Source organism: Rousettus aegyptiacus, unplaced genomic scaffold (genome assembly GCF_014176215.1).
Source record: "Rousettus aegyptiacus isolate mRouAeg1 unplaced genomic scaffold, mRouAeg1.p scaffold_m13_p_4, whole genome shotgun sequence".
NCBI lineage: Eukaryota > Metazoa > Chordata > Mammalia > Chiroptera > Pteropodidae > Rousettus > Rousettus aegyptiacus.
This window is the reverse complement of record NW_023416307.1, coordinates 89,228,297-89,372,475: the sequence shown is the minus strand read 5'-3', so window position 1 is coordinate 89,372,475 and position 144,179 is coordinate 89,228,297. Positions and strand designations below refer to the sequence as shown.

The 144,179-nt window shown below is 35.2% G+C and overlaps 1 protein-coding gene and 1 pseudogene across 5 annotated transcripts; both read left to right on the top strand.

Moving 5' to 3' along the window:
• The first annotated feature begins 43,185 nt into the window (after positions 1-43,185).
• LOC118602041 lies at positions 43,186-43,301 on the top strand (annotated as a pseudogene).
• Positions 43,302-46,995: 3,694 nt separating this feature from the next.
• On the top strand, positions 46,996-95,633 carry TSC22D2 (TSC22 domain family member 2). 5 transcript variants are annotated; one of them, XR_004950319.1, is made up of 4 exons: positions 46,996-49,972; positions 60,460-60,531; positions 70,653-70,811; positions 88,886-88,937. XR_004950319.1 is itself a non-coding variant. In XM_016156473.2 (4 exons), the coding sequence occupies exons 1-4, from the start codon at positions 47,997-47,999 to the stop codon at positions 90,193-90,195; spliced, it is 2,361 nt and encodes a 786-aa protein (XP_016011959.2). In that variant the 5' UTR covers positions 46,999-47,996; the 3' UTR covers positions 90,196-95,633. The 5 variants fall into 5 exon arrangements, 3 of the variants coding, with proteins under 3 accessions (XP_016011962.2, XP_016011959.2, XP_016011960.2); XM_016156473.2 differs by lacking the exon at positions 70,653-70,811 and adding an exon at positions 89,935-95,633 and having other exon boundaries at positions 46,999-49,972; XM_016156476.2 differs by lacking the exons at positions 70,653-70,811; positions 88,886-88,937 and adding an exon at positions 62,062-63,230.
• Positions 95,634-144,179: the final 48,546 nt, after the last annotated feature.

Here is a 144,179-nt window from a genome sequence, read left to right as displayed (position 1 = left end):
CTGTACCTGGTGGAGTGTGGAATATGGTAAAACTTCATTAAGTAACATTTAAATCTGAATCTTAACACATCAATAAGTAAGCACTTTTACGCACCCATAAGGAAAAGGTAAATTATTAAACAAAATAAACTATGCATTCAAAAAACTTAAAAGTCATAGAATATGCATATTCAGGCCTGCTCTGAACATTCAGGCCTACCTTTAGTACAAATGGAGGACGCATATCTACCATATGCAAAATATATAAAAGAAATCTAACAAACTATTAAATTAAATATATTCTACCTTTTACCTTGAATAATACAGCTTCAAAATTATCTGGAAAGCAGGATTGAATTTAGAATTCCAAATTGTAGTGTTGGTATAGTTATCCCCAGACCTTGGCTTTTTGTCGTTGGCCCATGGCCTGTAGTCTACAACTCTTTCTATCCCTAGCTCAGTTCCACAATGTGAAGTGCCTTCCCCGACCCCTTCACCCCACCCACACACACATATAAACATCTAGCCACTTGAGACAGCTGCCCCTTAGCTAATTATCAATGCCACAGTAACCTAGCCCACTCCCTTAAGGAGGCTAGGCCCTGGGGGGAACTGAGGTTTTTGGGACAAGGAATTCTTGGTCCCATGTAATTAGAAGCCCCCTGGGCAACAGCCATTAAATATTATGTTAGAAATGGAAAAGTATTTATGGTATATTAAAATTTAAAAGCAGGGTTTGAAGGTTTTAAGACATCTGTCTTGTGAAAAATTATATACATGTATAAAGATACATAGAAAAAATCTGAAGAAGAATACATCAAATTCATTATGGTTGTTATTATCTCCTGATGGTGGGATGAAGTGTGATATTTTTCTTTTTACTTACCTGTATTTTATATGTTTCCACTATAAAAGTGTATCACTTACATTATTTTTAAAATAATAAAAGTTAAAATAAAAAACATAAAAATAATGTACTTATACAGGGACAATTCTTACACCGTTTAAGTGAAACATGATATTTATTAGACCCTCAGAAATTTAGTACTTCCTTTCCAGAAGTAGCAGAAGATTTCTAAAATATACCAGAGAACTCACTAGCTGATGAGGAAAATGCATGAAGCTATTGAGACACTCATATTTACAGACATGTGCTCAAGAGGCTATGTATATATACATTTATCCTGAGTCATATAAAAATACTCAAAGTATACAGTGCATAGGTGTTCATCCTAGTGCCTAGAATGCTGTGGACAGAGAAGTACTCTGTCCTCCATAGAGCCTGTCACTAGTTCACTGTCTGAATGTGGGCAAACTGCTGTGGGCCTCAAACAGTAGAGTCGGGGTTTAAAACTAGTTATGAGCAAGATGCTTGCAGAGTCTCACAGAACTATCTATCTGGCTAATATTACTGCACTACTATGGAAGGGAAGGATATTATTTGTTAGTATTCCAGATAGTTTTAAGGTGTGTTTATGTTTTTGCACGTGCCTACCATACCCTATATACATATGCAAATTGCAAAAGTAGACAGGATGCTTATATACATGGCATTTCAATAACCTTAGATATTGTTGAGGGATTTTTTTCCACTGAGAGTAACCTTCTGCTTAGAGATAGAATCAGAATAATCATCATATATATTTCAACAATCTCAGTGAATACCAAATTGACCCAAATATTCCCTTATAGTGGTCGAGCCATAAATTAATTCTAAACTAAGCTTCTCTGAACTCATTTTTAAGAGTTAGTTTTAAATTAGCATTTCTTGCCATATTTGTAATAAATAAGTGTTACATATAAACAAGGATGTGACATTTCTATTTTCAAAAAATTCTATATAGATCACAAATATTCACTCTAGGATAAAAGTCTAGTGGTGGGGAGGAGAGTCTGTTTCCAAAAGAACTGCTTATTTTCTCCACATTTTGAAAAATCGATCTGTTCAAAAACAAGTAAATATTATACATCAGAAGGTTTATACATGCTATTATCAATTTTGTTTCTCACAATACTAAAATAGAAATACAATTCCTTTATGAGAAATCAAAGGAACATTACATGGTGAAAGAGAATTAATAAAAACACTGAACACATTGCCATAACATACAACATTCACAATCAAAATCTTATATTTATTGATTATATTACTTGTCTAGGCAGTTGTCTATTGATTGTAAGGATGCATCCCAAAAGCTAGGGCATTTGGACATTGGAACACATAAATACTTGGGATCAGTACTAAATTTGGTAGTTGGTTTTACAAGACAGCCTCAAAAGCCTATAGCTAACCTACAACAAAATGAGCTAGTCTTGGAAACTCACCATTTTTTATAACATTGCCACCATGGGAAATACATTCCAAAACATAGCTCAGGAAGTCATTTAACCAGCCTCCTTCCATACTTTTCCTGCGCTTTTAAAGACAAGAATATGGGAGCATAGAAGCTGAGGAGATGCTTCTGGCACTCCAGGGTTATAGGTGTTTGCTGGTGGTTTTTGTTTTTCATTTTTAGTAAATGTGCTTTGTTTTTCTAATTATAAAATAAATGTATGCCTGTTACAATAAAAACTAGTGCAGAAGGTAGAACTTAAGAAGTGAACAAGTACATGAAAAAATATTCAACATCATGAGCCATTAGGGAAATGCAAATTAAAATCACTTCGTACCCACTAGAATGGCTATCATCAAAAAGGCAACAAGTACTAGTGAGGATGTGCAGAAGTTAGAACACTTAAATATTGCTGGTGAGAATATAAAGGGGTGCATCCACTGTGGAAAATAGTATGGCAATTCCTCGAATAGCTGAAATTGAGTTGCCATATGACCCAGAAATTCCAGCTCTAAAATATCCAATAGAAATTAAAACATATGTTCACACAAAACCTGTACACAAATGTTCATAGCAGCATTATTCATAATAGCCAAAAGATGGAAACAACCCAACTGTCTATCAACTGATAAACAGAGAACTAAAATGTGATATGTACAGATAATGGAGTATTATTTGGCAATAAAAAAGAAATGAAGTCTGACATATGCTACAACATGAATAGTCCTTTAAAAAATTACATTAAGATACCAGGCACAAAAGACTACATATTGTATGATTCCATTTATGTGAAAAGTCTAGAATAGGCAAATCCACACAGAAAGGAAGTAGAGATTAATGAATACCAAGGCTGGAAGGAAGAGAAATGAAGATTGAAAGACTAACATGGAAAAGTTTTTGGAAGGGGTGGTAAAAATGATCTAAAATTAGATAGTAGTAATTCACAACTCTGAATTGTGCACTTTAAAATCATAAATTTTATGCTATATAAATTATATATCGATAAAATATTATTAATATATATATACTAGCTGTGCGAGCTTAGGTTATTTAATCTCTCTGAGTATTTCTTATCTCTATAAGGTTCTATGAGGGTTTATTAATATATCTGTTTAGTAAAATTGATATATAATCATTGTTATATACATAGTCACTGATATATGTATATACATATGTAATATGACTATTTTAAGTGATACATCTATATTTTTATATATCACTTAATACTATGCTTGGCACAGAGCAGGCCCTCTGATAAGGGTAGCTATTACATTAAATTTTTTATACTAGAGTTAACCTCCTTTTTAATGTTTTTTAATGTCTTTTCTCAATTCTCACCCATATAATTCTTCATTTTATATTTGAAAATCATAATTACTTATCTACTCCTTAGTTCACCTCTCTTCTTGATTAAAAAACTGAGATTTATAACACCTACCTGACTGGTGATTTTATATTTATCTGCTTGATTTCATTAACGTGTGTCCTGTACTAAACCATTCCAAGAAGGCAGGACCCATGCCTGTTTTTATTCAACCCTGAATCATCAGTGCTAGCTGAAGGCCAGACATATATTTAGAGCTCAAGAAAGCGTTAACTGAATAAATACATAGATAGATATTATATCTGCAGATGAGTGGCCTTCCTGTAAAAGGGTGGTTCTCAGAGAGGATGGGGTGTGGAGAGAAGGCAGGTTGTCATACAGGATACAGGCTGTCATGTCTGAATCACCAGGGATGATATTTTAAAAGTTACCTGATATCTTCTTTCCAGAACATACCATACCAGAGCTTACATTGTGCTACTTAAGGTAAGAAGGCCCACTTCACCCTAAATACACTTCATTCAACCAATCCCAGTAACAGAAATTTCTTTACTAGGGCACAAAATCTTCCAAACACAAGCAGAGATAAATGTTAAGGAACAAATACCTCAGTCAATGTGATATGATAGAAACAACCAATGACTAGACCAGGAGTCAGCAAAGCTGGCCTTTAGACTGGCCTTAACTTTGGATATGGGTATGTGACAGGAAGGGAATCTTGTTATAAGTACACAGGCTGCTGAATGTCCAAAAAAGGTGTAGAGAAGTGGAGCACAAGTGGGGACAAACACAAATGGGATAAGGTGTTTAAGGCTTCATCTTCTTTGTAATTTTGCTAGCATTGAGCCTACTTTCTCTTGGGCTCATCTACCTTCTGCACTCAAGGTGAAAAGCCAATAAATCATACTACTAAGGTTTAGGACCTGCCTTGCTAATCGGGATCTGATCGCTGGACCACCCATGGATATTTTCACACGTAAGCTGGGAGGATAGTTTCTTGTCTACTATGTGCTAACTTCATTCTTATTTCTCAACATGTGTTAATTGTTTTTTACCTGAACCTTCATTGTTAGCTCATGTTCACTTTGGTCCCATCTGATTCCCAAGATCTTCTGCTATATTTTAACTTTTAAACTGTAAAATATAACACACATATAGTGCCTAAAATATAACTGTACAATTTAATGAATTATTATCTGTGTAATATATAGGTTATATTATATATCACATGAACATATATTATACATATGTAAAATGTTGCATTAATTTTATTGTATGTAAGTTAAACCTCAAAGAATCATTTTTAAAAGCAAAAACAAAAAGAAATAATATATTGTGAACATCTCTGAAAGTCTTCACCCATGACTCCTTTCCAATAACAACTCCTTAAATAAACCATTATTTTTTACTTATGGCATTCACTTTTCTTAATGGATTTATCATCTTACTATATATTCCCTAAAAAAAAGAAGTTTAATTTTGTTTGCTTTTTAACTTTTTAACTTTCCACAAGTAGAATTATGCTATATATATATATATATATATATATATATATATATATATATACATACACACACACACACACACACACACACACACACATATATATACATATCTTGATGCTGGATTTCTTCCATTCAACTTTGTTTTTAAGATTCATCTACATTATTTTCCGTAGCTGTATTTTGTCAATTTTTATTTATATATAGTATATTAGTGAATGAATGATTCATAATTTGTATACATATTCTACTGTTGATGGATACTTGGGTTGTTTCCAGTTTCAGGCTATTATGAGTAATACTGCTGTGAAAATTCATGCAGTTGTTTTGATGTATATGTGCACCTCTTCCTGTTGCCTGCATGTCTAGGACCAGGATACTGATAACTTATCTGGTGGTGTGTGTATCTTTAACTTTATTAAATAATATCAAACTACTTTCTGAAATGACTACCAATTTACATTCTGACCAGCAGTGTTTGAGAATCTCAGTACCTGGTATTGGAGAATTTGTAATGGTAGGTGATTTGGTAACAAGAAGGATCTTGTCATCATTTTGATATGCATTTCTACTCTATTTTTTGGTCTACTTCTATTCTAATATTTGTTCTTCCATAACATTTTTCAGATAATTTCTTTCCTACCTAACAGCATAAATTCATTATCTATTGCTGTGCAACAAATTGTATCAAAAATTAATGGCTTAAGGAGCTCAGGTCAAGTTGGAGAAGTAGGTAAACGCTGTCTGTGCCTCCTCTCACGACCACATCAAAATTATAACTAAACTACAGAACAACTGTCATTGAAAATCACCTGAAATCTAGCTGAACAGAAGCCTCATGACTAAGGATACTCAGAAGAAGCCACATCAAGACTGGTAGGAGGGGAAGAGACATAGAATTGGGTTGCCCCACACCCCCATGTGATAGTTAAAAATCAGGATGGATACCTCAGCTGTGGAGGTCTCCTTTAGAAGCCAGGGGTCCCAGCCACACACCAGGCTCACCAGCCCAGAATTCCAGTGCTGAGAAAAGAAATCCCCATAACTTCTAGCTGTGAAAACCAGTGGAGATTGTGGCTGAGTGAGACAGAGGGCTGCTGGAGCCCCAGGTATACCTCTTAATGGGACTGCACATGAACTACTTGACAACAGACTCACTCACTCACTGACGGACTCACTCGCTCTGAGCTCCAGCACTGGGACAGCAGCATAAAAGATGCCAGGGACAAACGAAAGGAAACTGAATTATCTGGCTTCAGGGGACAGCTTTCCCTCAGACAGAAGTGCTGGCAGAAGCCATTCTTCTTTTGTTGAGCCCTTTTCACAGCCAGTGTGCAGACAAAGGCAACTGCCATATCTGAGTCTCCATCAAGCTAACACCATTGGCCCTGCCCTGGTGATTCCCTGAGACTCCACCCCACCCATCTGGTAGTCCCACCCAAACCATTTTCAGTGGCTTTTCATACAAGTGGCCTGTCTTGGATCATGCTACAGATTTCCTTAAAATCTTTCAAAGTTTCATAAACCCCAAACAAGTAGCATATGGCCTCTTCATGCTCTGCACCTCTTCCAAAGCACCCCTAAGTCCGGCAGTAGAGGCAGACAACCTCAGTTTGCAGCTTGACCTCTCCAAGGCTCCTCCAAATGAAGACCATCTTGAGATCATTTTGTAGATCATACCAAGTGGCTTTGGGCAGGACACAGGAAGCAGCTGAACTTGGCCTGCAATAGAGCCCCTTCCAAGACACCCCAGAACTAATACACCTGGTGGTCAGCTTCAGACCACCAATGGATAAGAAAACAACCAGAGAACCACTCAACCACCTCCACAAAAGACCTACCTGAAGGGCAATCCCCCAATTGGGGCACCAGAGCCCTGCAAAAGAAAATTTTGCTCCATAAGGTCGGTCCCTGCATAGGAGTTCCTCCACTGACAAAACAAAGCTCTAGAAAAGAAATAAACAAAATGAAGATAAGCAATCTACCAGACACAGAGTTCAAAACACTATTATAAAGATGCTTAATGATCTCAGTGAGAAATTCAACAAAGAAATAGGAAATGGAGACAGAAAATTTAAAAAGAACCAATCAGAAATGAAAAGCACAATAACTGAAATAAAGAATACATTAGAGTGAATCAACAGTGGATTAGATAAAGCAGAGGATTGAATCAGCAATTTAAAACACCCAATCAAGACAGGAAAAAGAAAAAGAATCTAAAAATATGATAGTTTAAGGGGCCTCTGGGACAACATCAAGCATACCAACATTTGCATTATTGGAGTACCAGAAGGAGATGAGAGAGAGTGAAGAACTGGAAACCTATTTGAAGAAATAATGACTGAAAACTTCTCTAACCTATTGAAAGAAATAGACATACAACCCCAAGAAGTACAGAGAGTTTCCAAAAAGATGAACCCAAAGAGGCCCACATCAAAATACATCACAATTAAAATACCAAAGTTTAAAGACAGGGAGAGAATCTTAAAAGCAGCAAGAGAAAAGGAGTTAAGTACCTACATAGGAGCTCCCATAAGACTGTCAGTTGATTTCTCAACAGAAACTTTTCAGGCCAGACTGTCACGAAATATTCAGTGATGAAAGCAAAAACCTACAACCAAGATTACTCTACCCAGTAAAGCTAACATTTAGCATTGAAGGACAGATAAAGAGCTTCCCAAACAAGAGAAAGCTAAAGAAGTTCATCACTTCCAAACCAGTATTACAAAATATGCTAAAGGGACTTTTTTAAGAAGAAGAAAAAAGATCAAAACCATGAATACTAAAATGGCAAGAACTACATATCTGTCAACAATTACTTTAAATGTAAAAAGATTAAGTGTTTCAATCAAAAGACAGGATGGCTAAATGGATAAGAAAACAAGACCCTTACATATGCTGCCTACAAGAGACTTACTTCAGATGAAACACACAGAGACTGAAAGTAAAGGAATGAAAAAGATATTTTACAAAAATGGAAACAAGAAAAAAAAACCTGTTGGAGTAGCAATACTAATGCCAGACAAAATGGTCTTTAAAACAAAGGCTATAACAAGAGACAAAGAAGGACCTAGTAATCCCTCTTCTGGGTATTTAACCGAAGAAACTCAAACACTACTCTGAAGGAACATGAGAATTCATATGTCCGTTATAGCATTATTTACAATAGCCAAGTTATAAAAGCAGCCTGGATATCCATCAATGGATGAGTGGATAAAGAAGAAGTGTTACATATATACAATGGAATATTACTCAGCCATAAAAAAGAATTACATCTTGCCATCTGCAACAATATGGATGGACCTAAAGGGTATTATGCTGAGTGGAGTAAGTTAGAGAAAGACAAATATCATATGATTTCACTTGTATGTGAAACCTAGATAACAGGATAAACAAACAAACAAAACAGAAACAAGATACACGGAGCATTTTGATGGTTGCCAAATTAGAATGAGAGTGCAAAGCAGATGGGTGAAGGAGAGAAACTAAGAGGTATGAATTGGTAATTACAAAATAATCATGGGGATGTACAGTATAGCATAGGGAATATAGTCAATAATATTGTAATAATTATGTATGGTGTCAGATGAGTACTACATTTATTGGAGTGATCACTTCATAAGTTATGTAAATGTCCAATCGCTGTGTTATACACCTGAAACTAATATAATATTGTATGTAGACTGTAATTGAAAAATAAATTAGTGACTTAAAACAATAAACATTTATTATTTATCACACTCATATCGTATGTCAGGAATCCAGGAGTGTCTTAGCTGGTAGCTCTTGCTCAAGGTCTCTCATGAGGTTGCAGTCTAGATGTCTACCAGGGCTGCAGTCATCTGAAGGCTTTCTGGAGCTAGAGTATTCAGTGTAAGGTGGCTCTCTCATTAATTTTGCAAGTTAGTGCAGGCCATTGGCAGGAGGCCTCAGTTTCTCTGCACAGAGAGCCTCCCTAGAATTGCTTGAGTGTCTTCATGACATGGCAGCTAACTTCCCTCAAATTCCCTCAAATTCCTTCAGCTGACTTCTCTCTTGAGTGATCCAAGAGAGAGAGTAAAGAGAAATCACAATACTTTTTATGACCTGGTCTTGGGAGTCACTTCTGCTATATTCTATTCATTAGGACAGCGGCACTAAGTATAGCTACACACAAGAAGAAGGGAATTAAGCTCTATTTCTTGAAGGATAGGGTACCAAAGAACTTGTGGACATGTTTTAAAACCGCCAAGCAACACAATTTAAAATCTCTTGATTTTCACCATTTGGCAAACACCAAAGCAATCGATAGTTAAAATGACTGAGCAAAAGTTTGATTTAAAAAAAATAAAATAAAATAAACAGAAAATGTGCATATTATCAAAGTATCTTCTCATAAAATAATTACTAATTACAAAACTAATTACACAGGGAATCATAATAGATTTCCAGTGAAAACTTAGCAAAGTCGACCTTGACCAAGTTATCGAAATTAATATCACCAATAAGACATATCACGTGACTTCCAATACGATGCACTGAGGACACATGAAGATTAGGAGGCAGGGATCATTGGAGCAACCTTAGAAACTGACAACAACAGCTTCACTCAGGAGGTCAGATGACCCAGGAGTAGACTTCCTGTCCACTGAGAATTACCAGAGTGAGTTTTAGATGAGCACACCTTCTGTGTGCTGCTGAGTTGTTTAGAATGTCAAGTTTTCTTCTATTGTTTTAATTAAAGGGAGATTCATGGGTCTAGGGGGTGACTAGCTCATAGAACATTAATATGTTAAGATTTTCCTTTTCTAATTTTGGGATGAGACACACTTTCCAACTACACCCTAATCTCGAATATAAAATCAGAACAAATAACTGGCCATCCCTGCAGATTTTTATAGAAGGTTCTCCCATTACTTAATAGATGTGGACATGGCCTTATACACTCATCTTGTCTTTTTGTCTCACACTAGTTCCTTGTATGGATTGTTCTTTCCTTAATTCTAACATCAACCTATTGTAATTCTGGCCAGTTCTAGTTCCAGCCAAGTATCTGCTCCTTTGATAAGTTTCCCTGATTATTCCATCAAGGAATCAGCTTTCTTACTGAACCAATCCTATCTTCTAATTTGTTTTATTCTTACAGCATTTGAGGGGCTTTTTAAGTATTTAGGTACATGTAGGACATGTACCTATTCTCTACTTCTCCAAAACAAATATTTCTTAAATGAACAAATAGATACATTTGATTTTCTTTAATAGAATAACATCTTAAAAGGGTTCTTTACCCTTGAAAACTCTAAAGTAAATACTTTTGTAGTATTCAAACTATTTTCTCATTTTTTTTTGTTTTATAGTTTGTTTTTGCTTTTTGTTGTGATTTCAAATTTTTTAAAATTACACTTTTGAAGGCAGAACATCGATACTGTAAAATTAACCAGTTACAAATGTACAGTGTTAATATGCTTCTTCTTTAACAAAATTAGATTCAGTGATCACATTCATTTCTAAAGCCCTTTGAAAATGTGTGCCGTGCTTATGGGTGGCCACATTCCAGAGAACTGAGTATGTGCCATGAAATAAAAAGAGGGTTGGGGGTGAAAAAAACCCTTACAAGGCAAGGGAGCTGAACATATGCAAAGCTCTGCACTAAATGAGGGGAATGAAAAAAGAAAGGGTCCTAATAAGGAAGAGAGAGTTGTTTGTCCACATTCAGGAGATCACTTAGAATCCACAAATGAAGAGGGTCAGCTCAAAGAAGAACAGAAGAACATCTCCTAATCAGAATGCTGCTGACTTCCAGGACCCTTCTGGCATCTCATTTCCAGGCCCCATCCTTGGAGGATACCCAGACCTGGATATCACTCCTCACATTCAGTGACTCCTGAATTCCCAGGCATTTACCTGACGTATATTCTGGCACCTGCATCAGAATTGTAGCTTTGGATTTTTGAAGGGCACTGTGGTATGGTGGGGTCCAATGGACTTGGAAGAATTCTGGCTGTGCTACTTAGAAGTTGGCAAGTTATCTCAATTCTTGTAGCCTCAGTTTTCTCATCTATAAATTGGGGGTGATAATACCTATAATGCAGGTATTATTGTGGGTCACAGGTACCGAAGGTATCACAGGATTGTTGCGAGGGTTACACATTAGTAAGTACTCAATAAATAGTAACTATGAAAAGCAGTGTAACATGGTGGTTAAAAGCATGGAATCTGGGTCTAGATCATCTGGATTTAAATCCTTGTTTCATTACCTACTCTCCATGTGACTTATCTTCTCTGTGCCTTACTTTCTTAATCTATCAAATGGGAATAATAACAGTATAGTTTCTATCTCACAGAGTCAATGAAAGGTTATGAGTTTTAAATACGTGGCTGTCACATAAAAAGCATTCAGTAGATGGAAGTAGTAGTAGTAGTAGTAGTAGTAGTAGTAGTAGTAGCAGTAGTAGTAGTAGTAGTAGTAGTGTAGTAGTGGTAGCAGCAGCAGTTGTTGTTACTATTATTACTATGAAAGATGCAGTGGTGGGCAACAGTTAAGTGGTGGGCAACAAAGTACTACAGTGCTGAACTACCTGGGTTCAGGTTCTGGTTCTACTCTTTATCAGCTATATGATCCCAGAATCTTCATTTTCTCATCTGTAAATTGGGGATAATAATACCTACTTCATAAGATTAAATAAATTCATATATATAAAGTACTTAGATAATGCTTGCGCATAGTAAACAACAAATGTCAGCCATTATAAATTTCCATCAGCAATAGCCCCAATTTTTTTATACAATTCTGTGGGTAACTTTAAAGCTTTATATTTTATACGATTAAATAAGCTTATGTATTCTGTACTTTATGTATGCCATGACAATTAATCTAAACTACCAGTGCTCTTGGAAATGAGCCAGGTTTTTAACCATAAAAGGTTTTCAACTGGGTCCCAGCTGACCATCTCTTCAGTGTCTATGTGTATAGCAGATGGTGAGCTGCATTTTTTTTAAACGAGTCCCTTCAAAGAGAAGACTGTAAAGTTCTCAGAAAAATTAAATGCCCTCATTACAAAAGAGTGCCATTGTCTCAGCTCTCTCGTCCCACACATTAATGACAAGCACTGTGGAGTCCCACATAAAAAAAGACCTCATAATTAGGCGTGTTGGAGAATCTCTCCATGTGCTCCATACTGCAGTTTTCAATGACACACCAAAAGCCACTCATTTCAACTTAAATTTTCACTTTGCTCTCTCGCTGTACTGCAGTAACTCTATGAGTTGTTTATTCAGATATGGGAAAGGCTGACAGTTCAAGAAACTTTTTTTCGTTTCTTCAGCCAATAACCTTGTAGCACAGTGATGTCATCCAACAGTAATGTAATATGACTTAATTGTTGGATAGGTGACAGGAATTCCACTGACACCAAGATCACAATGAAACTGCTTAGCTGCTAAATTAGTCATATTGTACATTACTGATAAGTCACTTTTAAACCGTGATTAACTGCCAGTTCAAACAACACTATTGTCTAGTTAGGGAAGTCAGAGCTCATAGTTTGAATGATCACATCCAGTTATTTCAGTGTCTGAATCATGCAAGTGAGGTTATTGAACTTCACAACAACACGGGCCACTTGAAAAGGAACACTGTGTTAAAAAAAAAAAAAAACTTTCTATCTCTATTTTTTTTTAGTGGAAAATTTATACAACATTTCCTTGACTATATCCTAAACTTAGTCATTTCCATCTCTTGATGATTTTCTCAATCCAAATATAATTATAACAGGATCCTGTTCCTCAGTGAAGACAGAGATTATTTAATGTTGTTTTCTTTTTCTTACGCAAGCTGGCCTCTGTCCTGCTATTCAACTACATTGTGAAAGGGACTTTTTACTGACCACAAACCATGAGGTAGATATCACATATTTCACAAAATCAATTATTAAAATAATGCTTAAATTTTCCCATTTGAAAAGTACATGTGTGTTAAAAAAAATTAGGAAATACTGAAAAGTACGAAGAAGAAGAAGAAGAAGAAGAAGAAGAAGGAGGAGGAGGAGGAGGAGGAGGAGGAGGAGGAGGAGGAGGAGGAGGAGGAGGAGGAGGAGGAGGAGGAGGAGAAAAGAGAGAAGAGAAAAAGAAGAAAAGAAAGAAAGCCCCCCTAGCCTCGCCCTCCCCAAAACAACCATAACTAAAACTTTTTTTATTTCTTCCAGTCTCAATAAAGAATGACTGCAATAGCCTAACAAACTCCTTGCCTGACAAATGTGGTCGCTGCTAAGCACAGAAAGATAAATAGGATTCCATCCCTCTGGCTTAAGAAGTCCGCAGCTTAATGTAATGGGGTATCTGAACACAAAAGATGCATTTAGAGCTGACTGGAGAGAATGGAATGTAGAGTGGAAGAGATGGAAGAGATCATCTAGAGAAATCCTAGAGCCAGGCTACTCAAACTGTGGTACACAAGGTGAAACCAGATTTTACATGTAAACTACAGAAATTGAGGAAAAGCATTTAAACCTTTTGGAACAATTTGAAAGAGCAATTGTATATCTTTTGAATCTAATTTTTTTTTACTTGGACTTGTATTTTGTATGTTTTTTATTTCATTTTTGTTCTGTTTATTTTTATTCCTTCTTTAAAAAAATCAATTCACAATGGATTAGAAATTAAAAGTGAAAAACTCCTGTCACTCTAGTTAGAAACCCACTGTCCTCAGGTACACAATAGCTGAGCTAAGAGTAGGGTAACCAACCATCCTGGTTTTTTATAAACCTGGCAAAGACCCAGGCAAACCAGTAAGAGTTGGCCACTCTACAAGTGTTTAATTTCAAGTAAAAGTAAGCTTCATAAGAGGAGAGACCAGATGAAGAGAAAGCGATCATCAAAGAAATAAGAAAATAAAATTTCCCTGAGCCAAAGACAGGTTTTAGTCTTTACGTCAAGAGGTAATGGCCAGGTAAGATTATTGAAGAGAGCCACAGCTAGCTATGTCCAGATGTACTTTCTAAATTCACGAGAGAAAAAATCTATAAGATTATACACACACACACAACAGAGTGAAATGAACAAAATAAATTAGTAAGGTGGTAAAATAATATTTATAACATTATATTCTTTTAACAAAAAAGATACTTGCTTTAGCTTTCTAAGTTAAGGAGAAAAAAGAAGAAAGAATTGTCCTTTAAATGCAAATATAAACAATGATGGTAATAAAATGGAAATAGAAAACAATACCACAAAACAGGCAAATGCAAACATGTTAACATTATTAACATAATGTATTTGATTTGACATCAATTTTGGCTTGATGTTTCCTAGTTGTTGATGGGAACATTAGGAATCACAATCATTCAAATTGCTGTTATAATGAAGGAAGAAGTATATGAGTTTTTCAGCAAGACATTTTTTCCTGGCACTAAAATCTGAAACAAATTCTCTCAAAAAGTTTAATATTCGGAGCATCAAGTGGTGTGGTAGACACTGTCCTTAGTACATTTCTTCAGCAAGTGTAGGAGTAAATTTCACATACATGCTTCCTATAGGGCTTCTCATTAAGATCAGAGAATGGTTTCAAGATGAATAAATACTTAACAGCCTAAAGACCTTATTTGATCCAAGGATAAAACTCCAAGTACCCTGGAAGATGAATAGCATGTCACTTAGTATTCTATGAAAATTATTTCTCTCAGCCAGACTAATGTAGTAATATTTTGAGGTCTCAGAATATTTGAAAAGAAGTTACTCTTGTGGTCATTATTGCTGACTAAGGGCATATAAAACTTCCAGTTTCAAAGAAAATACAGTTAGACTTCATGTACCCAGACCTTTCAGCCTTGATATTAGCATTGGACATTAAATTTGTGTGAGATTAGACTAGTATGCTTTGGGTAATAAATATTTTTTTAGTATATATAAATAGTGCTAACACTCATTAGTTTTGCTTCTCCTCTGGCATGCTCAGTAAATTTAATAAATATTGTAACACTTTCATTAATGCAAATGGAACAGTTTATCAAAATATTGTTATAATACCAGTCCTAATTATATGAAGGTACGAAAATTTCTTTCACATGCCATCTGTTTGAGTGAACAAAAATCAGTTTGCAAATCAAAGATGTATGTACATTATAATTTTTTATAAAAAATATTTGTATAAACCTAATATTTATAAATACATAAACACAGAAAAGAGATATAATGAAAATGTTAACCCTGCTTACTTCTGGGTGGCAGGACTTGGGCGACTTTTTTTTTTTTTTACTTGTCTATAGATTTGAATAACTTATATTATCTTTTCAAAAAGAAAAATAATATTATTACTGTTTTATATAAAGGCATGTAGGATTGGGAGCAAGTGATGTCTGTACATCATCCCTAAAGCACATCAGCCAAGTGATCTTCCTGCATCACTTTCTTCTTGCATCATAGTTGCCCTTTAATGACTTACATGATGATATTAAACGCTGGATCATTTAAGAAAGAGTGCAATTTAGGTGGGAGACAATCCGCAACTTTGCTTCGTTAATAGCTATGTTACTTTGGATCAATTATTACACATTTGATTCTCTGGTTCTTCGTTTCAAAATGGAGGCTGGATTGTTGTGAGCATAAAATGAAATTGCTAACACATTGTAAAGTCTCTGGACAAAACAGTGCTCAATAAATATTATATCCTAATTTGTTTACCCTGTTCCTAAAAGAATTGGTCCTGGTTCTATAGACACTAGTTCTCTTCCTTGCAGTAGTTTAATGTAAACCTGGTTTCAGTCCAATAAAAGGGTTAAAAGAATACGGAAGTGCACAGTCTCTCTTTTCCCATGTTCACTAGTTAGGAGTGGAAAGGGAGAAAAGAGACTTACTGAGGATCTACTGTGTATCAGGTAGTATGTGGTATATGTTATTTTGTTTAAGGAAAGCTCCATAATCTCTAAAATACTTTAACATCTGTGAAGTCTCAAGTTTCTGCCTTATTATTAATGCATTTACCTCTTGTATAATGTAAGAACTACCTTACATTATACAATCATTCGCCCTAAAACAGCTTTTTTATTTCTATTTTTATCTTCACGGACTCCTAGTTGTGACAAAGAAGTTTGGTTGGTAATGTCATTATCACAGGTCACATTTTCAGAACTTGATTTCATAGCATTTGGGACCCTAGAAATGTAAATTATATTTTTGTATCACTTTCTCTGTGTGTCAAAATATCTCTAAATTTATTTTTTACATTAATTGGTTTGTGATCAATCTTTCTGATAGATGTTAAGCATGTAGTTCTTAAATAAACTATATTCAATTATGAAATTAGACAGAAATATAATAAAATGGATATCTCTAATTATCTGTCTCCAGTTTTGAAAATTTGACAAGGTTTACCCTTCTATAAAAAACTAAACCTCGTCAAATTTATATTGCAGAAGAGCATTCCAGTAGGAGAATGTTTCTGGGTCTATGACTTCTCTCTATAACTTTACCTCAATATTTCAGACAGAAATAGTTAAGCAGTCTCAAAGAGGCCCGCGAGACTTAAGAATGAGACCCTCCCTCTGAATGATCTATTGCCATTGTATTGCACATGGATTGCACAACAAAAGTTTCTATTTTCCTACTTTTTTCTCTTTATCATTTGTCAATTAAGTCTTTTTTTTTCAAAGAGCCTTAAAACCTTATCCTTTCTCATCTTGTATGCTTCTGTTTCCCTGACATGGAAACTCAAAGAAGGCAAATTGCTAATTGTAACCCTCAAAGCCTCAAATAAATATGATATAATAAACATGACCTGCGTCTTTTCTGCTAAAAGCTTTCCTAGCAATTTATCTGCTAAAGCTTGGGTTTTCTACAAATACATTTCCCAGGAAATGTCCCCAGATGGCATATGATCTTTCCATTTTAGACAAGCTGCCTTGATCAAGTGTCACCCAACAGACCTGGTTTTCTCCACCTTTATTCTTAGCACAATGTTGTCTCAACAAACTATCCACTAAGTCCTGGTTTTTCTGTACTGAATTCCATTCTCAGCCCTATCCCTAAACCACACCTGCTACATGCACTGGTTGCTAACATACCTTTTGTTAGTCCCTCACGACTCTCACAGAGCCTCTGGGAGACCTTGAAGCTCCATAATCATTTCCCCAGTGTTCTCCTCCAATACTTTGGCTTTATGGAGCTTGACTCCGGCCTTGTCATCACCTCAAATCCTTTTTTTAGTTTTCAGCTGGCTAAGACCCAGCCTTCTGCACTCTACCCCATTCTCACCTTTCCAGTTACCTATCTAGGTCATCTTTATTCATATTTCTTTCACTATTCAAAGGAGTATATCCAATCTAAAACAGTAAAGACAAATAACAGGGGGAGAAATTAGTGGGGCTCTGGGATGCTCTTACATCATAGATCAGAGAGCAGAAAGGATTCTTGATGCCATCCAGTCCAAATCTGCCATTTCACAGACGATAGAGTTAGGGCCTTAGAGTCTGAAGTCATAGACCATTCAAATGAATTAGTGTCACTTGCCAAGAAGAGCATTCCTAAGTGGTTAAAATCATTGACTTTGTAATCATATAGATCTAGGTTCAAATTCTTAGTTGTGTGGCCTTGAACAATTAATTTAAATCCTCTAATCCAGAGGTCCCAAACCCCCAGGCCATGGACTGATACCAGTCCATAGCCTGTAAGGAACCAGGTCATACAGCAGGAGATGAGCAGCTGGCAGGCCAGTAAGCAAAGCTTCATCTGTATTTGCAGCCGCTCCCCAGCACTAACATCACCACGTCAACTCCGCCACAGATCATTAGATTCTCATAGGAACGCAAACACTATTTTGAACTGTGCATGCGAACAATCTAGGTTGCACACTCCTTATGAGAATCTAATGCCTGATGATCTAAGGTAGAGCTGAGGCGGTGATGTTAACACTGGGGAGGAGCTGCAAATACAGGTTAACATTAGCAGAGAGGTTTAACTGCACAGAGACCATAATAAATCAATTGCTTACAGACTCATATCGAAACCCTGCCAGTGAGTGGCAAGTTACAATTAAACTGCATCTGGTGGCAGGCTTTATAATGGCAAGAGAGTTAATGTACTTCAATTGTACAGCTGCATCTGGTGGCAGGCTTTAAGTCATAATCCAACACATTTTAGTCTGCGCATGGCCTGCCCATTATTTTATTTGCCATTTCTGTCTGTACCTCTTTCCTGCACACTTGTCTCGGTCACGGTTTTGGTAAGTTCACAAGCTAACCCTAGTGAGGAGAAAAAAAAAGTCACTGGAGAGATTCTTCAAGAGACCCCGTGATGAGACAGCAGAAGACTCTAAGACTGCCATCAAAAAGAAAACTGGATTTAAAAGAGTTGAAGAGTTGACCCTGCCTGTTGCTAAGGACATTTGTCAAGAACTTTTAGGAGAGGCTGCAGTTCGAAAGGTGGTATGTGTTCCTCTTTTGGCTAGCACCATAACTAGACAAATTAATGAAATAGCAGGGGGTATTGAGGCATAATTGTTAGGGAAGATTAAGGATTCACTGTGGTATGCAATCCAAGTTGACCAGTCTGCTGATATTGACAACAAGGCAACAATACTTGTTTTTGTGCCATATATTTTTCAGAAGAATGTGCATGAGGACATGTTATGTGTACTTTTGTTGCCAACCAGCACCACGACTGCAGAACTATTCAAGTCTTTGAATGGTTACGTATCAGGAAAACTGAACTGGTCATTTTGTGTCAGTTTATAGTGGCTGCTATGACTGAACAGCTTTCTGGTTTCACGACTCAGGTCAAAGAGGTCACTTCTGAATGTGAGTCAACACACTGTGTCATTCATACAGAAATACTGGCTAGCTGAAAAAATGTCACCTGAACTTAACATTTTGCTGGATGTGATTAAAATTATCAACCACATTAAAGTACATGCCCTTAACTCACATCTGTTTGTGCAGCTCTGTGCGGAGATAGATGTAGAACACACACGTCTTCTCTTATACAGAGAAATAAGAAGGCTTTCTAAAGGTAGATAACTGTCCAGAGCTTTTGAGTTATGAGAGCCGCTCGAGATTTCTTTTAGAAAAATAGTCACCACTGTGGCACATTTCAGTGAACAGAATGGGTTGCAAAACTTGCTTACTTGTTTGACATACTCAACCTGCTTAACCAACTCAATTTGTCACTTTAGAGGAGAATGACAACTGTATTCAACTCAGCAGATAAAGTGGCTGCATTCAAAGCCAAACTGGAATTATAAAGGTGATGAGTGAACATTGTGATTTTTGACATGTTTCAAAACATTAGCAGAGATTTTGAAAGAGACTGAGCCAGGGCCTTCTTTCTCCCAACTGCTGCATGATCACCTATCTCAGCTTTCAAAAGAGTTTGAGCATTACTTCCCAACCACAAAAGATCCCTGAACTGGGAAAGAAGGGATCCTTGCCCCATTTATGAATAAGCCAGGTGAATCGATTTTGTCCATGTTAAAAGATGATCAACTGCTTGAGATCGCAAATGACGGTGGCCTTAAAGTTTGTTTGAGACAACTTCAAATCTTCATATGTTCTGGATTAAAGTCAAGATGGAATATTCTGAGAGTGCCACAAAAGCACTGAAAAGCCTGCTTCCATTTCCAACAACCTATCTTGGTCGAGCAGGGTTTTCTGCAGTGACAACAACCAAAAGAAGATTATGGAGTGTAGTAGACTAGACATAAGCAACACACTTTGGATGTCATTGTCTCCCATCCACCCCTAGATGGGAGAATCTAGTTGCAGGAAAACAAGCTCAGGGGCCCCATCGATTTTGCATTATGGTGAGTTGCATAATTATTTCATTATATATTACAATGTAATAATAATAGAAATAAAGTACACAATAAATGTAATGCATTGAATCATCCCAAAATCATCCCCTACCCTGGGCCGTGGAAAAATTGTCTTCCATGAAATTGTTCCCTAGTGCTTAAACAGTTGGGGACTGCTGCTCTGATTCACAATATCCTTACTATTAAAATAGGGATGATAACACCTATTGTACTGGATTATTGAGTTGGATATATGGTCACTATTAATTATTAACTAGAATCCAGCTGTTTCAACTTATAGTCTAATGCTCTTTACAAGATATTGCTGTTCTTATGATTCTGGTGCCAATCTTCCAAGATTCCACTTTTAATCTTTACTAATGGTGGTGTTTCTTTGAACAACTTAATTTATAAAACTGTGCTTCAGTTGATCAATTCATAATATAAAGCTAATAATAATACCTAGCATATAGGTAGTTATAAGGATTAAATTGCTAATCCTTATAAATATAGCATTTCATACAATGTCTGGCATGTGGAAAACAACAAAACAGTGAATAGTTCTATATAGTCTCAAATGCCCAGTCTGAATGTATAAAAGATCAAGATAGTCTCCTGCCATGTACCCTCAAAAACAAATTCAGGGTTACATCTTCATTCACTTCAGCTCAAAGTGCCCATATTCATTCATTCAAGCCGGCCCTTAAACAATAGGTGGCATTAGAATATGTGGAGATGGAAGATGTTTTCTACCAAAGCAATAACTATGAGCCAAGGAGAGAAAAAACAAAGTGCATGGTACATCTCTTAAAGACTAATTGCTTGGTTTCAAGGCTTCAAATTGGCCTCACCTATAGTCTCTTATTGTTGCTGCTGCCAGAAATAAAATACTAATTTGAACAATACAATAGTTCCAATTTTACTGTTCCCCATAAAATTCAGAATAAAGTCCCACTCCTTAACACAACCTTCCAGTCCTGTCACCATTTCCTCCTGCCACCCTTGCTTCCTCTACTCTGCCAGCTGACCTCCCTGGATCACTTGCATTTATCTGAACCATCTAACTCAACTTCAGCTCTTTGTGCTGGCCATTTCCTTGACCAAAAACATTGTACATCCTACTTGGCCTTTAAGACTCGGTTCAGAAGTTGCCTGCACAAAGTCTCCCGTGACACCTTTGCCCAGGCCACCACTGCTGCTCAAGAGCAGAGTTCTTCCCTGGAGGTCCCATGGCACACTGTGTTTTCCTCAGGATAGCTGCTAACACATAGGATTTTATGTTTGTATCTCTCTTCCTTTAGAATATACATTCCCTGACCACAGAGGCCGGGCTTTTCCCAGGGCCCACTGTGTGTCATGCACAGTTGTAGGAACTAAGTATACAAATAATAAGACAGACAAAGTCCATGATGTCTTGGAGTTTATGGTCCAGTGAGGTAAATCAGACAATTAACGAATAGGTAAATGCATAAATAAATATTTTCAGATAGTGACAAGTGCTATGAAGATAATAAAATGACGCAGTGCTAAATGTAGTAAGGGAGGGGAAGAACAACATAAAATAAAGTGGTCTAATCACAGTTCTTAAGCAAAAAGTGAATGAGGAGCCAGTCATGCCCAGAAATATCAAAGGCAAGATTGTTCCAGGCTGAGGGAAGAGTAAGAGCTCATAAGTGATTGTTGAAGAGGAGACTCAAACTCCTCCTGTACAGAAACCAGAATGATCCAGACTTTTCAGTCCAGGAATGCAAAGCAGAGAAAAGCACCCAAATTATTAAATCCATTTTAGACTTGGGACCTTGCAGTGTTAGGGTGAGCGGTCAGGGGCTAGGTTGAACTGTTGGCCTTAGGGTGAAGCAAGTTTCTATACACCAATACTTCTGGAAGAATGTTCCAGAAATACGGTACTAGACCTTGGACTGCTTCTCTTACATTACTGCCTACCCACTACCACACATATGCAGATTGGCATATTAAAGGCTCTAAATAATTCAGCATTTGGAAAACCTGGTTAACTTTTATTTTCTAAATTAATTCAACCACTATATATGTTTTGTTTTATTTTGCTCTGTTTGAACATAACACTGCTTAAATTCTGTGAAACAGTATTTTGTGAAACACACTTTGGGAAGCTATGGTCTCTACAGCCCACAGTTCTTGCTGTGGTAATCTCTAGCTCCCAGTTCCATTATGTTCAGTGGCAGCATGAAATAAATAAGGAAATATGATTTTTGAAGACACACAATAGTTTGGTTTTCATATTTGAAAGTAAAGGATGTAAGAGTTTCACTAAATCTAATTTCACTACATTATTCACCTTAAAATAATCTCAACAGAATTAAAAATGGTTAATATATTTAAGGATAAATCTGTGTAAATATATACTAATATAAGTTCCATGAAAAATTTTAAAAATCTAATTACTAAAGGTTAAAATCCAATTTGAATGCATTTTATGCACTGCAGATTAGTTAGATTTTTTTAATTAAACTTAATAATTTCTGCTCAACCAAGTGCAAAAAAAACTAAACTTACTCATCAGAAACCCATCTCGCTTATTTTGATTACAACTATTATAAATGACAGAACTATTAAACACTTTAAGATTAACTTTTAAAAATCAAGTACATTAGACTTCATAATAATATAAATACTTAATAGAGGGGGGAAATCTATATCAAAGGTTAGTTAATACCACTGACACTCTCCCAGTAGCTAAAAATAAGACTAAAAACAAGTTCCTCAAATACCCAGCTATAATATATGTAAAGTCCACTTAGGAAACTAACTTTATGTTTCCTGATTGAGTTTATTCTAATAAATCTAACCATGCAAAATAGTTGTTCTAACCATATGAAAATGTTAAATTTCAATCATAAAGTTCATATATATATGTGTGTGTGTGTGTGTGTATATATATATATATATATATATATATCATCAGAATATACAGAACTCAATTCCTAGCTAAGTTTTGATCATAGCCATCATTGTCAAATAACTCCGTAAGTTTTAATTTTTCTAATACCTTTAAAATTATGAGTCATCTCAAATAAAGTGACCTCAAAATAAGTCACTGAGGAAATGAATGCTAGTAATGTAGTAACAATAAATGTTAATAGTATAATTTATTCTCAAACCAAGTTTCCTCTACTAAATATAAAATCATTTGTTATATTCCCCAAATTTGTCTTCAAAATATAAAATAATAACTTAATTATTCAGCTGATTAATGTACATCTAATAAAATAAAAACAGTATCATCGTTAACTAGAATTAATCCAAAGCCCTTCAAAATATTGATGTATACAAGCCTCCAGTCAATATTCACTTTTTAATTCAGCTTGTAACTGTCAATTCAGAATCATAACTAAGAATTTTTACCATATTTTAACAAATACTTGGTTGTTTCTATTATCTCAATATTTATTCTTTATAAAATAAACTACTTTAGCACTCATTACAGTAATTTTTTTTCTTTTTGGAAGTTACTCGGGCCAAATTTCAAGGAAGAATATACAAGAAAATGATCAATGAAAATGCTTTCTCAACTGATTAAATGGCACATCAATATGGACCCATGTAAAACTCATGCTGTGTGGAGAGAGAATGGTCTTTTCAATAAATGATACTGCATCAATTAGATACATATGTGAAAAAATTTTTTGATTCTCTACCTCAAACTATGCATAATAATTAATTTTCTATTGCAGATCTAAATGTGAGAGGTAAAATATGACTTTTAGAGAAAAAAAAACATAAGAGAATATCTTCATGATCTTGAAGTAGGCCAAGATTTTTCAAACAGGACACAGAAAGCACTAACAATAAAGACAATATATTGATCAATCACACTACATTAAAACTAAAAACTTCTATTCCATGAAAAGTCACCATTAAGGATAAAGGGCAAGCCATATTGTAGGAGCATATATTTGTACTACATATCTGACAAAGGACTCATCCAATGATATAAAAAATCCCTGCAAGTCAATATGAAAAAGCAGACAACCAAAGAGAAAATTAGGCAAAAGACTTAAACAGGCATTTCACAAAACAAAATATCCAAATGGCCAATGACCATATGAAATTAAAATCAAAACCACAAGATACCACTACCACCCCATCCAAATGACCAAAATTTTTCTGGAATTCTTTAAGTGAACATATCACCATGGTAATAAAAAAGATAAATATAATCTATATTTCCTGTAGAATTTATACAAAAACATATGGTCCTTATCTGTCTAAGTAAAAGAAGGATTTCAAGCAATGGCCCGGGCTTTTTAAATTCAAAATACCAAGTGTTGGCAAGATTGTGAAACAAGTGAAACTCCTATAGACTACTGGCGAGAGTATAAAATTGGTATAGCCACTTAGGGAAATTGGCATTATCTAGTAAAGCTGAATCTATGCCTACCAAATAAGCCAGCAATCCATTTCCTAGGAGAGAAAGTAGTGCATATGCCTACTAGCAGATATGTACAAAGATGTTCATAGCAGCACTATTCATAATAGCAAAATGATGGGGCAAACAACACAAATGTACATAAAAAATAGAATGGTTAGATAAGTCGTGGTGTATGCATACAATGGTATACACCTCAATGAGAGTGATCAAACTACGGCCATACACAAAAAATAAATGACTTGCACAATCATGATGAGGGAAGCTAAACCTCTCAAAAAACCCTTACACCTGTAGTCTTTGTAATATACAATTTATTTTATAAATATGCCTTTATATAAAGTTAAAAAGAGGAGCGGGGTTGTAGGAATGGAAGTTGTGCTTTAGAAGTCAGATAGCAGTAACACTTGAGATAGAGCATAGTGCCTAGAAGGGGGAGTGAGGGACACTTTTGGGGTGCCGATATGTTCTGCTCCGGGGTACCCTTTGTGTTCTGTCATTAACATGAGTATGTTTATTTTGTGAACAATCATCAAGCTGCACACTTACAATTTGTGCATTTTCTGAATGTAATACTGCAATCAAATTTACACTTTCAAAATTCTGTTGTATACATAGGATTACGTCTATGGTGTAGTGTTAAACAAAAAGAAGGATACAGAGTGGAATGAACATCATGGTCCCTACTGGGGGGAAGAGAGAAAGGGGAAAATGGATATGTGTATAGAAGGCTATCTGAAATGAATATACACCAAATATTACTAGTAATTACCTCTGAGGATTGAGCCTTTTAATTTTCTTTTCTTTTTTTTTTTTTTGTACTTTTTCTGGATTTCCTGGATTTTGTTAAGTGAACATATCACCATTGTAATAAGAAAGACAAATGTTATTTATATGGTCCTGCCAAGAATTATGCAAAAAATAGTAAATCAAATTTATCAATACATAAACCTTCTCTGTATAGCCAAAAGAAAGAGTTTTAAGCAATTACCTTCAATGGCCTGGAAAATTGAGTCAAAACATCAACCTGATATAAAATATATATTATATTAAGTATATTATTGAAGAGCTGTGAAGTAAACTTGGATAAATATGTTCATCAAATGAGTGTCTCTTCAATATCAGGAACTTCTTGCTTAGGAAGTATCTGAAAAATTGCCCCATTTTGCCCATAAAACCCTAGCATATCAATAGCTCCCTCGCCATTGCGACATTTTAAATATCTCCTCAGAAGTCTATGAAATGCATTTTAATGAAGTAAGGCACAGGATAATCCAGTTTTCTTCTAACATAGGAAATAGATGAAAGCGTAAATACTTTCCTCCTCCTTTCCCCATTTGCTGGTCTCTTCTCTCCCCTCTCTCTCTCTCTCTTTCTCTCTCTTTCCCCTCTCTTTCCTAGGACTGCCTTGCATTGCCCTGATGCCTCCTCTTTTTCTTCCCTTCCTCTATTTGGTCTCAGTCCTGGGGCTGCAGGTAGGGCTAGAAGTACCTAAGCCGAATTTTCCTAGTGTCCTTAAAACACAAGTTGAAGTGGAGGCCTTACTTACAGCAGCAGATTCTCTTCTAGTCACTCTAAAATTGGAAGTGCGAAGAGAGAAGAGAAAGTGAAAAAATTATCAGTTTCTTCTTCCCTCTTCCTGCTCCAGCTCCTCCCTGCCAGTTCCCCAACCCAGGCCCAGCTGTAGGTCAACACGAATGTAGCTGCCCACACTGTGATGCTAGCTTATTCACACTGACCAATGCTTTTCACGTGGTAGGTCACAGAGCAGTAGGAGAAAGGAAAGTGGTGATGCAATATCTAGTAGCCATGCTAGGGGTGGAGGACCAAAAAGTTGTTAGGAAAAAACAAGATCCAGACAGGAATGAATGGAGGGGTTGAGAGGGGCCCTTCTCAACAATAGACCTAGAAAGTGCAAAGCAGGTGCTGTGCACATGACAAGAAGAACAACAAATGATGGTACAAAAGAGATTACATATGTGCAAGTTATTTGAAAAACCTGACATTCTCCAAATATCAGGGATTAATTGCAATAATGATGGCAAATGCTTTAGGGACTTTCAGAGCAACTCATATTTAAAAAGGGTATAAAAACTTAAGAAAATTAATAGGCATCCTAGAAATTCCCCCTACAGAAACTCTGAAACCTACATCTACACTTTCCGTTTCATGGAAACAAGGAAGCGGTGGTTTCCACTGGACATAGCAGAAGGGAGCAGGAAAGTCACCTCCCCCTAATATGTGAGTATCTGAAATCCCCTCACACGTGATTGTGACATGAGGCTGGAAGATGCAGAGCACATAGGGTGAGACTTCAGGCCAAAGACGGCAGATCAAGAACCAGCTCATGAACGAAGCGAGAGAAGCTGCTTTTCTTGCCCTGCTGGCATATCAGCCCCCAGAACAAAATGATTTGATAGGAAAACTGTATAGGCAGATGGAAGAGACAAGAGAAGAGGGGGTGCTAACTGCAGGAGAGTGATGGGCAGCAGGTTGAGAGACAGATGACAGATGTGGGTGGAGGGGAGGAAAGTGGGTAAGGATAGAGAGGAAAAAGGAAAACAGTACCAGAAGGAGCCGAATCACTGCAGGACGCAATCTGAGGCCCATATCTGAAATTGCTCAGTCCTAAGCGCTGTGGTTTGAGATGCCCTTATTATACTGGGCTGAGGGTTTTCTTTTGAAATAAATGAAACAAAAATGATCCAAAAGATTTTTTAAAACTTTTCATTATAGGAAATTGAATATACAAAAAGGCAACCAGAATATAATGTCTTTCATGTACCCATTACTCTGAATCAATAATTGTCAATTATTGCCAATTGCCAGCCAGTCATGCATCATCTAACCTCCATCCATTTCCCCCTTCTCGTGTTAGGTTTTTTTTAATTATTGTGATTAAATATACTCTTATATTAGTTTAAGATACATTTTATCTATAGATATTACAGTATGAATCTCTAAAAGATAAGGATTCCTTTTATTCTTTTTAAATAACCATAGTATCATTGTTATACCTTAAAAACAATTCCTTAATATGAAGAAATATTTTAAAGACATTTCTACACTCCTGCTGCTGCTGTCTCCAAAAGTGCTTGTGCGTTTTAGAATAACTTAGAAGAGTGAGAGAAAATTTTACTACGAAAAGGGGCCAGGAGGTAGAGTTGTATCAGGAACTCTGAAAAGGACAGATATCCAGCAAGAGAGACTGTATTCTATCTTTTTTCATATAATACTGCTCCTTCTGGGGCTGTGGAGTAGAGGACAAATATCTTGTAAGACCCCATACATAACTCTAGGATACTCTACAGCAACCAATAGGAACAAAAGCCAATATTTGAGCTGTTCTTGGTAACAGCAAAGAATTGAGACCTAAGTAATGAGAAAAAGAATGTTATGTGTTTTGCCTTTCTCAAAGGTTATGAACATTTTGATAGTGCATTCCCAGCCGGGAAAAAAAATAAATAAATAAAAGTCTTTTGTACTAACTAGCATGTGCACCAAAAATATTCTAAAAGCATATATTTTTAAAGAATGAGAATAAAAAATAGAAGTTCTCATATTTTTCTCATACCCTAATAAATCATCTGGAGCCCCTCCCTTTGAGACCCCTGCTCTTGATTGTCACAGTTATCTCAAAGCAGCCCTTAGGTGGGTGATAGAGAAGTCATGTTTGGCAGGTAAAATGAGCCTGCGAAAACCTGTACAAAGGACAGGAGAGTTCAGCGATCTCAATTCTGCTGTTCATTAGGGTCAGCCTGAGAGGTTTTAAGAAATATAAACACCTAGGCCTCATCCTATACCAATCAAAACAGTAATTCTTAGAGTGGAGTCTGCACGTGTGCATTGCTTTTTTTTTTTTTTTTCCAGGTGATTCTAATGCACAGGTAGGGTTGAAAAATCACTGGTAGAGGTGTTGGAAAAAAGAGTTGCTTACCATGAGAATATGAGTTCTGACTTGAAAGCATTCTATTATTCTACTACTTTTCCATGTAAGAGTGGGAAAAATGTTTCACTCTCCAATAAAGGGTGAAGTGGAAAAAAAATAAATACAAAGAAACTAAAATAAACTAGTAAGGTAATAGTAAGTTTCTCTCAGAAAAAAAGATGATTTTCATTTCCATCTTCCAGGCTCTAATTTACCACATCTTTAACTGCTCCAATTTTGACAGATCTTATTTTCATTTAATCAAAACCACATATCCTATTAGATTATTAAAATTATCTAATCACTATTTCATATTACAATTATGGTTATTTTGTATGTCAAAATAATAACTCTGGATACTTAAATCTTTTTTGTTTAATCAGGTTTATCTATCAATTGGAAAAAACAAATAAACAAACAAAGCTGACCTAAAAAAATAAAGAGACATTTTCTATTTCTGAGGAACTGACTTCATCAAATTATCCTAGAGGGAAAAGCAAGTACAAAAATGTGAACTGCAAGCAGCTGGAAAGCAAAATTCTGCACAATGAATGACACACCAAATCCTGAAGGGAAATATGTACTACAATACATTATTTCCTGTGGCTTCCTGCCTGAGGAACACAGAAGAACAGTAAAAATTCTTCCAGAAATTATTTCCTCAGCTGTGTCATTGATGTATTTAGCATAGATATTTAGTTAAATCATTGTCAAATCCAAACATGTCTATTTACAAACATTTACATATCTAACCATAAGTGCCACTTAGTTTCTTAAAATGAAGGTTAAAAAAAACTTGGACTTAATTCCATTTTATCACAAGCCTGGAATGCTGAAATGCTTTGGTAAAGCCATCGATTCATTTGTCTAAGTGAAAAATTTATGAAATCACAGGTGTCTTTAACAACATACTTAAATTTTACATTTTACCAATTCTACAGAAGCTATAATGCCATTATCTCTTGTACTAGAAGCAAAGTTAATCAGCTTCTGCAGGACACTTAAAAAAAAACCAAGCGGGCAATCTAAGTTTGTTTTATGATGTTTAAAGAGACTAAAATGAGCTTGTTCCACAAACAGCCTTCATAATAAATTCTGGGAAGTCAGGAGGAGACTATTTGATGGTAGCCCATACCTACTGTAGATGTCACTGTGCATTAGATAGGCCACAGAAAATATTTATTAAACTGGAAATGGGTTGTCCCAGCAGACTGCAAGTTAGGACAGATAATAACACCAATAATAGATGTCTGTTATGATTTTACATAGTACTTTACATTTTTAAATGATTTCTAATTACATATCATCCCCTTCTTGACATGTTTATCATACTTCAGAACTTTCTAGTCTCTCACCTGGACTACTCCTACCTTACTAGTCTCTCAAACTCACCCCAGCCCATCCTCACTGTCAGCAATGTTCTTGGAGCCTGTCACTCCTGTTATTCATCTATGGGATATTCTACCTTTTGTTTCTCGCCTCGCACCACCTTCTCATGTGTACTTCTTATCCGAGCCACACAGAGTCTCATGACGTTACCTAAATATATTGTTTGGTTCCAAACCCTATTCCTCTATCATATGCTATTCCTTTGCTATCCTTCACAAATGTCTTCAATGTTCCCTTTGCCTGACTGGCAAATTCTTACAAGGCCTTTGAGACCAAGCCAAGACTTCATCTAATCTATGGAAGCCTTTCTGGAAACTTCTAGGGTTGGCCTTACTAGTTTTCATGCTTTTTTAACCTTTGTACATATTTTCATTGTCATTTTTACCATCATTGCCTATTGCCAAATCTATGTTCCTCTCCCTTCACCATCATCCCTAAATAGAAAATAAGCCTCTCCAGGCCAGCTACTCTGTCACAGTCATCTGGTATTCCTGGAATCCAATAGGTGCTCAGTTCAGGGAACTGATGAATTCAATTATTCAATGATTGAAAAAAATTTTTTGAATTTTTATAAGCGCTTATTTGAGCCAAACTGATGACTTATGCCAGGGAGCAAGATCTCAAATGGTCCTGAGAATAACGGTTTTGCAGCTTCTTTTATGCAACTGAAATTAAGGAAGTAAGTGCATGGAGGAGGGACAAAGCAAGGCAAGGATTGGATTACAGGATAGTTAACAAGATTATGTGCTTTCTTTAGGGTGGTAACAGCCTATTTCAAAGATGTATTAACCTAGATGCACAGAAACAGTTGGCAGGACTTGCTTAAAACAGAGATAAAACTTTTATTAAAAAATTATATTAGTGGGGAATGACTACCCACCATGACCTGTCTGTCCAATGAGGAATTATGATCAGATCACCTTGTGATGTGACCTTCCATAGAACCCATTTTTTAATTCACAGTTTCTTATTTTGGTCATAAATCAGTCTGAAGGATGCATTGATAATCTTTTAATAGAATAGTGTGATCTCACAGCGGTAAGAAGGCTTGTTCCTAGGAAGTCTCAGTATCAACATTGTCTTGTTGACCATTGGGGATGGGGAAATACCATAACTGGAATATGAGTTGAGGCTGATTTTTCTCAAAAAAGGGAAGGGCAGGTAAATGGAAGGCAAACACGTCACTGGAAAAAAAAAAAAAACACTCTGGATTATTTCTATCCTATGAACTATCATGATCTGAGTAGTTTCGCCGTCTCATTTTGCTGTATTTGGCATCCAGGACAATATTTACTACATAAACCATGAAAAGAGTATTAACAGTTATCTTATATATGTTCAATAATCATAAACACTTGGACTACTTAGAAAAACTCAAAGAACATTATTCTGATTAATATTAGCAGATAGGTAAAGGCAAACAAAATGGATTCTAAATTCATTATCAATCCATGTGTTTAGCCTTGGGATAGCTGATTGAATGGATTTTTGTTCCTGTTTTAGGTAAGGAAAATGGAATAATACAAAGTAAAAACTCAATCCTTTTTACCTTGATCAAAAATGAGAAATATATTTTACTGTGAGCTGATTCAGAAAAATAAAAATGGTTACTGGCTGCATTATTAAAAACATATAAGATGAAAATATTTTATTGAATAAAAGAATTTTGATGTGAAAATAGGCACTCACTCCTGTTATAGGCACTAAACTGTTAATATCTGAGCAGATTTGAGAGGCAGCAACATAGAATGGTTTATTTATTTATTTATTTTGGGCAGAATCACAAAACTGGTATGTTGCTCTTCAACCAGGATCATTCGTTCTTGGCATCCAGACTATGGAGGACCATGGAACCACGTAGTCCTTGTTCTCTAGGAAAATTTTTCTTGAAAGGCTCACTTCTCTTTGTTATCCTCTCTGCAAGGGGACTCTTCAGCCTCTTTTCCTAAGTAGAGTCTTCTCCACCCTCCCTTTGTAACCCAGGTGCTAGAGTTAATTCTTAGCAAGGCAAAAAAAAAAAAAAAAAAAAAATTGCTCTTTAGCAGCCTCACACAAATAATACCCTAAGGGAAATACCAGTATCTATGAATAGTTGTTTATAAACCATGATTCACAAGGTCTCAGGGGTTATGTAGCAATTTGGAAAACTGGCTGGATGGGGCATGTGTTGACTATTCTATCACCTACAGGCCTTGGGTATTTCTGAAGTCTTTTCACGGTATTAGCATGTAACACATAAACACCGAGGTTGTATTTACAAGACATCAAAATAATCAATTCTTTTCAAAGCACAATCATCTAGGATGGGAGAACTAGTTGCTTTGCATCATGTAAAAGGTAAAACATATATTTAATATATACATCTTAATTCTTTACCTGATTGTGTTAAAGTTGAACAGACACCATTATAATATGATTCAAATGATTACTGCTCTGAACCTGAGAGGGGATTCTATCTCAATGGGGAGGAAATTGATATTTTTTTGAGTATCTGCCAAGTACTTTATAAACATAATTTCATTTAATCACTTAGTACTGCTTGCTATGAGATGCGTATCACATTTTACAGATGAGGAAATTATGGTTCAGAGAGGTTAGGTAAATTTTCTGAGGTCACATAAATAGCGTATAATTGAGCTGGAGTCTGACCTTAAGTCTGTGTGTCTACAAAGCCAGTGCTCTCTCCTTCACACCTTTGCCAGAGGCACACAGAGTTATGAGGAACCCAGAAGATGAGCCAGGGCAATGTACTCAGGCCTTATTCCATAAGCCATGCCAGACTGTTGAATGTGGGTTGTTAGTCCCACACAGCTTCAGTAAAGGAAATGCCTCATCTGTTTAGAAATACCTAAAGAACAACCCTTACCAGAACACAGCATTAAGCAAAATCTTGACTTCACAAATACAACAAGCAGTTAGTGATCACCCTGAGAAAATATTCACATTTGGGTATTATTAACTCACCTCTAACCTATATTTTTATTTAGTTATATAATTTATTTTTTTGTTTGTTTTAATCAAAGCTATACATGCACATAGTTTAAAGAATCTGATTTATACAGTTGGCTGTGAAACATCAGTACCTCCTGCCTCCCCCAGTACCTTTCTTCCCACTCCAAACATACTTAATGTTTTTAGCTATTTTGTTTTGTTGTTTGATTAATCTGTTAACTAACGTTTTGGTGTTTACTTCCACAACTTTAAGTATGCTATATTTTCTCCTATTGTTAATCTGATTTTTCAGGCATAGGCACTTTCTATGACTTCTCATTTGGGAATACAAGGACATAGCTTTCTTTCACCACCCTTTCCCTCCCCATCACATACAGCTCCCCTTCTCATCTCTTCCTCTACTCAAAATCACTAGATAATAATTTAGGTTAGATTAATACTTACTTCTTATAGTGGGTATATAAATGTTATTTATAGCTAAGCTCTGTCAGAATTATATATTATAATTCTTCTTATTGGCTCAAACTTATTTCTTTGGAGTTGGTTTTTGTTTGTTTTACCAAAAATTCTATGTACTATCACTAATTTCACTCCAAACTCTCCATCAACTGTTCAACCTTTTTCTTAAAATGTTCAAATACATCAGGATTTTTTCATTTTCATCTTCTCAGAGAAGATTTTCCTCACACCTTGCAATGTGCATCCTCCAGATGGATAGTCCTGGACACTGGGTTCATACTTGCCACCTGGGCTTTCCCTTCCTTTTCTCCTGAGAACACCCTTTGCCTGTACCCTGTGTTCATTCATAATCCCCTCTTTTTGGTGGAGCACATCCTGGAGTAGCTTCTGAGGAATGGTATTTGAGAGGTAAAAATTTTTGAGACCTTACATGATCAAAATTCAACTTATTTTCTATGTTTCCCATTCCCAAATTTCCAATCTTCAATTATTTTCTATATTCTCTGACTCTCATACAATTTGTTACAAATCCCTTAAACTGGTAGGCCCTCGACTGACCAGAGTATTTCAGTTAACAGTCTAAAGAATGTAATACAAGAATTACTTTGTGATTACTGAATTTGGTACTCTAAATTCCTTCCTGCCACAGTTGCATGCTACAGTTATTATACATTTGTTTTTCTGGCCTTCATGTGTCCCTCTTTAGGATCAACAACTCTCAATTTGGCCAAGATCATTTCGAATTCCATCCTTAGTGCTAATAAGCCTGTATCTTAGCATGAGCCATAAACTGAGCTTCATAAATATTATCTAAATTACTAATAAAGCACACAAAGTACTTCTAGACCCTCATACTTGCTGCCGTCTCTTCTAACGGCCAATGCAAAATTATTCCAAACCATTAAACAATGGGAAAGATTGATACATGTGACATAATTGTTTCTTCATAAAGAGAAGAATATTTTGACAGATCTGAGTTGTGAGAGATTTATCCTGGTCTTTTTGTAAGGGTGTTCAGTTTTTGCTTTTCAAAAGCAATCTCTTTTCTTCTTTAAAAATTAGGTAACAGATCATTCTTTTTCCAGACCTCAAGCATTCATCCTGTTAATACTAAACAGACATAATTAAAGAGGTGGCAAGACATAGTAAGAGAGCACTTGCTTGAAGAATGAGAAGACTAATGCTATTAATGCTTATTGATACTTCAATAATTCTTGGATGTATTAATAATACAATATTTATTAACCCATCAAATGTGTATTGAGCACCTTTTATGTTCCAGGTACTTTGCTAGGCACTGGGGCTACAGAGTAAAAAGAATAGACATGACAAAGTCCCAGAGTCTTCAACAGGACAACAAATATTGAGCAAGAAATAACAAGTTGACTATTACAATAACTTAACCTCTACGAGACTCAGTTTCCTCATGAGTAAATTAAAGAAAATAATAACATGTCATTGGTTCAAATGAGGTAATATAATAGAAAAACTACATAAGCTCTCTCTTTTCCAAATGAACAACAAGCATGTTTTACTAGCTTTGATTTTCCTGGGATGGGGAGCATATCTGACTTATCTGTGTAAACTCAACAAATCAGTAGTGCTCCTCGAGTTAATAGGAACTCAACATATGCATGCTGAGCAAATGCCACTCCAAAAGAAGATGAATCTATATTTTCACACAATTAAAAGTATTTTCATTTCTCACCAAGATTATTCACCCATTTGTGAATTAATGAACCTTATACAGTAGAAAAGTATGAAATAATATTACAGTAAAATGTTTCCATTTAGCATGCATTCCTCATTAAGGCATACATATTTAAATAACAACTATTATAATATTTAAATTTTCATTTATCTCTTTCACGTAGCAAGCAGTTCTCCCTAAAATAATTTCTGAGGGCAGAGTGTGAATTTCAGTGCTTGACAAAATTATTTGAGATTTAAAAAGCACCTAAGTAGGACAACCAAAATAAGTCAATTATTTTAAATTCCAAAATGAAATATCAAAAAATAACAAAATAAAATTAAATTAACTCTTAAAGTTTCAGCCTACAGAAACATTATCTAACAATGCTAAAACATGTTCAAAAAAGTGTATGGAAATGTCAGCTGATCTACTTCCAGTCTACAGAATTAATGAACTTTAAATCTTCAGACACTAAAATTCGAATAATAGACAGAGAGTTTTACCATGGAAGGTATTGTTTTGGTTTAATTCCCCCAGAATGCCTAAGGGATAAGATGCTATTTCTGTCTTCTCGTGGAACCACAGAGCGGAAGAGCTGGAAGAAGGTCTAGGAACTGTCCAGTTCAGCCTCCTTATTTTTCAAAGGAGGCAAAACAGAGGCAAAGAGAGGTGAGATGATTTGCCAGTTGCAAAGCTGGGACTAGAACCAAAGACTCCTCTTCTCTGGGACAGGAAGCAGCAGCCTGCTGAAAACATTGCCTGGTATCCCGGGAATTTGCTTGTCTGTTGTGTGGAGATAGTCTGACCCTGGAGCGACTAATTCCAAAACAGTTACACATACATTCCAGCTAAAGATGCATCTTCATTTTAATTGAAATAGAATGGCACATCGACACTTCCAGTTTCCCTTTTTTTTTTTTTTAAGAATATAAAAATAAAACTCTTTATCTCATATTATGAAAGCTCTACTCCTTAACACAAGTGAACAGAAAGTCCTCCGGAGAGCCTTATTCAATCACAGCAGTGGTTCCCAATCACCAGCCTAATTAACTGGTCTACCCCAAACCCTGCACTGGTCCCTTGTTTCTTTAACATGGCAAGCAACTACCTCCTACCCATATCCTTCCCCACTCAAGAACCTCACTTCATCAGCCCTTCTCCTTGAATTCACCTGTAAGAGGTTCAACTCCCTTTCTCTTGGCCTCTCCTTCCACCACCATAAGATCTCACAACAAAACAAAAACCCACAAAGTAGTTCCTCCTCACAAGCTTAGGAACACCTAATCTGGTGATTCATAAATCATTAAAAGGAGTAAATGGAGAGAACATGGACCTGGGAAGTACTTAGGTCCACTTTAAATGTGGCTCTGATTCTGAACTCTTGAGGAAGCCCTTGACATGTCTGAAGTTTAGTTTCTTCATCTCTAAATTGGAGATGATAATGCTTATCCCATGTTATTGTATAGATTAAATGAAGATAATTTAAGTGTCTACCACACTGCCTGGCGCATGCTAAACACTCATTCTTTTCCATCTCTTTCTGCTGCTCACTTTTTTCCTCCATTTTCTAGGAACCCAGCTGAATATATAAGTATTGTCATTCATTATACAATTCTCTCTACTTTTACATATATTGGAATTTTCCATTATAAAAAATTTTAAATAAAATAATTTAAAATTATCATTTTATGATGTCAGCAATCTTTAATAAGTACAAGTAATCTATCGATCATGTGGATTTGGGTAATTATATATTTTTAAAAGAATAATTTAGAAGCTAGAGAATATCATTTCATATAAATTGAGGCATCTTATAAAATAGTTAATGTTCTTAAGGAGATGTTATTCTAAAATATAAACTATAGGACAAGGCTATCATAGCTAATCACCTTAACTATTGCTTATATTTTTCTGATTTATATATGGAAAATACTATTTTTATCAAAAATATTACCTATTACTTCTTCATTTTATATGTCATAGTAATTATGGGATTAATTACCCCCAAATTTGGTATCTTTCGAACAAATTGGTTTTGTCATCAGTTGTCATATGTAGCCTTAATGTTGAACAATAATTGGTGAAATCATAGTTTGATGGATTTAAATAAAAGTAGTGAATTTATAGGTCAGAATGAATATTATGATATTGTTTAGAAAGTACTATTCCCATTTAAGAGGCAATATCTTGCCCTTTGTGATGAAATCTTATGTTTTTTATCTAAGCTGTAAAATGTAAACATTATAACCCATGGTTTTATGTGTTTCTTGTGATCAATGTGGTTAAATGTGGTTAAATACTTAGAGCCAACTCAGTCTCTCTAAATTTGTTTCCAAAATTAGATGAATAATAATAATACCTTACATTTATAATAATACCTTTGTTTTAAAGCGTTCATAAAGTGTTGGACAACTCTATTATTAATTCTGAAACATTCCTGTAGACTTAATAGAGGGCATCTGTTAAACGCTGCTTACCAAATGGGAGCCACAGCCATGGGCTGAGTGACTTGCCCAAGGTTGCACCAATATAGAATTCTGACACATGGCAAGAGTTAAAAAACCATAAAGTGTTACAAGAATGCAGGATATGACCAGAGTTATAAATAGATCTGTGTTGAGTTCTTACAGTTATTAATTGCTATTCTTAATAGTCTTTTCCTTTGACTTTCTGGCCAAAAGTAGAATAATACTTGCCAGCAAAAAAATCTCATGGAGCATAGTGAAAAATAAGGAAAAGTTGGAAAGTATACAGAACTCATGGGAAATATAACTCATTGTTATTTTCATGGATATTAATAGTGACCCCACTATTGAAATATTCTCCACAATTCATTCATTCATTCATTCATTTAAAAATAAAACAATTAAGTTTGGGATTCTGACCAAATTCTAATTTGGGGATTGACTTTCAGTACCTCTGAATCTCTCTTGCACATCTGCTCACTTTCCTACTTGGCCAGAGAATTATTGAAAAATCTGTTGTGCATTTTAAGTACTTGCTACACTATGCTCTCTATACAGCTACAGAATATCAGTAAAACTTGTGTATTATTCTCCCTTATTCTCAGAACTGTTCCAGAGTATAATAATCTGCTTCAAAGGGGTCTGAAGGCTTTCTAATGAAAGGTGTTTAGGATGTGCCAAATATCATGTTGCTATGAAAATTATCGACCAACTAGAACATTAGCTATTTTTTGCCAAAAAACAGAAACAAATAAACAAACAAACAAACAAAAAATAGTGTTTTAACAATGATTTATTTTTGGCCATTAGCTGATCATTCTGAGTTCTCATTATCTTGAAATTATATTGACCACAAGAAAAAATATGTTTTCAGACTTGGCTACTTTTATGTGATAGTTCCATCTCTCAAGTACCAACCATGAATTTTTTGCCTTTGGGACTGCAAATGCTTCAGGATGTAATGGAAAGTTAGTATCACATGGCAAGACATTTGTTCCCACTGCAGAGTGAGGCCAGCTCTGAAATTCAAACCCTAATGAGAACAAGTATGTAAATGAGAGCAGCCAAACCAAACAGATGAAGAAAATAAAGCTGAAAGAGTCCATAAAAGACATTTTTTTTAAGGCTAGGTATTTATTAATCCAGAGCATTTAGATTATGTGAATTCAAAATAGAGCTTTTTTTCCCCTAATGGTTTGTGACTACAGGGACATATTTATAGATCTACATTTTAAAAACTAAATGATAGATACTTTTTACCCCCAGAGTGGCCCTATTCTTTACATTTTTCTATGTAAAAAAAAAAAAAATGCTATTTAAACTAGACTATTATACAAAATAAAAATATTTCAATAAAAAATATTTCAATGCACCTTGAATTAAATATGGTTAAGAATGGCTTATGTCAAAGAAACGTTTACTTTGATCAAAATTTTAATCTTATGCTTTCTACAGAATACTAAAGTGCTATATTCTCAGAATACTAAAGACACTTTCTATAGAATACTTCTATGTATGATCTAATGTATAGCTTGCATATTTTCTGAAATTTCTGCAAAGGTTTTTTAAAAATCTTTGTCTAATAATTAAAATGACTTTTTTTTCTCTTAAAGATAAATGTTTATTAAAATACCTGGTTTTGTAGGGAATTTCCCACTGTAATGATGTTGCATGACTTGGAGCAGATTTATTGCTTTACTTTCATATTGAATGGAAATGTTGTAGGATCTTATAAAAATGGGAAGTTTACTGATTTATACAATATTTAGTGATAATCTAATACATGCCAGGCTCTATTGTAGAATACAAGAATGAATAAGACAGATTAAAGCGTATGAGCTCCTTGGAGCAATCAATTTTAGTGTGGGAAGATAAACAACAAACAAAATAAGTTAATAACATATTAGAAAGTAATAAGTGCTCCAGGGAAAAATAAAGCAGGAAAAAGGGGAGAGAATGAGAGATACTTACAGTTTAAAATAGTGTAGTCAGCATGGGTCTCACTGAAAAGGTGACATGTGAGCAAGACTTGAAGTAGGTGAGGGAATGAGGCAAGTAAATATTTCAAGGAATAAGCAGAAGGAACAGTAAGTGCTAAGGTTCTGAGGCAGGAGGGTACTTTGGGGGATCAAGCAATAAGTAGCAAATTTGAGTGTTGTCAAAGCAGAAGCAAAAACATTTTGTTAGCCCATTTGTATGCTGGCTATTGCATGCAAAACTAAGACTCTAAATTTGTCCTTCGGAAGTCTGGATTCATAAAATTTTAGAACCAAAAACAGTTATCTTCACTAACTCCTTATTATACAGATAAAGAATATGAGATTCAGAGAGGTTATGACCGGTTCAAGGACACATAGCTAGCTAAAATGCTGCAGAGCCTACAACAGAACAAAAGTTTCCTGACACCCCATTTTCTTTCAACTTTCCTTCTCATATTTTAATTCTTTTTCTGTCCTTTATATCCTTTTAATTCCTTTTTATTTCATAAATTAACTCTTTAAAAGTGTATTTGCATTAATCTGATTCAACTGAAAAAGCACTCATTATTCCTAATATTATCTTAAGGTGAAATTCAAATACATACTATTTCTGAGGGGCAATTTTATCTTTGGATAGCAATTATGAAGTGTCATCTATCACATAACTAAAATTGTAGTCTCATCTATTGTGATACCTTTAATTTTGATTTAGGTGATGTGTGTGGATACATTTTTTTACATAAAAGTAATACATTCAGATAAAAATCATATGTGATAATTGCAGAAAATTTGGAAAATATAAAAATATCAAGCAAAAAAAAAAAACCTATAATCACCCAGGGGTAACCACTATTTAAATTCTGATGTATTTTTCCCAAAATTATTTTTCTATGCATACATGCAATTTTCTTTTAAAGATAAAATATAATTTTAGCATTTTTAATTTGATATTTTACCATATTTATAATTTTTAAAATATCATTAAGTGATAAATGTTCATCTTCAAAATGTTTTTGATTTTTGAAAATAGAAGTCAACTAGAAATAAAGGTCATTAATAAGGTGGCCTATAAAGTTTGGGTAATATTTTCAACCCATATTAAGGTGCTATTATAAACTAATATGATCAATTTTCAAAACTTTCAAAATTAGGTTATAAAATAATTTAAGAGTTTTAGAATGACATTTAACAAAAATGCAACACTATAACATGTATATCCCTCTAAAAGTAAGTCAATTCACCAATACCAAAAGGTATCGCCTTGCTTCCTACCTCTTCCACAAAGTTCCCTGCTCTGTGGCCTTTTTATGACTAACTGAATGCTTTATCTATGTATATTTTTATCTCATTGCAAAAATGAGGCTCAGACTGAACCTCCCTAAAATTAGCTTTACGCGTTAGTTCTCCTTGCCAAGTGGTTCTATCACACTTATCTAATAATTACATTTAAAAAAAAATGGTTTCTCTTTTCACAGTTCAGAGTTGTTTCTTTTTAAGTCGGCCATTTCAAATTCTTCTTAAGTAATAAAAATCACTGCCATTAAGTTACTTAGGGTTTCACTGAGAAAAAGATTTCTTACAGATCTTTAATCAGTTGTTTTGCTACAAAGTTATAAAATTTCTGTATAAGAAATGTCATGTAGATTGTTAAATATGTCTACAATTTTGGTGTGATACAATATTATAGCCCTATAAAGAGAAACTTATCTTTGACTATGTAAGAGAAGTTTTTTCTTTTTTTACACCTGTCTAAACATAATACACAACATATTCTAAACTATGAAAGGTCAAGAAAATAAAAAGTTTTCTTGTTAAATGTAAATCAGATGATGTTAATCCTCTGCCTGTAACTCTCCTCTGGATTCCCATGAAAAGAAAACACAAGTTCCTTCATCTGGCCAACAGGGTCCATAAGATCTGGGCCCTGATCCTTCCAGATACCTTCTTAAATGCCCTCCTCTCTCTCAGGTGCCCCTAACTCACTCCTCACCACACACTAGTTTCTACTATAGGGCCATTGTCCTCACTAGTCTCTCTTTCTTAAATACTAGCTATTGATCATGAGCTTGCTCTTGGCTGAAAGAGCCTTTCCTCAGGCCCAACTGCCAGACACCTAAGATGCCCTTCCCCTGACCTTCCGCTGTTATTTTGTCTCTTCTTAACACTTATGAATATTTGAAATTGCCATATTTAGTCTATTTTTTTTTGTATCTTTTCTCCTATTAAAACATAAGACCTATGAGAACAAGGGCTTTTTTTTTTCTTGTCTAGTTCATAACTGTTTTCCCCAAGTCTAGCAAAGAGGCCTGCACAGGAGACTCCCAAACTTATGTTGAATGAATGAACAAACATATTTGGAGTGGTTTGTTCAAAATATAAGGTTGATGTTACTAGGTTAGTTTTTTCTTACACCAAAATAAAATATTTCAAATAAAATATTAATAAGCGAAATTATTTTAAACACAACAGTTAAGCTTAAATAAATTCAGTGGAGAATACTTGACTAATATGAATGAATCATCACCATGTAATTTATCTTTTTTGAAAATACACATTTTTGTGGAACGGATTGATTTTTTTCCTTAGAGAGTAGAACCATTATATTACTGGAGTATCTATAAAACAAGTAAGAATGTAATATTTACAAACTAAAAATCTAGAATTAGATCGGTTGTTGAATATACATATGCAATATGCAAAAAAGAAAAACTAGTTTCAAAATCCTGGAAAAAATGGGGTGAAAATGGAGAAAATATTCTAAATATTTGAAGATTAAAATATGTTTGTAACTAGTCAATTTAATTTAAAAATAGTGATTGCCACAAAATGGGTGTCATATTAATACTGTTCTGTTTATTCATTAGGGATCTGATGGAATGATCCTATAGTTAATACTTCACCATTTTGTATCTTCCTCCTATTTCTTTATTGCTTATCAGCTTCCTTTTTCTCTAAAGATCCCAGGTTCTAGATGGAGATGAGGAGTAAGTATTAATTTGCAGAGAAGCAGCTTATTACATGGCCATTTTAAGCAACACCCAAATCCTTATGCAAACATGGATCATGGGTTGAGCTTTTAATGAGTATGAATGCTGTCAAACTAGGATTTCAAGTATTCCAAAGTTAAATGCTAAAAGTGTTTTGTTTCCAGTGACTAAAGAATTAGTTATTTTGGAATTAAAACATAACTCTGAGTACAAAGTAGTCAAGATTCTATCTGTGCCTTTCAACCCTTGGTTCCTATGAATTAAAAGTAGTCCAATTAGCCAGGTTAGAATAACCTTCGGATTATTAATCAATAACACTTAGACCATCCTTCATGTCTAAATCAGTTTATACAAGTTTCTACATTCAAACACATCTTTAAAAATATTTAAGAAGATTTTTAAATCTTTAAGAAGCTGATAATATTAACATTCAGAAGGAACTATAATCTAGAAGTCTAAAAGTTGTCAATGCCTTTCAAATTTCTTTCATGTTAAAGTTACAACTTAAAATTACAGGTACATTACCTACCTCCTAAATACAAAATCACACACCTGCACATACACCAAATTTACACAGACAAGAAATACAGGATAGATAGTGATGATTACTTTACCAAAGGATATGCCACTAAATGTCTTATAATTAATTCATGTCTGACAGGATATAGCTACTTCACAAAATCATGTACACCTAGAAACTGTTTACTTTTTTAATTAATGGTATTGATAATATTACTGCCAATAGTACCCACATTGAGTTATGCTCTTTTCTCTCAAAGATGCCAAAACACTCCACATACGTTATCTTTTTCCATTCACTCTTTCAATGAGATTGGTAGTTTAAGACCTCATCACCACAAAGTTGCTTCATTTTAGTAATGGCAAACTGAGCAATTAATAGACCCATCAGCAGTCACAAAACAAGTTTATAGAAAAACTGGAGTATACTTAAGATCTCATTTTCTCCAATTAGGCAATGTAGCTTTCTTTAATTTTATCCCAGTGATCCCATATAATGTATACATTAAAGTTTATGGCCGTGCTACCCTGAACAAGCCTGATCCTATCTGATCTTGGAAGCTAAGCAGGGTCAGGCCTGGTTACTTGGATGGGAGACCACATAAGAAGACCAGGTGCGATAGGCGTAAAAAATAAAATAATAAGGGATCGTAGACTGACAACATCCTTGCAATCTGTGAGGTCAACCAAAGGTTGCCTCGTCTAAAATAAAAAAAAAAAAATACACACACACACACACACACACGCATATACATATACATATACACATATATAAAAAAATAATTTAGTCATTAATAGATGACCTATTGAAGTTGCCTTACATTTCAGCATTTAAGCTAGATTCCAGAACCACAGAACTAATATTTTGGATTCTAAATTAAGTTCCATAATAAAAGAAACCAAGCTTTAATAGGATATTTTATTTATTATTAATTCAAAATGCACCCTTTCCTTGCCACCCCCCCACCACCACCTCCCCACCTCTCCGGCACCAAATTGCTGTTTTGCCTGCGCTTCAAAGATCTTTGGGACTCAAGAAAATCTTCCCTATTAAAAAAAAAAAAAGACATCATTGCTTCATAGCATGTTAAACTCTAGAAGTGTAATAGAACTTTTCTTATATATGTGAAAATTTTACACACTTCTCAAGTAAAATTTGTATATTTCAATCAGATTACATTTTTCTTTATAAAAATATTCAGGGAATTTCATTAGCCTTAGTCCTGCTTTCATTGCATTTCCTCCCTTCTTGAATAATATTTGGCAATAGTCTCACTGTAAGGGGTTAATAAGATATTGTTCCAGAAATGGAACTCCAGGAAAATCATACTAATAAATCAAGTTCTACTTGTTTGGATATCTGATATATATTTCCAGCAAATGCTTTTTAGAACTTGAAAACTAGTTCTCCATTTTTTATTCTTCTAGCAATTTTGTGATAAAAACATAAAAATAAACATAAGCTATTTCTAAATTCCAGAAAAATTTATTGGCTGGGATACAGGCTGTCTAATTCCTAATGCACATAAAGAGTGCTCTATTAATGTTACTGTCTGACTGATATTGTTAATTCTAAAGGGTTATTTCTCTTAACCTAAGCAGTTGCTTAATTTTTGCTGAAAGTATGATTTTCTTTTCTTTATTTCAGCATGTTTAGATTAATACGCCATTACTACTTTAAGTTTAATATGCATTCATTAAAAAAAAAAGTTTTTGAGTATCTGCAGTTCACATTCCAGGATCTTGTGACTATGTAACAGTTTACCATCTGGTATTGATATGGTCAGATAATAACTTAGTAGAATTTGGGGGTATGATGCTCTTAAATGATGAAAAGATCTTACTACAGTAGTTTTTTTATTTTTATCAATGGAAACAGTCCTTAGTTTCTAAGTCATGCCTCCCCCACCCCTGCATTGTTCTTCCTAAATGTACTTCCCATACATTGTTTCAAATAAAGTATTTGAGGAAAGTACCAGTGTAGGACAGTCAAAGTGGGGACTCTGGAGCAGTAATCAAGGATTCCTACTTTTCCATCTAGGATTTCTGGGTGCAGGCATAGAACCAGGGTAGCTGCATTAAGACTCCTGGCTTCAGATTTGAGATTCAAGGGATATCCCCCAATTCTAGTGAGTTAGGCTACCATGTTTACTATCAACTCTCCAGACACATGGCATACATACCTGCATGCACATCTTGCTTTTTATCATTTTAATTAGTTATGTGAAGGCTTTTAATCCATTGCGGACCAACCATGAATTACATAGCTTTTTGTAGTTTGATGTTACACAATTTTTTATCTTCTGTAAAATGATTCCAAACTTAACTCCAACAACCAGAATTCTTATCATTTCTTCATGGGAGTTTTATGCAATAAATTCTCTACATTTTTAAAGGGCAAATGTATAAAAAAACTAGAGTCTTTAAAACTTTTGGAAAACTTACTTTTGAAAGTATTATTTTATTAGTTTAAACACACACACATCCTTAAACATATAAATAAAACACTTAACATTATCTTATTTTTTTAAAGATCTTTAATCCCATCCTTTCCAGAAATATAGCCCACTTACTGATCTCTTCTAAATTATCCTAATCATCACTTTCATTTCATAATAAATCCTTTACAGATCTTCAAGGAGAAATGGTCTTACAGACCAAGATTTTTCCTTAGAATGTGTGATTCGAGAGTACCATAACAAGTTTTCAAGAACTTTATGTAATAACATAATGTAATGGGACGAGTAGGCATATGACACTATTTTTCCAAAAGCTGCATGATCATCCATTGATCATCACTTTTAACAATCTGGTAAATCAAACCTAAATTAAATTAAGCTTTTAAAAGTTCAAATTGGATTTAACTAGTTGATCTAATTTATTGATGGAAAACTGTCTCTAACAATTACTAAAATTACAGATTTAGAAATGAAACATTCCATTAGCTATCTCTGCCACAATAGCAGCATAATGTTATACCTTGTTCCTTTACTCTCTCCCATCCCCTTAAGAAACTGGGATGTTATTAAATGGTCTTATTTCCCACCCTGGCCTCAGTTACTTGGGTTTGGAAGACATGGTTTCTACTAGGGTTAAAAGACATATCTCTGTATATTATTTACAACTAAGGACCTAAAAAGTTCTCTGTAAATTTTAATTATCAAAACATCCTTTAGGATAAAAAGTATTTCTACTCCTCAAAGATTAGAGAACTGAGTATAATAAATACCTGATTTATGTAAGTGATCATGATATGACTGCTAAAGCTATAGATGACATTTTGATTTCCAGCAAGACTTCTTAAATTTTACCTAAATTATATATTAAAATGTCAGAGTTCAAGAGCTTCCTTCCTCATTTTTCTTAACTGTTTAAGAGAATAGCCTTACCACTTTCTTTTGCCAGTAAGTAGCTAAAAGGTAATAAATTTGTCAGCACTTTCATAGCTACTATCTGTACTGGGACAGGAAAGGGTGCTTTCTGCATTGTTCTGGTTTTCATGGCTCAATCCAAACCATATAACACTCTGGCTCCAACTAAGAGTTTTAGAATAAACAAAAGAAAGAAGTGTAACTATTTAACGCAGTAGGTTCTACATTTATGGAGCCCATAAGCTGATTTCCTGGGGAAAGTAACAACAGTCTTAAGACTTTAAATGAACTCTTGGATGCTGGAATCACAGCAAATTCAGGAAAATTAGTAATATGTAGGTAACCTCTACTCTTTTTTTAAACTGACCTCACCCTGGGCAAGTAACCATCTCCTGATGCCATTGTTGGAGACGATTTCTGGCTGAAAGATCATTTTTCTGACTCAGTCTGGCTTGCTTTTCTTGGTTAATTATCCCCATTTCTCTCAACGTTTCACTCTTCTGACTATAGTGGTCAACATTTATCTTCAAGAAAGACTTTTTAAGAGATTCGGTTCCTTCGGCCGTCTCCCTCTTTATCCTAGCTAAATTCCCCCAGCCCCCATTCCATCGCCCTTGTTTCACTAAGATTTTGCTAAACATTAGACACAGCACATGATCTCCAGTCTTCACTGTCTGGAAACAGATATAAAAACATTCGATTGGCGAGATTGTAAGCTTCCTTGGGCTTGGAATTTGAGTTATTAGTTCTTCAACTCATAAAACCCTATAGCGCAAAATTTAAATTAAAAAAATTTAAAATAAAAAAACCGCTCCCCTTTTTCTAACCTTTGGCCACGCCCACTGCCCTCCCTCAATCCTCCACGCGAAACTGCAGGAAACCGGAGGGGGCGGGGCGGTGACGTCACGACGCCGGTGCGTCACGGAACGGCGGCGGCTACGGCGCTGGCGGTGGCTACGGCAGCGGCGGCATTTTAGTCGACAGCGGCGGCGGCAGCGGGGCTGCTGCTCCTCCCAGCATCCCTGGCGCGGCCATTTCAGCCCCATCTTGGCCGAAGGGAGGGAGCTGCAGCCGCCGCTTCAGCAGTTTGAATTTCAGTTTCTTCAGGGTCTGCGAACCCGGTGCACCGAGGAGGAACCGAAGAAGTTCCCGTTGCTACCTCACAGCGAGAGCGCCTCCGCTCGCCAGCCAGTCGGTCGCCGCCCCTCACTCTCTCAAGAGCCGCGAGGGGAGGCCAGGACTGCCGCCGCCCGCGGGGGTGGCTCCCCTCTGAGGGGAGGACTGAGCCGGCGTTTCTCTCCCTCCCCCGGAGCGGGTTTCCGCCAGAGACAGTCAGCATGTCCCTGGGGCTGAGCTCCGGCTAGAGCCGGGGAAGGAGGGCCGCTCGCCCGCGCCGAAGCTTTGCCGCCAGCCCGCGACCCCTGGCTGGATCAGAAAGCCCCGGCTCCGGCGCTGACGCCGGCACCGGCCTGCGGAGCGCGAGCGGGGCAGCACCGCCCCTCACGCTGCCGCCGCCGCCTCCCCGTCGCCCTCTCGTTCCCACCCCCAGCCAAGGCCTGCTGACCGCGCGGAGCGCCGCGCTGGACTGACCACGGCGGCCGGGAAACCTGAGGAGGAAGCAGCCGGCCCGCCCCTGGGATCACGCTCTCGCCGCCACTGAGTGGATTGAATTGAGGCGCCGCCGCTGCCGGAGGCGAAAAAGAAGGAGGAGCCGCCGCGCGAGTGAGAAGGGGGCTGAGCTGAAGAGACCGACACAGAAGGAAACGGGGAGGAGGATGTCTCAGAGAGCGGCCGGCGTTCAGATCCTCCCGTGACTCTCCCAGTGGCGGGCCTCAGACCCCAGCGCGGACTCGGACTTTGTCTTTGGGGGCCCGTGCTCTGCCCCTTCCTGGTTTCCGGCAAAATCGCGGAGAAGCCGGCGTGCCTCTCCGCCCTCCAGGCTTCCTCACCATGTCCAAGATGCCGGCCAAGAAGAAGAGCTGCTTCCAGATCACCAGTGTCACCACGGCCCAGGTGGCCACTAGCATCACCGAGGACACCGAGAGCCTGGACGACCCGGACGAGTCACGCACAGAGGACGTCTCCTCTGAGATATTCGACGTTTCTCGGGCCACGGATTATGGCCCTGAGGAGGTCTGCGAGCGTAGCTCTTCCGAAGAGACGCTCAACAATGTTGGGGATGCGGAGACTCCCGGGACGGTCTCCCCAAACCTCCTCCTGGACGGGCAGCTGGCAGCCGTGGCGGCTACTCCCGCCAACGGAGGAGGAGCCGTTTCAGCCCGGAGCGTGGTTGGGGCCCTGGCCAATACTCTGACGGCGGCCACCTCAGCCACCTCCTCAGGAGCATCCAGCGCCCCCCCGGCTGCGGGCCCATCTGTAGGGCCAGGGCCTGCAGCCCCATCGCAGCCCCCCACCACTTGTAGTTCCCGTTTTCGCGTGATCAAGCTGGACCACGGGAGCGGAGAGCCCTATAGACGTGGCCGATGGACGTGTATGGAATACTATGAGCGGGATTCTGACAGCAGCGTCTTGACCAGGTCCGGAGATTGCATTAGACACAGCAATACTTTTGACCACACTGCGGAGCGAGACAGCGGCCTTGGCGCCACCGGAGGGTCGGTGGTGGTGGTGGTGGCCTCTATGCAGGGGGCTCACGGGCCCGACTCGGGAACTGACAGTTCCTTGACTGCTGTGTCACAGCTACCCCCGTCGGAGAAAATGAACCTGCTGGCTTCGGCCCCGTCGCGGAGTTTTGGCGTTGGGCCGCCCCAGCCGCCGCCGCCGCCCGTAGGTGGGGCTGTGGTTGCAAGCTCCGCTCCGATGCCGCCGTTCCCGGGAGCTGCGGCCGGGCCGCAGCAAATTATGGCAGCCCCACAGCCAAACCAGCCCCAGGGAACTGGGACGGGCGCCGTTCCTCCGGGGCCCAGTGCACAGGGTCTGCCACTAACGAACGTAACCCTGGCGCAGACCGGCATGTCCCTGCCTCCGCAGCCGGGCCCGGCCACCGGCGCTACTGCGACGCAACAGCCCCAGCAGTTCGCGTATTCCCAGCCTCAGATTCCGCCGGGGCATTTGCTACCCGTCCAGCCCTCTGGTCCGAGTGAGTACCTGCAGCAGCACGTGGCCAGCCTACAGCCGCCAAACCCCACGCAGTCCTCTGCCGCCGGCGCCGGAGCGAGTCCATCTGCGGCTACCAGCTTTCCGGTGGGCACTGGCCAGAATGCCTCCGCTGGAGGCGCGCAGCTCATGGGTGCCTCTTCCCTGCCTAGTGAAGCCGTGGCCTCGGGGCCGGGACCCGTGCCAGGCGGACACGCCGCGCCTTTTCAGACGGCTGGAGTGCCCCCGGCTGCTGTAGGAGGTGCGGGGCAGCCGGGCCTAGTTCCTACCGGGGCCGGGAAGCCCCATTCTGCGCCTCCACCGCAGATGGGTGGCAGCAGTATGCCGTCAGCCGGGCCTGGTGGCCCTCACACCCTGGTGCCCGGAGTTCCAAACGTGCCTGCCGCCGTGCCCGCTCCAAGCGTGCCTAGTGTGTCTACCACTTCTGTTACTATGCCAAATGTACCCGCGCCTCTGGTCCAGTCGCAGCATCTGAGCAGCCATACACCAGTCAGCAGAAGCAGCAGCATAATCCAGCATGTTGGGCTGCCCTTAGCGCAAGGCACACCCAGTGTACCAACAAGTCTACCACAGTCTGACCTAAGCCAGTTTCAGACTCAGACCCAGTCTTTAGTCGGGCAAGTTGACGATACTAGAAGAAAATCAGAACCCCTACCTCAACCACCACTTTCTCTCATTGCTGAAAATAAGCCTGTTTCGAAGCCTCCTGTTGCAGATGCCCTGGCAAACCCCCTTCAGTTAACACCTATGAACAGTCTGGCCACCTCTGTATTCAGCATAGCTATTCCTGTTGATGGTGATGAAGACAGGTATGGAAATCTTATTTAAAATATTTGTTGGGTTGCTTGGCCAAACGTAGTTTAGGATGCGACTTTGGGAGAGAGATTTTCATTTTGAGGCGCTCAGCATCTTTAAATATAAAAATTAGTTTGTGTTTAGTAAAGTTAATTTATCAGTTCTTGAAGACATTAGATTCCCGATGTGTGTAATGGTAGAATTATCTTGTCACAGTTCCTTAAAACTAACATGGATAAAGATGCAACATTGTTTATTTTTAAAAAGTGGATTTTAGCTTAATCCTTCCAATTTAGAGCTGGTGACTTAGTAGGTTATACCCCATAGGATTGATTGCCCCTTTCTTAGATGTCAATCACACTTGAACATTTATGGCAGAGGCTTTTGTCAGTGTGAGTTTTGAGACACATAAAATTAGAAGGCCCTCCAGTAGAAAAAGATCCAAGTAAAGTATCTATCTCTTCCAAAGTATCTGGAAAGGCTGGAGAGATAGTGGTGAAATGTCAAATCCAGCTTTGAAGATCATATCTTCATTCAGCCTTTTAATGAAAGAATCTAGAAAGTCAGGAGGCTTCCCACTGACTGTAAGATACGTTTTTTTAAAGCAGAAGTTTATTTGAAGATGCTCTTAACTTCCATTAGTCTTTTTACTATAGGAAAGGGAGGTCTGAGATAAATTCTTTGGCAGTAGTGAAAGCTGTAGTTCTTGAAATTAGAGTAATTTTATAGTAAAAGGATGAATGTCAACAATTGGCTCCCTCAATTTAAGGGGTGCTTTTAATAGTTTAAGTGAAAGTTGATGTGTAGCCATATCAGTTTTACACAGTTGATATTTGGTTATGGTCTGATGAGGATTTTAAATGGTTTTGAGGAAAATATTAAAACGACATAACTAATGCAAATTTTTTTTTTAAAAAAAAGACTTGTTACAAAGCTTTAAAATTATATTTTAAAATTTCAGAGAAAGTTTCAGGTACTTCATAGGCAGATATTTGCTGGGGTTTTTGAGAGGTTAATTTTAGATGTGCTAAAAGATCAGAACTATTTTATGGGTTTCTAGAGTAATTTATGTAGAATACAATGATCTGTTAAAGCACTTTCTTATGTTTCTTCTGAGTTTCCTTCACATTCTTAACTTTTCATTTCTAATTAGCCTTGTGTTTTTGTTATATACTTCTATTGGTTTGAAAATGCTCACTGAAATTCATCTTCTTTGATTTTTGTAATTCAAAGTTCATCTTTTTTTATAGGTGATTTGTTTGTGGGGAGTCTTTCTTCCATTTAAGAACTCTTAGAGAATACTACGTTTCCATAAGTGAGCTCAGCTAGCTAGTCATTGAGAAATTTTATATGGATGGGACTACCAAGTAAAGAAACTGATTCCGCAAGCCACCCAGAAAAATTCTTCTTTACATTTGCTCCCATGTTTCACTTTTCACACTTAGGAGCACACCTGAATGCAGATTGAGTTTAATCGTTCACCTCTGTAATAGTCAACAGGCCACCTTTCCTTTTCTAGCTGCCAGAAGCCTTTTTTTTCTGATGGGTTGATAACCATTTTGCTTATCTCTCTGTTCCTGTTGTATACTGCCTCCATATTTCTTCAAGAAGTAATGACTGGTTTTCCAACCTGCTCCCACTCCCAAAACACGTGCACACCTATGAATGAAGAATATTGTCTCTCCACACCTCTTTCAGTTTACAGTATATGCAGTTACATTCCCCATAACTTTAATATGATATGGTGTGAAGCACAGAGATCTATTGACAGATGGAAACTCTGGATGTATTCTTTAGGGTATGACCTCAGTGATGCATTTATATCCTCTATCTTTATTAAAGGAGTTAATAATTTCAAGAATCTCATTTCTAAGCCTGTGAATGTTTGAACTACAGATACTACTGTATCAGTGTCCTTATCAGTTGCAACAGTTAATCCAGTGCAGGGGTTTTGATGAGTGTGCAGTCCTATTTTAAATGCTGCACTTCCCTCCCTCCACCCAGTCTTTTAAAATCTGTATTGCTTATCAAATGTGCATTTCTAATTTTTTTAAAAGTCTTTCATTGGTTTTTAATTTAACATGCTAGTTTCCAAGATGTAATCTTACACATTTGACTATTTTGTCATCAGACCAACGCACCTGGTGAAGGAATAAATCCATTGAGTAGAAACAGATTTTTTTTTTTTAATGGAAAAGCCTTTGTAAAGGGGTGTTTTAAAGTCGTATGCTTGAAATTAAATAACACAGTTTTTCCAGGCGTATGTTTAAAATATCGAGTACTTTTGAGGAGCTGATACTAACAAAATTGTAACTTTACCGTGGTGATTTTGGGTTGCATTATTAAATTCTGCCTACCGTTTTATTTGCGGTCATTCAAATGTAAAATAAAACATTGGAGTGAGAGGTCTTGAGTAATTATGACTTAAACTCTATGAATAGATTGACAAATTTCAGATCTTAAGAAAATAGTTGTTAATAGGATGTTTGCTTTTTAAAAAAAAAAAATAGTGAGAAAAGGAAGGAAAATGGAAGATGAACAAAAGATGATTGAGGTGATTTAGGTTGATATATTGAAAACTGTCTTGTGATTTTGGTTCCATTACCTAATACAAGGTTCTGTATTGGCTCATTTTGAATTTCAAAGAATCAAAAAAGACCTTGTGTTATTACATCTTAGTATTATACCTTTAAAAGGGCTGATAGTTGTATATACAAAGTAAGTAAATGTCTTAAAGTTCTTAATTGACTTTGCCCATTGATCGTATATTATTAATTACCATGAAGTTAATATATCATTTTAACTTTTCTCTTTAGAAAGACTAGTGGTCACTTGAGATTCATCAAATTGATTTTGTATAACTGGGGTTATGATGATGATTGAAAATATAGTTGTGTAGTCACTTTTACAGTGAACGTTACAAAATTTGTTTAAACTACCTATATACCTAACAGACTCTTTTTTGGTAAATGGGGGAAGTGCAAAATATTACTGGCCCTTTTTGAAAGTTAACGCAGTACAGATAATTTTCCATAGATAGCTGACCAATGCAAACTCTGTAGGCCACATTCCAGAAACTCATGAATGGCTGCAATTGTGAACTTTTAACTTCAACAAAAAGACTGTTGAAAACCTGATTGTAAGGATCCCTATTTGTGTAGTTTGCTAATGATTACTGATAAAGTATTACAAATTGTGAATGGTTAGTGGTGTGTTTCTGGTATATGCCATAAATACAAATTTTGTTTGAAGAGTTACATATATATGAGATATACATACATACATATCTAAATATATACATTTTTTTTTAATGGAGTTAGGTTTTTTTTTTTTTTTTTTTTTTTTTACTTGACTGGTTAAGTGAGAGGATTATGTAAATGTGTATCAGGAGGCAGAACTGTCACTCTTACCTTTACTGTAAAATCTATAGATACTTCTTAGATCTCCGAAAGCCTTTATTTAGTCCTTAAAAATGAACGCTCCTTAAATCTGTGTTTCTTGGGAACTTATGTTTCTTTATATTGAATTGTGGGGATAATTTTGCCCTTTCAGCTTTATAGTTGATATTTATATCACACATAGATAACATCTTAATGCCTAAGTATCAAGGATTTTGTAATCAAAGTGTAAAATCCTGTGTATGAGTAACATTATATACTATAAAAATTGATGTTGGTGCATTCATCAGAGAGCTATGTTGATGACTAAAGTATGAAGTTGGTGACTTTAGTTATCAACATAGTTCTAAGTAAAGGAAATTATAGATTTCCAGAAAGGCTAATGATCCCAAAGTGCCTCCAATTCCAAAAATCATGATGTGTGCATATGGCCTTTTTTATTTATTATTATTATTAACAGTGACATACTGTTTAAAATTTTGTGTAAACTAAATCATATAGGCTGAAATTGGTTGACTTTAGAAAACTTATGGGCTTGTATGTGTGAGCATAAGACATTCCAAGTAACTATTTTAGTGACTCTTGTTTTTTCCTTGTAGAGGAAGGAAGGTATCTTGAACTAAATCACCTGTACGAGAAGTCATTTTTTATAGTACTGGTCGTGAGGTATATATGTTTTCTAATTCCTGAGAATAACTGTAATAACATCCTTTTGTTAGCACTAATTTGGAAATAATAAAACATGACACTGGACTTATGGCTCTGGTACTTGCTAATTTGGAATGGAGTTTAGTCTTTCTCTGCACCAAAAGAGATTAGAAGTAGTCATGCTCTCTAGTGTTCTCCAATAACAAAGAGCAACCCCACCAATCAGATGGTAAAGAAACAAATATAAATCTCTTTCCTGAGGAGTGTTCGATAGGGGAGTATAAAAGGATCTTGACTTTTCTTTTCTAAAACTGCAAAATTTGGGGGATGTGAGGTTAAAAAGTGATAGATAACTAAGACAGAGAAAATATAGTGAAATGACAAGAAATGTGGTCTCCTAAGGACTGGGAAGACTTGTTACTAGTGAGGAACAGTGGTCTAATACTTTTAATAATCATTTTCAATGGGTATCCATTTTCCTTTCTAAACAGATACTCTTTATTTTTTAATTGCATTACTCTTTCAATGCTTGTATGAGGAAGAGAGGCTGTACAAAACAGATCTCTTTGGTTAAATGGCCTGAATCATAATGTTCCCTAAGTAATTTCATATTAATGGGAAGAGCAGATTTTTAATAAGAAATCTTCATAATTCAAAATATGAACAGGTAATGTATAACAAAATTCTTGAATTGGAATAAATTCTTCAAGTTTTTATGTTAAACCAGTGGACTTGTAATTTGAAGCTGCTCTTTTAGATATGATATAAAATACAAATTACTGCAGTCACAAAGAATATGCATTCCTGAATCATTGGTATAATTTAGGTCTTTCCGTAGCAATTCTAAACATACCAAATTACTCAATATTTATTATATTCTTAATCTGCCATTGTTTAAGACAAAAATTGGGACTCCATAAAGATATAGGAACAGTGACCAGTTTCGATCATTGCCTGATATTCATGATATATTTTAATACATGCACTTCAAATTTGACTGACAAATATGTTGATACCCCTATTGTTGATAATCTGCTTTACCTTTAAAAAATATGCATAATTTCTACTTTTAAATCAGATAAATTAAATTTAATCTATGCTGCTCTGGGTTACTTACTTCTCAAATTTAAAGCCCCAAATAGGAGTTTTTAGTTATATTTCTTTGTACCAAAACTAACATTTGCTTAAAAGAATGAACTCTCATGCTTTAAGTTATACTTTTACATGTGATGGTTACATGAAAATTCTACAGATCATTGGGCTGATTTTAATAGCGATCACCTAGGGCAGTGGTCCCCAGTCCCCTGGCTGTGGACCGGTACTGGTCCGTGGCCTGTTAGGAACTGGACCACACAGGAGGTCAGAGCAGCTGGTGAGTGAGGGAAGCATCATATGCATTTGCAGCTGCTCCCAGCGGTGGCATCACCACCTCAGCTCTACCTCAGATCATCAGACATTAGATTCTCATAGAAGCACCAGTCCCTGGTGCCAGAAAGGTTGGGGACCACCAACCTAGGACACAGAATGTGAATGAATGTCTTGCTAATATATACTAATCAGAGTAGGCAAGACACAAGTGAAGTCTGAATGTTAAATTGCGTAAAGCCTCCTTTCCTGTAGTCTTTCACTAAAATTTGACTAAAGAATATTGATGTCTAGAAGAGAAACTGTGATTAACGAGTCAATTATTATAAATGCTGCTGGTGTATTTCAAATGTTATTCTTAATGTTTAAAGCTGTTCATCATTATTACACAAGTAAGTTGTTTAATTTGTGAATGAAGGATATCCAAAGCAAAGTTTAAAGCCAACTAGTTTCTAAAGTAGAATTAGAATTCAGTTTTACTAAATGATTTTGTAAATTAAACCAAAACAAATTCTTATTTGCTGTATGGTCTGCCTAGCCTTTGAAAACAAAACAAAAACAGAGAAGAGGGAAGTTCTTGTTCAAATAATATCAAATAGTGTTTTTACTTATGTATTAGCATGTTATACGAGTGACCATTACAGACAATGGAGTCAGACATGTTGGCTGAAATCCAACTATGCTGCACACTTGAGGCATTTGACCTTGACCTATAGCCTTCCAAGCCTCTTGTTTCCCCATATGAAAAATGGGAATACCTACCTTTGAGAGTTTGAGAGAATTAAATGAGTTATGCAAGTAATTTGTGAATAATCCGTAGATATGACAGTTATGTATGGCAGAATAGTATTTCAGTGTCCATACTGCGCTCCCAGGTCACCTCTTGACAAGCTACAAATCATACCAAGAGTCTTCAGTTTTGATCTAAAAGTGTAATTGAATGAAATCAGAGAAAAGGAGGTGTTGTTTTAAGCCAGGAAAGTCTTGAATGTAGTAAGTACAGCAAATTGTGTTCTAATCCTGGCTCTTCTACCACATAGTTGGTTTCTTTGGTCAAGTCATTTTACTTCTCTTAGTTTTTCTCATTGGTAAAATTAGAATTTGAGGCTTGGTCAGATTTTAAGGTTCCCTGCGTAAGAGTTTAGGCATGTTATGTAAGAGCTGCCCACTTAAGCCTTGTCAAAACCGTTTTCCTTCCACCCAACTATTGTGTGACAAAAAAATGAAGTTTACAGATACTCATTTCTTGGATGCCCAAGAAAACATTTAAAGTGAATCTTATTCAACTTGCCTTGTGCTCTCTGAGTAGTAAGTACTGGGATAATCCTTCCCTTAGCGATCTCAGGCTGTATGAAAATAATCAGCACATAAATATAAGATGCTAATGGGAACAAGTTAGGATATCATGTCAGATTGGTATGGGGAGGAACTAGTTAGACTGACTTAAAATTAATTTATTCTCTTCATAGGTAATACATTAATACAGTTCAAAATATACAAGTGTATGAATTGAAAGCCTTGCCTCTTTTCTCCAGCCACTGAATTTCTGACCTCAGAAGCAACCCATTATTATGTGTGCATTCTCCTGTAAGTGTATGATCACTATTAAAGGTGTTTCTTGAAGCTTTTATTATTAAAGTATGTATCTTGGTACCATTTCAGTATCCTTTTTAGTGATTATTATATATTTTTAATTAAAATCTTGTGGTAAAGTTGTGTGTAAGGAAATCCTGGGAGAGCTCTGAGTCTCAGAAGTCAGAGTTCTCATCCAGTGGAATGTACTAAATAGCTTGGTATACCTGGCTCTGTTTATGTTTACCTTAAGTAGTTTGTTTGCCTCAATGTTACCTTAGTAATGATGAAACATTTTGGTATATGTAAAAATACTCTACCAAAAATTGATTTTTATACAGCATAATTTGGAAATTAACTCTATGTTAAACACAAACCAAGCTCAATTGTGTTAGACCCTATGTATACATAATCTGGTTTGACCCTTTAAGCAATTCTAAGTGTTTTCCTCCCCTTTTTTATGAGTTAAGGAAACTGATGCTCTGAGGATTTGAGTTACTGAGCTATTAAGTGACAAAGCATAGATTCACACTCAGGCTTCTGACTCCAAAGCCAGTGACTGCTCTTGGATATTACCAGAATTAATTTTGCTTTATTATCTTGCTAACTATAAGATGGAAGAAAGGAAACCTACTATAGCCACTGATCTGTTGTTTTATTTCTTGGACAGTAGAGAATTTGTCACCAGTGCTGCATAAAATTTAATATTTCTAATAAATTTTTTAATATGTCAGTTGCCTCTTGGTTCCTTCAGATTTCAGAGACCGTAACGTTGAGATGAACCCCCATTAATAGCATTTTCCTTGGGCTCTTAGTTTCCTCAATTTTATCATTCCAAAACAGAAGTCCTTTGATAATCAAGCCCTTCAGGATTTACAAATGAGTCATTTGAAGTTCTTGATCAGCTAGGTTTCACAGACTTGACTCCTTTAATCTATGCCCATTACTCTATGTTTTGACTAATTATCATTGCTCTTTGCTAAAAATCCCTCAGTTTATGGATACCATCCCAGCTGAAGTATTCTAGAAACCAAAAATTGCATATTTTATGAGATTGTCTTTATCCTTGGAATATAAGACTATTTACATTTTTCTTTAGTACATGGTTGTATAACTCCATATGGCTTCTTCACTTTGAATATATGTAGAAAGTGATTGTTAACTGAAAGCTTTTGCATCCTAAATGTATTTGTTCTGACATGTTCTAAGGACTTTAAGTCCATTTATAGTATTTTATTTCACAGAGTCTTTTCTCACCCCAAAATATATGACTAACTGCAGATAAATTCGTTTTTTACTCCTACATTTAACTTAGGAGCATTTCATCAGTCTATGCTGTAAAAATGCTGGAATTTCAGGACTTAAATCATATGACCTCATTTAAAACCAGTTTATTTGGCATAGGAATTTGATTCAAATTAAATATATACATATATGATTTTCCAAAGTCAGGGGATCGATCTGAGGTTATTTTAAAGGATGCCATCTTTATAAATATATTGTTAATACTCTTTAATGAATTTTAAATTTCAGACTTATAGAATAACTTCCAAGTTTACTCTTTGCTATTCTCTTGTATTTACTACCTTCCTTTTTGAGTCACTGTTTATTTTAAATCCAAGGTCTCCAAACAGACCTATGTGAATAGCATATTTGTTCCCATATGGTCCTGGATAACCCTTGTAAAAAAGCCAAATTGAGTTTTCACTTGGTTTAGTCGGCTTTCATTTAATTTGGCAGACTGATTTCTAAGTACAGTGAAACAAGGGGCCTGACAAATATATCTTGAGAGGGAGGATACAAGCTGTTAAATAAACAGTAGTTAGCAGCCTCTTAATCCTTTCTTGATATTAGTAGGTCTAATCAGTGCCTTTGATTGCCTTGGACCTAGTCAAGAAAAAAATAAAGGAATAGAAAGGAGTTGAAGGATAAGCAAAGAGAAGTACACATACTGAAAACTTCCAATTAATCAAACAGTTGCTTTGGTGACACTCTGGCATCTAGTGTCTGTCTGCCTTTCCTAGTTTTGTATCATCTAAAAGGTACCCTTACTGGTTAAAATTAAAAATGCGTTTTAAAAATGTTTTTAAGAAATTCAGTAGATAACACAATGAGTCTTAATTTGAGTTTTGAAGTCATGAATTCTGTCGTGTATTTGTTTTGTTTGATGGCATTGATATTTGATTGCTATTCCAGTAGAACTTAAAAATAGTTTTATTACTGTGCTAATAACACTGCAGAGACTCTTAAGGTACTTGTTAGCATCTCATAATTGCTGTATTGTATCTAAACCTCATTTTGATCACTGTCATTTATTGAGCATTGACTATGCACCAGGAGCTTTTTATATAGTCTCAGTTCTTGAACCACTCTGCAAGGCTAGGTAGTAATATTGTGATTTAACTGATAGAGACAGACTGGGACCAGATTCACTACCTACTAACTCTGAGACATAAGCAAGTTACTTCTATCTAACCCAGTTTTCTTATCTGTGAGATGAAAATAATAATAGCACCTACTTCTTAGGGCTGTTACAGAATTGAGGTAATAAATGTAAAACACTTAGAATAGTGCCTGGTATGTAATAAGCACTCAATATCTGTTATTCTCCTACAGCATAGATCAAGAATTTTAGAGGTATTGTTTCAAGTTTTTGTTAGCTCCTTAACGTACAGGTTGGGGGTGAGAGAGACTTTAGAAATATGCTGAGGTGGAGGGGGAGCTGCTAGAGAGCAGATTTTTCAAAAGTTTAGTCTCTTGGAGAAACCACTCCTGAAATATGAAATGAATCATGCATGCTGGGAGCCTCCCCAGATGAGCCTATCAGTGGACATTCTATGGAAACCTCTAAGGAAAGTGTCCCCAGGGAATTGTAGGAACGGCTGGTGATTAAGGTGAATACACACTTACCTCCTAATGTGGGACCTGTATTAATACAAGAAGTAAGAACGCTGCCATACAATTGCAATATCATTTTTTATCTTAATCCAGAGAAACCACACATGAATAAATAGATTCTGAAGGTTGAAACTGTCAAGTCCAGCCCAGAAACGGACTCATTTTCTTGTTTATCATCTAACCCTATCAAATAGATCCAGTGAAGAATTTTTCTATTACAAAGGTACTGCTTAGCTTGTTTCACATGTACCTCAGAACAGCTTTGTTAAACTGCTAAACATTTATAGACATTAATAAAGTCATCTGATATAGAGTAGCCTATAAACTGTTCACATTCATATGTATAGGGACATGTACACAAAGCTGAATACAAGTTAGTATTTAATTTAATCTCTTTTACCGCTTTCTTTTAGAACTCTGATCCTGAATTGTGTTCCGGGTCTGCTGGATTTTGTCCAGTTTTAATTTCTTTCAGAATGCTTTTAAGCAAGCTCTGTGGCTTTTTCTTTTTATTGAAGCGGTTACATTATTTAAAAAATCTAAAATCTTTTTTTTTTGAAAAGTAGTTATTTTACTATACTTTCTCAACCTCATTTCCATTTGATTCTTGGATCTCACAGGAATCCTTCATCTGCTTTCTACCAAGCGTTCCATTTGAACACGTTTCAGGAATCAAAGAACCTCTGGGATAGGTATGAATACTTACATATGGAATGCATACATGCAAAAGTGTATGCATGAATTGCTTTGCACTGTACTTGTTTCTCATCACTAAAACTGATCCTTGTTGTCGTAGGGGGGGGGGGGCGGGGAATCACCTTATCTAGCATAGGACAAAGCAGCAAAATAAACCAAAAGAACAATCTATATTTTAAATAGAATATGAACATTTTTTTTTTTTACTGAACTTCTAATTCTATTTACTTTTTGGAAGGATTTACATATTCTGTTGGATTTTATTATATGAAATATTTACTTACCTATGTGTATTTTAATGTAAAAATATATTCTATACACTACCTACAGTTATTTTAATTTTATGCTATTTTATATGATTTATCCGTAAGAGCATTGGTGACTTAAAATAAAATGTTATTTTATATTAAGAAATTGGAGAAGAGACAAGACCAGGGTATCAACGTAGTAGTCATTGTTTAACTCTTGGTGAAAAAATTTAATATCAAGTTTGTTTGCTAGAATTTACTAGATCTGTGTAACTATTTTTGGAAACTCCTAAAATGGTTTATTTTCTCACAGAAATGTATAAATTTTATTTTTAACTTTTTAAAATATTGAATGAAGTCAGAGTTCATTTATGGCAAAAGATAGTTTGGTTTATCTTTCTGCTTTTAAAATACCCATTTTAAGTAGTATATGCTGTGTTCAGTTATTTTGCTGAATATTTATTAGCACTCCATCATTCTGTGTCTAATAGAAGTTGAGCACAAATGATGTTTTTAAAATGCACACAAAGCTTTGTAAAATTCTTTTAACTCTGCCTGGCAACGCATTTGTGTCCTCTGGCATAGTTCGGATAACTCATGAACTCAACTCTATCTCTTTCATTAGAAAAGAGTATTGCTTAAGTGCATGTACATGTCATGTTAAGTAAGACCTGGTCTGCACTGCCTAGAAATGGTAACAGTCTTTAAATTCTTCAGCTTAATTTGCTGTGTTTGTCACTCTAGAGAAATATTCTAACAAACTTTTTTTTATTATATGTTTCTTACTAAAAATGTTTTTATATAGCTACTTGTAGGACAAAAAGTTTTAAAATTTACAATACCATGTTTATAAATTCAATTTTAAACTTATACAGCTATAGCAGTATAATTTAAGATATAAATCTAAATTGTGGCATGAAACAATCTTGAAGGTTTTATCATTCAAATGGCTTACCAGATGTAGCCAGGGTGAATATTTTCAGGTGTACTTTTACTTTTAGAAAAAGGAAAAGCACACTGTATTTAGAAATGTAGTAAGAACAGTTTCTACATATGTGGTAATTTATTTCAAATAGCTAACTTTAACAAGCTACCATGACATTAATATGAATGATAACCATTGTTTTCATCAAATTAACGTAGAAAGGTTTGAGCTGTATTTTTTATAATTTAGATTTAATATTAAAAGGTTTCTTTCGTTTCATTATAAAACAGCCATAGAAATTGCTCCTCATTTGTTGTTACAGCTAAATACTCCTTATCTGTTTTCTTTTTTAGATACCAGAAACATTTAAGGTATCAGAAATGAGGCAAGTTGCTGTATCTGTAGTTTTTCATGGGTTGAAAATATTTTCTCTTCTCCTTGGAACCTGTTGTCCAGACCAAAGACGTTAATGGATACTTGTATATAGTATGTTAAAGCCAAAATATCATCAGAATTTATATTCTTAATCAGCCATTCTTCATTAAAGTTGGCCTGTTGGTACCAAAGTGACATCTCAACCCAGTAGAAACTGACTAGTGGTTTCCTTTTAACTAGTTTATTAAATTTTCAATTTAGAAGGTCAGTGGTAGCTAGCTTTATTAGTTCCAACTATCTACAACTTTAGCAAAGATCTAAAGACTTTTTAATAGGTGTGTTAGCAAGTAAACTATTTTTTTTCATTACAAACGGGTTGAAGATTTGTGTGTTAAGCTTTAAAATATATATAACTTCTGACCTCTTTTGTGTTAGATCTCATCAAATTGCCTTTGTTCATTTTTGACTATTATAAATTTAAAATTTCTAAAAATTGTGCTACTGATTTGGCACACATATTTTGCAGTGTTGATTCTTTTAAATAAATAGAACCATTCAGGAATTTAAGGGACTATAAATCCCTTAGTTGCTTTGAGGTATAAATTTACCTATCAGTGTTGATAGATCACCATATTTCAGGCTATTTATGAAATCTTGGAAATCTTTTCAGTAGAGGCAGCTTTTAAACCCTGTGCCAATTTTCATTAAACCTACCTTAGACATCTGAAGATCCCTGGTTTTGCCTTACTTGAAAGACTGGAATCTTTTTTTCCAGGATTCTTTTCACAGACTATCTTTTAATCAAAATATAAGTAACTAATCTATCTTTCTCACATTGACTTCTTTCTTGGCCCCTTTGTTTCCTTCCCTAATAAAATTAGAATTCGCAAGTTGAGAAATTTTTCACCAGTCTGCGTGTATTTAGATTTTCTCTCTTTCTGTTGATATTTAAAGCTTTATTCAGTTATGGTAATAAAGTTGAAGCTTTCGTTCCCCTTTTCCTGTAGGTGCCATTATTGTTTTCTGGCTCCCCCTCTTGTCATTTGCAGAGTTCTTAAGGAATCAATCAGCTGAAACCATCAACAAATATAAGGACAATGTATACTGATAGCTCAAAAATAATACAAGCGTTTCTTAGGAAGCCCAATATTTGTGTTAACTCTTTATTAAAATGAATATTATAGTTTCCATAGTTAGTTTTCTGGAGATTGTTTTACTATGAAGGAGTTCATTTTTAATGCTGTGATAGCCTATTGGCATTTCATTATAGTAGCTTTAAATTTTGACTTCCTATTTTTCTGCTTTAAAGGACAGCTTTCCAAACTTAATTATATTGCTTTGTTAAATCAGCACAATACGTTTAGAAACTTATCTTGATGAACCCTGGAGAGCAGGTGCTTGTTGTGAGTCCTTTGCTAAAGTTCAGAGTGAGAATTTATATTTTTCCCTCTTGTAAATATCAGGTCAGTAAGGTAAAGGAGTACTAGTGGGAAGAAGCTTTAGCTCAATTAGACTAAACAAAGAAATCAAGTAGCTTGTAAGGATTAAACTTATTGATAAACACTTGTAGTATTTCTGCCTTAATGAGGAAAATGCTAAAATATAGTTAACAAATAAGAGTAACAGTTGCTAAGTGCATCATACCTTTGGGTCAACTTGTCCTTCCTTATTGATCAGCACCAATATTTAAAGAGAAATAAAATAAGTAGTACATATGGCTTATTAACTTAAAATTAATGTCTGTGAATTTATGGTATGTCTTTTACCAGATACTTGATGTCATTTAATTTTTTTGCAGTAATTATTAATTTACATTTAGTTTTAAAATTACTGGGTTAAAAAAAAAAATTCTTGTTTAAGTAACCTGCAGTATTTTTGTAAGAGAGGGCTTCTGGAGTTTCCTGTCATTATTCCCTGTGAAATTTTGTTTTTGAAATTAGGAGTAAATTAGAACTAAGCTGCTTGTATGAGACTCTTGTTTTGTTTTATTCATCTTCCAAGAAGCTTGGATACATCATTAATACCCACTAGTACTTGTTGACCCAAATGGTAAAACTGAGGGTTCTGAACTTGGCTAATCTAGTTTTTGAATGCTCAGTAATATGACTTTTCAAAAATCTTTTCATTGAAGTATAATTTGTATCAGAGAATACACCATTCATAAATGTACGGCTCAAACTGAACACACGTGTGTAACCAGCACCCAGATCAATATACAGAAAATTATAAGCTGCTCATGACCTGTTCATGCCCTTTTCCCATTACTTCCCTTCCCCTATCCTAACTTCTATAAGTGGAATCATATGCTATATATTTTGTGTCTGCCCTCTTTAAACCAGTATTATGTTTGAGATTCATCCATATGATTCAGCATTATTGTAGATCTGAACTACATAATTTTAAAGAATCACCCTAGTGAGTTACTTGTAGGAGATTGTTACTGGTTTAATGTCCTCTCCTATATTGTTAAGAACCTTGAGGGTATGAACCCAGACTGTTTTGTAACCACCCTGAATATATTTTCTAATAATTTATATCTAGAACTTACATAATTTATTATCTGATTACATTTTGACCTATTCCAGTTAAGGATATCTAGTAGAGGATAATCAGAGATGCTGAAAATTAGAGGACAACTTTTTAATGATCTGTCATCCTTTACTACTGTATCTCAGATTTAGATGAAAACCTAGGGACAGGCTTATAAAATGTTCAGACGACATTAAAGCAGGAAGTCATAGCTATCATTGGCCCATAGCATTTATAAATTTAATCTGAAGCATGAGAAATTGAAAGAACTTGTATGTAAATTCAAGAAGGTTGACACTTAGGTTGACTATTTATAAAGTTAAAAATACCTAGATGTATTAATTGACTGCATTTTCTAGTATTGGTTAGCAAGTGATGGTCCTGCCACAAAAGTTAATGAAATTTTAGGCAATGTTTATACAACTAGAATAAACAGAAAAAGATGGTGACAGGCCTCTTGTGCTCCATTTCTGTAGGATAGTTAACTCTAAATACAAAGCTAACTAGAAAGTCTTTCTTTATACTCTACCTGGACAGCCAAGCGAGTATTGTAACAGACAGGCTTACTTTCTGAAAGTAGATGGGCCCTGCAGAAAATAGTCTTGCCATCACTAGTTACAAGGCCAGCTTCCTGGCTGTTAATCGGGAATGTTAACTTTGAGCAAGGTTTAGAGCCAATTATTTTTAAAATCCCTACTCTGTGGAGTTATTTTCCCTTACTCAGTTCTAAATGGAAAAGAATTGAGCTACTTTACGTCTATTTTGTCACTGTTGGCCATGATTATCAGAAAATCTCAAAGAGCTGTGTATTTGCTTAAGGAATGGAAAACTAGCAAACTGTTCTCAGTTAGAGAAGAATCCCGTGTCATAGGCAGTTAAGTGGTGGTTCCAAATAGGGAAACCAGTGAACTGGATCTTAATATGGAAAAAGGTAGAAACATCATGTGATTGAAAGTAATAGCTACTACTTAAAATTCAAGCATTTTATACCTCTCTAGTACAGCTGGTCAAGACTTCATTAGGAGTTGGCATTTTGAGTTGGAACCTAAAAGGTGGGTAGAATTTGGTCATGAAGAGTTAAAGAACTGAGGGAAAAGAAGCATTCCAGTCAGAGGAAATACAATGATCCATTGCGAAAGGGCGGGCAGGGCTTAAGTGATAGGGATGGTTAAATTTGATTGGTGGATAAAACATTTGAAGACAATAGAGAACTTGGATTGGATAGAAACCAAAGATACTAGAAAGGTAAGGAAGGCCTTAATTAGGCAGTGGAGATGAGGAAAGAATTGTTATCAGAAAATAGGAATTACACAATTTGCAGCTGATTGTTTATGATTGGGAAGCAGTCAAATTTGACTCCAAAGTGTCAAACCTAATTGACTGAGAGAATGGTGGTACCCTTGGAAGTTTCAGTGAAAGAATTGCTTTGGCAGGGAGAAAATTCTGTTTTTAGCAACTTTTGGATAAGTCAAAGAACTGATGAAAAGGTAGAAATATTCGGGGTACAGCTGGAGCTGCAGAGCTGCAGACATGCATCTTGGTAGAGAAGGTAAGGCTAGAAGAGATTGAAGATTGACTGACTGACTGATAACTGATTTATAAGTTTATATATAGCACTTCTCTCTCAGCTTTTCTATGACTAGCTGGAATGGGACGCCTGATGTGCTGACATCATTTTCAGCACATGACCAGACTTCAGAATTGGTGAGAAATTACTAATTGCTCATCCTTTATTATATACTTAAGCTTGTGTGGTTACCATCTTCCTCTTTAGTTAATAAATTTCCTCAGTGTTAGTCACCACAGCCTACTCTTGACAGGTCATGGTAATTATTTTCAGGATACAGTTTGAAAAATAGTCAAAAAGGTGGAAATAGTTGGTAGCTTATCATTATTTTTGTTGTTAAATTATTTTATTTTTTACTTTTTACCGAATGAGTTTTCAGTAAAGCAAGGCTTTGAGTAGAACAGAAGCTTGTGTGTTTATAAGTGTGTAAAATAATTTGTTAAAGAAAATTTATTTTCTACAAAATCTAGAACTGTAGCATAGCTTTTTAAGAAAAAAACTCTTACAGAATTTGTTTAGATGAAAAGGAAATTTAAATGCCGTCTGGGGTTGTTGAACCAGAACAAATACATAAAATCTGTTTTATTTTGTTTTGTTTCTATTCTAGTTCTCAATAACTTAAAGTTTTAAATTCACATTTCTTCAATGTATTTAAACCAGCAGATCGTTTGGCAGTCTTTTGGGAGGAAAGAAATATTAAGTGCAATTTAATTCTGTGTTTTCATTAAGATTTGAGTTGGTAGGTAGTTAGGTGAAAGAAATGACTATATTCTAGCTGACACTCTTTATTTGTGTTTGTGCATGAACACATATTAATATTCTAAATCACTCAAATCAGGAAATATATTAGATTTTGTGCTTGATATATAGGATTAAAACATGTTAGCTTGCCAAAAATTAGCTTCCATGTTTAGGTTTCAGTTGACTACTTCTACAATATTTTTCATATTTGACAGAAAGAAATTTAAACAGATGGTGATATTTTAGAATGTGTATTAATTGATAAATATCCCTAAGAAATAGAATTTTTATGCCATTTCGTTTCCTGATTATTTTCAAAATTTGAAAATCCTTCATTATAAATACTAAAAAATTCAAAAGGTGCTCGTATTTTTTGTTGTTTTTAATTGTGATATTTGGCCTAGAAATAGTGGTATATATAACCTGTATCCTGGAATCCAAAAATACTTTTTTCCTACATATCTACATGCCAAGTAGATATGTAGAAAATATGTAAATAAGGTAGTCTCTTCCTAGACCTACACACTACTAGGTTGGGGAACAAGGAGGAAAAAGAGTTATAGTGTCTGACTAATCCCATTCCTTTTGTTCACAGTGACTATTAATCATTTCTCTTCAGAAAATTTATTTGCAGCAACTGTTTCAGTTTATATATTGCTAATTTCTCCAGAAAAATGTTGCTGATTGTATGTCTGGGATAAAATGAGATATCATTTCTTCAAAGCATAATACATGATGATGGTATTTTATTTTAAGGACAGTTCTTTATATTTCCTATATGATAGTTTTTATTAATAACATCTCAGTCAAATATGCAGCTTTCTGTTAACAGAGCCTGCAGGCCCTCATTGCATATATTTGAATTATGTATAACTGGCTTCTACTTTGTTGTTCCATTTTTATTTTCCTCTCTATCCCTAATTTCAATTTTTATTTTTTTTGTATCTCTGTAAGCTGTTTCTCTTCCTTTCGAACAAATGAGAAGTATAAATCATTTGTGAATAAACGTGACCTATTAAAAATATAAATAACCTATCTCGTTATAGCTGTTTTTCAAAGCTGTATTAATGAAATTCTTTAAGCTATACGTTTTGCATACCTTCCATTAATAGGTGCATTTGATATAACGCATAATGCACTAAACACCTTTTTTTATATTTAGTATCTTAACTCAACCACAGACCTGTGAGATTTCCTGTAATTGTGTTTGTCTTTTTATATGTCAATTTCTTGGAACACACTGTGTTTCCAGTATTCTCATTCTGTTGGGTATGTATGTTTGGACTAATTTTTTTCTATAAGTTTATCTTTGATATTTCTAGCATCGTTTCCCCAATACATAATTTATGGAAATACTGTATGTAGTTTATTGTGGGCATACAGGGTTGCCCCATTTTCCCTTTCTCCATTCAAAAATAAGCATTTCTGACTTTTAAAGAAGCAAGTATTGATCTGCGGTGTTTAGGATTTCTCAAAACAGTATAAAGAAATTTTTTAACAAATGAATCTAAGCACATTCATTCAAATAGTAAGTTCCTTTAGGAACTCTTGTAGGTTTAATTTCATGTATCAGTTTCCAAATAATGACTTGGAAATTTCAAATCATCTACCTTTTTTTGCCCCCATACTGTTTTGTTTTCTTAATATAAATTTGCCATAAAATTAGCTAAACTTAAGCCTAGTTCTGGCCGGACTCCACTGTAAGAATTTTTAATAGCATATTCTCACTTAAATGGGATTTTTCCTTCTCACAAATTGAAAAAGAATGAAATAACTACAAGAAATATTCAGGATTTTTTTTTGATAGCAATCTTGCCGGAGATTCAAGATTATGATTGAGATATTAGAACAGGTTTCTAAGTAAATATTCATTTTTAAGAGGATTCTATTTTTAAATTAAATTTAAAGGATATCTAATTAATCTTTGTTCATCCATAAGTGCTTCAGTTACCTAATTTTATTTCAGATTTGTGATAAGGATTTCTTATATGTTGGAATTTAGTGACAAAATCTTTCAGTGTGTGTGACCCCTATACTTGGTAGCAACTAATTTTGAAAATGCATGCTTAGAAAAATTTTGATACAGAAGTTTTTAATATTTTTAAATGTACATAGCTCTTAAGTTTAAATTTTACCATACATTTGTATAATGCACACACATTAAAAAAATGTTTTTATGAGCTTCATAGTGAAATAGCTAAATTTGCTTTATAGGGCTGGTATAAATTCTATCTTCCAGAGCCTTTCCAGGCATTTATAACAATGCTTGTTGTAGCAGGCCCTTTAACAAAGAGCCACGTAGTCTGCCTTTGAATGACCAGTTCATCAAAGCCTTACAGACATACACATATTTCAGGAAGCATTTACTTCGCTTAATTGCCTGGGTATTATATCTTCTCATAAGACTTGTCCCACAAGAGTAAATCATCAAAATAACATTTTTTAAAATTACGGAGTTATTTTTGTTGATAGGAGACAAGAGTTACATTAAAACTTTCTAAAAACATTTCGGTAATATGTTGATGAAATGACCACAACTTTATTACTTAACCTCATAATATGGATTTTTGCCTTCACCAGGTATTACATTTTAAGGCTGTGCTTTGACAAACAACAGTAAAGTATGATTTTTATTGAAGTCAAATGTGTTGTGAGATTACATTTTGAAAGATTATATTTGTAAATTGAAAAGTCTTAATAGTTCTTCAGATTGTGTGGGAGACTTAAATAACCACATGTAATAGAAAAAGTCCATTAAAATTTAAAACGAGTAACAGCATAACTCCAACCACAGCATTTTGGTCAAATATCTCTGGAGATGGCTGCAGAGTTTCCTTTACAATGCTGTCTTTGACTTTTCAGTAGCTTCGCACATATTGAGCTTTCTCAGTAATGGCCTCCTTCTTCCCCTCTCTCCCTTGCCCCATTATGTCATTAGGGGATTAATTCAGGTAAAAATATACCCATAAATACGTGGGTTGCCTTTTCTGTGGATTATTGGCAACTGAAAATATGAGTATTCTTATCAGACAGAAAACGTCATTAATATTACTCTTCAGCAATTAAAACAGATGCACAATTCAAAGCTTTCTTATAAAAATTTGATGAATTTAAGATTATAGTCTTAATTAATTTTTACCATTATTAAATCTTCCTACTCTCAATTTTCTTATGTACCCATACACAGATGAACAGTAGGACCACTTCTTAATAGGACACATTGTTATGGCTATTATATAAAAATAACAATTTTATTTTTTCCATCATGCTGTCTAATTTTAAAATTGGGGGTGGTAGAGACAGGGATAAAATTGCTGTCTTGAACATTATAATAGTTGGTATAGATTATTACTGATCCAGCCATCTGTGCTATAAGTCTAGAAACTCATATGGTTGTGGACCAGAACATAGAATTCCAGTGCCATTCTACAGGACTACAAAGCTGTCTATGGCAAGTTATGGTGTTAAATCAATTTCTGGATCATGATCTTAAACTTATAATTGATTCCATTTCTACTTGACTCTTTACTAACAAGTATTCCTGATAGCCTGAAAGTCCATGTTGAAATTTAAAGTTTGAAGTATCCGGATCAAATATGAAATTATTTTACATTTAAAAAATACTTAAGTACAAAATATCAGTTGTGTATCATGGTAAAACATAAAACTTTGCTATAAAAGTTTTTAAAGGCTATTTGATTAAAACACTTATTTACTTAAACTCTTTGCTAGAATTTTTTTTAGAATTCAGCATCGGAGGAGGAATGTGACATAATAATGATCGAAAGCCGAAAGTTTAAAAGTTGTGATGCCCTCACATGGTTGGAGGGTTATTCTAGCTTCTAAGGACTGAATGTTGTCCACAAGAGTGTCTCATCAGGTCATAAATTGGTAAGACTTAATGGATTAGATTTTATGTATTATACCTGATGTTATTGTATTGAGATGAATATTTATGAACAAAATGAGCACATTGTATAACTAAGAGTATAGTATTAAATATAAGTTAAAACTTGGAATTTTAAATACTTGGAAGTATGTAATCCTTTCAAAGTCTCATGAGACTAAAGGCCATATCTTTGCATTGGTGTTTAATAAATAATCAGTTTAAAAAATAAAGTTACATCCTGTATTATAGTAAGATTATTTAAATATTGATATTGCATCTACTGTAGATGCTTACAGTATAGGTAAGGGCCCTAGATACTTTATAGTTATTATCCCAGGAGATACTTGAGAAATAATATATTAATCTTTTATTTCTTAAAAAAAAAATTCATTTTCTTTATAAAATAGAGCTTAAATTTTATTGCTTTGGGGATTTTATTTTTCTTAATAAAAGGCTTTTTTCTTCTAGCTGTCTCTCTAAATAAAGCCAAGAAAATTTTCTCAGTTCTTACATTGAGAACACCTACGATGCCAATATCAAATGAAAATGATATATTAGAAGTCAATATACATTTTTGTATACCCTGAAAATTAAAACATTTCCTTTCAGAATTATACTCTGCTTAGAAAACAAAAATTTTAACCTGTTTTGTATACCTTATTATTTTGCTTTGTTTTTCCACAGCCGTATTTTTGGGGGGCGGGGGGATTCTTGTAATAATACAGTTTAGATTGGAATGAGATCTTATTCTACAATCCAAAGATCTATTTATTTTGTAGATGAAGAAAAAGAACTTGGGTTAAGTTATATGTCCAAGGTTATACATTTGTAGAATTAATATTTTTATCAAAATATGGTATAAAATCCTACAGGTCTATCAAAGGTTATTCAGAATTATCATCTAAACATACTGCCATATCTGTTTCTGACTTTATTCTTAACCAGAGATATGTTATTCTCTACACACACACTCACATCTATCCTTTCTTTTGAACAATATTCTAAATTGTTTCTAATATGGGAATCCCATAGGATTCCATGACTTTGTATTGATCATATTCTATAAACTTAGATTTCTTAAACCAGTAATTGCAGTCGGTGGTAGTCTGGAAAGAAATACAACAAAGAAATAATAGTTGTCCCTTATTCTGTATACTCTTCCCCCCCCCCCCATTTTCTACAATAAATCTATATAACTTTGGTAATTAGGAGAATAATTTCTAATTTCTTAGTGTAGGATATATCTAGTAATCATTGAATGAGCTTCAGGGGATCATGAACCCTATGGAATTTTGGATTGAACTTAATGTGTGTTCAGTTTTCAGTGAAAGTTTCAGAGCATGTCAGATTTCCAAAAACAGTTGAGTAATATGGCTAATGAATGTATCTAAGAGACAAGCCTTGTTAGACACCTAAGTATGTAACTTATGAAAAAAATTTTAATGAGTACACTGATTCTGTAACTCTTACTGATATTTATCCAAGGCTAGTTCATTATAAGTGACCATTAGACTGATGGAACAAATCAGAGCCTAGCCACTTTAATTTAGGAATTTCATACTATTGAATTTCTGTGTTCCAATTGTTTATTGATTTCTCCACAGAATAGTTGTGTTTTGAGTGATTACAATGTGAATGTGTCATATACTATGCTTATTTTTAGCTTGTTATTTAATTTTCACAACAGCCATGTTATAGAGATACTATCAATATCTTCAGTTTACAGAGAAGGAAATTAATTGAAAGTTTTACAGACATTAAGTAACTTGGTCAGGTCACATAGCTATTTAGCTATGATTCAGATCTAGCTTTCTAACTGAAACTTGGGCTCTCAATTTAGGTATGCTAGTATACAGAGTAACCCTGGAAAACTTGAAGAATAAGAGAGAATTTATGCTGTGTGAAGATGTGAATACATAAATTCGATTTCCTTTGAACTTAAGTAGCAATGGGTCATCTCTATTATATAAAATGTATTGGACTGATATTTTGACATCTGTGAGATCATCCCTTCCAGTTTTTCTTTCTGCCTCTCCGATCGTTTCTTCTCAGTATCCTTGGCAGGCTTTTCCTGTTTGTTCAAAAAATAGATTTGGTCAGTTACCATCTAAAATTAAGTATTTATTGCATTAGGAAATAATCTCTTCAAATTTAATACTTATCTTTATAGGCAAATTTATTATATGTGTATGATAAAAGGTTTAGTACTTACTAGTAGAATTGTACTAAGTGTAATCATTAAGGAACTCACCCTTTAATATGTAGGATTTATATAAATAGCAAACACTGAAAAGTGGTTAAAAAAGCTGCTTTGAGCTGCAGATGTTTCTATGGTGAGGGGGATGAATCATGTATAAAACCCCCTACTAAGTGCTACATCAGTTTTCCATTTGTCCTTAGTTGAGAGAATTCTATAAAGAAGACTCTTTTATGTCTACTTTTAAAATATTTGTGCAGCAAAACTTAATTTTTGGTTATGGGGAATTTTTTATCAAGCACCTGCTTTGTGTGGATTGTTTGGTATAATTTTATTCTCAAATGAGCTCCAAACCTTATCATTGTTTCCCTATTTTTAAGTGTTTATGAAAATGTTCTTTTATCTAAATATGACTTAAAGTTAAATCCACAATAATAGTACTGCTTAAAAAAATAAATAAAACCATAAGAATATGTTTATTCTTCAGTTAAATTGAAGTAGTCTGCAGATTAAGTATAAACTTAATTTCTTCAAGGCCATGGTTAAAAATGTACAGACGATAGGTCATCAGAGTATGCGAATCCTATCTTAAAAGTCTTCTTTTAGATAATACATTTGTACCACAGCTACTTTAGTAGTAATGTATTTGCCTTTTCAAAATTAAAACTATGAAAAGTTTGGGAAATAAAATAAGATCAAACCTAATCCATGTTTGTTTTGTTTTTGTTTTTGTTTTTAGTAACACTATTAGAGTCTCAATGTTCACATATTCATTCCTGATTTTGAGTACATACGCATAGATGTTAATAGTTACCATCACGGTTAAGTAGCTCTTAAATTGTTTTTTAGTGTTTTGTACAAAGCTAATACTAAGATGTCATAGGTTTTGAATTTTGGACTGATATTTTGACATCCGTGAAATCATCCCTTTCAGTTTTTATTTCTGCCTTGTTGATCGTTTCTTCTCAGTATACTTGGCAGGCTTTTCTTGTTTGTCCCTTTAAGTATTATTGGTGTCCTCGGGATGTCATGCAGACCCTCTTCTCATATTCTTCATCATACTAAGAGCATATAGATGGTGTTGGGTTTCACTTATATGTTGTACGAAGCCGTCTATATGCTTTAGGAGCTCAAATTTGTTACCTAGTCATCTCCTTACATTTAAACTCCCCTGATCTCTCAAGCTAGTTAATCACACAGTGCTACCCTGTTTGCCTCCTGAGTATTTCCTCAGCTTTTCCATCTCTTTCATCCCCATCCAGGGGACACTCCTTTCTTATGTGGAAATACAACAACCTTCAAACTGGTCTTCATTATTTGAGTTTTCTAACATGAAAAACTGGACCACTGTTCTTTTTACTTGGAACATTTTTGTGTGTGTCACTTTTTGTCTCCAACTTCAGAGGTACTTCCTCCACTAAGTATTTTTTCCTGACCGTGCCCCGCAGACGCCCTCTAAAATCTTGCCCTGTCTTAGCGTTTATCACACCTATAACTTGTCTATCTCCTGCACTAAACTGTAAACTCACAAATTTTGGGATTATGTTTCTTTGATATTGTAACCCTATAACAGCATCTGATAAATGTTTAAGTCCATTAAAATCCCTCTGCAATATAGCATCACAAAATTTGGTATCTGAAAGAATGTTAGAAATTATTATATGCAGTTAAAGGCAAGAGTCAGATGTGGAACCCAGATTACCTAATTCCTAAGTCAGTGCTACTTGTGCATTTCGTGATATTTAGATTTTGTCACTATACCTTACTAATACAAATGATGTTTACCATGTGCCAGACACTAATGTATTATCTCACCAAACCCTAGTATCTGGTCCTAATATCCTTTGGAGAGGCTAAATAACTTGGTGAAGTCATGTCATAAAAGTGATGGAGTTGGAATTCAAACCCGTGTATGACTCCAGAGCCAAAACCTTTTATTCAGGACCACTTCTGAGTTTATATTCTGAGTCTAAAATTATAAATCTGACTTGGAAGGGGATTTAGTGGTCATTTATTCTAGCCTTTTTTCTTACTTAAGTCATGTCCACCACACACCTTCCAAGTGGTAATCTAATCTTTGAACACCTCCAGTGATGTTTATCTTGTCATCCTGGTCTCCTTTTTCCATTTCTCTTTTGTACAACAGGAAATCTGTAATATGAAGCAGAAAAAATCAGATGATTGCCATCACTTAAAGCATGTAGTAAAGAGATTAGGTTCGTGTAAAAACACAAGGTGCAGTACAAATTCTGTGGAAACATTGAGCTGAGAACATTTTCTAGTTATTTCTGTGTTTTCATAGCTGCCATAATCAAGAATATGGGTTCCCATTTATTGCCATAAGTCATTGGTGTTGATACATATTTCTAAAATTCTTTTTCAAAAACTGGATAAGGAGACATCGTTTAGCATATTAGAGATCACAAGGATGGTTTCTCCATAATTATTGATTCTGGTGATGATACAAGAATTTCATGAGACTCCTTTATGTATACTTTGATCCACCAGTGTAAGAAGAGTGAAATACACTTGAATTTCTTCACACTCCTGGATCTAGTTCACTTAGAACTTTTACTTGTTCATGAGGCATGTTTAAAGGCAGTTTGAATTGTTTTCAGTATCTTACTGGACCAAATCAGTAAGCTTTTAGCCTCCCCTTTCCACCTTGAGAATAGCTTTTGGTTTCTTCTTCCCTTTAAATTCAGTTCTGATTGTCTACGTTGAATGATATTGGGCAGTTGAGAGAACCCACAGATGTGTATTTATGGGTGTGATTATACAACTAAGCCTTTTACTAGGTTCACAAAATGATTTCTCCCTATATCTGTGATTCTAAGATAAAAAGAATCAAGAGATTTTAAAGTCTACTTTATTTTCCACAAAGTCTTCTATGACTTCGTCATCACCATGATCAGTATTAGTTATATGTCAGTGGACTGCTAATTTTTGCTGGTATAATTTTGTCAAAAGTAACCTGAAAATCCATAGAGCTTTAGCTTTTCTGTTCCTCAAACCTAAAAAGTGTTTCTCCTTATTTCAGTTACGTATAGTATATAGAAACTGCTAAATTTCTTCCTCCTCAGTGAGTAACAGCCAGTTGAAAGGAACATCACAAAAAGGTTTATTGGCTTTGTATTTAAGCTCTCTTTGTCAGAAACACAAAAAGGTTTATTGGCTTTGTATTTAAGCTATCTTTGTCAGAAAAAAAAAAAAAACTTCTCAGGAGGTCTACCCATTATTTGTGGAAGAATCAAAGGTGTGGGGCCTCTTGGCAAGAAAGGAAGAGCACAAAGAAAATGTAGGTGAAGCATCAGGTTTCAGATGACAGTCTTTAGAGTCTGAATTGAATTAACAAATTTTCAGGTCATGACTTAAATTTAAAATTCATTATAATTATAAAAGATTTTATACAAATTGATGTGTAAAAACTATTGTAAAATTCTGTCACTATATTAGAGAATTGTATTACCAAGAATTCAAGGACACAGATCTAGATTGAAATGAGAAAAAATTGTTAGTTAAAATTTTTTTTGTCACTGAAAATGTACCTAGTTGAGTACAGTTCTCCCTAAGTGAAAAAACTTTAAAACCCTTTAGATTTTATAGTAGTGTTACTTTGTACTTTTCTTTATTATCCTGTACCAGAATCTCTTTTTGAATTAGGTAATTCTAAAGCAGTGATTTTCAACTAGAATGATATGTGGTTTAGAAGCAAAGCAACACTTTATCCCACTCTTTTGATTTTTCATACTATTTATTGTTGAAAACTCATATAACACTAAAGGAAGACATGGAATATTTTTAGCTAAACGTTGTTTTGGAAATTTTTGTCTTAAATTAATTTAGTTATATCTCAGTGGCCTTTGGAAAGATTTCCCACAGTAAATTAAGATTATTTTTATCCTGTACAATGAAACATTGAGATCCTAAAGAGGATCAATAAGAACCTTTAATGTTCAATCCACATGACTGTTGTGCTAATAAATATTGATGTAAGTTTAAATCTCAAGTCAAACAGTTTGTATTGCATATATTTGGTGACTACATTAAATCTTTAACATGTAACTGAGTACATAGAAATCAAGTAAATTTAAGGTATAACCAGGATTATTTCATTCTTTGGGTGAGACAAATGCAAAAGCTGTTTCTTAATACTAATTATAATTGATTTTTATTTGTACCTCACTTTATCACTTGTAATTTAAGGTACATTGGGTTAGTAGTCCTTCTACAGTGTCGAGGTCCAAATTGCTCCAAAGAATAGAAGGAACTAATTTATTTTAAGTGCTTGCTATTGTAAAAAGTCTTGTAATCCTCACAGCAATCCTTTAAGGTATAACCTGGCTCCATTTTACAGATAAGGAAACTGGTTTCAGTGTGTTAATTTGCTGTGATCACCCAACTTGTGGGTAGTGGAGTTGGAATTTAATGGAAGTTCATATAATGCCGAAGACTGTGCTCTTAAACCACTTTATTGTTCCTTGAGAATTCAGCCTTTTGCCTAGGCAGCTGCTCAGAGGTAATCTCTCTTACCCCAGAATGTCTACCCCCAGAATGACATATAGAGCAAAAGAGATTTAAGCTAAGGGGTAGTAAACTGATAAACCTAGAAGACTTAACTCCTTGGGGTATATATTTCCAGTACTTTATATTTGTTGAAGATGAGCAGCCTAAGTCTTCGCTCAAACCTAAGCCAATCTAAAATTCTAAAACATGCCAAATGCAGAGCAGTCACCAACTTATTAAAAATAAAATAGACCAGATTTTTCCCTAATACGATAGTCCTTTCATTTTATTAAGGGGCGACGGCCATGCTTGTTGTGCTGTCCCTTTGGTCTAAATCAGAATGAAGCAACTACATCTATTAGAACCTCATTGTACTCTTTCTTTTGGGTTTATCCCTATTTTAAATAGTTCCTTCATAGCTTCCATTTTTATTTATTACTGTCCCTGGACTTTGGGGACAAATCAAGAAGGGATATAAAGTAGAAAGGAAAGATTAGTTAATAACCTAGGAACGAAAGCTCAGTTTTGGTCAGATAATCCTAATGGCCAGCCTAATATAATTTTACTTTGTCAAATACATTGTCCATAAAATTATGCTTTTTCTGTAAAGCTGTTTTAAATAACATCTCTGCACCTTCAGGAAATGGGAATAAATGAAAAGATTAGCTATGAAATGAGCAAAATTATCTATATGCTGTTCTCTGGTAGTTGGGATTTGGTATTCGTCGGGATAGTCCCATTTTTACTCATTTGGTTAAGCTTCAGTTATGGAAATGGGATTAAGAAAATTTGTTTAAGAATAGCTGTTTAGTTGGGGGGAAAAATAAAATGCTTGAGAAAGGAGGCAATTATGAAACAAGTCAATGAAATAATTAGGTTTCCCAAGAAGAGTAGTTTCTTCCCAAGCCCATTTCCATAACTCTTCACATATTGGTGTTCTCCAGTGTTTTGACTCCATTTGTCTTCTCACTGTTGAAGCATGCTCATCTCACACAGTTTTAGCTACCTTCCACATTCTGACAACTCTCAAATCTAGACTTCTAGGCTAGATATTACTCAAGTTCTAGAGACCTGTTTTCAGCAACTTTCTTCCTATATTTTCAGGATCTACATTTCAGATGTCTCAAAATTCAACAGTCCAAAGTGAAACTTGAAGTTTCATTTTCTCATCTTTATTCCCTGGTTCCTCTGCCACTCACTTTTCACTCAGAAATCTAGCTTTCTTCCTGTGACACATTAACCGTCTCCCCAAGTCCTAGTTGCTCCAAGCTAACAAAAAAAACTGCAGGCTTCCTTGGCATTTTTTTCCTCATTATAGGTGAGCCACTTTATCATCCCTCTCATCTCTCATAGATTCTCCGTGCTTCAGTTGTAAAAACTATATCATTTTACCTTGCTTAATGCACATGACCAAACATTTTGCAGTGACCTACAATCCCTTCTTACCCCTTGCTTGCTTAGGTAACTTCTTTTCAATACATGTCTTGAATGTACTGTCTTTCCTTTTTACCACCCTCTCTCCTCACCTCTTTACACAAAAAGTCTCATTCGAGTGATTACACAAAGTTCCATAAAAGTCTTTGAAACTAATGATGAAGGGAAAAAGCCCAACGAAAGTAACTTGCCTAAGGATATGGCTAATCTAAGGTGAGGCCAAACTACAAGATGTGTTTGCTAATTTCACATCTAGAGATTTTCCCACTAATGAATACTGTCCAACTTTGTACTCTTCCAACCGACATTCATTGAGTGTTGGGCCTTGTGCAGAGAAGACAGATGGAGATTTATCATTTTTTTACAAAAGTGTCACCTAGAAAGATAAATGTTACTAAGATTTGGCTATATAAGAAACAGAGGCAAAGTTAGTTGAGGATTTATGACTCGTTCCCTCCAAAGGAATTTAGATTACCTAGATGTAAGAATTAGATAGTAGTCATCAAGAATATATGACAAGTTCAGTTTCAGGCCAAAAATGAAGAATGAGATAAATATTTCCTTAATTATGTTTTGAGTTTAGTTAAAATGATAGCATTACCCATGTCCTAGGACTGCTTGAAAAAAAAAATACACTGTCATGTGTAGGAAATATCTCTGGGGGTGATCCAAAACAGCTACCTCATGCTATGGTTATAGAAAGTACAAGTGATATATTTAAGACTCAGATTCCGAGTATTCAGTTTCTGAGTCCAGACTTCTACAGCATATGAATTCTTTAGTAGATGGCTGCCAGCCTTTTGGTAGGTTTTGTATAGAACACATACCTTTGTCTAGTTAGAGATAGATGCAACTGTTAAACACAGCCTATGTAGTTAGTGCTATAAGAGTAGTATGGGGCATGACTTACTATACTATTTACCAAGAGAGAAACCCTTACAGAAAATATTTTAGCTGAAAGCTATAAAAGAATGGTAGAATTTCTATGGAAATATTCAGAGAGTAAGAAACAGTATAAGTAAAGAGAGTGGAAGTAAACCATGGAGGGTCTCAAGGAGTTTAGGATAGCCAGTTTAAAATTTGAGCAGGCATTTGGAATTGGGGGAAGAATGTAATGGTCAATGTTAGGAATCAATTAGTAAACTCGGTCCTGATTCGCCCCTCTTCCACCAGCTTGGCCCATTTTTATGTCATTATTGAAGAGTTTAAATTACTTTTAGAAATGTTAGATGGAGTTTGCTATATAAGAAAGTAGTTTTTATAATAGGCCTAGTGCTGGGTGAAAATTATTCATCTCTAAAATGAAATACAAATTTTAAGAGCTTTTGTTTTGATTTCCTTTAGCATTCTTTTCTATCATGTTTCTTCTCCAACTTTGTTCATCTTCATACATTCATTACACCATGAAAATTTCCTTAGATAGTAAAAGTGCTATTTCTTTGTACTCAAAGGGAAGGAATGCTGTTGTCAGCCTTTTGAAGTAGAATTGATCTTTACAACAAAATGGCTGTTCAACAGAGTCCTTTCCCTGGAAGGCTTTTTCTAAATTTTTATTCTTTTCCTAATACAGTTAAAGTAATTTGAACTCTTATTTAGGTTTTTAATGTCTTCATTTATATTAAGAATTCTTTTATTTAATTTTTCTCTCCTGTTTAAATTTGTTTAAATTTTGTACTGTCTAGGAAAGATAGTCCTTAAAAATCAGTATTGAAAAATGTAGATCTTTTATTAGATTAAGGTACCTTTTATCACTGAATTCTGATGTTCTTAGAAGTTGGTTGTCATCAGCTTCTATCCCGGAAGACGAAAGGAATGGTTTTAGAATATCTAGAATAAATATATGTAACTGCATTCCCTTAATTCTTTATCAGTGTAGATTTTTGTCAGGTAGACAGGTAGATTTTTGTCAGTTGACAAAATTTGAAATCCTTTCTAATCACTCTCCCCTTTTTACTCTTAGGTACCACCAGTGTACATCTCAGTCTAGATAATTGTCAGTCATATACTGTTTCCCCAGTCCAGGAAGTAATTTAAAGTAGCCAGGACTATAGTGTCAAATTTTTAATTTGAGCTTAAGCCCCTTAGTGTATGTATCCTTCATTCCCCAGTAATGAATTGTGCTATCATCAAATTACCTATTGCTGCTATGTAAACAGTACAGTGAAATCTCTTTTAAGAGAGCTTGCTCTCAATGTAAGCACTCCAACATTGGGGAAATGCCACCCTCCTACCCCTTTCTCACACTCCTTCTTATTTCACTCTGACTCAGAGGAAGGAAATAACTTTTTCACTTGTCAGACCTTGCCTAATGTTAGTCTATTAAGAAATAACTAGCTAGGTATACATAGCTCATTTATCTTAAGTAGATATGATTCCATGTTCTCATAACATTTAAGTATTTAACTTGAAATAATAGAATATTAAACTTAATTCATTTGGAATATTTGGGTTATAATAGTAAAATTGCTGTTCAGATTTCACTTTTGTATCAGTCTAGTTTTTTCAGACTTTATTTTTAACATTTTCCATCTTGAGCGTTTTAATAAAATTTTAGTCCAGCTGATTTTTGAGTTGTTTCCTTAGAGTAGCTTTACAAGAAAAAACTATATCAGACTTTTACTACCAAATACTAAAATAATTCCCCCAAAATGTCATACCTTGGAAATGTAGAGATCAGGAAAAAGAAGGTAAAGTTCATATTAATCTTATCCATACCTTCTTTGGAATGCTTTTTTAATGTAACGTTTTTATTGTGTAAGTTTATGTAGCCTATTGTATCATAGATGTTTATATATATATAATACACACACACACACACACACACACATATGTATATATATATATAAATTATTTACTTACCAGAATCATTTTGAACAGAAATAACTATACTGGGAGTTATGAACATTATTTACACCATATATTTTTAAAGGACTATCATTCACCGTAAGCCAAGGAAATAAATTTTACAAATTGCAAATATAACTTAACATTGTTATTTTTTTTTATGTCAAGCATAGTACCTTCTCTTTCAGAATGAAATAGTTCCTAAAGAAAGCGGAGTTGATGGCTCCTCTTCCTCCTTTCTCTCTTTCGTATCTGCCATTTGTTCATGTCTTGAGTTCACACTGTACAGGGTAATAACTCCTTCATGAGTCACTTTCATTTTGGAATGTTTTTCAGTGCTCTCCAAAACGCATTGAAAGTAATCTTGCTACTCTTCCTGTCCCCCATCTGTCTGTCTTCCCAAATAGATAACCACTTTCTTCGTTTGTGTGTGTGTATCCTTCCAGTTTCTTTGTGTATATACAAACATATAATATATGTATATTATCTCCCCCTTCACACAAATACTAATATACACACATCTGTACATTTACTTTTAAAGCTCTCCAGGATACATTATTTCCATTGTTGTATACAGAAAAGCATCTTTGTGGTGTTTTTTTTTATAGATGAGTAGTATTCAGTTGAATGGGTGGCTCATTTAACCAGTTCCCCATAATGAGTAGCCTTATAAATACATTATTTCCCATGTTTGTAAAATTATCTATGGGATAAATATCCAGATGTAGGATTGCTGGCTCAAAGGGTAAATAAATGAGAGGGAAAGAGAAAAGGAGAGAGAGGGAGGGAATGAGAAATGTGTGTCTGTTAAATTGTGTTAGCTATAACCAAATTGCTCTCTGTACAGGTTATACTGTTTTACCACTTGCATCAGCACTGTATAAGAAGGCCCATTTCCTGCAGCCTCACTAACGGTGTATTAAATTTTAATGTTCGCCAGTCTGTTTAGGGAAATGGAATTACATTATTGTTTTAATCTGTATTTTTATTGTGACCGTGATGTTGAATATTTTTTTGTGTCATTTCTTGTGAACTGTCCATGTGAATTCAACCCATTCTTCTATTGGGATTCTAGTCTTAGATTTATAGAAGTACTCTACATTTTAGGGAAATTATTGAAGAAGTTTTTTAAGACATAGAATTACAAAGACTCACTCCAAAGAATTAAATTCTTCCAAATTGGGCTTTTTAAAAGGCTATTAATACAGATGATATAAGAGAGGGACTTTGTATTGATTACATACCTTTTTGTGTATACTCCTTGAATTTACTTTTTACCATGTGCATGTATCTTTTTTAACTTTTATTTTGAAATAATTATAAATTATAATTTTAGATTCGTAATATGTTGCAAAAAAAAAAAAAAGTACAGAGAGGTCTCATGTATCCCGTCATCCAGCTTCCCCCAGTGGTGACGTCTTGAATGACTGTAGTATAACATCCAAAGCCAGGATATTGACGTTGGTACAATCCATAGCATGTATCATTTTTTTACCCTTTTTAAGTATTCTTTTCTGGCCAGGATTTTGACCTAAAATTAGACGAATGTAAAATGTGCCGAGGGCATTGGTGAGCAAGGTTTTTGTAGATGTTAAAAACAGTTATCGATCTTTATATAAATATTTCACTGGGGTTTTAACAGTTCCTTGGCAATAGCTTTGTACCACTCACTACTGTAAGACTGGTTACTTGAGCAAATAATAGTTTTGTGAGTAGCCATTTTACCTGCTTTGCTTAGCATGATAGCTTTTGTCATCTACAAAATCACTTATTTTGTGTTATTAATAATAAAAATCGTGGCATTTTTGTGAGTTTTTAAATCATGATATGTAGCATTATTTGTTTTTACTTTGGTAGAACTTATGATCAGTAATTAGAATACATAAAATTTTGAGGTCTTACCTTAATTTATTTTTAACTTTTGATAGTTTTTATTCTTAATCACAGAAATTTGCATTGAGCCATAGATTAAGTCTGCATGAATTTTATCTATTTAGGCTCCTTTTTGGAAGGATAATTATTATTTGCTCTTAAGTAAGTAAGCTGTAAATATTTTTTTAATTCCTCTTACAGAAGAGTGATGAATTTTTTTTCTATTTAACCTTCACAGGCTTGCTAAATAAGGTTCAATAGATTTTTTTTTTTTTTTTTTTTGCAATCAGCTAACAGTTTCCTTCTATAAACAAACATATATTTCTTAGAGAAGAGGCAAAATGTTACCCAGGTTAGAATGAATGCATTTTAGTAGTAGTGATGTTATTTATAGATCCTACAGTGGAGGACAGGGGTGAAGGTTGTACATGATATTGTCAACAGTACATAATTCTTAAGGACTGCCATTTATGAAGAATCATTTTTACCTGATTTGGGTAAGGGGGCTTGAACTTAAGTATTTATCAGGTTCGCCAGCTCAATCAAAGAAGTTTGTTCTTAACACAAAAGATTTGATTTTTTAATTTAAGAAAATCCTCTAGTGGATTTTGTGATTGCAACTCAACACAGAGTTAGAAGGGTCTTTGAGTAAAGTAAGGTAATTTTTTTTACACTATTCTGTGTATGGATAGTTAAAAACCAAAAGAACATTTTAGTTCTTAGCAAATAGGTAAAACTATACTGGCTGTTTAAAGAGCACTGAGCAAGTACCTTTTCTAAGTTACCTCCCTTGTTCTCAGAGCATGAACCTCTTCTAGGAATGTGCTAGATAAGAGAAATGGCATATCATAAACAATTTTAATCTTTGGATCCATGCATATGGTTTCACAATTAGCATGTGGTGCTTAGTCAAAGCGCTCTTCATCACATACACAGCTCTATTTTAGGTCATTATAGATACTTGCTTTCTTCCTTTCAGAGTCTTACTATTATAGCAGATAGAAAAAGCATGTGTTTTGACATTTAATTGGGTCTTGCTGTGAATCCTGACCCAAACACTGTCTTTGAGTAAGTTACTTGACCTCAGTTTCCTCAACTATAAAATGAGAATGTTGCTCAGGCTTTATTTAACATGAGTATATCAGATTTATGTAATAAATCTAATGTGTGCCTGCTGTAAAGTCGGCAGTCATTTAAGTGTTCTTTACCTGTTGCTTTGTTAATTAGCATTTGTATTGAGGGGCGAACAGAAGAAAATGTAATCAAAATGTAAAAGAAGAAATTTGCACTATTTTTATTTTAAACAAGTAGCTATGATGTCTGTCCACATTACTAAAGAAAAAGTTGATTTCTTTTAGTTTCTTTTTTTTTTTTTAATGTGAGATCAAGTTAGCATGACTTTTTGATTTTAACTTTTAGAGAGGAAAGACTAGAGATCATTTGCTGAGCTGAGAGTATGGATGAAGCAGTTAGCCTTTTAAGAAGGATAAAAATATAGGAAACTTGTGAAGCCAGAAGTTTATATCTGACCTCTTGTCTTCTCAGTGAGTTGCAGGTGATCTATTGTGATCAGACCAGTCAGGACTGGGAAGAAAGGCTGTGGTGTGCAGCCAGTTAGGATGAATTAAATGATGAACAGCAGCATGGAAAGCCAAGCTGTCTTGCTGTAGCACTGATACTTTAAGTGAGTTTTACTTTTCCTTTGAATGTGGTTATAATTTACTTTTTAAAAACACTAAATTCAAGCTTATTCGGTTCTCTTGGGGCTGCAGTTTCAGTAAATAAAAATTCATCATCATTCTTGTCTTTTTACCCCCACAGTTCTATATTCTTGTCCATTTTTCCACAATTTTTTACTCCTCTAGTAAATGCTAATCAAGACATGATTTTATTCTAAAAGAGTGACCCATAGCAAACAGAAAGTTTCTTTCTTTTAAAAAATTATCCCTTGCCTTTATATACCACTTAGAGTTTACAAGAATAGTTACAAAGTCCTAGACAGGAAGTCTTTCCTTAAGGAACTTAGGTTCAGAAACTGCTTAACCATCAAGTTACAGTGTGGTGAATGCAATAATGAAAAAGAAAAGGTTATAATATAACACTAGGTCAAGGAAGCAAACCTAGGAAAATTATTCATTCTGCTTCAATTTTTTTCATTTAAAAAGAGAACATGACAATTGTGTTGACTTTGAACACAATTGAAAACTTGTTACCCCTCATGGAGACGATATTCTTAAACCATGTTCTGGATCTTGAAGTCAAATACGCTCTTATCTGCTTATTTAAGACTACTGTATTGATATCTTTATTGTAAATCAGGCTATTTAAAGCAGTGGTTCTCAAACTGTAGTTTCTATCAGAATCACCTGGAGAAGTTATTAAAATAGACTTCCTGGGTCTCACCTCAAGAGTATCTAATTCAGTAGGTCTGGGGGAGACCCAAATATTTACATTTCCAGTAAGTTCCCAGGTTATGTTGATGCTGCTGGTGCAAGGACCATACTTTGAGAACTACTAATTTAATCAAACACAAAAATTTGTATTGGCTTTTTAGTATGAACCAGTAATTGTTTCAAATCCATTTACTATCACAGTGACCCTTTCAACATGCATTTGAACTCTTATGTGCCAAGTACTGTATTCACTTCCTCAGAGGTGAAGAAGATAAGGGATCTCCCTCAAGGAGCACAGAGTTAACAATGGTAGTGTTATTTAAATTCAGTTAATCCTCACAGGAGTTTATGAATTGGGGCGTACAATTCTTATTTTAGATGGAAAAAATGAGGTCTAAAAAGGTTAAATAATTTCCCAGAATGTACACAGTGAGGATACAGAGAAGCTGGAATTTGCTATTCTGCTTTCATAAAAAGTTTGTGAAGATTAGTGGAGCACAGGAAGGTATGGAATAATTGGTTGTGCCTTAGGAAATCAGAAGGCATCACAGAAAAGATGGTACTGGAACATCTTAAGAAACAAGTAAAAGATTGCCGGATGAATGTGAACTGTCAGCATTTCCAGATGAAGGAGCAATTTCTGCAAAGGCATAAAAACCTAAGAAGAACGTATGGTCCACAGACTGAAAATACTTAACAACATAACACAGGCCAGATGGAGTATAAGAGGAAAGGAGACTATAGAAGGCAGGGTTCAAGGTCATGAAGGGTTTTGTATACCAGGCTAAGAAGTTTTTTTAAAAAAAAATAGAATTAGGTTTTTGTTATTCTTTCTCAGAACTTTCATTTCTGTAAGCCAGCAATTCTCAAAGTACTTATGGTCTGTCAGGCAGCAGAATCAGCATCACCTATAAACTTGCTAGAAATGAAAATTCCTGGGCCCTACCCTAGACCTACTGTATCAGAAACTGAAGTGGAGCCTAGCAATGTGTGTTTTAGCAAGACCTCCAGATGACTCTGGTGCATGCTAAAGTTGGAGAACCACTACAGATTATATAGAATTCTTGAATAACAGCCTTCAAAATAGCCAAAGGTCACTGTAGTGATAGCAATTGTATCTGTCACTGATTTAATTCTGTTAAAGTGTAGTACTTAACAAAATTAAAATATTAATCCCTTGTTTTTCCTTGACATAGAAATAAAAAATATAGAAAATATAATTTATAATTCTCAGGTAAACTCTAAATGCTTATCACTATCTTTTTTACTAAGTTGTGGCCAATATTTGATGAATACAGACACATGGCATCTGGACTGAACTTTACAATGAAGCCTTAATGATTTATGTGGTTGTTCTGTACCTTATAGTTACATATAGATGTACTTTGCACAACTCCTTATAAGCATTAATAGGCTAGTATATATAAGTATTTATTAAAGGTGTGCGTGTATCCTTTCCAGTTACTTAGGTATACAGAAGCCCCTTTTCACTCAGAAATACAGCAAGAAGTAAAGTAGTATGTTGTAAATAATGTGGTTAATGCTCAGATGAACAAGCTTAGTACTTCCCTTGTATTGATTCAGAGCATTGAGGATTTAGAAATGGAAAGCCCATTGAGACATTGATACCAGTCTCTTCCTTTTACAGTTGAGGAAACTGAGGTCCAAGGAAGTTAAATAGTTGATTTGCTGATGGTCACATAGGTAATGAGTAGCAGAACCAGGAATATAACCAAATCTACTTGGATTATAATATAAAAGGCGCCTCTATACCAGACAGGATATTTCTGAGCCTCAGTTTGATATAACATTGAGGGTCCACATAATCTAAAATAAAATAGTCTTCAGGTATATTAGCACATAAATTTTCTTAGGTGGGGTATACTTTATGAAAAGTATTTAGTAAAGTCTCATATAAAAGTTGTTTAAAGACTTCTTTTTGTATTGATGCAGTGGATTAAAGTATCAGATTTGTTTTTACAGGAAAACCTAATAACTGCTCTTCAAAATTTACAAAAACACCAAGAAAAGGATATAGACCCTCGCTACTCTTACCGTTTAAGCTAATACACAGGAAAATGTAAACTGCCAAAGAAGACAGTTATTCAGCCTTCTGTGTCACTATCATACAAATGCTAAGGTGATACTTGAACTTGGGATGTACTTACCAGCTAGACTATTTTCAATTATTTCCAGGAAAAACTAGTCCAAACTCATACCTTAGACGATTTTTGCCAGTGAGTAATCTACAATCAAAGCATATAGGTCTGCCAGAATGTTGAGTTCCTTGTTAACCAGTCCAGCACGTAGTATTTGCCCTAAAGGCCTCTGAATCATTTTTAGAAGCCAGTTCTAAAAAATTTTAAACTAGATCTTAAAATATAAAATCTATAGAAAAAAAGTCATCATCTGAATTTTAATGCAATAAGTAATTACTGAAATTTCCACCTGAAAGGCAATTAGAATGTGTAGTTGGTAAATGAAGTTTAAGATACGAGGAAAGGGTACTGCTCATTTAAAATTTATCTTTTTAAGTTTACTGAATTGAGAATTCCTGAGTAGGATTGGAAGTTAAAGTAGCGTATTTTGTCATAGGCAAAATAGAAAAGTTGGAATTACAAAGGATTTTTAGAAGTCATCTGTTTGCCAAGGTCCATATTTTCAAAATGAGAGCTCTAAGGACTAAAATTGTGAGAACAGACTTAAATAAGCTATTTTAAATTACTGTTCTTGTTTTAAGTAAAACACAAATGTTCTTAATTATCTTAAGAGATGGAAGAGAGAATACATTTTTTAGAATAATTTAATGAAATATTCTAATTTTTTCCAGTGCATCTGGGGGAGGTGGTGTAGCCATTGACAACAAAATAGAGCAAGCAATGGTAAGTAAAAGTTTATAGTCCTCTCATTTCATAGATTGTTGGTTGTATGAAGCACTTGGTTTTCATCAATTCTAAAAAAGAAACACCTAATTTCTTTAAACCAAGATGACCAAAGTTGTTTTTTTTTTTTTTTTTGATAATGAAATTTAGTTGCAGATGCTAGAACATTGAGAAATTTTAGAGATACCAGTGAAGTAAAGATTTCCCCCATTTGAACATCTCACATTTCATGCACTACCATTGATAAAGGCCATTTGGGGGACAGGGGTATACAAAATCAAAATGCATTGTGTTCCTCCAAATATTTCAGCATCAAAAATAGTTTAGAGAAAAAAGAGTATTAAAATGAGAACTTCAACAGGAAATTATTCTCCTTTGGTCATTTACAGACACTGTTTTACTCAGCTTTAATAAATAGACTTGTTTCTGTTGATTATGGTTCTGATTTCTGCTATTTGTATCAAATTTTTTTATTCCCTTAAAGATATTCTCTTTATATTATATAAAATATTTTGATTCAAGCCTACTAAAACTGTAGATAGGCTATAAATAAGAACCATTATTCTCAAACTATTTTTAAAAACTAAAGTTTTTAAGTTGGAAATTATAGATCACTTTATCTGTTAAAACAGTACTATAACTAGTTTAATATCAGAAAGTTTACTGTCCTTTGTTCTCTTAGTCCAACATCTAAACATGTAATTTTAAACTGATTTTGAATTCTAAGCTTATAATCGATCATTTAAGGAGCTAGTTAGTATTTTGAGAAATAACTCCAAACTTTGAAAAGATTGGGATTGCTATCCTAGCTAGGAACTGAATTTTTTCAACCGCATTTCCCTTAGGGCCAATCAAGATATAGTAGAAATATTAAAAGCAAGAGCAGGAAAACCAATAGAAAAATATCCAAATTTATAAGGCACCAGGTAGGCTAGAACCAAATAGCAATACCTTTCCCTTTCTCTCTTTTTGACATTCCCAATTTTGTTTTTCACAGGATCTGGTGAAAAGCCATTTGATGTATGCAGTAAGAGAAGAAGTGGAAGTTCTAAAGGAACAAATAAAAGAATTAGTTGAAAGAAACTCTTTACTTGAACGAGAAAATGCACTGTTAAAATCTCTTTCAAACAATGATCAGTTATCCCAACTCCCAGCCCAACAGGCCAATCCTGGTAGCACTTCTCAACAGCAAGCAGTGATAGCACAGCCTCCGCAGCCAACACAACCTCCACAGCAGCCGAATGTCTCCTCAGCATAAACCTTTCTTGCCTCATTAAGGAAAAAAACTGAAAGCAATCTATCCTTGTGTGCCACTGGTGTTCTTTTCACTTTATACAAAAGCAAGTAGCCATGCTTCGGTTGTGTGTTTGGCCTTTCAGTATTAGACAATCATTCTACAAGAGCTTTTCCTCTCTTTGAGATGTCTGCATCACTGTTGATGTCCAGTTTTATGTCATCAGTACACAAGGAGAATAATAGGTGGGGTTTATTAAAGCAAGCAAAGTCTGCATTTTACCTGGTGCACATGAGTGGGGTCTTTTAAGAGCTTTGGTGGCTCTCCCATCTTTCCTATTACCCATGGATTTACCCTGAGCCTTCCTATCACATTATAAATAACAGTTCATCTAAAGAGCCACTTTTCTTTCAATATCAGTAACATTTGCCTACATAAGTTTTCATTTATTTGTGTTTTATTTATTACAGGGCTGCTATTTTCATAATGTACATGAACAATGTCACAGAACTTTTTTTAATTTTTTTTGAATAATTATAAGTATCAGTAAAGGAATTGAATGACAGGATTACATTTAATAGATAAAATGTTTAGGCAATAATCGAACAAAAGAATCCTGGCATATTTCTAACACTAATGGCAATTTATCTTCGGTATTTATTTTTAGTAAAGACCCAGCTTGAATGTAAATTTTGTATAGTGTAAGTATGAAGAACATAGTGCAACTGTACAGGTAGTCACCAGTTATTGTGATATAATAAATAATTGGGCTATTTTGATGAAGAAAAACTTTGTTCATTTGTTTCTACTTTCTAATAGAGAAATTGCCACGATTCCTCTGCTTTTTGACATTTCGTATGACTCTTTTTTTTCGGGTGGGAATAAAAAGCTGTGAAATTGTTCAACCTACTTTGTAACCAAAGAAGCAAAGCTGTGTAATGGAGTTTTTTTTTGTTTTTTTGTTTTTTTGTTTTTTTACAATGCACATTCTTTATGTATTTTTATTTAGTATTTTCTCGGTCACAATTTTCTTTGCTGTCTAGCATGATCTGCATGACCTATGCTCTTTGAACCACTTTCGTACCTCATGTTTTTATCCAGCACTCTTATTGTAATATGTACTAGTCTGTGAACAATGTCAAATAAAAAAGAACGGACAGGTAGTTATGGTGGAGCTGAGCTAGTGTACTATACACTAGTTGTAAAATACAAGAAAAAATGAAGTGAGCCATCTTTTGTTCATTTAAAATGGTGTTTTGAATTTCGTATGCAGAAAACGTTTTGTTACATTGCAGATTTTAATGTATTTAATAAATGCAACATGCAGATTAAGTGCAGTGTATACTGAGTATTTAAATTAAAATGTACATTTCATAAATACAGTTTCAAGAGAAAGCATCATTTTGTGTATACTAACACATTAAGTGTATGTCAGAAATTGATGTATAAATATATATTTTAACACTTTCTGAAATTAAACTGCAGTTTTGTTGAAATATTTGGCTCTATATGTGTTCAAAATTTAATTTGATTAGATTTGTATTTTCACAGTTCAAAATAAAAATGAAAACCTGTGTTATTAATAACTTAGTGATAGTTCCTAAATTTTCAAAGTAAAACAAAGAATGCAAGAATATTGAGCAATATTTGTACTCAATATTCATATTGTGTCAATGACATTTAGGTAGGAAATCCTTTCTACCAAAACATTTACTTGAATTCAGAAAGGTGCCTGTAGAAATTAACACGCTCTGTATCTATAGCCAGCTAGCTAATCAGGAGTTAATGAGAACCAGTAGTTAGCTCTATGCGTTAAAAACAGGATAAATAAGTTTTTTAAAAAAAATAATCAGATTAGCCACAAACTGAATAAAATCAGGATGTATATGGGATCACTAAATATTTTATATTCTAGTGCTATAGGATATATTATTCAGTGTAAACTAAATTTTAATGTTAATGGATAACATTAAAAATAGCTAAAAGAACTAAGTGTGTAGGCTTGAAGAAGCAACCGCAAAGATGTGGGTAGAGTGATTTTAAGTAGAGGCATCACAGGGGAGATAGAAAGTGAAACCTCCATGTTGGAATGTTAACCAAAAGGTTCCCCAGTTATGCGCCTCAAGTGCAAACTGTGATATTTAATAACAGGTGGAGAAAAACTAATATTAGAAAAGAATTTGTGAAAATACAAATTTTGGTTCTGGGGATAGAAAAACACTTTATAAACCTGAAAGTAATAGTCACAAAGGAAATAATGTATTTTAAAACAATTACTATTTTTACATTTTAAAAAGCACAGAAAGGAAAACGTGGATAGCTCACAGAAGAAATAGATGGCAGTTTCTAAAGCTTCAACCACCGACGATCTAAGAAACAATATTTAGCAAATGATTCCTTGTCTTTTAAATAGCAGGGCCTAATGTAAAAGACAAGCTTTCTTTTTCTAGTAATTTGGCAATATGTATCAAGAGCCTTAAATATTAAACTTTTTAGTTTAATGACATGAGAAGATATTCAGCTTTCCTGTCCTTCCTTCCCTTTGGACCCAACCCCCCACTCTGTACACCCCCAAAGATAACTGAAAAGAAGCTTTTACATCCAAACCTGTGATGAGGCACAGCCCCACTCCAAAGTCAGGGCCAAACTTGAAAGAGTGGGAAAGCTGCTGTTTTTCAGCATCAGATACACTATTTAGAAACGAGGCATTTCCCCAATTGATTAGTTTTTACAGTCTGAAGTAATTTTCAGTTTTACTTTGGAGATTTAGGGTCTCCACATGGCTGGAATATTTATTGAGATGCCAATTCGGGGCCACAGTCTCATAGGAATGCCATCTATTATTTTTTCAGTGCAATGCTCATAGACCAAGGTGCCACATAAGTTTTCTGTTGGTTTACTTTTTGGCCAACCAGAAAATCACAGAAAATTTTGTTTCTGATATAGCAATATGTCTGTAATGCAAACCTAACTTTCCCCAAAGAAAATTCATTTTAGTTAAAATATGCTTTTACAGCTTGCTTGCTACACACCCCCTCCCCCCAAAAAGGGGGGGGGAGATGGTGGTAGTTAATGAGGTGTTAATGTGCAGTGAAACTCATAATTGTATGTTCAAAATAGCTGGGTATTTCCAATGCTATTTCTGAAGTTCTGAGCTAAGTAGATGTATCACCACAAGAATGCTTTATCATTAAACCCCCAATGATGAATAATCACAAGGAATTGTCACAGGTCAGAGATTATGGTATTCAAGTTCCACGCTCTGGTCACTCCTGGACCTTTAAAAAAAAAAAAGTTGGAGGTGGGGGTTCTTTAGAATAAGCAAAAACCTCTTCTTAATGGAGATATATCTTTGGAGAACCAGAAATATCAGCTAATTTTCTGGAAACAAACTTCGAAGATTAAGTGTCATGTATTTTTTAAAAGGAAGCTTCATAGTTCAGTGGCAGGTATTTTGTGACATGTCTCAATTCTCTTGAATAATCCTACTAAAAAGACAAAACCCAGCCCTCAAAATTCAGTTTAATGAAGGATATAGGCAAACCAACAGATAAAATGCAATAACAGACATATACAGTCAAAGATGGCTTCGTCAGGGAAGGCTTCCTCAAAGAGGTCACAGAAGAAAACTGCTCAGAAGTTTAACGGAGAACATAAACAAAGCTTGCGTAGCCACAAAATTGTTTCACCAGAGGCAGGCAATGACTGCCTCACTGACCTAGTAGTTTGGCATCTCTTCAGAAAGCAAGAATGATTTATTGAATGATTTTAAGCAGTTGCATTGTAATCAATGCGCATTTTAGAAAAATTATTTCAGTGGCAGATGAGAGGTAGATTGGGGGCCTGAAACTGGAAGCCAAAAAATAATTTAGGAGAGGCAACAGTAATCCAGAAAAAATTCTATTGGCCATGTGACACTTGTGACAAAAGTTTGTCTTTCATCTTTCTGTACCATTTTTTCCTCCACAACGAACGTTCAGTTCCCAACATCAGATTCCTGTTCTTCTTGCTCCAAGGATAGGTCAGATAGCCCCAAATCAGAGAGTTGGAGTCTGATTTTTCCTTCCAAGAGCCATATATCTCTAAGAAGAGAAAGTCTGTTTCCTGTTAAAGGAAAATCAAGAATTTAGCAAAAGGAGGGGGGATAGGGAAGCAAGCCTTGGCTGTCACTTTATGCCTGTGTGTAAATTAAGCCCTAAAGATAAACCAAATTTAATCTTTTTATGGTGACTAGGATTAAAGTGGACCTGAAACAGGAGTCCAAAGCCTGTCCCTCGGAGCCATCTCTTCCTCCCCAGAAAAGATAGTGTGGCTTCTGGCCCCACTGCAGATACTAACGGCCCAAGTCAGAATAGGTCTTGCTAGGCTTCAGCTTTCCATTCTTTGCCACAGTTCAATTCAGAAAGCTTTTTTTCTTCCCTATAAGTCTCCTGCCTAAGTGAAATTGAACCTTTCCTCCCACTTTCTTGTGCCTCAAGCCTAGTAATCCATGTTTCTATTTTCCAGCAGTGCTAATAGTTTATTATTTAGTCACGTATATTTGCACCCTATTTTCTCCTTTTTGACATTCCAGAATGCATCCTTGTTTCATATATTTCTGTACCAGGTCACACAATTTCTATAGCAAGATCTGTTTTTGAATGCATATAATCCCTTTGTCAGAGGAGAGATTACTGTACAGTGCTATTTAACAACTTTCTTAGTGGACTACAATTGGTATGACATGCTGTGTTCACAGAAGAAAAATGCTAAGTGAGGCACTATACAAAGCAAGTTAAAGGTCTTAGATGTTCCTTTTTTTTTTTTTTTTTTTTTTTAAAGAAACAGCATTGTCATAAAGTAAGAGCCTTTCAGGACTGGTAATGGTAAAGTAAGAAGCTGGTATTTTGTACTGGCACATTCTACTTGATCATAAAATTTGTTCAACATACTTAGATGATGAATGAGCTTTATTTTCCTTCTCACCAGGGAAACTAATAGATTAGGCAGTTTGGGGAATTTTCCCATGGTCTGACATCATGGGCTGAGCTATAAAACAGAGCATCTAAGTCGTGGACTAAGACATTGTCCACAGAAGCAAAAATTATTCCTTCGAAGCAGAGAAGGAAAAGGTGTGCTAACTTAATCCATAAAAATAACTGAATTTTAAAACAAAGCCGATGCCACACTTCTTTCCCATAAAAAAAGCTGTTTATATTTTCATTTCATTGTTTTGCATGCCCAAGGTATTTCTATGTAACTGTAAAGTACTCTTGCCCACTACAATCTAAAATGTTTTTCAGGTCAAGTTCTTGCCATCCTTTCACAGCAAGAATGCATCTTGCAATAGATTATACCTGAGGAAGTCCATAGACAGACAGCAAGGGAATATTTTCCCCACACTGGGCATGAAATAATATCAGATCAGTGTATAATTCTAGTGTTCCTACTAAAAAAAAAAAAAAATTACACATATAATTTAATCAAGTGGCAAATGGACAAAAAAATAATATGTGTAACTTTATAAAGCCTCTAAAGTGAAGGTTTTGTTTTTACGAAGTTTGAGTTTTATTTTTTATTTTATAGAAACACTGTCGAAATGCAATTCAATTCTATTCAGGTGCTGCACCCTGTACTAGATATTTGGGAATAGAAATGAATAGGACATGATTTGTGTACTCCAGAAGCCCATCGTCCAATATAAAAGTAAAATCTTAAGTGCCATATTATTTATTCCAATTATGCGTCATACTTTGTGGACCTCGAATCATTTGTCAAATGGAAGGTTCATATAAATCAACAATAAAACTGCTATGTCACGTGAAACACTTTGACATTGCCAGTAAACAACCTGAAATCACCGAATAGCTTTAACATCAAATAAGAAAGAGGGGACCTGGTGAAAAGCTTCCCCTCTCTACATTGAGTCTGTGAAGTGTCCCTTAAAATAAAGAGGAACCAATCCGAGAGAGGTTTACACATTTTAATTCTCCAGGTTTGTAGATAATGGAACTGATTTAAATCAAACTTAACTAGAATAGAATTTGTGTGTCATGAATTATATCATCTATTGTCTCATAAGCAACACATTATCTTGGCTGACAAAATCACATACCATTCAATGAACCAAGTTAGGAATAACTCAGATGCCTGATGCCAAAAATAAATCTGATAGAGCTGAGAATCTGGAAACAAATACAACTCAGTAGGGGAAGAATAGTTTATTTGACAAATAGTATTGAAACAACAAAACCATTTGTGAAAAATAAATAATTTAGATCTCTAACTTACAAAAACTAATTCTAGCTAGACTAGCAGTGAGTCATATGCATTTTGATCACGTATCCCTTTTAGAAATCTCCCCGTGAAATGCACATAGGCAAAAAGTTTTACAAATAAGTTATGAAGAGATACCCAATCTCAGCAAAGTAAGAGAAATGCACATTAAAACCCAAGAAGCTATCTCAGATCCAACTGGCAAATTTAAAATATATATAAATCAAGAGCTGGCAAGGCTGTGGGAAAATAGAAACCCTACATTGCAGGTGAGTATATAAATTGGCGTAGCCACTTTTAAATGCAATTAAGTGGTATTTATTAAAATTTTAAATATACCTGTCCTATGACTCAATAATTCTAATTTTTAATAAAACACACTTTTTTCACAAGGTGGCTTATATGATTATGTCAATTGCACCTTTGTTTGTAATAGTATAAAATTGGGAAAACCAAAGTACCTCTCAAGAGGAGGGAGCATGGTATACATTATAAAATACTAGGCATCAATGAAAAAGAATAAGTCCTGCATGTACTAACATAGAAGGAGCTCTAAGATACAATGCTAACTTTTTTTCAAGTTTGGAAAAAAATACATGTACTACTTATGACACCATTGATGTTAAAATACATACCACAAACATTCACATACGCAAATACTGTATAGTGTACTTCTTAAGTACCTATTTGTGTATTATAAAAATGTATAGAGAAGGTCTGAAAGGATAAAACCAAACCATTAATGGTAGTTTGGTGGAGTGCATTACCTTTAACTGTAATGTTTGATGTTTTTGAGTATGCATTTGTGTATTGTTGTGTAATGACAAATCAATAAATTAGAAATAAAATGAAATAGAAGGTGTTTTCGTCTTATCTGTTGCTAATGCCTCTCCTGGGTCTCATTGTCTTCAGCCTTCTGCCCTCCCCAGGTTTGTTTTTCCCTCTTGCTCTCACTTCTTCCCACTCTGCCCTTTCTTCCAGCTCCATCTCATCAGTATTTATACAGGCTCAGTAAGTGAATAAATGATTAATAGATAACCCTCCTCCTCTAACTGAAAATGTGCTCCCTCCACTAGCTGTTTTTGCTGCCTCTTCTTCCTTTCCACTTCTGCTTCCACTCACTGCTCATCACGTGTATGCTGGTTGGGGCTCCCACTGTGCTCATCATGCTCATCAATGAGAACTATGTTTCTAATTCCATCCAAAATGTTTCAGTTTCTTATCTGATTGAACTGTTTTAGTTAATTTCCGTTTGTTGTTTGTTTAGTCTAAAAGATTGTTTTCTATCTCTTCATTTCCCTCCTTTTCATTTTTTTAAGGGTTTCTCTTTTTAAAAAATATATGTAGCTGAAATTTTTAGCCCAATCTGTCTTTTAATAAATTATTTTGTTCCCATTTTTTAACTGTTACTGGCTAATTGAATGTATTTCTTCCATCTTATTTTATCTCTTTAAAATGCTTTCTATGTCATTTTTCCCTTCTTTTAGCTTTTATTCAGTTTATTGTTTTCTTACTCATTTGTCATCCCTCTAATGGTAGGGGAGTTATACAGTCCATGTCCATTCTTTCAGTTGTTAATCTTATGATTTATCATTTTCTATGGAAATTTTCAATCATATAGCAAACTAAACAGTATAATAAATTCCTATGTATTTATCAACCAGCTTGAGCAATTATCTACTCATAGCCAGTCTTGTATCTTCTACACTCACACCCATTACCCACTATCCTCTGGATTATTTGAAAGAAATTCAAGATATCATAATACTTCATCCATATATATTATATTTCAGTATGTATCTCTAAAAGATAAGGATTCTTTTTTTAATAACCATAATATGATAGCCCACTTCAACATTAATAATTCCTTAAATCATTAAAAATCTCATCAATGTCTATATTTCCCTGCTTGTCTTAAATTTTTTATAGTGTGTTTGTTTGAGTTCAGATCAAAATAAGATCACACATTGCAACTGATTAGTATTCCTCTTAAGTCTCTTTTAATCTATAGGTACCCCACTCCTCTTTTTTTTGCCTTGAAAGTTTCTAAAAATTTGAGTTGTTTGTCCTACAGCTTTTCCCAAGACTGAATTTTCCTATTGCATTCTAGTAGAACCATCTATCCCCTGTATTTTCTGTAAATAAATTATATCTATAAGCATAATCAGATTTGGTTTTATATTTTGTCAAGATAAGTAGTAGTGTATACTTCCATCACATCACGTGTGGTTGTCTCTATTTTGTTATTTTGCCAGCAGTGATGTTCCTTGCCTAGACACATTAGCCTATTAATTCTATCATTCATTCTCAGTCATTAGTGAAATACTTCTCTAAAGAGAAACTCGCCCTCATCAACTGCTCAGTTATCTCGAGGTACGGTTCCTATAAGGGAGGCAGAGATTTAATTCTTTCCTTTATTTATACGTTTATTTCTGAGTTGAGTACCTAGAAAGAAATAAAAATAAATAAGAAGGAGTTGAGGAAGTTTTACTCTATTATTTTATTCTGAGAAGAAAGAGGGAGTAAAGCGAATGGTTTTAGGATGCTGTACTTCAAATGTTATTGGGGAGAAGCCAGGAAATTATAATCCCAAATAGTTTACGACAGGAAATGACAGGCTGAAGACTTTGTTCACTGCTGAGTCTGGGAATAATCTCTGAGTCAAGAGTGCCTTGAGGGAATGAGGGTAGGAAATCCATATCTGGGCTGAGCAGGGGCTGCTTCAGAAGCAACATCTGCACCACAAAAAGCAGGTCAGGGTGCCCTGATGATCCAAGGAGTGAAGAGTGACACAAATGAGCAGCGGACTTTTGTGTGCTTACTTTCTGCCAAATGGAGACTGGAGATATTCGCCTGGCAAGCTGACAACAAGCCAGGAAGTTTCCTAAGAAACACAGCATAAGATGAGCAACAATTAACTGCTGCAGCTTTACTTCTAAGCAGAGCAATAAAGATCAGCAGCACTGGTACCCATGTATTCTGCTGCATTTGTTAGGTATGCCTTGACTTTCCATGAGGTTTGTTTTCTTTATCATTCTTATCGTCTTGCCCTGGACCCAAGAAGAGGTTTGCGTGTCACGACATCAGCTTAAGAATGTATGTGGTTAGTACGAGAACCTAGGTTTGTGTGGTCCTTCTAACAGCCACTCCTGTCCTATCGCCTTTCTCCAGCCTGCATTTTCCCCCTTTCTTCTCCCCTTTCCCAACCCCATCCTTCCCCCAGTTGACTGTCCTGGTTTAGCACTCATTGAGAACAACTGAAAAGGAGCCCCTTTCCCAGGAGTATCACCCTTTCTTTAAATGGGATTCTCGAAGGCTACTCTGTCCTTTTTAGCTCCAGAGAAAATGATCAAGTGCAGACATGGCAGCAGCTGCAGAAACACAGCCAGCCCTTTTCGACTTCGAGTTCCAAACCTGTGAGTCTTAGCTTTTTCACTGACTTCAGCTTCCTAAACCCGTCCCAGTTCAGCATTAGGTAATGGCTATGATGACAGCTGACACATCCAGAAATGCAGGTTTCCTGGAAGTATTCTTTGCTCAGATAAATCACCTTGGAAAGAAAAACCGGTTAATACAGGATTTTACTCCCGAATATTCACGAGTGTTGGGGCAAGGTGGGGAGTCTCAGGGGGAAGAGGAAAAAGGGCATCAAGGTTCTGGGACCTACCTGTAGGAAATATGAGGTGGGAGGGTGCTAGAGCCAGAAGCTGTGGAGTATAAAACTGAATGAGAAGACTTTCTTTGCCATTTGATAGCTAGGAAACTTCAAACCAAGTCACCCTTGAGGATAAGTTCTGTGAAAGCAGGGACTTCTACTTTTTTATTCACAGTTGCATTCCTGGTACCTAGTACTACTATTAAATGGATGAATGAATGAATGAGGGGTCACATTTATGTTACATATTCTTTATTCTTAGAGTGTTCTTATCTGTAAATGTAGCCTGAGATAACAAAATAAAATACCTACATCACTTAACTGGCGCCTGGACCATAGTCAGCATGCAATAAATGCTTGCTCTTGCTTTCCTTTTTACCTCTTTTTAGTCATCTGGTTGAGGCCATGCTCTCTTTCCTCATTGCTTTTGACCAAAAGTTCTAGGGAAAGACTGGGTTAATTTTAGGACTTGAGAATAGCACCTATGGTAATTTAGGTGGCCTAAATAAATTAAACCACCTTCTCCAAAATCCTTTTCCCTCCTTAATCTCATTAGATCCTCACAACTACCCTAGTAAGTCTTGGGAAAGCAAGTATTTTGCTCATTGGACAGATAGGGGAACAGGTTCAGAGAATCTAGAGAGCTTGTAACTTGCCCAAGACCTCAGACCTGGTTAGTGGTACAACTAGATTCCAGGCTGTGGGACACCATATCCTGTTTTTCCCCCTATTGTACTCAAATGGGTTAGAGGTCACAGGAAAAAAATAACTTATTTTCTGAAATAAATTACATGGAAGCTGTACACAAATCATTTCTAATCATTGATTCAGCTATTAGATTTCATTGATTCAGTTCTGTGAGATGCGCAAACAAGAACAATATATGACAATATATCCTCCTTGGAATGAAGAAAGGTACATTGCCATTAATAGAATATCAAACAGATTGCAATCATCTTACTGACGTCTCTGATTTCTGCAACCTCAGTGCAGGGGAGAGGTGCTGACTGTTTACTTGTTAGAAATGTGTATTTTCTTTAAAAGTAGCACATACTCTTTAAAAATTTTCACTAAAGAGGTTTTGGGTTTTTTTTTAATTTTTTTTTTTAAAGCAAAACCTCTCCTTCCAACTCATCCTCGACCTCATTCTACCGAGTTTATCTCTGCTAACAGTTATCTCTGCATGTAATTGAGATACACATGAGTATACACATTTTTTTTACATAAATGAGATTGTACTAAACATATTCTTCAACTTGCTTTCTACAAATCTACTGTAATCATGGACACCCTACCGTAAGAGCACAGAGACCATCTTTATTCTTTTAAATGGTTGCATTGTACTCTATAAAAGCCATACAATGGCATTCCCCTACTAATGGACATTTAGATGGCTCTCGATTTTTTCCTGTAACCAAACTTATTTCTCCATATATCTTTGTCCAGTTGTATAAAAATTTATTGAGAATAAGAATGGCATTAGCCAACATTTCTTGAATCTTTTGCTTTTACATCATGTGGATAAGACAAGAGAATAGCTATATGGTACATCCTTTTTAATATTTTATAATGGAAGCTTGTTCCTCTCTTTCCCCTTACTTTAATTTTAAAAAATCAGATGAATAAATTTTTTTTAAAAAAAACAAGATGGCTGAGCCATGGGTTTAAGTTCATTTCACTGTAAAAAAAAAAAGTATGAAACTAAGTCTCATAAAAGATAAAGCCAGTTTTTTGATAAGCAATTAAAGCAGAAACTCAGTTCCCTAGTCCCAAAACTTAAATTCCCTTTATCTTCCAAATATATTGATATTCTAATGATAAGATACCAAAAGGCTGTATTACTTTTATTTGAGCCCCTTGTACCTCTCCATCCCACTTAGCTATAAAACCACCTGCCTCCAGGAGAAAAGAAAAATGGTTAGAATCTAGATGCTCTCAAGGAGGGGATGAATTGAAGCAGAAAAACATTATTTAAAATAACCTCTTATTTTAATATATTTCTTTCAGCTTATTGAAATATAATCTATACAATAAAATGCATCATTGAAAATAAAGTTTGATGATTTTTGACAAATGTACAGTCCTGCAACCGCAACCACAGCGGAGATGAAGAACAGTTCTGCCGCTTAGAAAAGTTCCCTTGGGTCCCTTTGCAGCTGAGTCCCACCCATTTCCTGCTTAGTGTGTTTTTTTTGTTTGTTTGTTTGTTTGTTTTTTGACACTTCAGACATCCCATTCCTTGAATTGCACATAAATGGAATCATGCAGAATTAATCTTTTGGGTCTGGCATCTTTGGCTCAACAATGTTTTTGGAAATTTGAACATGTTGCTCCATCACTAATTCTAACCACCTCAGCTTTCGCAGACTCCAGTCTCTGCCTTCTCACTTCAGTGACTGCTCTCTCTTATTTGAGACTTCCTTCCCTGTGCAGTGGTCTGGGAATCATCTTTATGCAGAAAGCTAGGATGACCATGGGCTCATCTCGTTTATTTTCCTTCTGTCAGGGATCACAGTTCTGCATTGTATTTTGCCCAGTGTTTGGAAAGAGTTGTTTTACCTATTTTGTCCAGTTTTCTACTTGTTTATGGCAGGAGGTTAAATCTGGCTTCAATTACTACATTATTGCCTGAGGTAGAAATCCAATTTTTTTTTTTTTTGAAAATTTATAAATTTATTCAAACTAAAGCTCATTATTCAAATTTATCAATTATCCAGGTAAATACATTCTGAGGATCTAATATACAGCATGGTTACTATTGTTAATGATACAGTATTATATACTTAAACATTTCAGAGAGTAGATATAAAATATTCTTAGCACATGCACACACACAGTCAACTGTGTGCGATGATAGACGTGTTAATTATCTTGATCTTGGTAATCATTCCACAATGTATATTTATATCAAGTCATCATGTTCTACACTTCAAATGCAATTATATTTTTTAATTATTCCTCAATAAAGTTGGAAAAATAAATTAATTAACTGAATTAATCAATTATCAGATTGTGCCTTTCATTCTGTAGTAGGCTAAATGGTGCCCTGCACCCCAGAAGATATGTCCATACCCTAATCCCCAGGATCTGTCTTACAAATGGCAAAAGATGTGATTAAGGATAAAAGATGTAAGTTAAGGATATTGAGAAGAGGCACTTATCCTGAATTATCCAGGCATACTCTAAATGCAATCACATATATCCTTATGTAAGAAAGAGATAAGGATTTTCGACATAGAAGAGGAGGAGGCAATATGACCATGGAGGCAGAGATTGTAAGGATACAGCCACAAGCCATGGATTACCTGGAGCCAATGGAGGCTGGAAGAGGCAAGGAATTGCTTCTCCCCTCAGTCTTTAAAGGGAGTGCAGCTTTACCAACATTTTGATTTGGGATTCTGGCCCTCCAAAACTAATAAAGAATAAATTTCTGTGGTGTTAAGCCACCAAGTTTGTGGCAATTTGTTATTGCAGCCGCAGGAAACTAACGCATATTCCTTTTACTTCTTTTTCCTTGCTGATGTATTTTGAAGCAAATCTCAGCTCAAATGTTATCATTTAACCTTTTCTTCTCTCCTCCCACCCCCCATTTCCTGTAAATAGTTAACTCTAGAGGCTGCTTAGATTCGAGTTCCACATTATTGGCCAGAAGCTCCTATATGGTGCTCTGCACCTCATACTTCATCACATTAGCAGCACACAGCATCTGATTCTTCCTTAATGCATTTAACCAGGCCCAGTTTTCAAATAAATTACACGATCCCTGCCTAAGGACAATTTCCAAACTAATTTTAAACCTCATTTAAAATGTATCTTCTAATCCAAGTATAAAAATAGTGTTTCAAATAATATTTGGTTGAGAAAACTATTCCTATTCACACTTACCGAAATTATCCCCAACTTTCTTGCTTCTAACTCCAAATTACTCAAAGCATGTCTCTGAGTAACTAACTAACTACCCATGCCGTGAGGCCCCCGGAATGATCAAGCAGAACAGGAATAAAATAGACAACTATCTAATAACTTCCATTTTCCAAGAGGCCTACAGTTTGCAGTTTTCAAGAATAGAGCTTCACTTTTCCTCCTTAATGACATCGTAATGATACAATAGAGACTGCAGTTATTTTTTCTGGTCACTGTCTCTCTCTTTGGCACTTCACTCTTCCTTCAAATCTCCCTGACCTCCTCCTGGAAACTCAAAAATGCAAGAGTTTCTTTCTCTATTCTTCACCTCAGAATGCTTCTCTGCCAATCACCAAACTAACAGAGGGCTACTGGGCTCACAGTTTATTTCTTGGTCCAATACCTAAGGACCAGGTGTGATTATTTCAAAATAGAAATTCTTCTGTATTGTAAGGAAAGTGTACTGGACTAAGGGTCAAAGGTTCTAGGCTCTTTTTCAGGGGGACTTACCACATGATATAGGGTAGAGTTTCCCAACCCGTGTAGACATTTATCCAGCAAAAATATAATTATAATAATAATAATAATAATAATAATAATATTGATTCATATAAAACATTATTCAAATTTCAATGAACTCCCAATTTGTATGATTAGGTCAACTCAATTTTGTGTCATTGTGCCTTTAACATCTCTGTTAACATTAGATATTCTCTTTTTCTTTTTAATTGTGCTAAAATACACATCAAAAAATTTACCATGTTAATCCTTTTTATGAGTACGGTTCAGTAGATTCACATTTCTGTGCTACCATCACCACCATCCATCACATAATTCTTTTCATTTTGAAAAAACTAAAACTCCATGACCATTAAACAGTAACTCCACATACTCCCTTCCCCCTGGCCACCCTTCTGCTTTTTGTCTTTTTGAATTTTAGTACTCTAAGTACCTCACATAAGGTGGAATCATACAGTATTTGTCTTTCCGTGATTGCCTTCTCTCACTTATCATAATGTCCTCAAGGTCCATCCATGTTGTAGCATGTATCAGAATTTTCTTTCTTTTTATGGCTGAATCATATTCCATCATGTGTATATTCAATATTTTTTTCATTTACTCATCCATCGAAAGACACAGGGACCTTTCATCTATTGCAAATAATGCTGCTAGAGGCATGAGTGTAACATTGGCTATTTTCCCTTTTAAAGAAAGAGGTTCAGGCCTATCTTCAGTAGGCTCCTAAGCATTCTAACTGAAATTTAAATGACAGAACATTGTTTTATTTTTTATTGCATTCGTATTTATGGTTTTATTTTTATGGTAAGTATATTAGCTTATGAGGGCTGCTATAACAAAAAAACCCCACAAACTAGGTGGCTCAAAAAACCAGGAATTTATTGCCTTCAGTTTTAGAGACTAGAAGTCCAAAATCAATCTGTTGGCACAGCCATGCTGCCCCTGGGACTCTAGATGGAATCTTTTCTTGCCTCTTCCTAGCTTCTTGTGGTGACCAGCAATCTGGCATCCTTTGGTTTTGCAGCTGCATCACTACAGTTACTCCCTGCCTCCGTCACCACATGGCCATCTTTACATTATCTTCTTTCTGTACATGTCTGTGCCCAAATTTCCCCTTTTTATAAGGACACCAGTCAGACTGAATTAGGATCCACCCTAATGACCTCATTTTAACTTGATTATCTCTGTAATGACCCTATTTCCAAATAATGTCATATTTGGGGATAATGGGGGTTAAAACCTCATTGTATCTTTAGCAAGGTGCAACTTAACCCATAACAGCAAGAAAAACTGGTTTTCTATTTATCTGGTGATACACAGCAGGAGAATCGAAATTCCTTAGGGACTAGGTATTCATTATCAACTAAAAATGAATAAGCTATTCTTTAACGGGCAGAAATTGCACATGGTTCCTTTTCTCCATGAATTTCCATTATCTATTTTCTCTCCCCACAAAATTATAGCCTAATATAGTGTTTCTCAACCTTGCGTGATTTTGCCCTACATGGAACTTTTGATGATATCCAGACAGATTTTTGGTTGTAATAATTTGGAGGGAATGGGTGCTGTAGGTATCTAGTTGGTAGAGGCCAGGAAGCTGCTAAATATCCTTAAGAACACAGGAAAGCACTTCCCTACACAACAACAGAGAATTAACTTGCCCCATAAAGGATTGTGGTTAAGAAACCCTCACCCCCTGTAATATATCCTCAAGCCTGAAAGTCTTAAAAACCCTATTCTACTTACTGCAATGAAAATACACTTAATATTTTATTAATAACAAAAAATAAGAATCAAAATATATTTTTGTATTAGCCTGAATGCTTATGTTCCCCCAAAATTCATATGTTGAAATCCTAATTCCCAATGAGATGATATTAGGAGGTGAAGCCCTTGGAAGTGATTGGGGCATAAGAGTAGAGCCCTCATGAATGGGATTAGTGCCCTTATAAAAGAGACTACAGAGAGGTCCCTAACCCCTCCCATCATGTAAGGACACTGCAAGAAACACCAAGAAGCAAGTTTTCACTAGACAGACTCTGCCAACAGCTTGCTTTTAAACTTCCCAGCCTCCAAACTGTGAGAAACAAATTTCGGCTGTTTATAAGCCATCTAATCTAAGGTATTATTGTTACAGCAGCCAGAACAGACTAAGACAACTTTGATTACCCAAGACATAAAGTTCTAAGTGTTAAATTTTTTTCTCCTATATATATAACATGCTATTGAATAGTATACTTGAAACTTATTTGATTTTATTACTATCACTTCAATAATTTTTAATAAAAAATAAATTTTTTCTCAATTAGTTGTCATTATAACATTATAATTATATCAGTATGCAATTGATCAAAAACCTAAATATATTCAAAGTCATGATAAATTTCAAACTTGAAAAGAAAAGCTGTACTGGAAACACATGTATCCATGGATGAAAATTACTTACTGGTTGAATGAGACAGATTTAGCATCTATTCTATTTCTATTTTTTATTTTTAGGGATGCCAGCTCTGAAAAACCTTGTTGACATAAGCACATGGGAATCTGAGTTTTGTTACAGCAATATTGAATTCATTTGAGTTCTATCCCAAAATCTACATAGTGATCCCTCCTCAGATATTAGTTTTAGTGATCAACAAGCTTGAAAATTCAGTTAGGTCTTTCTTTGATTTTGCCAAAATCAAAACTCAAGAAACTCCTCCCTCACAAAACAACTTGTTACTTGTCAATACCTAAACTAATGTTTTAATTGTACATTTGGTTGGCCCCCAGAGATGTTTATCCCTCAAGGCAAGGCCACACAATAAAAAAGGAATGGGAATAGGGGTTAAGAGAGGAGCACGTTAGCAGGCAGACCCGTGTTAGAAAAGTTAGGAAGTTGAGGATCTGAAAATCAATTGCCTTAAAACTATCCTTGCCTGGTTTTCTTTGTAAAGTCTTCATTCCCTGCTTTGAAGATCACTGATAAAATTTCTTTTTACAATATGTTTATGTAAAAACCAAAAGCAAAAATAAACAGTCAATTTAAAAACATACCTTAACCAAAAAATAAAGCAATTGTGTAGCAAAATTTTAATGGTGGATAAATGACTAAAGTGTAGGGAATCCTACCATCATGGATACAGCACAGGCTTTGACATCAAACAAATACAAATTTGAATTCTAGGAACCTTGCACAAGTCACTTCACTGCTCTGGGCCTCAGTTTCCTTGTCTGTAAAAAGGTAACAACACCTGCTTCACAGGTATTTCTAAGGGCTGGATGAAATAATTAAAAAAAAAAAAAAACGCTTCTACAGACCATAAAAGAAAGTTATAAAGCCTTGTTGAAAGTGATGGAAGGGTGTTTCCTTTCCACTCTCTCTTCCCCAATATCAAATGAATTAATAGCAGACATCTCAAGAGTTTGATTCTTACATCAGAAGAAAGCCACCCAAACATTAAATCTACAGCATTTTATTAGCATTTATTTATTTCCTTGCTAAACATAATGATTGTGTCCTAAACCATAAAGTTTCAACAGACACGTAGGTCACTTCCTACCTCAGAAAGCTAGGAATTGCAGGAGAAAAGTATCTCATATGTAAGTGCATGCCTGGGAAGCGCAAACTTGGTCGTGCTACACATCCACTTCTAGATGACGACTACTCCATGCCAGGTGTCTTATCTCAAAATTGCCATGAAACTCTGAGGTTATTATTTGATGTTTATAACATTATTAAATACTTATTATATACAAACTTGTTCTCATGGAACTAAGACTGAAACAAGAAAGTTATAAATGAAAAACAGTCTTGTAGTTCAAAAGATTTGTGCAAATTAAAAGAGGAAAATTATTGAACATGTTAACATAAAAATGAATGATTATACCCATTAGATTCTAGACAAATCAGCAGAGAGCTATCAAACAGGATATAATTAAGAATTTTTAGAGCATATAAATTAAGAATACATAAAGATCATAAAATGTTTCTACTGTTTATGTGCTTCTTTCCTTTGTTACAGTATTTTTATATAAAAAATTAGATTTTTAAAATACTGTGCTATGTAACAACATATAGTAACAGACCTGATATTTTGCCTCATGTAAGATTTTTACCCCAACCAGTATTACAGCTATTAAGCTATATGATAAAATAACCCCAAAATACAATTTTTAGTTTAAGTTGTTTTTGTCATATTTTATAGCAAAATGTAAAATGAAAGCATTTTATTTAATCTCAGTATACTTTGTTCTTAGTAAAATATGTTGATTTAATTTTTTACCCTTTTTACTTTCCTGTTATAAAAATTTTTTAAATGCAATAAATTAAATTTATATAATATCTTATGTTATTAATCTGCTTAGGAGACATTGTTTAGCTGTCTCCTTTAATCCGAGCCCACATTATCTGCCTTGAGTTCTTGTGGCTATGCAGTCAAAATACATTCTAATTTTAAAAGTGTCTGAAGTTAATCACGTTTGATAAATATTAAATATTTAAAATCTGCTGGTGTTCGAAAGAATTGTCTAAAAATATAATGACACAGAAAAATGTTTATTATCCATTGTCCAGTGAAAAATTACAGCATAGCATTAATAATAATTCTGATTTTTAAAGCCTATATGTATGGATATTAAAAAGTCAGAAAATCTCCAAATTGTTAACAATGATTACTTGGGAGTTTGGGATGAGAATGGGAGTGGGGTGTCAGAGGATTTCAGATTTTTATATATTTTTTATTGAATATATTTATAAAGTACAGACATTATTGTATAACTTATAAACACTATTTTTAATGTACTATGATATTTATTTTTAGGTTGATTATGATAGTAACTCTTAAAAGTGGGTTCTCTGCACCTCCAATGTGTTTAAAATTTGCCTGTTGGCCATGAAGGAATTTGAGAACGTCTCCTCCGATCTCTGAGTCCAGGAGCTGCCTCCCTTCTCGCAGACCTAAATATTGTAATCATGCAAGGCTCATTTCTCTAGCAATTCTTGAGCATCTACTGTGTGCTAAAGTTGAAATGCTATATACAGAACTCTAGAGTAAGCTTTTCAGAAGAGAATCTCAGTGACAGCTCACTCAAAATAAAGTTCATTTTATTTAGTCTAGAAATCATTAGATAATTCTTAGCTTTTTAGATTTTGGTTGGAATTGCTTAGTTCCCTGCCTTAGACTTGCTTTCTCTATAACACCGTTACTGCCCTGTAAAATAGTTATATTCTACAGACTCTCTAATCTCCATATTTCTGGGTTAAAGTGTCAACCAAACTTGTCTGATCACAAGAATCAGGTGATTGTTGAAAATAAGATTCCAAGGCCCCATCACAGACCTGTTTAGTTAGGATCTCTGAGGTACTTTTAAATCACCCAGGTGATTCTTATGATCAGGTAAGTTTGAAAAACATTGCCTTAGTTAAAGGAATCTTAAACATTTGTAACCAGACAAGTCCTGGAGATGCCCTAGGCCAGTGGCTCTAAACTTTAGCACTCATCAGAATCACCTGGAGCATTAGTTGAACCATAATTGCTGGGCTGTGCCCCTACTTTTTGATACAATAGATCTTAAGTGAGATGGAAGAATTTGCCTTCCTAATAAATTCCTATGTCATGATGATGGTCTGAGGATGACACATTGAGACCTGAACCAATGCGCTGGTCCAATTGCTTTCATTTTTTGTTTGTTTGTTTGTTTGTTTGTTTTGTTACCACAAGCCACGACAGGAGAAATCGTTCACATCAGACTCCAGTACTCACAGGATTTTTCTGTTTATCTGAAAAGTTTCACTGAACAATACTCAATTCTTACTATGAGCAATATACTCTGGTAGCTTTTTATTCTTTAAAAACCCACTAAATTGATTGCACAATCCAACAATAGGTTACAACCAGTTATTTGGAAAAAACAAACAAACAAACAAACACTAAATCTAGCCTAATCTTTGAAAAGAGTAGATCAGAAATCTTCATACTTTTTAATTACAGGCCATTAAGAGTAAAGCATTTTTGAACATTACTTGCAAGGTATGTACGTTTACAAATTATATACTTGTACTATACTATCTTGATTCATATGTCAAATATTAGTAAAGCTTAATATTTTTCTTTACATTTCAGATGGAAAAAAAAATGTAAGTGAAAGTTCTAACATTTCTTCCAGTTCCCAGTGGATCATCTTGGCACAGGCTGCAAGAGTGTATGCTCCATTTTCCAGACTCAGACTGCCAGAGACATTGAATGAGTAGCCCAAGGTCACACAGCTGTTTCCAATGAGGCAATTTTGTTCTTGTTTTAAAGCTCTTACAAGTAAGTAGGTACTTGTTAAATAATGAGACAGTGTTAGCTTTCTTTTTTGCTCTATTTTTTAAAAATCCCCCAATAGTATAGGAAGAAACGTGAATACCATTCCATTTTTGTCAAAAGGCTACCAACTTTCATATGATGTGATTTCACAGAAGCCTCACGTATGACAAATGGTAGCGATTCACAGTACTTATAAGAAGGGCTTTTCTAAAATATTGAGGCTGGTTCCAATACCTCTGCTACTTTCTAGTCACAATGACAAGCTGCGCCAGACAGTTTGCTAGACATTTCATCTGAACAGAGACCCTCACAGAGAAGTTCTGCCTAAAACTGGGATCTGGTTCCCAATTTCACTGCATCCAGTTCCGAGTAAATAAAGAGAAGTGAGCTACAGACACAGGGCCATTTCCTTCTCTGTGGTGGTTGTGGGGCTGAGACTTTTGGATCCTTCAAGAGGCAGGAAGCAGGGTCTGCTGTTACCATATGTTCCCAAGAGAGAAATTCTGTCTTCGTTCCAATCATAGAACATCTTCACAGGGCTCTAATTAGGTTTGCAGGCATATGACCTGCTATGGCTCTCACACGCAGAGACAATAAGTTTGATTGGCAATATATGGCCACTAGAGCTATTATGACTTCCAAATATTATGGAATTAAATCTCTAACTTAAAAAAAAAAAGACATAAGCCTACCTGATTGTTTCTGAATATTAAAAATCTCACCCCCAAAGACAGCACTTCTAAAATTATAAAGAGAGAATTTAAAAATTCAAGCGATTTCTTTACATGGAGCAGGAAATCTTTCACATTTGGTGGAAAAAGAACTCTTCATTTTAAAATTAAACTTTGAAGTTTGCAAATAAAAGCAGACCCAATTCCTAGTTCAGAAAAGTGATCCTTGGAGGTTAATCGGCCTTCGAAAGAGTACTATGGGATTGCTGACCCGGACACCCTCGGTGCACAGGGACAAGAAGAAGGATCAAAACGTGGTGGCCCCAAGACACAATGGCCATGGCAGCTCCCTCTCCACTTTTCCCTCTTGCCCTCCACCTCAGCCTTAGCTGCTCTCCTGGCGTTTCACTCCGCATAGGCCAGTCTGTGTCCATTTCCTTTTTTCCTTTTTTTTGTTTTTTCGTTGTTTTGGGTTTTTGTTTGTTTGTTTGTTTGTTTGTTTTCTGCTATTTTTCTCTACTTCATCTCACTCGTCCTTTAACTGGCCATAAGGCAGAATGAGACTACATATACTTCTGTTAAACTTATGTAAAATACGTAGGTTTCCCAATTTTAATTTTAAAAGTCATTGATTTGAACACGTGGTTCTCTTTGAAAAATTGTATTTGTTTTGAATTTGCATGTGTCTTTGATCTATGAGATTTTATTTCCTAGGAGATGAAAAGGAAAAAATTCTCACAAAAGAAAAAAATTCTCTGCATACCTGATTTAGCTTAAGGAATTGCTCAAGTTCAGTATAAAGCGGAAGACATATAGGTAACACTTTAATTAGTTTTGTTTGATCTCCACCTGGTGGTTGGAAATCAGAACACAAGCCCTTAACAGAACGAAAAAATATTCATTCCAGCTCCTCTCCACAAACAACAGAATCCACAAATAATGAAGATTGACTGTGTTTTTTTAATGTCAGTCTCCCTGCTAAATGTTAAGCTGCATGAAGGCAGGAACTGTGGATCTGCTTGTTCACAGTTATTTCCTCAGGGCACAGTGCCTTACCTCTAGTAAACACGCAATAAATCTATCATGAACAAACAAATAAGTGCAAGGCACTTTATATAGTTTCATTCCCAATATCTTTCCTTGCCCCTGATTGTTTTTGTTCTTTTAATATACCATAATTACACTTTTCATATATTCTTTTTTTCATATTTTAATGTTGCAGAGAAATCAGAATGAGTCATACCACCCGATGGTGTTCTGTGTTCATTCTCAGCCAGGCAGCAGCTGCCATAGTTGCCATTGCCGTCACATTCATGAATTTGGTCATGGCTGTCCATATCACCTTCTCTCCTGTTGAGTTGTATACATTGTCCCAATTGGATGTGTTAAAGGCCCTCTCGCCCTTTAAAATGTCTTCAAATGTTTACACTATGATTCAATATTGAAGCAAAAGTTCCTCGTATACAAAGAAAGATCTCATAGCGAAGGTGTGGGACTTGATATTTGTAAAGCAAATATTTATTGTTGAAGGAATTACGGCAACCCAATGTTTTCCTATAAAGCAACAAGCAAGTGCGTTAGAATACGTAAAAAAAAAAAAAGATACCCATGATTAGATGAAGAGGTATTACATTTTGTTAAGAAGATGTATGTAAATGCCCATCACTTTTCTACTTAAGAAGTGGTGTTCAACTGGCAACATCAGCATTATCTGGGAACTTATTAGAAATGCAGAATTTTAGCCCCACCCTAGACTTACTTAATCAAAATCTGCATTTTAACAAGACTCCCAAGTGATTCATGTGCCCAGTTGAGTTTGAGAAACACTAGCATGTCACATGCCAAGAAATGCACCTGAATGAACTTGGTGATCTTGCCAAATCCTCAAAATAGATGAAAGAATTGTTGAATTAATGAGAGATTAATGTGACCAATTATTTCATAAGGACTTCAGCTGAGACACTGTGTCATAGCTTAAGAGGCAGCATTCTATTTGTTCTTCATGATACAGGCATAACTTGGAGATATTGCAGGTTTGGATCCAGACCATCACAATAAAGCAAGTCATAATCTTTTTGCTGGTTAAGGGTCTTGTCTTCAATTTGCAAAAAAGCGTAACATCTGTGAAGTGCAATAAAGTGAAGTACAATTAATGAGGTATGACTTTTACATAAAATAATGGTTCTCCCTACCAATCAGTGACATCTTAGGTTTCATAAAATGCCCTAGTATTGGTTCAAGACCTTTTTTTTTTCTAAATTATTATGGTCACAAGTGTGGAGACCCAAGAGAAGCTAATTTGTCATAATTTACAGTCTTTCGAGCAGCAAACTCTCAAATCAATAATGTTTTTCAGTTTCATCTCTTAGAAAAGCCCAAATTACAGCATCGGTGGAGCAGAGAGAGACAATAGGCCCTTCTTTAGAAAGGAGAGAAGCAATGAGCCACATCTTCACAGTCACAGGTAATCGAAGTGCATGAAAGAAATGCAACTAAGACTAAAAATTGAAGGTGGGGTTCTAAAGAATGGAAGGTAGAAGATAAAAAATATGCAAGAACATTCCTCATTTTGAGAGATGAATTATCCATAAATTTTTCTATTAAAAAAATTTTTATGATATTCCTTCATTCTTCATCATTCTGGTTTACAATGCGGGACAGTACATAAAAAAAAATGAATGGAATTGGTGGGAAATGCACCAATTGGCCTAATATTAACAATGATTGTTTTTCTTAAGCACCTCTGAGTTTTAGTAGGTTCATACGTAAGTAAATGAAAAATATACTCATTTCAAGCTGTCAGATATGTTACTTGATGTTATAGAGGTTAATTTAAACCCATGAGCTCTGAAACTGACTACCAAGGTTCATAGTCCAGCACCAGCACTTACAGTGTGACTTTGAGAAAATTAGTTAACTTTTCTGTGACTCAGTTTCCTCATTTGAAAATAGAAAAAAAAACAAAAAATGTTGAAAAGACAAAATGAGTACTTAGAATAGTGTATTTGCATACAAATGGCCAATAATATAAGATGTGGCTCTTTCTAATATTAATATTGTTACCCTTGAGCATGAATCCTCAAAGTGTAGTCCCTATACCAGCAGCATTAGTATCACCTAGAAATTTGTTAGAAATTCTCTGAACCCAATCTGGAACTACTCACTCAGAAATTTTGAGAGTCATACCTGGCAATAATTTGTTTCAACATGCCTTCAGGTGATTCTGATGCAGTCTCAAGTTTGAGATGCCTACCGTTGGGAATAGCCCTTTAGTTGTGGTTAGGTTCCCTGCTCTTTAGCTTCTTGCTGTTTAAGTCTTTCGCATTGGAAAAGAGCCAGTAGGAGGCACCAAGTCCACTTATAATCTTGTGCAGGCCCACTCGGAGACTGGCAACACTACTTAAACTAAAATGAGCAAGTGATTGAAAAGCAGGTTGTAATAAGGATCAGGCTACACACAAAAAAAGAGAAACCAAGTGAACAGGAAACTAAAGTCCTAGACAAAGTACTTAAAGCACAACTAGAGGAGGAGCTTGGATGGCAAGATTATAATAATAACGTGTGAACTCAGGCACCAGCTGCAATTAAGAACAAGGAAGCAAAATGAGCTAGAGAAAAGATGCAATGGTCAGAGATGTCAAGGCAGCTGAATTGAGAAATACAACACTTCTCCAGTGCGCCAAAAGACACCAAGCCCCACTGTGAATTTTGTCTAGTTATTCCTTGGAGACAGGTGCCTTGAAAATCTAGGTTACTGACAGTCACAGTATTGAAAGTTCCAAGGTCTGCCGCTAACTACTAAGGCTCGGGCTGAATTCCCTCCTGGAACTTTGGAGCTCGTTTTCTTGGTTGTTTGACCAGAAAGGCCTAGGCACTGGCTGCCATTTTTATCGATACACTAGATTTTTATTTGCACCCCTTGGCAACAATAAAGGATGCTCGCTAGAGGCGCTTTAAAGCAGCAAAGTACTGTTTACTGAACTTTAGATATAGCTGAGGAGTAGATTAGGAACTCAAGATCCTGTGTCTAAATGCTACTTTTTTATTTTTTGCAGTCCTAGAGACAACTTTGCTTTGTAATACATCAATTTCACTAAAAACTGTTGAGGAGACACTCCCCTCCCCTTTTTTCTCTTCCCCTCCCATTGCCCTCAAGCCAGGAATAACCCTCTCTCCTTATCAGCTGTTAGATCTGGAGATTTCACTGTCCTATGCAGGGCACTGAACTGATTAAAATGTAAATCCTCACAGGACTTTTAAGATGCTTCTCTGATTAAACTGATCACAAAACACTGCAAACATGTAGTATTACATAAAGTCTCAACTAGAAAGAAATAGCACCTCTGAAGGTTATATTTGATGCCGCCATCTTTACTCTGTTCTCAGCCGAATTGTCCCAAATTAGCCCAGTGATTTATATTTAAACAGTAAGCACAGAAAAACTGGAGACCGTACAAGGAGGGTAAAACAAGTGATCAGAGGGTCACAAAGTCTTACACAATGATGTGTTAAGAATTTCTTCTAAGACTGCATAGCTGCTTAGACTGATTACACAAATACCGTGAAGTGATCCATAATCCCTAATCTATTTACTTTTCTTTTAAATATATATTGTCCTCAAATCACAGAAGTATTCCTTATAGCAAAAATAATCCAAAGAGTCAAAAAGAAGAAGCAACCCAAGTTGTCTATCAATGGATAAATAAGATGTAGCATATTCATCCAATGTAATATTACTCCACCTTAAAAAGGAAGGAAACTCTGACACATGCTACAACATGAATGATCCTTGAGAATATTGTGAAAAAAGCCAGTCACAAAAGACATATGCTATATTATTCCACTTACATGAATTTAAATTTGTATCTAAATTTGTCAAATTCATAGAAACAGAAAATAGAATAGTGGTTGCCAGGGCGTGAGGGATGTGGGAATGGGAAATTATTGGCTCATAGGTGTAGAGTTTCAGTTTTGCAAGATGTTAAAGTACTGAAGCTCTGTTCCACAATAGTGTGAATATATTTAACACTACTAAACTGTACACTTAGAAATAATTAAGATAGTAAATTTTTACTACAATAAAAAGAAAATCGGTTTCCCCTTTCAAAAAAAAATGGCTAAGATTGTAAATTATGTTACATGCGTTTTACCACAGTTAAAAACAAAAAATAAATGTAAGAAAATAATAGAAATACTCCAAAAAGCCAAAATGTCACATAAGAACCTTATACTTTTTTCTTTATACTTGGGTTCAGAAACAGTCCTTTGGACAGTGGCTATTAGTGAAATAACAATGTTTTTATTTTTGCTAAGAAAAAAAACTGATGTCCAGAAAGAGCCCCAAAATATAACCTGTAAATGCTGAACTAAACAATGCTCTTTCAACAGGAAAAGAGACAAGTTTTAAAAGGAAAGGCTTCTCATCAATCCTGGAACACTGCTGCTGCCCTGCAGTTGGGGAGAAACTGTACTCTGACATCTTGAATACAGCTAACATGTAGAGGTGTGGGCAAGAATATCCACTAGACGTGGTGAGCAGCCACTGCCTGCTAGGTCTGAGAAATTTCATCAGAGAGATGTGGGATGAATGTTTGCAAGAAATTTCTGTCTGCAAAAATAACAACTGGAGTTTTCTGAAGGGAGATGGTGGAATTCTCAGGAATAGAGCTTTTCTGGAATGTTGTAATTCAATCCTGTGTTAGGTCCAGAGGATGAAGGGTAAAAATCTCATCAGGTCCTCTTTTAAACTCCATGATTCTTTTCTTACCTAAGATTCTTAATATTCTCAGGAATTTAAACTGAGGTTATCAGGAACTCCTGTGGTTACCAGTTCACCTGATAACAAAGAAGAAGAGATAAAATTATGGTCATGAAAAACTACCAGTGTGTGCGTAATCATTGGCGTGGAGCCAGAACTGAGACGAACTAGAGTAGAAGTAAGTATGATTTCCCCATTTTGACTTTAGGTTTTAGATATATCCATGGTTTCCAAAAGTACTGCAATGAACAAATATGACCACTTCGATCAGGGGGGTGGGAAAAAAAACTCTTTCCAAATCTGTAGCAATGGCCCCTGAGAAAGCTGATGTAAAGTCACAGACTGTTGGATAGTCTGTCCATTTTCAAAATGTTACAATATTAAAGAAGAACAAAACTAAATCTCTACTTCACACCAAGCATAAAATTTTCGTTTCATTAAAGAATAAAAGTTTAAAAACACACAGAGAATACAGATGATGGGTTATGACCCAATAAACTGATTTTAAGTTGGAAATATCATGTCGAAATGCATTTCATACACCTAACCTACCAAACATCATAGTTTATCCCAGCCTACCTCAAACACTGTCAGAACACAACATCCAAAAAACACTGGCAACACGATGCACTGCAGAGTATGGGTCGTCACCCTCATCATCCCCTACCTGACTCGGGGCTGCAGCTCACTGCTGCTGCCTAGCATTGTGAAAAAGTAGCACACCACATATCACTAACTAGGAAAAGATCAAAATTCAAAATCTGAAGTATGATTTCTACTGAATTCATATTGTTTCCACATCATCATAAAGTCGGAAAATCGCAAGTCGGGACATGATGCTTATCAATGAGGATGTGTTCTAAGAAATGTGTTGTTGAGAAATTTTGTTAATGTACGAAAATCACATTATACTTGCAAAAACCTAGATGGTATAGCTGACTACACACCTAGGCTATACGGTATGCTCTTTTGCTCTCAGGCTAAATGCCCATTTAGTGTGTTATTGTACTGAATGATGCAGGCAATTGTGTACCCAAACATAAAAAAAGTACAGTAAAAATAGGGTTTAAAAGATTTAAAAATAGTACATGTACATAGGGAGCTTACCATGAATGGAGCTTGTAGGACTGGGAGTTGCTCTGGGCAAGTCAGTGAGTGAGTGATGAGTGAATATGAATGCCTAAGACATTACTCTGCTCTATTGTAGACTCCGCAATCTCTGTACACTATAGGTTACAATAAACTTATAAAGCACAAGACTAAATCAACCACAAGAGAAAATAATGCAGTCACGAGATGCAACAAACATGAGACATGCGAGGCTGCTGCCAGCATAACACTGCACGCTGTTTTACAGCCAACTTTTTTTTAGTAGATAGAGTACGCTCTAAAATAATGATATAAAGTACAGTATATTAGATATATAAACCAGTAACACAGTCGTTTACTATCATTACATGTTGTACTCTGATACAGCCGGCCGTGTTGTAGGTTTCGTTTAATACCAGCATCATCACACACGTAAGTAATGCATTGTGCTAACGCATTAAGATGGCTATAAGTTCCTATTAGGCAATAAGAATGTCTCAGCACCATCATAATCTTATGGGACCACTGCTGTATTTGCAGGCTACTGTTGGTCAAAATGTCGTTATGAGCGCATGATTGTATTTGTATACCTCTACAAGAGAAAGACCTTTCTTAAACATGGCACCAATGCCAAAAACCGTAAGGAAACAACAGGCAGATCTACATCCACAGAATTAAAACCACCAAGATAAACAGCGATTCTAGAAAAACATTATTAAAAAAATTAAAATATTATAGATAATGGGACAATGTCTTTATTAATAAAGAGGGCTTAAACCCAATTTAAAAAAATCAAATATCTAATTTTTTAAAGGCAAAGGACATGAGAAGAAAAATCACACAAGAGACATGACCAATAAAGCTATAAAAATTTGTTTTACATCACTAATAGTAAAAGAAATAGAAAATAAAAAAATGTTATTGTTCACATATTGTGCTGGCAAATATGAGAACCCTCCTCTTCCACCCCACAAACTAGATTTCTACCAAAACTGACATGGGAGTGGTGAATTAGGGCAATTACTCTATAGCCATAGTACTAGGCATGCAGGGAGACCAGGAGGTAGCTATTTTTGATGGCAAAGGTAAGGAGGGGATTCTCTCTGCAAGAGATTTAATAAAGCACCATCCCACAGAGCAATTAGAATCCTTATATAATGTTGTTGGGAGTGTTAATTGATACAAGCACTTTGGAAAACTGTTTGACAGTGTCTATTAAAGCTAAATGTATACTTACCCTATGACTCATCATTTCTACTTGTTGGTAGAAATGATCTCGGCTGCTCTCTGGAGACACCGGTTTTATTTGTTTTTCATTCCTTTTAAGTCATTTATTTTTCTCTATATTTTAGAGTTCGGGCAGTGAATAAAATTTTGGAATTGCCTTCTCCCAAGGCCAAGCTATTCTATTTCCTTTCCATCTAATTTCACTTCTTTCCTGCTTGCTAGGCCCTCATCCTCCCACATTTGCTCTTTTCCTCCATCTGGCCAAATACTGTATGTTTTTGTCCACTTCAGGACTTGTGCATGGGGTTCTGATTCTACAACTGTGAAGAAGTAGAAATAAAGATATCAGAGAGACCCTCAGCCAGAAAATGGGGTATGCTGCGGCTTCAGAGAATGCCCTAAATTATAGAAATAGTGGTGGGCCCCAATTAGTTTAGAATATAGTCATATAGTTGTCAGAATTTATCTCAAAAAAGTTTTTCCTCTGTGGCTAAGGCCTCCTTCTCTTTCCAGTTGAGGGCTTATTGGAAGCAGACAAGCTGGAGAAGCCTATGTACATGAGGTCTCATTAAGATTCATATGATTAGAAAACATAGGAACTAAGCTCAAGGACCTTGGACTTAAAGAGGATTTTATGAATTTGACCTCAAAGGCAAGGGAAGTAAAAGCTAAAATAAATGAACGGGACTACATCAAACTAAAAAGCTTCTGCTAAGCAAAAGAAACTGTCAACCATCCGAATGGGAAAATATATTTGCAAGCAATCCCTCGAATAAGGGCCTAATATCTAAAATACACAAAGAACTCATATGACTCAATAACAACAAAAACAAACAAACAATCTAATCAAAAAATGGGCGGAGGACTTGAACAGACACTTCTCCCTGGAGGACATACAAATGGCCAACAAATATATGAAAAGATGCTCCAACATCATTAACTATTAGGGAAATGCAAATCAAAACCACAATGAGATACCATCTCATGCCTGTTCGAATAGCTGTAATCAACAGAACAAGCAAAAACAAATGCTGGAGAGAATACGGAGAAAAAGGAACCCTCAGACACTGCTGGTAGGACTGCAAATTGGTACAGCCTCTATGAAAAACAGTATGAAGGTTCCTCAAAAAACTAAGAATTGATCTACCATATGATTCAGCAATCCCTCTATTGGGTATTTACCCCAAAGACTTGAAAACCCATATCCTAAAAGATATTTGCACACTGATGTTCATAGCAGCATTATTTACAGTGGCCAAGACATGGAAGCAACCAAAGTGTCCTACAATAGATAATTGGCTAAAGAAGCTGTGGTACATATATACAATGAAATATTACTCAGCCATAAGAAGAGATGAAATACTGCCACTTGCAACAACATGGTTGGACCTCGAGATACTCATGCTAAGTGAAATAAGGCAGACTGAAAAAGTTGAAAATCACATGATATCACTTATATGTGGGATATAAACCTAAAAGCAACAAATGAGCAGGACAAACCAACAGAGACTCAGTGACATGGACAATGGACTAGTGGTTACCAGAGGGTAGGGGGTAGGGGAGGAGGAGAAAGGTAGACAGGGTCAAATATAGGGGACTAGTGGGAGGATCAAGTTGGTAAAGGGGATCAAATATATGGTAGCTGGACTTTGGGTGGTAATCACACAATAGAATATATAGATGTTAAATTATAATGTACACCTGAACATTATATAATTGTATCAACCAATGTTACTCCAATAAACTTAATAAAAAAATAAAAATAAAATTATTTAAAAATAAATAAAATTATCCAATTATTATAGATACATTGATCAAAATATAAACAAATTTTTAAAACAAACATATGACCCTGTCATGGTTTAAAAAAATCCACCAAGCTAATATTACTCATAGTCTTTTCCATTTCAGAATGGATATATCAGTACACATATTATATATCCTGCCTTTCTCACTCATTAAAAATATCCATGTTACCACCTAAACTTTAACAGTTACTGCATAAAGCTGATTAAACTATGCACATATCCTTCAATCTAATAGTAAATCCACTCCTCTGAATTCTACTTAACACTAGTGTTCAGAGCAAACTTATCAGTCTTTTCTTCCTTGTAAATTTTTTATTCCTCCACACACTTAAGAAAACAGAATGCTTCCAAATTTTACCCAATCCCTCAATCTCTTCTACGTGAAAGAGGAACACCCTCAGTCAAGTGCCTCTCTGTATAGGACACTGTCATTACCTCAAAGACAAAGACATAAAATTCATGAATTGCAGAGACAGCTGCTTGCCCATTGCTAGAGAAAGAGGTCATCTTTTCTGCCTTTTATCTCACCTGAAGGTGCTGCTTCATCCCTCTGACTCCTTTAGAGTGCCCAGGGCTGGGCATGAAGAGCTGTCCCCAAAGTGCTTTCAGCTCTATGATAATTTATAAGCAAATTCTGCTTAATCTTCTTCCCATAAATGAAAGTAATAAGGTGCAACCCTGAAATCTAAGGGAAAATCTTAAATGTATCTTCATCTTTCAAACTTCTGTAGTGGTTTTCAAAATATAGTTCACAAGGATTCGTTTGGGGTAGATCAATGGAGAATGGATTTTCTGTCCCTTGCACCTAAAGTGTTTATACCCTGTGCATATTCTACAAATCAACAACTGTTCCCTGCTACCCATCACACACTCTTCCATAAATAAAGAATCTGATACGCCAGGGTCCCAAGGGTGACTACAATAAAATGTTCATTTATGGCCCCTTATATCATCTTAGAAATTTCAAGAGAAAATGGAGAAATGATATTAAAGTAATTTTTTTTTCTTAATCCTCTACTCTCACTCCCAAATTAGGCTCCATCAGCTGAGCAAAAGATAGAAGACAAAATGCTGGTACTTCCTATTATGAAGACAAAAAAATCACTACAAAGGTAAAGTCTTCTCTGAAAAATTACTATATAATCCAAGATTGTGTTTATAAAGTTATTCATGACACTTGTTAAAGAACAGTAAAGCAGAACTTATTCAGGATTATTTCTGTAGGTAGAGGGGCTGCTGCAGCGAGGTTTTACAGTGGGAAAGAGAAATTGGGCTCAACTCCAAATGCAACAAGGAAAAGTGGAAATTTATAGCCACGGAACAGGGTGGGGGTAAGTAAATGGAAAACTAACTACTAAAAGAAACATGAGCAGTAAGAGACATTCTGGCTAAATTGGCCTAACAGGATTCCTGCTGAAGGCAGGTCAGGGTGATTATATCTGGGGGATGGTGGAAAATGAGGAACCCGATCAGATATTGAGAATGGGGAATTTTGGCTAAACTAACAGCACAATTCTTGCTATAACTTGACAGTGAAAAGATGAATGCCTAAGCCCAAAAGTCAGAGCTTAGTTGAGAAGAGATGTCTTATTCAGCTGTTAAAACAAAAGTGCCATAGAATGGATAAATTAAACAACAAATATTTATTTCCCAGGGTTCTGGAGCCTGGGAAGTCCAAGATAAAGGTGGTGACAGATTTAGGGACCGGTGAAGACCCACTTCCTGGTTAATAGATTGCCATGTTCTGGCTGTGTCCTCAGATGCTGGAAGAGGCAAGGAAGTTCTCTGCAGTCTGTTTTATAAGGCACCAATCCCACTCATGAGAACTCTACCCACATGGTCCTAATCACCTCCCAAAGGTCCCACCCACTTCCTAATACCATCAATTTGGGGTTTAAAATTTCAACATGTGAATTTGTGAGAAGGGGTAACACAAACATTTAGTTCACAGTAAGAGAGTTTAGAGGAGCTTGATTAAGTTCAGTAAAAGAGACTCTGTCAGTTGCAAGAACATTTGGAAATAGCACAAAAGATTATTGGGAGTCCTAATAGAAAACTAAGCACTATTTAGAGCCCACTTTTTCAGATTATCTGATTCTAGCCTTTCACCGATTTTTAGCTATTTTACAACTCTGTAGATTATGGGTAAGTGAAAGCAATGGCAGCTAAAATTTGTCTATAGACATGCAAATATATTTTGTTAGATGGATGCTCAATTGACTCTCCTCCTCTCCATGGAAAAAACTGTTTCCTTGTTCATTTCAACATTCCTTTACTCCATGTAAATATGTACTTATTTGACTTCTCCTTTGATGTGGTTATCATCTTACAGATTCCTTCATTAATAACAAATTAATTCATATTATATCTGTATGAGAGTTACGATTTTAACCTTTTAAAAAAATTATCCTTTAATAAGGTCAAACCTCTCATTTTCAAAAAAGAGGACTAGAAAAACCTGTCCTTCCCACTCAATGAATTTGTTGACATAATTGTCCAAATCTGTAGAGAACTTTTATAAGAGTTTATTTGAGCCAAACTGACAACATATGCCAGGAAGCAAAATCTCAAATGCTTCAGAGGATAACAGTTTTCAGTTTCTTTTATGTATTTGAAATTAAGGGGGAAATGTAAGGAAGAATACATGGAGGTTGGGGAAAGCAAAGCAAGGATTAGATTATAAGATAGCTAACAAGATTATGTGCTCTCTTGAGGATGGTTAGTTTTGTTTCAAAGAAAAGATAACCTGGATGCATAGAAATAATGGACCCGGCTTGCTTAAGGAAAAGATAAACCTTTTACTGAAAAGTTATATGCCTTGGGCATGACTACCAACCATGACCTACCCAGTTGGAAAGTATGATCAGATCACCCTGTGAGGTTACTTTCCTTAGAACCCCTTTTTTTTGTCCACAAGTTGGTAATTAAAACATAACAACAATCTTCTTAAGTGAGTAGCTAAAATCATAGGTTACAAAGGAGAATCTCCAAGTGCCAGAGTAAAGAAGGAATGGATGTCAGCACCGAGCTGATCAAGAAGGGAAGCTTTCAGTGGTGAGATGTCCAAGTGAAAAAATGTATGAGGGGCCGACGTGAGAATGAAATGGTAGGCCCCAACTTTACTGCGAGGGGCACGCTTCTATTGTGGTGAGTGCACTTCTTCTCTATTAAGGGAACACATGGACTTTATATACGTCAGAGAACAATAGCGGCATTCTGCCACACATTCATGATATAATAAGTTGAATCATGCTTACACATGTTAGGCACAGGTGCCCTACTACACTAATGTAACATTCAAAATCCGGGGCCCTATTCCTAACCATGAGCCTGGATCACAGCCAGACCTGGGACCAGCCAGGCCTGGGGCCCAAAACGGAAGACAAATGCAGTAAGCACAGAAGATAATCCTATAGCTGTTCGAGAAGTGACAAAGACACTTGGTTCCACCAGGGTTAGGTGGGTAGAGGTAAAGAAATTGAGCCTTTTAAAGGCCTACACCCTCAGTGAAAGAGTGGATCAGAATGAAATGTGTCCACCAAGTGAGAAAGATGTCAAGGAAGATGATCTATCTCTGTTTGGGACTCTGGTTAAAACAGGTCTTTTTTTTTTTTTTTTTTTGGTGGGGTGGGGGAGGGGGTAGAATTTTAAAACTCTGGGCCTAATACCTCACTGAGCAGTTCTGGTGTAAGAATTTTGTGATCTAAGTATTCCACCACCTCCCCCCAGCTGAGAAATTAACATAAAATAATGTGAGATTAGTGATATCTCACAGTTGCTTGAAGAACCCAGATTTTTTCTACGGAAAAATTTTTCTATTAGGTAAATGTCAGACATGAGTGACAGGGGAACAAAGAAAGAAGGGCCCAGCCTAGAGGTTGCCCAAAGAACACTCCTGCATCTCCAGAGACAAAGGACAAGAGGGCCATAATGTATAACATGTTTAATCCAGCCACAGGTGCCTGCCCAGAAGGTACTACCCTAACCTGCCCACGATCTAATGCTCATTATACTGTCATTATAATACTATGTTTATGCCTGGAAGCTCAGGAATTTAATTATAACCAGACTGAATACTGAGTAAGCACATGCTCTGTGGGCAAAGTGTTATATAGCAGCCTGCTGTCAGTCAAGGTAACCTCACAAATGGATCATCTAGGACCTTCCATCGCAGCCCAAATATAAACGGAACTTCCCACTTTCTACAGGGCTGCAGCCTTCCTTAATATGGCCTATCTCCTTCTAAAATGTACTTTCAATAAATCTTACTTCTTTCTAAATCTCGCGGACCTATAATTCTTTGCTGCATCAGCAGGGAAGAACCAAGGGACAGCACACAACACCACCATCCTCCCCCATGCCACTGGGGCAATGCCGGATTTCACCTCACCCCATTTCTACCACTCATGCCACTGGCAATGTTCACAGAGAACACAGACCCCACTAAAAATAAGGTCACTGTAAAAAATTGTTAAAGCATAAGGAAACATTCCACTGTAAGTAATAGTCATTGAACATTCTCAAGTACCAGAACTTGAAATCATTAAAAAGACAAACTGAAGGAGAATAAAATGATTATCTTTAAAATTATTTAAAATATTTTTTAAGTAATCAAAACCAAAGAAAACAACGAGATCCTATTTTTAAAAAAGCAAATTTGAAGGAAAAAAATTGAAAAAGAATTAAATAGAAATTTTACAAATGAAAAGAAGTTATTAAATTTTTTTTAAAAAACACACACACACAATAGATGAGTAAAAACTCATAGGAGTAAAAACTCAGAGTAGAAGATAGATAGGAGAAAATGATCCAAAATACCAAAAAAAGATAAAGAGGAGGGATTATGACCAAGAGATTATGAGATATAGAAGACAGTGTGAGAAAGTTATACTAGGAATAAGAATTACCTGAGAAAAGAATAAAGAGAAAAATTTGAAAATTATTCAAGTGGCAGGAAAATTGCCAGTCTTGGCGAAGGACCAAAATCCCCAGATTCAGGACCACTATGATATGGAAATGTAGAAACATAAAAGCAAATCCACTGCTCCTTAATGAAACTAAAAAACACCAAAAACAAAGAGAAAGTCTAAGACTTAAGAACCCCAAGAGAAAATACATATAACTCACAGAGACGATAAACGGATAGCTGACTTTATAACAGCAATAATAGAGAGTCCAGGAGATGATAGAATAACATCTTCTGATTGCTCACAGGAAATAATTGTCAATCTGGAAATCAATTCCCAACTTATTCAAGAGATAAGACAAAATAAAAACATTTTCATACAAACAAACAAAAAGACTAAGAGAATTTATCACTCACTGTTAGTTACTGAAAGAAGTAGTACGAAGGGAAGAAGGAAATGGAACCCAGAAAGGAATGAGATGCAAGAAGTAATGGTGAGCAAAAAAACTGGCAAACGTAGAGGAATGTAAAAAGAGCACATGTTCATTTAAAAAAAAATCAATAATAGCTAATTTGGGCAAAAAATAATAATTCTAGACATTAACAAAATATAAAAGAGGGAGATTGCAATCAAAGCATTTTAAGGTCTTTCTTCAAGAAGGTAGAAATAAAGATTAATTTTAGATTTCATCAAATATACCTGATTAAGCTTTAAAAGTGTTCACTGAGAGAATAGAAATGACATGTATAACTATGAAACACATAGAGATGGGAAAAAGAGAAATTTAAAAAAACCTCAGTCAGTGCTCTCCCACACGTGGCACCCAGCCTCCCATGACTGCTGGGCCCCGCACACTAGGAAGGGAGATAGAGACCCAGACCACCACCGCAGTCATGCCCAAGAATAAAAGTAAAAATAGGTGCAGCAGTAAGAATGAGAATGAATCTGAAATAAGAGAATGAGGATAATGGATCACTAGGCCCAGCTAAGTAAATGTTTGGAAATGGACTATTAGAAGCAATCCGTTTTGATATTCAGGAGAAACTGAGAAAAAAAAAAGTTTAGATAAGAACTTCAGACATTATATTGGAAGGCTTTCAAGGCTACTGAATAGCAAAGTTACATAATTTTTCATTACATTTCCAATGAAGCTGGACATTCGAAATCATATCTTGAGCTTCCAGAACAAGCTACAGTCAAAGACAGGTTACGTTTCTTCCCAAGAATGATGCCAAAATCCGGTTTGATAATGGAGATGATGGTGAAGAGACTAAGGATATCTTAATTAAATTTGACATTTTACATTCTGATTTTTCTGAGCATCGTAGCACAATTTGGATTATATCCACAATCCATGAAGAAGGCTAAAACATTATTAGCATGAGTGATGTTTTTTAAGCAGATTGTTTTTCAATGTTTGTTTTTTAGCATTCTGTTTCTTTTAAAACTTATGATACTGAATTATCTTAAATCTACTTTGTTCTTTTTCTGGAATTTACTTGGGTAAAACACACACACACAACATCCACCATTTATAAAAATAAAGAGAAAAAGTGTTACTAGCTTGCCTGCTGTGACTACTTCATCTGAAGCATATAAACATTTTAAATAAATTCTATGCTTTATAATAACCATAGATTATGTGTAAATCTTTATTGTTAACTAATGTGTGCGTTGATCAGTCTTTGTTTATGCTCCAGCTACTTTGATGTCCTCTTGAGATTCCGATAAAATTAAAGGGAGGCAGAAATCTGTATTTCATATCATAATGCATGGTTCTTTTTTCTTTTTCTTTTTCTTTTTCTTTTCTTTCAAAGTAAAACAAAAGTTTATTTGGGGATTTAAAGGATTAGAATCCATAAGATCCAGATTAAGGGGAAGACCTGAAATGCACTCTAGGAAAGACAAAAAAGCAAACCCTACAAATTGTAACAAAAGAAACTTTTCTTATGCTGTCTAATATGGTGTGATGACTAATTCAGAAAGGATTGGTAAGGTCCAGGTGGTGAGACTCTGAGGTTAGTGTCAGCGTGGAATCAAGGAGGCAGTTCCAAGATGTGGGTCTACTATGACAGGCATGAACGTCCAAAAGTTCAAATCCCATCTGGGTATGGGTGTTCACTTCGCTGCTGGCCTCTTGACTCCACTTTAGGGACCCTAGACATTGTGACTCCATTTTCAGATGATTCTGTTCACATTTCTCATTTTGATCAAGATCTTGCCTTGGCAAGTATCAATGATCAACCATTTTGGTATAGAATTGTCAGGCATATTTGGTCATGTCCTACATAAGGGTTGGTGAGGGAAGAGGGGTTATTGGTGCCTTATAAAACAGACTGCAGAGAACTTCCTTGCCTCTTCCAGCACCTCCTGCTATCCCTGGATAAACACTTCTTCCAAGGTAGAATTAGAAACAACCAAGCTTCTTAAATGCACAAAGTGCCTTAAAGGACACTTAAAATGGTTTGGAATATTGACAGCAGACTGTGAAGTCGCACTGCGCAACCCGACTAGAATAGTTAACAGAATTTCCCGATTCTTAGAGCTCAATGAAACTTTGGACTCCTTAGTCTATGTAGTACTTAATAACTACATTGCTCTTGAGTATTTACTTGCAGCATGAGGTGGCATCTGTTCTATGTCAATATTGCAAACCAAGTACCCCCAAATCCTAAGAAGGTGATTAAATTGGTGTATATCCACACCTGTTATCTTCCTATTCAGAGAGGTCTTCATCTGGATAATCTTCTATAATAGAGAGGACCCTTTTTTGTCAGGATGGTAAAGGGAGTGGTTTTTTGTCCTAGCATGCATTGTCCACTCATCCTCCAAGAATCCAAGCATTCATAGGTCGGGGACATTATTATAGCCACAAACAAGGGTGTGCACACAAGTCTGGGCAGGTTCCAGAAACAGAAGGCAGCTGCTCAGTAATTGTCCCCTTAAAGCATGAACTACCCATTTTACAAAAAGAGCACTCCACATAGGCACAAAAGAGTCATTACTTGACGGACATTATGAATCCTGCAGACAAAGGCTGGCAACAGAGGACACCTATGTAAACACAAACCTTTACCAAGGCAGAAGTTTCAGTCCAAGAATATTACCAAGACGACCTGGGGCTACCAAGGAGACAACAGAGCACAATGGCCCCTCTAGGCACCTGACTCAAATCCATGGCAGTGTCAGAGGACGCGGCCAGCCACTTTGGATTCTACTTCTGATACCATGTAATATTGAACAAGGAATAACTGAGGCTACAAAGGAAAACAAAAGTTTACTTGGGGATTTAAAGGATAAGAATCCAGAAGATCCAGATTAAGGGTAGACCTGAAACGTATTCTCAGTTCTTTTTTCATATTTTAGTGCTTCTGGCTTTTTTTTTTTTTTACTAATTTTTATCACATGCTTCATTTTCATAATTTTATACTACCGCCATAAAGAAATCAAGAAAAAGCCATTTCCAAATACAGTTTTGAGAGCTTGGGTTTGATAGTAGTTGCAGAAATTGAACACTGGGGGGCACCGTATCATCATCAAAAATATTAGTGTTTTAGTTTATTTTTTAAATTTAATGTTGATGGAAATCTTCATAAACAAAATAAACTTTCTTTTAAATATTTTGCTAAATATAGAGTTTTGAAATTTTTTCTGTAGAAATGATTTTAAAGATGTAAAATGTTGCAAATATAAAAACAGTACAAAAACAGCTATATATTTTTATCCTGATTCACCTATTATTAACTGTTTGTTATTCCCTTTTATCATTCCCTCTCTTTATTTCTATCTATCCGTAATTATTTTCCTGAACCATTTACAGATAAGTTACATATATTATGAGTCCTTACCCCTAAATATTTTAGTATGTACTTCTTAATAACAGGGAAATTCAAGAGTCTATCTTTAAAGATACTTAGAGAATATTTTTCTAGTACAAAAAATTAAGATAAAATATTTTTCAAAAGTTTAATGCAGTGTAAACTACAGTTCTGTGTGCTTTATGTACAACTAAATTATAATGTAGAAATTAAATTTTGTAGAAATTTCACATTAACTTCTACAAAATAAGTCTTTCCCAAATTACTCCTAAGTTGGGAGAAAAGGAACTAGAACTTAATGAAAAGATTATCTCCAACTTCTGAAATAAAAGAGCCACATGTAAAAATTATAATAAAGAAAATGTCATGCTGCAGAGATAGATTTTACCCTTAATAAAACCAGAAATCCTAAATCCCAACAAATCCAATAGGAGACAAGAATAGAAGTTAAAAATAGCAAAATAAAATAATTTTAAAAAATTATAAAAGCGAAAGCACATAAACAAGAAATTATAAATATGAAAAAAGAAATAAATCCAAGAATATTACTAATTATAACAAATGTAAATGAGCTAAACACAGGTTTTTTTAAACTACATTAAAATATAATAAAAATTCAGGTATATGTTATTTAAAATAGATGCTTAAACATAATGACATAGAAAGATTGAACACAAAGGGATAGAAAAAACATTACACAAACAGCATCTAAAAGAAAGGTGAATATACATAAAAATTAAACATGAAATATAGATTAATCAAAAGTCATTATTAAGGTCAGGATGGATCCTATATAATGAAAAAAACATCAAAAAGGTATAACTTGACTATACTGATGTACCCTCAAATATTTAAAGCAAAGATATATAGAAATATTAGAAGAAATTCACAAACCCATAAACTATCAAGAGGTTAAAAAACAATTAAGAATCTCAATTTTAAAAACATAATTAACAATTCGATCAAAGTAACAAACACAAAACTAACACCAAAAACTGGAAAATACACATTATTTTTTCCAATCATATATAGTACATTGTAAAAGAATACCGATAGGGAATATAAAATGGAGCAACCTTAATGGAAAGGAATTTGATAATTTATCCTTTGATCCAGAAATCTTCTAAAAATTTATCCCCAAAATACAAAATTATGAAAAATATATATATATATGAGACAATATGTTCAAGTTCAATTTGTAATAGCAAGAAACTACAAAACAATCCAAATGTCCATGAATAGATAGCTGGTTGAAAAAATCATGGCACATCCTGATCATGCAACTCTAAAAAGAAGTGAGGAATATCTCTGTACTGCTATGGACTGATGCCAAGCATATGTGTTTTTTATTTTGTTTTCCAAGATATAATTTAAGTTAAAAAAGACAAGTGAAGAAAGGTGCACGTATGCATTGTGACTGTTTACCTAATGATATCTATATATCTATATCAATGTCTTTATCTATATCTCTACATCTATCTGTCATCTGTCTGTCTGTCTGTCTATCTATCTATGGAAGAATAAAACAAACACTTTTTTAAAAAAAGGTTACCCGGCAATTCTACTCTGAGGAATATATTGAAGAGAAAAGAAAACATATATCTACACAGAAAAACATGAATGTTCACAGCAGCATTATTCTTAATAGCCAGAAATGGAAACAACCCAAATGTCTATCAACTGATAAATAAGCAAACAAATTGTGTTATATCCATACAATAGCATACTTTTCAGCCATAAAAAAGAATGAAGTATTGATTCATGCTGTAAAATAAATGAACACTGACTATGTTATGCTAAGTGAAAGAAGTCAGTCATAAAGAGCCATATATGGTATCATTCCATTGATACAAAAAGACCAGAATAAGCAAATCCAGAGAGAAAGAAAGTAGATTAGTGATTGCCAGAGGCTGGGGGGAAGGGGAAATGGGAAATGAATACTAACAGATACAGGGATTTTTCTGGAGAGATAAAATATTCTGAAATTAGATAATGATGATGGTTGCACAACTTTGTAAACATAATTTTAAACCCACTGAATTATAAATTTTAAGAGGTGAATGCTATGGTATATTAATTAATTATATCTCAATTAAAAATTTTTAACCTAGTCAATAGAGAGAAGGAACAGAGTATAAAAGATAGGAATATACATTATTTAACAGGTTTGATTTTAGAATCATGTAAATATGTTACATAGTTATAAAATCAAATTTAAAAATTGAAAAACAACCCTTAAAGGTCTATTTCTGGCATGGCAATGTGAGGCCTCCATGGTCCCTCTCCATGGTGAAACCGATGAATTGCTTTTAAAAATTCAATTCTTTATAAATGATCTTTAGACCATATAGCAAATGAAGAAGCGTTTATTCAGGAAAGCCTACTGAAACCCAGTAACAACAGTGAGAGTCTATGGCATTTGCACATGAACAACATGCTCTCTCCCCCATCCCAGCTCAGAGTGACGAAAATTCCACTCCTAACAACACGATGGAGGACACACGGCTCCCATCCACCCAATTCCCACCATGGGGAACCCAATTTCCACCTTGGGTTCAGCACACTAAGAATCCTGAGATGTGATTCCTCTCACCCCAACTCAATCATGAAACAGAGGTTGCACTCCCAGACAAGCAAGCCAAGGATACCAGTAGCTATAGAGCAGAAATTAAAGAATAAAGAATAGAAAAAAATAAAATAGAGAAAATGAAGAAACCCAAAAGTTGGTTCTTTGAAAAGAATCACAAAATTGACAAACTTTAGCTAGATTGATCCAGAAAAAAAGAGAGAAAGAAAGCTCAAATGTAAGAAGAGACATTACTACTCACCTTACAGAAATAAAAATGATTTGAAACAATATTATGAACAAATATATGCCAATAAATTAGGTAATTTAGATAAAATAAACAAACTAGAAAAGTTTTCCTTACAAGACACAAACTAACTGAGTCAAGAAGAAATAGAACTGAAAAGACCTAAACAAGTGAAGAGGCTGAATTTGTAATTTAAAAAACTATCCAAAAAATCCATACCCTCATGGTGAATCCTATCCCCCACCCTCGTCCCAGTTTCTACATATAGAAGTGACTACCATTCACTGGTGAATTTTAGCAAACATTTAAAGAAGAATTAACACCAGCTCTTCATAAACTCTTCCAGGAAATAGAAGAGGAAGGGACTCTCTTATTTTATTCTCTGAAGCCAGTACTACCCTGATACCAAAATCAGGCAAATACATTTCACGAAATAAAACCACACCAAAATCTCTTATGAATGTAGATTCAGAAAGCCTCAACAAAATACCAGCAAACCAAAATCTCTATGTGGAAAAAAAAAAAAAAGGCATCTACAAAAAACCTACAACTAACATCATATTCAAGACTGGATGCCTCCTTCCTCTTAAGATCATCCAGTTAGGACATCTTCCTAAGATGTCCACTGCTGCCACCTCCAGTCAACATTGTACTGAAAGTTCTATCCAGAGTAATTAGGCAAAAACAAAAAACAGAAACAAAAGACATTCAGATTGGAAAGAAAAAAAGTAAAACCACCTCTATTTACAGATAACAATCTTACATGTTGAAAATCCCAAGGAATCTGCTAAAAAACTATTAGAACTGATAAACAAGCTCAGTAAGGTTACGGGATGCAAGGTCAATATACGGAAACAAATATTTCCATGTATAAGAGCAAGCAAACAAAAACTGAAGTTAAAATAATTCCATTTACAATGGAATAAAAAATAAAGTACTTAGGAGTAAATTTAACAAATGTGCAAAATGTATACTCCAAAAACTCAAAACATTGTTAAAAGAAATTTAAAAAAAAAAAGCTAAATAAATGAAAAGATATCCCACATTCTTGAATTGGAAGACTTAACGTTGTTCAATGGCAATGCTCCGCAAACTGATCTACAGATTCGACACCATCACTACAAGAATATCAGCTGAGTTTTTTTGTAGAAATAACAAACGGATCCTAAAATTTATGTGGAAACTCGAGGGACCTAGAATAGCCAAAATAATCTTGAAAAAGAACAAAGTTGGACGACTCACACCTCTTGATTTCACAACTTACTATAAAGCAAAAGTAATCAAGGCATTGTTCTACTGCCACAAAGCTAGCCATGTAGATCAATGGAAAGTCCAGGAAAAAACCTATGTATATATGGTCAACTGAGTCTTCAACAGGATGTCAAAACAATAGGAGAAACAATAGCCTTTCAACAAATGTTCTGGGACAACTGGATAGCCACACACAAAATAATAAAATTGGACCCTTACCTCATATCATATACAAGAATTAATTCGAAAATGATCAAAGACCTAAATGTAGGAGCCAAATTATAAAACTCTTAGAAGAAAACATAGGGGTAAATCTTCATAACCATGGATTTGGCAGTGAATACTTAGATACATCACCAAAGCACAAGTAGCAGAAGTAGATAAACTGAACTTCATCTTAATTTAAAACTTTTATGTTTTGAAAGACACAAAATTTAAAAAGACAACCCATGGACTGGAAGAAAGTATTTGCAAATCACATATCTGACAAAAGATTTGTATCTAGAATTATATAAGCAGCTTTTATAACTCAACAATAAAAATAAATAACTAAAATTTTTAAATGGTCAAAAGAGATCTTATAAATGGAAAGAAGTTAGCAATGAATATATATCTTGTTCTCTCACATACCCTAAGAATGCCTCCATCTGTAATTAAAATATTTTCTGCTCGGAGCTCGATGTCAGCTTCATCAAATATTAGCTTTCCACCTGTGAGCCATACAATTTTAAAATACATCACAAAGAAAATTAATTTCAAAGCTATTTATTCAATTACACATTAAAATTTATTTCTCATTCCTAAAAAGAGAAAGAGAGAGAGAGAGAAAGAGCAATCTTATGTTAAGTGTTCTTACCAAAATAAAATAAAAATGAACAAAGGATCTGAACATGTTCAACAGGCACATGAAAATTATTTGCCATCAGAGAAATGCAAATGAAAACCACAATGAAATACCACTTCATATCCACTGGGATGACTAGAATCAAAAAGACAATAACAAATACTGATAAGGATATAGAGAATCTGGAACTCTCATACACTGCTGGTGGGAATGTAAAGTAACACAGCCACTTTGGAAAACAATTTAGCAGTCCTCAAAAAATTACCATTTGACCAAACAATTCTACTCCTAAGCATATATCTAAGAGAAATGGAAACATATGTCCACACAAAAATGTCTACACAACTGTTTATAGCAACATTATTTTTTCATTTATCAACTTTATTTTGTTATGTTAATTTTTTTTTTGTCCCTCCACCATTTTTTAATTTTCATCCCCCCACCCCCTTCCCTTTGGCAACCTTCAGGTTGTTCTCTATATCTATGTTTCTATTTTGTTTTGGTATTTTAGATACCATAAATAAGTGAAATCATAAAGTATTTGTCCTTCTCTGACTTATTTCACTGAGCATATCCTTTAGGTCTATCCATGTTGTCACGAATGGCAAGATTTCATTCCTTTTATTGTTGAATAATATTTCAAATATATATCACTATACATCTTTAGTCATCTATTTATGAAAATCTAGGTTGCTTCCATATCTTGGATATTACTAGTAATTCTGCAATGAACATAGGGTACATATACCTTTTTGAATTAATGCTTTGTTTTCTTTAGATAAATACCTAGAAGTAGGGTTGCTGGGTTGTATGGCAGCTCTATTTTTAATTTTTTGAGGAATCTCCATACTATTTTCCATATGGCTGTACTAATTTACAATCTCCTAGTATATGAGAGTTCCCTTTTCTCCCATCCTTGCCAGCACTTATTATTGTTGATTTAATGATGACAGCTATTCTGACAGGTGTGAGGTGACATCTCATTGTGGTTTCAGTTTGCCTTTCCCTAATGATTAGTTATGTTGAGCATCTTTTCATGTCTATTGGCCACCTGTATGTCCTCTTTGGAGAAATGTCAATTCAGGTCCTCTGCCCATTTTTTAATCGAAATTGTGTGTGTGTGTGTGTGTGTGTCTGTTAAGTTGTACGAGTTCCTTATATTTTGAAATATTAACCTCTTATTGAATATATCATTTGCAAATATCTTCTCTCATTCAGTCGATTGTCTTTTTGTTTTGTCAATGTTTCATAGCAGCATTATTAACAATAGTCAAAGGTGGAAATGACCTAAATCTCCACCAATTGAAGAATGGATCCACAGAATCCATATAATGGAATATTATTCAATCATAAAAAGTTCTGATACATACTACAACATGGATGAAACCAGTCAAAAAATACCACACATTAAATTATTCATTTACAGGAAATGTCCATAACAGACAAATATATTGAGACAGAAAGTGAATTAGTGGTTACTTTAGGCCATGGAGTAGGGGAAGGGGATAGTTGTGTGGTCATAGCCAAAAGGTATGAGGCTTTTTTTTTTTTTGAGATTTATACTTTAAATGGGTAAATTGTATGATATGAGAATTATAATTCAATAAAGCTGTTTGTTTCTTTGTTTGTTTGTTTGTTTTTAAAAAGCAAATCCTGAAAATCAAAGTCAAATGGAAATGGAACAAATAAACCTTTGACTCAAGTTAGTGGCATGACCACAGAGATATTTCAGGTTACTTAAAAACCAGTAATTTGACTTTATAGCCCTCTTGAAATATTGCCTAAGGACAAAAGAACTGCAAAAAAATTTTTTTAAAGAAATTGTTTACAGAATCATATTGTTAATAATAAAAATGTTATCATATTTTAAAACTATTATATATTTAATAGGATAAAGCAACTAAGTAATTATGCTAATGTTGTTAGGAACCAAGACTTTTAAGAAAAAAGGATACAAATATAAAGTTCAAGAAATAGTGAAAATCTGTAATTTTAAATTTGAATTGAAACAATCAATATAAATGTATGATGTATTTTCTCTTAAAAAAATACTTATTTTCCAGCTTTGTTCACCAAAAGTCTTAGAAGCACTGAGAACAATGAGCTCCCCTAGAGTTCAGATTTGTTCTCTAAATACCATATTTAGGTAAAAAGAAGCACAGCTTCTTGGAAAAATGGCTGATTCCAAGTCTGGGGAGAGAATATCTCAGGTGAATCTGTGATATCTTGTTATGCCAGTCACTTGTCTATGTGCTGTACTTGTATTCATTTTATAAGTGAGAAAATACTTTGTCCAAGGCCACATAGATACAAAGTGACAAAAAGCAAATACGAACCCAGGCTTCAGAGCCAGCACTTGCAAAGTTGTTCAAACTTGCTGGTAACCAGAGAAATGCATGTTAAAGAACAATGAGGCAACTTTACTTTCTTATTTGAAGGATAGAAGTTAATGTCTGATAAATGATATTTTAGTGAGCACTTGAAATTGGAACTCTCACACATTGCTGGTGGAAATTTAATTTTTTAGCACTTTTTTGGATTGTGATTTCACCATATTTAATGCATTTGAAGATGCACATACCTCACGCCTAGCAGTTCCACTTTTAAACTAGAGAAATTCTTTATACATCTATATAAAGAAACAATGTATAAACATCCACACTCACTACAGCTCAGATTGAGACAGTGAAGAAAGAAGTGGGAGTCTAGATATATAAATGTGCTTATTCATAAGAGGTAGACTCTACATGGCAATTCAAATAATGTTGAGTGAAAAGTAAAATCTCATATAAAATGTAGAGTTAGATATTACCCAGGCAAATCTTAAAAGTTCACAAAGTAAGTAATGTATTGTTTATGAATTTATGTGTATAGTAAAAATGTATATGAATAGCCTACACTGAAGACAAAGATGTTGTCATACCTTTAAAATATTATTTATATTTTTAAAAAAGAGATTTAAGGCAAATATAGCAACATTTTAACAACCATGGTATATTGATGATGGCATATAGACATCTTGTGTTATTTTGTGCATTTTTTTAATAATTAAAATATTTAAAAATCCAAAGCAGAGTATCTTCTATTAGGCACAATTCACTTATTAACCAAAGAAAACCGTGAAGGCTAAATTGGCAATATGGTGGCTTGGACTGGGTCTTAAAACAGAAAAAGGACAATAGTAGAAAAACTGGTGAAATTCTAATAAACTCCTAAATTAATGATATTGCTGTGATGTTAATTTCTTGGTTTTGACAAATGTACTATGGTTATGGAAGATGTTTACATTAGGAGAAACTGAGTGAAGGGTACAAAGGAAATTTCTGTACTGTCTTTGCAACTTTTCTGTAAATCTAAGCTTATTTTAAAAATGAGTGAAGGTAACAAATCAAATTCCATATATTTTCTCTAAATGTTTTTCTGTTTCCTTTTAACAGGAATTCAAACCTTTTTCAAGTGCAAGTTTTATAAGCCTGTTATTTACCTCGTGCCCTTTTCAAGTCTGAGGTGAGATTATGTGTAAGTGTGACTGTCACACTTCATCCACGATGCAAATTTTAATGTCAAGTAACAGAAGTCACAAGAGCTTCTGAAACAGAGATAGGCCTCTGCAGACAAGCAGCCTTTGAGATCAATTTATCTCCTAGTTTCTCTTCACTTTTCCAAATACAACGACCTTCCTTGAGAATCTGGGATATGCGAAGTATTTCATGATGGGGCTAATTAGCTGAATATGATTCACAGTGCTATAAGTTTTGAGAAGGCAAAACTTTGGAAAGGTAAAATTATAGTTTGAAATGTATAAGTAGCAAGTGATTCTAAAAAAGTTGGTAACTTCCTGCCGAGTCTGCTATAGAGGCTACCATTCCTTTTTTTCAGTGAGGAGGGCCTTTAACCATATCAGAGATATCTTTGGTTTTGCAGTTCACAAAGTTAGTGGAATCTTATTTGCATAGAGCATTTTTAACCTTTCAATGTGTTTCTTACCATCATTAGGTTTCTTAACAGTTGCAGGAGGAACACAGAAGGGTAGGTGTTTCTGAAGTGAGAATGAAGCCTGGGAAGGTTGGGGATTTGTTTAAGGCCCTGGAACGAAAACTTGGAGCCCTCTTGAACACTTCTCAAAGTTTAATTTGCATACGAAACAACAGGGGATCCTATAGATGCAAATTCTGATTCAGTGGACCTTGAAAGGGGCCTGAGATTCTGCATTTCTAATAGGCTTCCAGGTTATTATTGGTGCCCAGGCCATACTCTGAGTAATAGATTAAACCATTGGCACAGGCTGAGAATTAAACTCCACTGGTCCGTTTTCCCTGTGTGTACTTGGCAGTACAGATGAACTTTAACATAATGGTTAGCAAAAGAAAGGGATCTCACCTTGAAAAATATCCTAATGCTGTTCTCAACCAAGCAGAAATGACTTTAAGACTTCAGGATGGTTTTCGTTCTCTGTGGCACTTTCCTTCTTCTTGTAATCCACCTGTAATTATCAGATGTGTTGTGCAAGAGTAACAAAGGCTGGAGGAAGGTGAAAACATGCTTGGAGAACTCCTTGTGTTTATTTATCTTTATGATGTGGGTTTTGTTGGGAATGATAATGCCTCAATCTGGATGCATTTGTGCCTTGAGTTCTGATCCAACGGCAGTTCTGGGTGCCAGGAGCTTAGTCCCTTTCCCAAGCGCTGTATGTTTGCATGAATGGCATTTTCCCAGACAGGCCCTAAGAATCTCCTTTGCGCAATGTATGAGATCTCATTTGGTAACCATGCCACATCCTTATTGTTGTATGGCCTAGCTATAAAAAATTCTTTTGTGAAGAAAGAACAAGTTATCCCTTCCAGAGACTAGATTTGGGTTGGGGGGGCGGGGCACAGAGCCATTCTATTTTTGCGGTCTGGTGTTAAGAAGGGCACACCATATGGTACCCTTGTCCCTTCTTGTGCCCTATGATGGGACTGGGGGCAGAAGGCAGCTGACAGCCCACAGGCAACTATTCTAAAAAGCAAGTGTGGTTGTTTGAGTCTTTCCTTATAACTGGAAAGACTGGTGTGATGAGGTGTCGGCTTTCTTTATAAAGCACTTTTTGGTTTTTGCAGTGGCACTTCTTATGACTCGTTCTCAAATATAACTGAAAGACAAATACTACTGTTGATATATTTCCAAATATTACAACTATCTGGGGAGAGTTTGTTTCAAGAACAGACTGAATTCTGGTGCTGAGCCTAGCCTTTAATCAGAGGTTGCCAGAATTGGAAGAAGTTGGTGATGACTGTTCTATCAGGGGTAGAAAATTTTACAGGATATGTTCTTAAAGATTATTCTGTAATAGAGCATCGATTGCTCTCTCTATCACTCAACTAAAATGGTGAATTCCCCCATGTGTGGTTTCATACTAGAGAGTAGATGAAAAAGAGTGAAATAGAAAAAAAATGGCATTAGAACTTCAGGATTCCAAACTCTGGTTGAGAAACTAAGAAACAAAACTAATAAACATAGCAACACTAATAAATGTTAATTGATCTAGAGTTATCAATCATCTCAAAGAGAGTGTTTCTGATTCCCATGGCAAGGGAAAACTTCACAGAGGAGGAAATCTAACCTAGATTTTTAAATGATAGGTAGTATCCTAACATAGGGGAAATGAACAATAACACTTAATAAAAGCACAAAATAGCTGCCAAAGAAAGTAGACATTTTGTTTTGGAACAGGTCTATGAAGGGAAGCTGGGGGACACTAGGCTGAAAAGGTAAGTTGGGCCATGTTGCGAACTCCTCTGAAAATCAAAGCTACATCTTGATCTCAATATCAATTCCCATCCCAATGACAGTAGGAACCCATTGAAGTTTGGTAAATCTTCAGATTTTACCTTCATGGAACACTTAGGGGGTTTCATGAAATTAATATATAATCTCCAAAGGTAAAAGAAGACATTCCTATAGAATCACAATTCCTTGGCATACTATGCAGCTAGTTTGATCGTCCCAAAACTAGTTTTCTAATCCTCGCTCTGCTATAGGTTCACTGGTGATGAAAAAGATAACTTCTATAAGCCATAATTTCCTCAAGTGTAAATAAAGGGGTTCCTTCTAGCTCTGAGCTCAAAGTTCCTTCTATCTCTGAGCTCAATTATTTTCATTCTGTTTGGGAGAAATTCTTCATGACAGCAAGAAAAGAAGAAAACCCTATTACAACCCATTTAATGATACTGAAATCATAGTTTTAATTATTTAAATTGCAGATTTGGGAGTTGCAGAAAAGAAGGTGGAGTGAGAGATGTCCCTAGATCTCTCCCCTTGAAACAACAATAAGCTGAACATTTAAAACTCAACAAAAAATACCCAAACTGCACACCAGCACGTCAGAGTGTGGGATCTGCACATAAGAGCTACCACAGGTCAGAACGTGGGTGTTGGGCAGTTCACTAGGAGTGATAAAGAAGCTGCCTCTCACAACCTCCAGAGCTCCCTGCAGGAGGAGAGGAAGAGGAGAAGGAGTGGCCAGTTCATGCAGCAAATTTCCTGAACATTCCTGCCTAGGATAGCTGTGAGCTCCTCGTGGCCAGCTGGCTGCAAGGCCCAGTTATCAGAGCAGAAAGCAGAGAAATGGGACAGGACCACAGAGGAATGACAGCTGATTTTTGCTGGGCAGCAGTTGCAAAACCAAGGCTGACCTGCAGCCCACAACTCCTTCCCTCAAACCCTCCGAGACTGATCACCATGGAGCCCCAGGGAAATCTGAGCAAAAGCTGCGGAGACTGTCACTGATACTGACAGGGACTGACACTGAGGGTAGCGAGCGTGATTAAATATCTACACGAAAATTTAAAAAGCATTAAGATTTTCTATAAAGCAGGGATCCAAGAGGCTTAGACGCTACCTACTGGAAATCAAAACAAAACCGCCTTCTTTGCAACAGGCTAAAGAGAGACCTCTATATAATAAAACTTTTTTTCTGGGAAAACAGCAGAAGACACTTCCATTAATGCCCAGGTAGAGAAGTAGTCCATTAAACACCATGAACAACAAAGGTAACAAGGCATCTCAGAAAGAAAGAGAAAAATCCCCAGAAAATAAGATTACAGACATAGAAATATGCAACTTAAATGACAGAGAATTCGGGATGGTACTTCTGAAAAAAAATCAATGAGATTCAAAACAACTCAAATCAGAAATTTCAGGAATTGAAAAAACAACTAGATGAACAGAGCAAGGAGATTGAAACCCTCAAAAAAAACCAAATAGATCTTCTGGAGATGAAGAACACACTGCAAGAGTTGAAAAATGAAATACCAAGCTTGGGAAATAGAGTTAATCAAATGAAGGAAAGGATCGTGATATCGAAGACAGAAATCTAGAAATAAATCAGAAGGAAGAAGAGAGAAACTGAAGAATAAAAAATAATGAAAGAAATACAAGAACTAGCTGATACCATCAGGAGAGGAAGCATAAGAATAATGGGCATTATTGAAGGCGAGGAAAAGGAACAGGAATTAGAATGCATTTTCAGACAAATAGGTGACGAGAATTTCCCAAATCTAAGGAATGTGCTGGAGCTTGGAATTCAAGAAGTCAACAGAACACTCAATTATCACAACCCAAAAAGGCTTCACCAAGACTATCAAAAACTATCAGAAATCCACAACAAAGACAGAATTCTTGAGGCAGCCAGGGAGAAAAAATGGTAACTTATAAAGGTAAACCCATTAGATTATCCTCAGACTTATCAGCACAAACCTTACAAGCCAGAAAGGTATGGAATCAAATATTTAAATTATGAAGTGAAAGGAACTACTAGCCTAGAATAATGTACCCAGCTAAGCTCTCCTTTAGATATGAAGGAGAAATCAAGACCTTTGCAGACATACAAAAATTGAGGGAATTCTCCACTATGAGGCCTGCACTATAGGAAATACTGAAAGGGGTCAGTTCACCTAAAACAAAATGAGTAAAGTGACTATCGGGTAAATAGAAGCAGAGGAGTGCAACCTTTACTAAGAACAGGGTATTATAAGCTTAAATAATAAGAGAATTACTATAGCAAGATAGTAATGAATGTTCAACATACAGAACGACGAAATGAGACAACAATATCTGAAAAGGGGAGGATTCAAAGATCCAAATTCACAAATGGGAATGGAGATAAGGCACACACAGAAGAAAATGGACAACTGTATATATATATCTATTCTTTATATATTCATAATGGTAGCACACACAGAAGATTCAGAACTGAAGTATATAACATAAAACAAGAAGAACCAGAGGCAAAACCCACAAAAGCCAACCAAAATAATAATTAAAAAAAAAAAAACAACAGAAACACAAGGACAAGAAAGCAATAGAAACACTGAGCTACCAGAAAGCAAAAGATAAAATGGCTATAAGAAGACCTCATATTTCAATAATCACCCTAAATGTCAATGGATTGAACTCACCAATAAAAAGGCACAGAGTTGCAGAAAGGATCAAAAAACAAAACCCAACCACATGCTGCCTTCAGGAGACACATTTCAGCTCCAAAGACAAATATAGACTCAAAGTGAAAGGAGAGAAAACTATATTTCAAGTAAATTGCAATCAGAGAAAAGCGAAAGTAGCAGTACTAATATCAGATGAAATAGACTTCAAAATAAAAGAGGTAAAGAAAGATACTGAGAGACACTTCATAACGATAAACAGAATCATTCACCAAGAAGACATAACAATCAGGAAGCCCCAAAATATGTAAAGCAATTACTAACAGAACTAAAGGAAGAAACAAACCAAAACACTATAATAGCAGGGGACCTAAATACCCCACTGTTAGATATAGACATATCATCCAAAGAGAAAATCAATAAGGAAATAACATCCTTAAATAACACATTAGACCAACTGGGCATAATTGACATTTACAGAGCCTTCGATCCCAAAACAGCTACTTATACATTCTTCTCTACTGTACATGAAACACTCTCAAGAATCGACCACATACTGGGACACAGAGATAGCCTCAACAAATATAAGAGGGTTGATATCATATCAACCGTATTCTCTGACCATAATGCTTTGAAACTAGATATCAACTGCATTAAGAAATCAGGAAGAACTACAAATACATGGAGATTAAACAACATGCTACTGAAGAATAACTGGGTCAGGGAAGAAATAAAAATAAACATCAAGAGATACATAGAAACAAATGATAATGATAGTAC

Excerpts from the sequence above, each read along its gene's own strand:
- TSC22D2 (XM_016156473.2), top strand. The coding sequence starts at position 47,997 with ATGTCCAAGATGCCGGCCAAGAAGAAGAGCTGCTTCCAGATCACCAGT. Across the intron at positions 49,973-60,459 it reads GTTGATGGTGATGAAGACAG|GAATCCTTCATCTGCTTTCT; the intron begins GTATGGAAATCT and ends TGGATCTCACAG. Across the intron at positions 88,938-89,934 it reads ACAAAATAGAGCAAGCAATG|GATCTGGTGAAAAGCCATTT; the intron begins GTAAGTAAAAGT and ends TGTTTTTCACAG.